Source organism: Rattus norvegicus, chromosome 7 (assembly GCF_021556685.1).
Source record: "Rattus norvegicus strain SHRSP/BbbUtx chromosome 7, alternate assembly SHRSP_T2T, whole genome shotgun sequence".
Taxonomy (NCBI): Eukaryota; Metazoa; Chordata; class Mammalia; order Rodentia; family Muridae; genus Rattus; species Rattus norvegicus.
In genome coordinates, this window is record NC_141540.1 from 61,834,155 (window position 1) to 61,978,333 (window position 144,179).

The 144,179-nt window shown below is 38.9% G+C and overlaps 2 protein-coding genes and 1 pseudogene across 52 annotated transcripts; 1 reads left to right on the forward strand and 2 right to left on the reverse strand.

Moving 5' to 3' along the window:
* Window positions 1–4,611: 4,611 nt before the first annotated feature.
* Window positions 4,612–96,126, reverse strand: Cnot2 (CCR4-NOT transcription complex, subunit 2). Of its 51 annotated transcripts, none has more exons than NM_001399555.1 (17): window positions 95,733–96,126; window positions 65,753–65,895; window positions 53,599–53,656; window positions 45,272–45,394; window positions 35,405–35,471; window positions 25,551–25,698; window positions 24,748–24,930; window positions 22,523–22,602; window positions 20,056–20,181; window positions 18,216–18,340; window positions 17,208–17,328; window positions 16,956–17,112; window positions 14,100–14,161; window positions 13,958–14,007; window positions 12,781–12,881; window positions 11,372–11,516; window positions 4,612–5,736 (listed from the first exon to the last, which is right to left on the reverse strand). In NM_001399555.1, the coding sequence occupies exons 3-17, from the start codon at window positions 53,617–53,619 to the stop codon at window positions 5,650–5,652; spliced, it is 1,596 nt and encodes a 531-aa protein (NP_001386484.1). In that variant the 5' UTR covers window positions 53,620–53,656; window positions 65,753–65,895; window positions 95,733–96,126; the 3' UTR covers window positions 4,612–5,649. The 51 variants fall into 51 exon arrangements, with proteins under 51 accessions (NP_001386484.1, XP_087412461.1, XP_087412465.1 ...); XM_087556335.1 differs by having other exon boundaries at window positions 65,753–65,825; window positions 95,733–95,780; XM_087556339.1 differs by having other exon boundaries at window positions 53,599–53,826; window positions 65,753–65,825; window positions 95,733–95,780.
* LOC148004686 (uncharacterized) lies at window positions 89,988–98,558 on the forward strand. The gene is made up of 2 exons (XM_087559355.1): window positions 89,988–89,994; window positions 95,313–98,558. The coding sequence occupies exons 1-2, from the start codon at window positions 89,988–89,990 to the stop codon at window positions 95,852–95,854; spliced, it is 549 nt and encodes a 182-aa protein (XP_087415481.1). The 3' UTR covers window positions 95,855–98,558.
* A 16,738-nt stretch (window positions 98,559–115,296) lies between these two features.
* Window positions 115,297–116,433, reverse strand: Pdia4-ps1 (protein disulfide isomerase family A, member 4, pseudogene 1; annotated as a pseudogene).
* Window positions 116,434–144,179: the final 27,746 nt, after the last annotated feature.

The following is a 144,179-nucleotide window of genomic DNA, read 5'->3' on the forward strand; positions in this document are numbered from 1 at the left end:
AATGCGAAATCGAGCTGTCAGCCAATGCTTGTGTACTATGTAAGCAAGAATTTGGAAGGGCAGCATAGTAAGTTATGTAAATTTTATAATTCCAATTTAAATGACTGGCAGAAAATTTTGATACATACATACACAGAAATTATTAGCAATTTTGTGGTCCACAAATACTGAATTCTTACAAGCTTGCAGCATTAAGAAAATGCCAAAGCTGAATTACTGAGTTTTCGACTTTCACTTAATGAATATATTGATAATTTATGCAATTACTTTTAGCAGTTTGTGTGCTTACAAACAAGTAAATCTGGCAAAACTATTCTTCAAACACAGTAGAAGTAAACATTTTGGATTTTATGCTTGGAAATGAGTTCACGTTCTTCCTGAGCCAATGATGACTAGTATTGTAAAGACCTGGTCTCTCAGTGAGGACCCTGGATATTACGGAAAATACAAGTGAACACCTCTGGCATATAACCTTACTCTAATGTTAACTTGATGGGAGTTCACCAGGACCTTAACGTAGTTAGTATTTATACCTTAAGCCAAGAATAGAGTGGACTGGTGGCAGTAATTTCGTATGTGATCTGAAGTAGCTTCCTGGCTTCTCCCATGGACAATTAAGTCCTTTGGTACATCACTTCAGAATTCCATTGTTTGTGGCAAATCCCTATAGTTCCCCTCAATTCAAACAGACACTTATAAATCAAACTGAATGACCAATCTTCTTTTTAAATAATATAATATTGTTCAATCTAATTCATGTGGTCGCTATTGTAGAAAATGGGAGTTTGAACATGTCATATATTACCAGTTTGAGTCTAAATATTTACTTCAAAACAGCATAAACTGGATCCCCCTTTCTTCAAATATGTAACTAAAAAAAAAAAAACCCACATAACCTAATGAATAGGTTTCAAATGTCTGCTCCTGTCAACTGAAGGTAGAAAAGGAAATAACATGTAATTAAATTTGTAATCTGACTTAACCTGAAATTGTTTAAGTAAAATATCCCCATTCAGAGAACAGCATTTTTCTTTTAAAGATGTACTGTTTTTCAATTAGGATCTGACTACAGTCCCCAACTTTTGATTAAGGTTCCTTACATCTCTAATTGCTGAAATGAGACCTTGATACTAAAACCATCCTTTTATTACAAAAATGTCAGTCCGGTCAATGTTGACTTTGATAATCATCCAGTTCCTATCTGACCACTTCCACCAGGGCAAAGCTTCACCAACCAGCCAGACCTGTGAGCCAGTGTACTGATACAAGATGACATCCTCTCTCACCCGCCTTCCACTTCTTGAGTAGACTTAGCCTTCTTTTGAAGTTCCTATATTTGAAGATAGCTCTGACAATTCCCCTCATTCTCTGGCTTGTATTAAGGTCCCATTTTTTTTTTTAAAGAAACACATATAATATGTATGAATAAGTACACTGTTGCTGTCTTCAAACACACCAGAAAAGGTCATTGAACTCCATTACAGATGGTTGTGAGCCACCGTGTTTGCTGAACTCAGGACCTCTGGAAGAAAAGCCAGTACTCTTAACCACTGAGCCATCTCTCCAGCCCCAAGGTCCCATGTTTCACCAACACATGCTTTGTGTTTGTAACTGTTTACAGATGCAATGCACTTTGTAATGGGCTGTTATGTCTGAGACTTTCTGATGTGACTTTAAGAGTTTCTGGCTGATGTGCAGAAATACACTAGCAATCCCAATTCCTTGTTACACTTTATCAGTTAGCCACAGGAAATTAACGCTCCCCCAGCCCCACACGCCCAGTCCAAGTGTCTTACCTTATGTGCACCTGTCCCTCTTCCACTGTGTTCTACAAAGTCAAAAGGAATGCCTTAAAAGGCAAGTAAACTGAGGCCCTGAATCACTGCTGGGGATGCGGATCACGGTATAGCTTGCTTGCTTATCTAATCTAACTTCAATTAGGCCCCACACTTGACCAACCACCACAAAACAAAATGCAGTTACCGTGGTTCCTCCTATCACACTGATAACCTTTTCTTATTGGTCCTCCTTAGCCCTTTTTGCCACACATGAACACTCACAGACTTGAAACTTGATACTTGAAGGGAAATACTGTTCCTAAAACCTTTTCTCTACAGTGTTACCTGTCCTTACTTCCTTTTGCAGTGAGGACATCTGAAGACTTCTATAAAACGTGAGACCCTAAAACGCACCCCACGATGCTCTTCTTTAGATACAAAACAATAACGTATGAAAAATTATATGTCACTTGGCAGCCAGAAGGCAGGAAGGAACATGTAGCAAACATCCAGAGCACTTAAACTGGGCACATTTCAGATCTGTAACATTCAAAGCAGTGATTCTTTTTTTTTTTTTTTAAGATTTATTTATCTTATGTATGTGAGATACACTATTGCTCTCTTCAGACACACCAGAAGAGGGCATCAGATCTCATTACAGATGGTTGTGAGCCAGCATGTGGTTGCTGGGATTTGAACTCAAGACCTCTGAAAGAGCAGCCAGTACTCTTAACCACTGAGCCATCTCTCCAGCCCCAAAGAAGTGATTCTTACCGTGCGTGTTCTGGGCATAACAAACTTTCTACTTTGGCAGTAGTAGAAGTAGGAGTCGTCATGGTTTAGACCTACGCCTAAACAACTCTTAAAACACTTTTCACCATCCAAGCTGAACACTAATGACCTTGAGATACTGAATCCTACTTGAATCAATCTGATACTTAAAACTACTGGGTTGTTTTTTCCTTTCAATAGATTTAATGTACTTCACTGCCCAAATCTGTTCACAGTATGATGCAAGTCACTGTTAAATGCCATTGGCAAGGGGAGCATGGTGACATGCCACTAGAATTTAAGTTCTTGAAAGTAAATGAATCACAGTATCTGTCTTATGTCAATATATTTATTCCTTAGTTTTAATTTTAGTGTGTGCAGCACTTGGGCTTTTAACTTATGCCTCACATAGAGCAGGGTCATATAGCCCCAGATCTAGTTAGTACATACTTCTAAGTCTTTATAAACTTCATAGACAAATCACAGTTGAAAACATTTATATTCCTGTTTCCACCTGCGCCCGTGTGCATGTATTTGCAGAAATTCTGTGCAGAAATTCTGCTATGAATGTGACTCTAAATATAGTGAGTTCTGCAGGGTCCTGCGCAGCTGCCTCGTGTTTATGGCTTTGAAGATAGTGTAAGACTTAAGTGAACTTTCAGTTCTTAAAAAAGGTTACCCTGAAGGAAAATTTCAGCAAAAAAAAAAAAATCTCCAAAGAACACTTTTATCATGTTCGTTCCTGTGAATAGTCAAGTTGATACACTCGAATCCTTGAGATACTGTAACCCCAAACAGATCTTCTGATATCTTATGGCTTGCCCATGAAGTTGCAGAGTTTCTACAAACACGCGTGTGTGCGCACACACACATCTTTGCATTCAAACAGGCTAAAGGATTGCTTTTTGCAGTGTATTATCAACAAAGCCAGTCGCAGTTCAGTGACAGTTGTGCCAGAGTGTACCCATTTGCTTTACTGGGGAAATGAACTACATAGCCACAAAAATGAACAGAAATAAATCTAAGGGGAAAATGTGGAATATATATATATATATAGTTTTGGCCAATTTCTTTGTATGTAGGATGGAACTTCAAATGTAAAAATGTTCAAATTTGTATTTGAAGTCTAGTTGACCTCTGACACTGGAGATCCCTTCCACTGTCTTCCCCCTGCCCAGCAACTGCTGATGGTTACAGAGGTAATGTCTTATTCTATAAAGTAACTTCACAGTAAGTGTCAGAAACCACAGCAGACATTGCGCTATTTAAGATATACCTCATCATTATTTGAAGGAAACTGGCGCCAACGATTTGGAAGAGGTATATCTTAAATAGTGCAGTATCTGCTGTGTTATCTTTACTACTGAGGTGGTACTCTAAATTCTGCAACATTTTTAACAGTCATGATATTTTTTAAAAACTTGTTTTGGCTATCTCTAAATACTCAGAGGTGAACTTAAGTTCCTGTACATTCCTGATACACAGGCACAGCACTTCATAAATGTTACTTTCCAAATGTTACTTAGGCAACATCAGTAAGCGTCCACTCAACTCGGAAACAGGTTAAGAATAAAAGCTGAAGATTCGGATCCCACATAGCCTAGCCCTAGTCTTCTTGGCGGCATTAGCCTCCAGACAGTTTTAGCTTAGTTATTTAGATGACAAAAGAATTCAGTCACCTGCAGACATGAACCATCCCGGTCAGCAAGCTGAAGATAAGTTTCATAAAGACTAAGTAAATCTCAAAGTTCTATCATGAAATTCTTCAGCAATTTCTTCCGGAACAAACTTTCTGGTTGGATCCCAGCTTGGTTGGGTGGTAACTTGCAATGTAGCTAGAGCCTCCCCAATGTTCCCCTAAGTTAATGCTGGGGCGCCTTCCTAAGTAAAGTGCCCAGCATGGTCCCATTAACAGACTTGCTGACAGCTGAAAAAGCAGAAAAGGACAACTGCAATTTAGCCACACCATTCATTCAGGGTATTTGTAAAGCTTGAGGTTCTCTGTGTTTTTTTCATGTGGAAGAAGAAATGTGACAATTTCAAATCAAAGTCAACACTGCAGTGAGGAGAGCTTTTCTACTTTATTACAAAGAGAAGAAGCCTTTATGTGGTCAGAAAATACAAGATTGATCTTTTTTCTCTTCCTATGAAACGCTGCTGTTCACACAGCCAGAGTGAATTGTCTCAGTTCACGTCTTGAAGCCCCATCACATTCACTTGGGTATGGATGTCCTTGGCTGCTGAAAATCTGGCCCTTTAGTGCACAGGGCGACAAAGTCCCCTGACCAGCAGTTCCAGAATGTCCCATTTTCATATATTGCATCCATGCACACCTCCTAAAAATGAGGTACAGCAGGGCAAACATTTTCCAAAATAGATGTCATATATATAATATATACACATTCGTACATACATACCTTTATTCATGTGATGTCCAAAATTTAAAAAAAATGTACACATTTATTACAAAATCGTAACAAAGACTGGACAGTGTTTTGCTCATTCTGGAAAGATGAAGCTCAGTAACAACACAGCCCTGGAGCCACCAGAGACTGTGGTAATCTCTCTACAGTCATATTCTTGCAGTAAGCCTGGAGAAACTGCCTTTCAGAAACACAAGGGGAAGTAAAAAGAAAGAAGCAGACCTTGCTCATCTTTCCAAATGAAATACGAGAAGGATCTCCACATCAAAACGCACAAACATCTGCTCTTTTATTACCAATAGTGCTACAATGAACAATGCAAATTTTGTGGTCTAATTTTGTTGAGTCTTTTGTGGGTTTTCTTTTTTTACATTTAAGAAACTAAATGGTAACTTCTGTCAGTGTACTTGCTTGTCTTTATAGACCCAAGTCTGTCTGCTGGCAAAAAGAAAATAAATGAGAAAATTCAGACCCTGCTCAAACTAGAGAAAACAAAGTACAAATTTAGTTGTTGGGCAGCACATAATTGGTAAGGCAGGACCTCAAATGGTGACCCTTTATGTAAGCCAATTGCCAGATCCTCAAGGAATTAAACCAGGGTGCCTGAGCCACATCAGTTCTGCAGTTATGTCGAGTATTGTGCTGAGACAGCCATACCCCAAGAAAAGGGAGTCTTTTCAGAAGGCTTGCTGAGCAGGGTTGTAGTTGAAGGTGGACGGCAGGTGAGGCCGCTCTTCTAACTTGTCATATTCCAGATGGAACTCCTACAAAAGAACAGCAGAACTGAGAATCCAAATTACCTCACAGTGAGCTTTTCAAAAACATTTACTGTGAGTGTGTATGTGTAGACAGACACAGGCAGGCGCGTGCGCACACACACACACACACACACACACACACACACACACACACACACAGTGCACGTGAGAGGGGTGGAGGACAACCTGTGAGGTATAGAACCTCTACCACATGTGTTCTGGAATCAAACATGGTGGAGAGGTCATTAGTCCCCTTGGCAACTGCCTTTACTGCTGAGGCATCTATCTCACTAGTCTCTTTTAATGCGGTTTTTCTTTTTGGTCAAAATATATCTTCTATATGAATAATTAAATCAAGTGCACCGAAGAGCAAACAGAGGCACACATACTAGGCGCGCTCTTCTCCCATCAGGTGAGGGCCCAGGCAACAGCAGCGCCCTCTGTCTACTGTCCGGCAGGTGCACAGCATAGGCTTTTGGAAGTAAAGTCAGGAACTCAGAAACTCATCACAGTTCTCATCACAGTTCTGTGTGCACTTTCCTTAGAAATCAAAGTGAAATAACTAGCTCTAATGCAGAAGACTGAAGGTTACAGGTGTTTAAATAAAGCGTTTCAATAAAGTACAAAAAAAGTAAAGACTCTTGACATGTTGTTCATGTTTAAAATGAGGCACTTCTCAATATCCCTTAGTGACATTTTTTTAAAAAAGCAAAGTAACATTTTAACTTCACTAAAATCTCAGGAAAACAAAGAATTGAAAGCACACACATCTCAAGAACTCCCATTTCTAAACAGCGTATGACTTAAGTCATTAAAAACTAGACAGTGGTTTTGGTGCATAATTATCTGAAAGCTAACTGGATTATTGATTTAAAATCAAATTGTTTTTACCTTGTTTTGTTTGTATTATAAATGCTTATTTGTGGGTGGGGCAAGCAGAGAGCACAGTACATACAGAAGCTGGTTTTCTACTTCCCCTGAGCTTGGCTCAGGGCCCCTGGCTTGTGGGGGCATTGTACCACAGAACCATCTTGCTGCCCCTCCCCACTCTTTGTAAGACAAGGTCTTGCTGGGTAGTTTAGCCTGGCTTTGGAACTTCCTATATAACCCAAACTGGCTCCAAACTCATAATTCTGCCCACCCCAGCTTCCTGAATACCTGGGTTACAGGTTAGTGCCAGCACCTGGCTTTAAGTTTTAAAATTTAAGAATACTAAGTTTTCACGATCAGCATTACAGATGCAAATATAACTGTATACTTAAAAACAAAAACAAGAGCTGTAAAGAAGGCTCAGTGGTCAAGAGCACTGACTGCTCTTCCAGAGGTCCTAAGTTCAAATCCCAGCAACCACATGGGGCTCACAACCACCTGTAATGAGATCTAATGCCCTCCTCTGGTGTGTCTGAAGACAGCAACAGTGTACTTAAAAAAAAAAAAAAAACAAAAAAACAAAGACAACCCCCCACCAAAAAAAAAAAAAACAAAAACAAAAACAAAACAAAAACAAACAGGACAAAAGCAAAGATCTCTGTAACCACAAAGAGGAGATGCTCTAAAATTACTCACCCTGTGACCCAAATCTAACAAGCATAAGCTATTCTGAAATCTCACTTAAGCTTTTAACCCTCAACATACATTACCTACTGAAGATTAACCAAGTAGCATTTATTTTACTGGGGTTGGTATCAACAAATGTTTCCACTATTAAATGAAATGAAATGTCCAATAGTTTAAAAGAAAGCTTAGGTCTTAGTGACCCAACTTCTGGACACCAAATCAAGTATTCACAATTAGAGACACCACAGTAACAATTAGACATATAGCTTCTCAGCCTAGTATGAAGAACAACTAAAGCCAAAGCTGTATTTTATCTAATCTTTTTGCGTATTCTTGGGAAGGAAGTAGGTATTTAAATTCCCATAAGACATACTGAAGACTTGGACATGTGATGGTTTTATGAGTTTTTATTTAATACTTTTAATACAAGACTCAAAACAAATTTACTTCATTATACCCTGCAAATTAACTTTGAAAGCTTTACATGCCTTCACAAACATTTATGAAGGTACTCTGTGGTGACATTACTCCTTAAAAAGATCCGTGTCGCATGACTATGACTGAGAGAGGCACAGGAGCTGCTTGCTTACCAGCAAGGAGGGGCGAACACAAGAGCTACCACCCTTGGCCTCCCATAAACAGCAGAGCAGTCCCTGCCCATGCCCCTCCCACTCATGGCTAAAGCTGGATCTCCACACTCACAATCAGCAAAGATCTTCCAGTTACACCATTCTTTTACATGAAAACGCATATTGGTTTCTATAATATACAAGCCATAAAAAGCTTACCTGCAATTTTAACAAATGATAAGCTGTAAGTCACATTTTATCCATACTTAAACTGATTAACCTCATCAATGTTAATGTTGTATTAAAAATAAGACTAGTTTAAATCTAGGGAGCATAAGTAGTTTAATAGTTAAAATATTCAAGAGATATTAAGAAATTATATAGGTCAAATCTTGTCTAATACAAACACAAAAGAAGTACTGGTAACTTTTTGGTCTTCTGTCTTCTCCATATTTTCACTCTTCTTAAAGTCTTTTATCATTGTTACCTCTTTGCTCCCTTTGATAGCATCTTTTATATGTTGATATGCATATACACACATACTGTTGATACATACATTCTTGGACAGAATGTAGACGGAAATTGCTCTGTCTATCACATCTGATGTTTAGAATAGTAAGTGGCCTTAGCAAAAGTATACTTAACAGTTTATAAATTAATGCAGGCAAAGCTTCTGTTGTGGCTTGAGTAAGATCGGCCTGGCTTGCACAGGCCCATTTATTTGAATGCTCAGTCAAGGGAGTGGAACTGTCTGATAGGATTAGAAGGATGAGGAGTGTGCCCTTACTGGCGGAAGTGTTGTCACTGGAGGTAGGCTCAGAGGTTTCAAAAACCCTTGCTAGGCCCAGTCCCTCCTTCCTGTTGTCTATGCATCAAATAAGGACTCAGTTCCTCTCCAGCACCTTATCTGCCTGCCTCCTGCCATGCTCTCTGTCATGATAATGGACTGATTCTGAACTGTAAGCCAGTCCATGATTACATGTTTTCTGTTATAAATAAGAGTTGCCATGATGATGGTGCCTCTTCATAGCAACTAAGATATTTTCTTTACAGACTTTAGAAACAGAACATTTAATTTCTCAAGGCATACTTTAACATTATGTATTGTTATAGGGTCTATGAAAATATTTGCTTTTAGTGGAAAATTTTGTTACAGGATGATTTTTAAAAGCTTAAAAACAATTCTAGATACATGGAAAGCAATGTTTTTTATTTTTTAAAGATTTATTTTATTTATAAGAGTACAATGTTGTTGTCTTCAGACAACACCAGAAGAGGGCATCAGATCCCATTACAGATCATTGTGAGCCATCAGCTGACTGTTGGGAATTGAACTCAGGACCTCTGGAAGAGCAGTCAATGATCTTAACCGTTGAGCCATCTCTCCAGTCCCGGAAAGCAACGTTTTCACGACTCAGTGTTCCTATTAAGAAAATTAGGCTCAGTGATTAAGAGCACTGGCTGCTTTCCAGAGGACTCAGGCTCAATTCCCAGCACCCACATGGTAGCTACCTCACACCTGCCAGTAACTCCTATTCCAGGGAATCCAACACCCTCAACACAGACATGCAAGCAGGTAAAACACCAATGCACATAAAGTAAACTAATTAATTAAAAAATACAGGGTATTTTTTTCTTTCTCACGAAGTTACTAGACCCACTGGACTCAAAACTTAGCATTTATAAAAGTAATGTTATCATTGTTCTAAGTTCAGAAAATATCAGCTTTCTCTTAACTACAATAAGTTCATACTTAAATTTTAGGAAGCCACAAAGTATGTTAAAGATAGTTACTAGAAATATGTAAAGAAATGCATATAAAGTTTATTAAGGTATGTATTGATATGTACCAGTAAAATTAATGAAAATAATCATCTATATCATACACAAAATATATTATGTACCAGAAATCCTGCAATATTTGTCAGTTTAAGTTAAGCCAAGAGAAGTCTACAATTTGAAATCTTTGAGAAAGCTACATCTAAAAATGAACAGGAAAAACTTTTACTTAGTAATTATATATGTAATCTATATTAGCAATATTACAGAGTAAACCATATCTTGCTAATTATTTGGGTTCACTTTAAAAGAAAGGATGAGCAGATAAAATGTCAAAATGTGACTTCTTCTTCTTCTTCTTCTTCTTCTTCTTCTTCTTATTATTATTATTATTATTATTATTATTATTATTATTACTATTACTATTTTTGTTGGGCTAGGGTCTTACTCTATGACCCAAGTGGCCTAGGACTCCCAGACCTGCCTGGCTCTCCACTGTCACAGTGTTAGTCATGCACCACTGCGCCCAGCCAGTTGCATTATTAACTAAAATCCTGAAAATAAGCAATACGCTACCCACAACTGTTAAGTAATTTCTCTCAGTGGCCTACTTCTCCAACAGCGTGGGGTGGCTGAGAGGGCACACTGAGAACCATGTCCACTTGTTCAGTGCCTCACAGACAGTGTCTCAACACTCCTGAGCGCACTCATTCGCACTGTGTCTCCATAAACATTCAATTAAAGCAAGTGAAGAACACGCTCTCGGAAACATTTCCAATAACTGTAACTGTTGAAATGACAAACACAGTAAAGACATTTACCACTGAGAAACCTACAAACACCTAAACCAAAAGCAAAACCAGTTTTTACCCTCTTCTGTATTTTCTACCAGACTCATCTTTTTCATTTCTTTAAGCTTTGTAAGAACTTCCAGAAGGCCATCAACCTTTCCCGTGGTTTGTATCTGGTATACTTCACACTGTCTTAAATTGTAAACATCCTTTCAATTTAGTACATTGAAAAGATAACCCAAGCAACAACTAACCCGCTACCCCAGTCTGGTTTTACATTTGTCAGAAATACGTCTCTTCTGTTGAATTTGTCAGAAATACGTCTCTTCTGTTGAAATTTACTTTAAAAACTGCCTCATGCTTCCGTAATACTAACAATCACTCAGAGAGAAACGGGCTTGGAACTCTCTGTAACTAAATGCAGGTCGCATTCGTCATCACACTCACAGAGAAAGAGTCAAATGTGAAGTATCTACCGACAAAGAGATCTACACAATTCAAAGGGGGGAATTTTCTTTGACAAGGTGATTTTGTAAAAAAGCAAAATTACAAACCGAAATGCAACTAAATAATTAACCTTCCTTTCAGCCCATTTCCTCTTCAGTGTTCACACATAGGGATAACCAACTCTCCTGCACTCAATGATCTTCAAATGAACCTTTCTGCTTGAAAAAAATTCACCCCATGTTAAAAAAAAAAAAAAATGAAAACATGTGACTGGGTGAGACTATAAGAGAGTAGCTTTGTTTAATAATTTGGCATTCATAAATTAATCTAAATATTAATAATTCCGACCCTAAGTCATAGAAATCTCTTTCCAAATTTAATGATTTTCCTATTAGTGAAGTGAAATCTGACGTGTTATGCACCACACACTGTTCCACTTAGGAAGCCAAGGACACTCTTTAAAGACAATATCCACACACTGCACACGGAGGACTCTACCTTAGCTACTTTCCTCCAGTTGAGACAGTCAAAGAAGTAGTAGGTTCCTCGCTCATATGTGTTGGTTTTCATCGTTGGCTCCATGCCTGGTGCCCTGGTAATCCATACCCGCTCCTCCTTGTGGTATCTCCAATCACGGTTAAAACTTCAATTTTTAAAAAAGAAACAATTAATTTCTCCTGTGACCCACACAAAACCAGAAAAATTATACATGTGTGTGTGTGTGTGTGTGTGTGTGTGTGTATGCATGCTTCTTTATCTGGCTCTGCTATTAAATATAACTTGTTTATATATAGTAAGATAATTTCTTTTGTTCCAAAAGCACATTCTTTAATACACATAATGTAGACATAATATTTTAAAAAGTATATGAGTATTTAAAAGATATAACAAACCTTGGGCAGACCAAAGAAAGATACAATATACTGAATAATAGAAATTGAAGTATATACTGAGAAACAATCCATTGATTTTTGTAAGGTAAGTTAAGTTATCAAGTAAAACACTGATTTAAATCCACACAACTTTATACCTATAATAGAATATCCATTTGGTAAAGTTTAAATTTTTAAATGTAAACAATAAATCGTCAGAATCTAAGAGATCACCAGAAGCCAGGCACATGATCTACAGCACTTATAGACTGGGATAGCACCATCCAAAGGGACAGATGTCCCACAGTGATGAACCACCATGTAAATACACGCTTTCCTGCAAACAGTTCGCTAGTTCACAGACAGGAATGACATTACAGACGGATGAGACAGTCACTAAGTTTACTTATTGTGACTAGATTAAAAGCAGTAGGTGTTAACCTCATTTCACATAAATGAGAGGGAAATGGGGAAAAAGTAAAGTAAATTTTCTCAACTGAGAAATTAAAAAACTGACAATTTAGTATTGGTTTAAAGGCACAGACATGCAGAATACTGTCTATATAGTAACCACTGATATGTATGAAATAATGAGATTCTGTGTCTATTCATCATAAACATCTGATTCTACAAGAACCACTATATGAGTCCTGCTTTATAACTCATAAAAACTCAATTCACCACGCATGTCACTTCAGATAGCTGACATCAAGTTTAAAATTCTTTTTATAGAACAATGATTATAAAGCTGTACTATGCTCTCAAAATAAACAAAATTCATTTTACTAAAAATGGAGATAATTCAAATTCTTTTCTTTATACTGTTTTGTTGTTGACCCAGGAATGAAGCAGAGGTCTGGAGCTGCTGTTTCAACCCCAACAACATCCCCACTAACAACTTACATTTCATGGAATGAAGAATTTTCAATTAAAAAAAAAAAAAAAACCCAACAAACCCATAACCATCATCATTTTAGAAGCCTTCAGACTATCTAGGATCTGCTGAGGAGAAAGTGCTATGAGACGTTAACATACAGCTCTACTGCAGCTAAGAGTTGTAATACGTCTCCTCCGTTCATGTAATAGAGATAGAAGAGGAGGTCTTCTCCATATCGGCCAAGTTTGATTGCAGCCAGCTACAAAAGACAAATTATGCTAAGTTGTAAAACAAATGTAAAAATTTCAAAAAACAACTGTTACCACTAAAATAAAAATCCAAAGGACAAACAGAAATCCTTTATTTAGCTTAGACAACTATCAGCGAGTCAGAGTTTAAGAGTTTCTCCATTTAAATAAACACGGCTATTTGTTGAACCCCAATCCTAAATTCAAAATTGAGTTGTATATCCCACGGAATTCCAGCTACACACAGGTTTGTAAGTGCTAGCTGACTCTACATGCAACAGTTCACAAATCATTTCTTCCTAGCACATCACACAGCAGAAGCATAAAAATTCGAGACAGTACTCATATTTTGTTTAATTGAATGCCTAAAAGGAAACTTTTTCACATTTCCTTCCACAAGGTAGAAAAAAGCCTACACAACTATAAACTCAGGGTACATGCAATCATCTTCAGCCTCTTGTTCACACAGAGCCTCTGAAGTATCCACCCACATACAGGGTCTACCTGACCCTCCCTACAGTCAGTGCCATGGCCTTTCTGCAGCACCCCAGTGAGTCAGTCTCCCCCCAGCATGTCCTCCTATTCTGGTGGCAGCTGTGAACGCACTGTACTCTCCAGTACTTTTTCACACTGGCCTAAGAAAGGCTATGGAACACTTAGGCAACTGTGACCTCACGTCTACAGCACTGGTACAGCACACAGTGAAAAAGATGTCAGGTAACTTCAAAAGGGTGTTTGTGGGTTGTCCTATTAAAAACATTTTATCTGGATAAAATCTCTTATGAATAAGGGCATAAAATAATCACTATATTTTCCAAGTTAGTTTATTTCCATTCACTATACTTAAGGTTATAATTATTAATTACAGGAACTATTTTATCATTCCTAACACTGTTTGGTTAAAAAAAAAATAAGACCTACAGCATTAATATTATTAATAAAAAGAAAATAGAATTGTTATACATATGTGAATGGCATTCAGAGGCATATCCCTAAGATTACTAGTAGATCAGCATACCGTCTGAACCTAAAGCCCTACCAAGACAGAAGATAAAATGAATGCCTGAGGACAGAAAGCTACACTCACCTTATCCCTAATGTGAATGTTTGTTAAATATTCTGACGGAACATGGAAGTCTGCATAAAAAAAAAAAACAAACAAAAGTGTTATTAACGGATTCTTAGAAAATATCTTTAAAACAATTCTGAATAGAAATAGATTCTCCTACCTATATCTTGAGGTCGACAAGGTGAAGAAGCCCAGGGTGATGCAAATTTGGGGTAGAGATTTCTGAACAAGAAAGAAAAAAAAAAAAAAAAAAAAAAGAAGCCACTTTAAAGAATGAAGTAGAAAACTATTACTAACTTAATTTCAGGAAAATGGAAAAAATAACTCAAATATAAAAGTAAGCATCCTTCCTGGTTTCCTTTATTAAATATACTGCAACTTTATAGCAGAAAAACAACACAGGAGTGCTCCCTCTACTATCTTAGAATAGAAAATAAAGCACATCACATTGAAATATACTTAGGCATAAACTTTAAATGGTCTACTCTAAATGTGCTATAATTAACAATGCTTTAAATTCATTTCTACACTACTCTCCAATTACATTACTTTCCATGCCCCTCACTCAAGCCTGCAATGAGGAGCAGCCAGATTCCCTAAATATGGATTTGAGTGCCTATTAGATGCCCCCAGAACTGTTCAAGGTGCTCTGAATAAGTCAAGGGATCAAAATGAAGGCTGCTGATATTGGAAAACTTACTTTCTGTTTAAGTGTATGGTGAACTGGACATTGGCAAGTAATTAGTATAACAGATAAATAATATTGTTTGTATAATTAAATAGGGTGGTCAGTTTAAGTTGGTTTTGACAAGCTTAGATTTAAACAAATATTCAAGGATATGAGGGAGATAATCACAGGTAATTAGTTAGTAGAACACTGTAGTAGTCAAGGCAAATATCAGAACAACTGAGGCAGGACGTGACATGAAAGGCAGTAGAAGGCAGCCAGGGACAAGAAAGACAGGATGATGTGAACAAACATGGCAGAGCTGCTGGTCAAGGAGGAGTTTTTAAATTAGAAAGAATGATCTTAAGTGCTACCTATAAAGCTATACAAAAAGCACGAAGAGAAGCAAGGATCCAGCCGAGTGACCCGCTGGCAGAATATTCAGGCAACAAACCAGGGTGGTAGCAATTTCATGAGAATAGGATTGGATTCTGTACCTATTTTAGAAGACTGCATCTGAGAGAAAAGGAAGAAGAGAATTAAGGATGGTGTCAAGTTTCTGAAAGTATTAATGGAGACCAAGAGAGCATAGACACAGTGTAGATTTAAACCAATCTTAAAAAGATATTTAGCTAGTAAAGGTATCTAAAATCTCAAATTCAAGAAAAAAGTCTTCAATGGGAATATGTGTTTGGAATTTTCAACCTATGTGGTCCTTAAAAGCACAAGTCTAGATAAGATCATCAAGAGGACAGAGAGGCCTAATCCAAAGGTCAAGGAGAGGTGGTGTGAAAGGGAGACTGAGGAATGAACCAATGCTATCAGGTAAGAATGACGTCTTCAAAATCAAGTGAGGAGTGAGCACCAAGAGAAAGTGAGCAGATCATGGTCCACAGAAGTTAGGGAGATCATTTGGTAATGCACAGTTTAGTGAAACCATGGGAACAGAATCTTAGCAAAACTGGGTTTAATAGAGTGAGAGAAGACAAATTAGAAAAATCAAGATGATTCATTTGAGATGGTTTGCTTCAAAATAGTGAATTAAAAATGTGATGATAGCTTAAAGGTGGTTGACTCAAGATCATGTATTTTGATACGATTGGAAAAATAAGTTATCTCTACTGACTGGAATTGACAAAACAGAGTAACCTGGAAGGAAATCATGGCATGTGTCTGTAATATCATCGCTCAGACAGAAGCAGAAATGCTTAGTTAAGGAGTCACACTGGACTACAGCAGCAAAACCATTTCCAAAGTCCTGGCGGGTGTGGGGGACATGGCTCAGAGGTAAAATGCCTGCTTACTGTGTACAACACTGGTTTGGATGCCAGCACCAGGGAAAGGAGAAAAAGTCAAGATGCACACTCACGAGTTTTTACAAAGTTTTAAGTAGGAAGCATGGACCAAATACTTTGGCAAGGGCATGTCAGATTTAGACTGGTGGCAGGACAAGGTTAATGCCCTCTTCTATTTGCTTACACCTGTCTTTGTAAAGTAGAAATAGAAGCAGGTTATTATTAGAGCTATGGACAGGAGGAAACACTATTAGTGGCTTGATGAAATGCAAAACAGTCACACAGGATAACAACAACCAGCCAACAACACAAACACACCCAAAAGCAATCAAAAGGTTCTGAAGGGGTCGTGCCATCAGGTAGGAGTGTGCCTGTAAAATTCTGGACTCAGTTTTAAGTTCCTGAGCATGAGTGTGCAGCAAGACCAGACAATAAAATTGTGCTTTTCTGTAGTCCAACCAGAAGGTGGTCAGGAATGAAACAAACAGGTTTAACGATGGATACAGACTCCAAGGTGCAAGTGTGGTAAGAAGTGAGAAGGGCAGTCATGCAAGTGAGCAATTATGACTGACCATAAAATTTAATGGTGAGAAGGAAGTGAGCTCATCAAAGACCCGAAGAGATAAGAACACCGAGGAAGGCAGAAGAGCTCTAAGTCCCAATAGGATCAAATGATACAGAAGTCGCAGCCACAAGAGAGACAGGGGAAATGGTGATAGTTAGAAATCAGGCAACAAGTTAAATTTCTGGTGAGCCCACAGTTCCAAATAATGACAAGAACTATGAGATGGATAAAGATGTGGCTCGGGAGAGACCCAAATGGCTTGTACATGAATCCTTGGTGTTTCTCAGTGACAGTGCTCTATGGACTAGCTAGAAGGAATGGCCCAGGAGTAAGCAGGCTGATGAGGAGATTAGTTACAAGTCTGAGGCTCTCTGGGGTAGCACAGGATACAGGATCATGCCTGCCTGGCATTTTTCAAAAGAAAAAGCTAACAGTATGAGAATCTATTATATGTTAGAAGATATGTACAAACATGGAAGAAAAACTTACTCGGGTGAGTTCAGATTGAGGCCTAATGTTGTTAAGTCACTTCCTAAAGCAAGATGTACCATTCCCGGGTCTGTCTCTGCTGCCCTGATAAATGTTAACAGGCCAATCATTCCAAATTGGTCCGTCACCATCCCTTGAGGAATGTTAGTAACTCGACCTGGTTAAGAAAAACACAGTTATTTTTACTTTATATTAAGAAAATTAGAGGAAAAAAAGTACTTTAAAATATCTGACATATTTATGGAGTCCCACCATCAGGTAACACCTGGATCCCCTTTTTCTGCTGATTATTGTTTTGTGTTGTTGAACTTTTATCTCCAGGAAATTTGGGCCCATCTGTACTTGAAGTCGTCTTCCCCGATGTACTCAAATTCTAGCATGAAAAAGGAAAATGTGACATTAGAGGTGTTAAATATCTAAGTTTAAATTCATCAACATCTTGCTAGTCGTCCACTATTGTATTTAAGTTAGTAGTAATTACCTGTTTTCTACTCGAAAATTGTATCCCCATAACTGCCTCATGGAAAACAAACAAATCCCGTGTCTACTGTCTACATCTGAGCATTTAAAGGGCAAGAAATCCCGAGAAAATTAGTATTTTTTTTTTTTTAAGATCTCAGTCATAGATCACAGGGAGTAAAACATGAAAAATATCTTTGTCTTTCTCAGGGTTTTATGCTTTGTGGATGCACACTTCTACATAACAGAGTAATTACATACTACAATACTAAAAATATTACAAAGCAACCTCAACGATAAACTAAGAATGTATCAAGTTTCAATATTCACACTTATTTCTGTCCTTACCCAACAATCTTCTTTAAGCCCATCATACATACAAAAAGAAAAAAGCTCTCTGCCATAAATGTTGAAATAAACACACTTGTTAAATCAGAAGCTGAGTTTGCTGAATCAACACAGGTATAAAAATGTGCATAAAGATTCTTCAAGGAGAAAACTTACTCAAGAAAAACACAGCTCCTTAGAAGTCTATATTATCAAACTTCATGGGATCCAGCTGACAGGGACTACAATAAAAGTCTAAATTAACTGACAAGTTCAACAGAAATTTGCAAACCTATATGAAATAGGAAAAAAATGGCTATCTTCTAATTTATAAAGCTTTCTACATTCTTCAGAAGTTAGATTATTACAGTGCTCAAATAGTTCTGTGGCAGCATCTAGTCAGTAGCTATTAGTGTAGGGCAAATCTAAAGGGAGAAAACTATATCCCTCACATCCATGTCCTCAGCTACTTACAGACTTGCTGTCGTCATTACTCGACGTTGGGTCTTTATAGCTGGAGCCAGGTAGTGCTGGGAAATCTTCGTTGTGTATTGAGAAGTCCTGGGATTGCTCATTTGCAGGTTTTGTTACCATTCCAACTACGCAATGAAAATAATCAAGAAAGCTGTAATTGAATCTGTGATACTGTCTTATAAACTATATAAGAAGCTAACTTTGCTTATCACAATATACCAAAAGTTCTTTTTAAAAGCACGTGAACTGATAACTCAAAAATTAATATTCAGGATAATGATAAAGAATGAAATTTTGATTTACTGCTAAAAAAATGCAACATATAAAGCATACAAGGAAAACAAGTGGTAATCCTGTAATTCTAATCTAATGTTATATAGGTGCTTAAAATAGTATTTGATATATTGGTAATAATATTTAAAATGCTGGCTTATAGGCTAGCTTTAAATATCTCACTACATGCCATAAACACCAGTTAGCTGTCAAATGAAAATGAATATAATAAAATTTAAAAGAACATGTCAGTATTCTACTTAAAATTGACTTACAGAGTGAGCAATTTGCAACCAATTATAAAACAATTCCACTTTATTTCTCATTTTCTTGGACTCCATGTTACAGATGTAAAACATGCAAGAACTGGGAAATACTCTTCCCACTATACTTGTCATTAGTCGGGCCCTTATTGGAGAACAAAATCCAGTTTGGGGCTCCACAATTCAAGAAGGAAATGGAGAAACTAGAGATGGTCCAAGGAGAGCAACGGGAATGTTTAAAGGGATGAAAGAAAGGACCTATGGGGAAAGGTTAACAACATTAGCGTCTCAACTGAGAAGCAAGCAGCTAGGCACGCAACTTCAGGGCACAGCACATTCTCTTATTTTGGGAAAACAGATTTGGAAGGTTTAAGATATACATGATCAATAAAGTTTTTCCTCCACACATTATTTCTATTCATATGCAGAAGTATGGAACTTGAAACCCTTATGGAGAAAATATTAGCTCCATTTTAAAATAACTGATGAAGAAATTCATCTAATCATTGCCTCGATCCCAGCCTCTATCAGATCTCATCCACGAGTAACAACAATCTAGCTATGCTGACATCACAAATGTTTCTGTCTCCGTTGTTATACTGTCACTGCAAATGCTTTTCTTAACATTGTTATTCAGGCTCTACTACCCGAATCTCTTAACTTATAGACTGTAAAAAAGAGTGACTGGGTTATTAATCATAGCCAAGAATCTACAGAAATACAGAATCATAAGCACTGGTTCTCACAGGCTTTTCAAGAGGGCATTTGCCAGTATGCAGAAACGTGTGCCACATGGATGGCAGGATAGCCAGTGCTGCACACAGCGGTCATTAGCGTTGATAAATGTCCTATCTGAATAAGTGCCCTCAGACTACCCTCCTCCTGACATGAGTCTTCCAGGCCCCAGTGTGACTCAGGAGACCTCTTCACTCAGAGAGAGATCTCAACGCAGTTATTATTAGTCACCAGGGATATATTCTCTTAAAGGGGAGGGGGAGGCAACTAACAAAAGCCAAGTCACAAAACCAATCACATATAATAAATTAAGGCACATAGAATAGAAGAAATAACTTTTGAATAGCAATGAAATCAAGTACTTAGATTTCTGTACTAAAGTTTACTACTCAATTTTGCTATTGTAGATATATGGAAAGAAAAACCAATTTTCAAATTAAGATTTCTGACAAAATAGAGCTAACCTGGTTTGAAACATAAATGCATACAAGCATGCACACATAAACACGCATGTGTGTAGTACACATGACTGTAACCTTTAGTTGGCCATCACTAAGAATATGAATTACCGTAAGGGGCTCTTCCAGCCAAGGGGTTTATTAATGGAGTTGGGTTGCCACTTCCTTCCCTTCTATTCCGGTCTGCTAATGCTGGGAAATCTGAAAGGTCCAATCCTGTCACATTTTCACTGCCATCTAAATGATAAGAGATAATACTTGTTACTGATTCCACAAACATCTACAATGACACACAAAAGCCAAACATCTCACTGGAAACAACAGTGTCGTCTTCTTTAATAGTGCAGTGTGGTGTTGTAGGCACATGACAGTGGACACACATACTGTGGATTCTGTGGACTGATTTTGTGTCATGGAATGAATTCCCTAATAACTGAGGAAAGCATTCTACAGCCAGCATCTTAAAACACCCAAGTCTGGAGATGTAGAAAAAGAGAGGAGTTGTACATTATTTCCCCCTGTTGGAAGAGGGCAATAAAACTTAGTGCTTCTTAGGGAACAAGAACTACACTGTTTAGCTGTAACTGCTCTTTTCATTCAAACTGGATGGAGCAAGATCTAGATGACTTGGGAGCTTCAACTCTAAGATACGATGACATTAGCTCTTGCAAAAGTCCAGAAAGATTTTGAGGCAAACAGAGGAAGCCCTGAGGACTTCTGTCATATATACTTTAGTTTGAAACAAAAATGTGTACACATGTATGTGTTTGTTAGCTCCATGCAAGGATGGACTCCTAAGTATCAGGAGTAGGTGGGGAATAAAGATCAAAACCCAGAACTTTATATTGCCTGTTACACAGTAGGCGCTCAATAAATATATGGAATAAAGATGTATGTATTTGTTTTATATTAAACTGCTACCATTAGACATAAACATTTAACCCAACTTCTCTACTTTGGCTATTTTAATTATTTTTCTCTCAGCCTTTCATGTTCTTAACCTGTATTCTAATTTTGAACCACTTAATTTTCTACCTACAATTTAACTGTATACAATCATTCTTCTTTATCTTGTGCCTTGTTTTATAAGCATGTATAGATTTAGGGCTGCTTTCCAATTAATTTTGATTTTTCTGAAAAATTTCACAATTAAAAGCATCATAACTACTATTCTATAAGTAAGTTCACTTATTAAACCAAGGAAGGTGATAATTTAAAATTACAACTATAAAGGTCAAGATAAGCCATTTCTCATAAATTATTTTTTTAATTTCCATTAAAAATACAATAAAGCAAAATAAATTAAAATTTTATTTACTGATTAATTTATAAGTTAGTATCTCTCATATTATGACTAATTATAAACTTCTTCAAGTAAAAATTAAATTTTAATACATAACATTAGATCTTTCCATGTCTAAATGTCAAGTATTATGTGAGAATATATTTTAACCAACAATTTATAATTTTTCAACTAGAAACTTAAGTCTTGAAAATAATTTTTCCAGTATAAAATCCAAGAATTTAAAATTTTGAGACTTTATAGTAGCATATAAAAACACTGAATTGCAATGTGAGAGGCAGCCAGACCTCACACACTGGGTATGAAAAGTGTGCTCTTTAAAGGTGATCAAGTATAGGACTTTGCTTAAGAATTAGAAGGTTGACGGATTTTAAAGTCACACCCAGAAAACTATAATTTTCAAATGCTTATAGACTTCCATTCTGTCAATGGTTTTAATCTTGGCTGGTCCGCTTCAGTTGTTCAACAAGCCACCAGAACATGCAGAAGCTAGAAGCCTACAGCTACCACAGGGCTTCCTTTAGGTCTTCTCCTGCGGCGTATGCATGCTACCTTACAACCTCTCCTCTTACTGCCACCTTCACGTACAGAGTGCCCAGGAACACTAACTCTGGTCCTATAACCATGGCAACACCACTATTTTCTCATCACCAAAGCACCTAGAGGCAAGGCAAGCCAGCAATACCTACCACTCACTCCCTGTTTATTTCCTGCTAAAGCAGTTGCTAAAAGAAACCAACAGACTTTAGTTTTTGCCAAAAATCAAGTTAGTTTCCAGGTAGCTCAATCTTATAGATAATACTGAATCAAAATTCTTAAGGATTAAATGTGAAAATTTTCATTAAAGCTATTTTTAAAAATGAAGTGCGTCCTACGATTGACAGATTCTCTTCAATCCATGTATCTAAAATCAAAATGTCCTACCATTCAACCTAGTCTACACTCTTGTTAACACTCAGTGATAGGGCAAAGGACAGGAAACATTTTGAAGAAAAAACCCAAGATTCTGAGGCACAAATATGGTCCAAATTAGTATTTACTCTCTTTAGATGTTACAAAATAACTGTGATAATAATTGTGCAAGGCCAAGTTGGGGAAAAAAACATTTACTTTCTGATGTTTTCTTAAATCCTATCCCTGACAGTTTTCCACTAAACTAAATTCTGTTTAAAACAGTAAAATCCTGCTGCTATTCAGAGACCAGTGCGCCGACTTGCTTGTATTTCAGAATTCTACTGTACTTTCATTAGGGTGCTAGCTCCAGAGTAAGCTTACCTGTTCCATTAAAAATGTTACTTGATAAGGAGTTATTCATTCCAAATGCCTGATTCCTGTTCATTCCAAATCCAGACATACTGGGTACATAGAAAATAATTTTAGATATACAGTAAGAACACTAAGTTTGAGATGAAGAAAAATAAAAGTATATGCTTTGGGTCTCCTCATATAAAACATCAATATGTTTCAAAACCAATGCTAATTTGAGAATAAAATCTTTATTTCAATTTTAAAAATTCTCTAAAATTCTTCAATGAACAAGAAAGAAACAATTTAAACAAATAAATTTTAAAAACCGAAAAAGAAACTTGGTTATTACTGTTGAAGAACAGAGATTAAGAATCCATTCAGAGCTGACAGTGAGCTACCTTGTTGGGGAAATGCACCAACCTCGACAGTATGCAGGTAGGGTTTAAGATTTCCCTCCCAAACCATTCATTCCTGACTTGTAAAGCTTGCTTTTCAGTGCAAGCCTTCTCTTTACAACCCGGTCTTTCCCAACTATTCTTTCCCCTGAGTCTATGTCCTATTCATTCTCTGCCCCCTGGTGTTAAAATTTCAAGGTATTCAATAAATGTTGAGTTGACCTGAATTAAACTGACTAGGTACTTAGAAAACTGAATTCAGTGTTCTAAAACTCATCACTCATATCTTAAATAGAGCTTAGTTTTCATCTACTTAACAGAAAGAAAAAAAAACCTCCCTATAGTACTTCCATTTTTGAATTAATGCGTAACTTGATTTCTGCAAATAATTATAAATAACTACTTTTTGTACAAACATAAGCAAAACAAAAAAAAAACTGTATTCAAAAGACCAGATAATCAAGGATGTCGATAAGAATTATTAACAAGATTCTACAAAGAAACTTTATCATTAAATGGTCTTCTCAGAGGTTAGTATCCCAGTGCAGAACAGGACTAAGCCTCTGAAGATGACAAGTGTAACTTTTCTGTCTAATGCAGTAGAACCAGCCACCTCTTGCTAAGCTATGCGGCTAATGGACCAATAGTCCACAGCAAAGATAGCGAGTCAACAAACATTTCTGCTGTTATACTAGAGCTGCTGGTTGTACAGGCACCTTCAAACACAGATCTAGTACTCAACTGAAGCTTTCTCATAGTGAAAACAATTTATAAGGCGTACACATAAGCAGAAATTCAAGTTTTATTACAGTGACATTTTTTGCAAAGTACTTTTTGAATAATTAAAATGTGAAATACAAGAAAGTAAAAATTTTAAAATATATTTAATGAACAGGAATGCAGAGTGGATAAAGCCTAAGCAACACAGCTGAGAAGCTATCAAAAGTTGTGATAACATGTTGCAAATAATTTCTTAAAAACTTAGATAAAAATGACAGAATACTGTAGAGCCTACATGAAACAACTGGAGCTTATGGGCTACAGGTTGAACAGGAAGTATGCCAAGCACCCACTGTAGTGCGGACTGACAAGAAGAAAGTGAGGTGGATGGGACAGCAACAACTACACAAGGGCCTTTCTGCCACAGTTTCCACGGAAACTAAGTATAAACACATATGTGACACGTGACTCAAACTCATGCTGCTTTGCAAGAAACCTTTAAATTTCAGATATAACTCTCCTGTTACCCCAACAGCTTCAACATACTAGCAAAATGAGTCACTGTTCTTATTCCTACAATACAAAATAAAAAAAAAAAATCACCAGCTAATTTTTTCTGTTTTCAATCTCTAGACATAAAATTTAAAAGAACCCTGTTCTGAAATAGTCTACATATACTTGTGAAGTTTCCTTAGTAAGTACCCAGAGTATTTTAGCTCAGCAGGCAGCTATACAATGCACAATGGAGGTATGGCAGTCACAATCCAGCATGTCTTCCTCCAGTCATATTCATGAACCCAGAACTCTTAGCACACAGTGGATAAACTTTACCTAATAGTAAAAGGATAAAACAATAAAAATGTGCCTGGTGACAACCCAAGAACATTCCTTTTCTAATTCCAATCAACAAAAGATTTTAACATCTTATGTAAAATAAAACCATCTTTCCAAGGGAATATGTTCTGAGTCTGTGGAGGGTTAAGAATTATGACAGGTAACTTTGTTCACAAATATACGATTAAAACACACCTATGAGACAGAAGCCACAACTCAAAAACAAAGTATTGCACATGGAAAGGCAAACCGGAGGATGGACACCCCAAAGACAAGGACATGCAGTATCAGTGAGCATCTTACCTGTTCACAGTAAAAGGCTGTCGAGAAGGCTGCTGCTTTGGCATACATATTATGCTTGGCGAGCTTCTGTTGGGGCTACCTAACCCTGAACTGCTCATGCTATTTGTCCTGCTAGGAATTCCAATGCCCTGACCAACCTGGGAGTGGTTCATCATATTCCTAGGATTCATAGGCAAAATACCCCTGAAAAAGAAGTCCATTATACTAAATAAGCTCTCTAGAATCACTCATTAAAGTCTCTACAATCAATCAATTGCTCTAACCCTACAATTGCAAATACACATTCCAGCCGCATCCCTAACTTTATAGTGGAACTAAAAAAGGTGCCATCAGAGAACTATTGAGACAACTATGATATAAATTATAAAAGTTTTCCATATATATATATTTAGAATAATTTCATTCAATTATTCTGCCCTCTTGATAATAATATACATAATCTATGTTATCTGTCTTCTTTTACTGTAAGTAAACGAAAGATGTGTGGTGAGGGAGCAAGAAGGAAGACAGTTATCTGGGAGTGACTAAGTCACACATCTTTAAGGAAGAGGTACACAGCTTTTTGTATAAGCTCCCCAAGAGGCAATTAAACCTTGATCTATTCAGATAACAACTAGCTTAGCTCCAAGATCAAAATGCTATCACTTTGCAATGAAATAAAATGAGTACATAGGTACTGTTTTCTGAGTGCAAGGCACTGAACCAGAAAATCAAGTAGTTAATGACCATAGTAAAAAATTAAAAGCTTGCTTACTCTATAAAATACATTCTGAAAATACTCTGGTCCGTTAATAAATAAATACCTGCTTGGAGATGGAGGCGTGTGAAGTGACATTGTTGGTACCCCTGTTGTTGGCGTGACGTGGCTCGGTAACTGAGTGCCTTGTGATAAGCTGCGATTTAACTGAGGGGTATTGTTGCTCATCCCCCTCATTGGAAGGCCTAGTGCACCTAATAAGAGAATTCAGAAGAAGGAAACTCATTGCCATCAGGAGTGAAATTGATGTCCATCTTCTGGAGTTGGCAATTTAAAACATGTTAAAATGACCTATCATTCAACTCACTGCAAAAGGACTCTAATTTTAACAAAAATTTTAGTCTGAAATTTAATATTTTGATTATGTTTTTATAGTTTTCGTATTTCTATTTTACAATAAATTATGTAAATAATTATAGCAAATAAAGTGTTACATAATACAAATGGATGTTGCTCTCAAATTCATTAAGGGCATATTTGTGAAACTAGCACATGCAAATATGCCATTAAGAAATTCTGCAATATTGTGTTTTAATTTACAATTAATGTACATAGAAAAGACAATCATTCCCACTTTGTCATGGTATCTTTAATATTATATTATCCTTTGTAAATTCATTTTAGAGAAATTTATTATTAATACATATAACATTACAATTTTTAAAAACCCAACATATAATATTTAGCAGCTATTAAAAAGAAAACCCTAATCTGATATAGGTATAATTTTAAAAACTGGTATGATTTAAAAGTATTTCAAAGTATAATGACACTATATTTTTCAAGCACATTTGGAGCCAGATACAGGGATAGACATGTTCTACAGGTATACTTTTTAAGACTACTGTGTTTTGCCATTCTGATATAAAGTTCAAAAGTATTAGTCAAATTGGACAAACGTCTTTGGAAGTGTTTGGCATGTTCACTGTTTCCGGCCGTGTGAACTGTTTTGCGATTCGGATGGAGAGTTGGTGTCCTACACTGCCCCCTTTTCCCTGTCCTCTCTCCAGGCACAGTGTCGTTCAGGTTACCGCCCTGTCTGTCCACGAATGCCTCGCTTCCTTCTCCATCTTTCTGAGCCACGTGTTTCAGTGCTTTGTTTGCAGCGTGCTAACTATTTGATACACTGGTCAATCAAACTTATATTAAACTAGAAGTTAAATAAAACACGACATAACTCATCAGAAAACAATGACTTTAGAGGTGGGGATTGAAGGTATTTTTCCTTATGGTTTCAGTTCTGGGTCTAAGCATTTCAAAGACCTGAAGAGTCTATGACTTCCACAGAAATAGAGCACTACGTACACTGACCTTTCTCTCTGTCTATGCATTCCACGTAAGTGAAGTACTATACATACTGTACTTTTGCCAAACATCTGCAGAATTTATCTTCTGGCATCACAGAGTGCTCAGAGACTGCACCGAGAGCCAGCTGAAAGCGGTCAACCTCACACTTCCAAGTATCTGGAAGGGACTGGCCTAGCATACGTGATCTTGTCACTATTTTATTTGTGTCTAGACACTCTACTGCTTGTGACTTTAGGAATGCTACTGCCTACTGTCATTTTCTCTAAACCTGGGACAAAAATAAGGAAGAACAGAGTTTAAAAGCCAGCCTATGCCCTCCCTCAATCATACAGTTTCCCTGGAGGTGCTGTGGATGTCTCCCACAATAAACCCATCGAAATGGCATTTTCCCTAAGACACATTTCCTAGGTGCCCAGTATGTGGCAAACATCATCTGAGCTGCTAGGGAAATAGCAGTAAAACAGAAAAGGCTCCTAACCTCAGGTGCTTAATTAATCTCTACTTCTACACAGTATCTTAAAGTCAGCTCTAGATGAAAACTTCCAACAGGTGTGCATTTGCCAGTTACTCATCGCCAAAGTTACACACTTCCAGATGTTACAGACCCCCTACTCTGTCTACATTTTACAGATAAGAAATCTGATCCCCAGATAAGTCAACTGACTTCTCCGAGGCGACACAAAGAACTAGGGCTAGAATTTGGATCTCTTAACTCCTCGTGTTCTTGAGGGCAGTACTACTAAGGCAGAACAACGGTGTTCACAGCGTGAGTGCCTAAGACCTTTTGTCTACTTTCCCTCCCTTTGGATGTGTCTGTGCTGTTGGCTGTCCCTCTCCTCTCCCACCATCCTCTCTGCTGCCTGTCCACTCTCTCTTCAGCTTAGCCCTCTCCTTCCTTTCTTCCTTCCTTCCTTCCTTCTTATTCTCCTTACTTTAATTACCCACTCTAAGTCATACCTTCAAATTTCACTGTTTTGCCCTTTTAAAGAAATTAGTAGACCCCACAAAAAGACTTTGTTTCTTGTCTATAGTGACTTTCCCTATGTGTATTTTTCTGTCTGTAAGAAGAAATAGTGTACATAATCTGAATACTGCAAACACTCTGGCCAAGAAAACAACAAGTAATGTGCTTTATTCAATTAAAGACTGGACAATGCTAATTAACTTATATTGATAAGTAGTGAAGGGGGTCAATAGGAAGTAAAGAGTGTGTTTGAATTTTAGCCTCCAAATTCAACCTTGGTTAAACAAAGAATAAATGTAACACATCTTTTTTATTTTGTTGAAATATTCATGAAAGATGAAAAGAAAATACATATTACAAACGGTATCACCAATTCTTAAATATTTAATAGGGTTAGCTGAAATTTGACTTAAAAATTGAAGATCCTTAAAACAGTAACCCTAAATGAAAGTACACAGAAATTTAATTTTAGAAGACAAAGTATATTGAAAGTTATTACACTTGAGCTACTTGAGTCAAACTATGACTAACTGGATAGGTTCGGGGGGGGAAGAAAATTTAATCTAGCAGAAAATCATCTCTATAAAATATCAGGACAAGAACAGAGCATACAAGCTACAGATAGAACCCTCATTGACTGTTGGTGGTGTAAGTGAAAGACAAAAGGTAAGGAGACAAGTCCGCGTACAGAAGTTTGTTTCTGTCTGGGAGGACACTGCCTGGTTAACCAAAACTATCTGTTTTAATTCCTAAACAATCTTTATAAGGAAGACATTCTTTTATCCCCATTTTTACACATAAGGAATGAAAAAACAAAAAAATGAATTTAAAAAGTTATAGCTTTGGATCAACTTCTTTCAGGAAGACTAATATATATATATATTCTAAATCAATTCCTACCTCTTATTTGATATGATGCTGATAATGAACTAAATTCTTCATGGATCCTTTTTTCAGAAATCCTAAAAAAATTGATTTAAGCATTCCAAGGGATTGGTGACAGGTCCAGTGGGTAACGCTGTCCTCAGGACTGACCCCCTGACCCAAATTCTATCCCTAGAATTCAAGTGGTACAAAGAAAGAACTGCCTCTCGAAGCTGTCTTCCAGTGTGCCCCGATTCAAAAATGCACACACACTAAGCTTTTGTAATTGATGAAAAATTTAAGTATATCATGATTTTTTTTTAAGAGAGCAGCCTCACACCAGTATCTTAAATACTTACAGCAAGTTGTGCTATCTAAAGAAGTCCTTGCTAAAGATAAACTGTATTAATAACCAAAGGGGAAAGTTCAGTTACAGCACCAAATGCCTGAATACCTGGCACCCATATCAGGCCTTTCTTTCCATTATACCAAGGATCAAGACTTCTATAGAAATTCACTGTTGTGCCCAAACTCACAAAAGACATACATAGTCTAAAGCGGGGCTTGATCTCCATGACTTTATCTACAACCTTTCCTGCATTAATTTTCTAGGTAAAATCATTTCATTATGGTATTTCTGTCACAAAATCCAAAGAATTTAGAACAAAATAAAAAAATTTCCACCAAGTTATAAACTAGGAACTAAAACAAGCCATTACCCCGTTTAACATCACAGCAGCGAACTAGAGAGACAGACACCTCAGGGCCATTAGTAATGCTCTCAGAGAGGACCTGAGTTTGGTCCTCAGCAGCCACAGTTAAAAGGTTACAGCCATCTGTAACTCCAACTCCAACAAATGTGACACCCTCTGGCTCTGCAGGCTGCATAGACGAGTGCACATAAACTTACACACACATAAACATATACATAAAAACTCAAGCCTTTTGAAAACCAGATCTCAAGCAATGAAGCAGGAAGCCATCAATACAGTTTCTGTTTCGACTTCAAAGTACTTTCACAATTAACATTACTTGCCAGTTTTTTAGAGCAAGCTGCTAACTTTTGCTTCTTCTTTACAGAATAACTCAACTTTCCTAGAGCTGCAACCCTCTAACACAGCTCTTCAAATTTCCATCATAAAATTATTTTTGTTTCTACTTCATAATCGTAATTTTGCTACTGTTTTGAATCATAATGTAAATACCTGATATGTAGGATATCTGATATGTGACCCCTGTGAAAGGGTCATTCAACTCATAAGGGGTCGTGACCCACAGGTTGAGAACTACTGCCCCTAAACCATCCAGGTGTTTTCAAAAGATACAGCAAGGGTCTCGGGTATTCTATGTTATTAAGTACACAACTTAAGTCTTTACAACTCTGTTAAGGACCCCACAGAAGAAAGTTCTTTTAACCTTAGTTAACATTTCATTGCTCAGACACTCTATGATTAATCATCCTCCTTCATTCCCCCCTCTTCTCCAATTTTTCCCTGTAACTTCACTATTTACATTCTCTGACTAAGATAAGAATGCCTTTCCTTCTCTGGTGCAACTAAAGTACATACATAAATCTAAGGGTTAAATAAGAGGGCATGCACAATACTTCATAGGCTTAGGACTAGAAACAGTCTCCTGGAGGCTGTATGAATGCAATAGTGACCATGATTTAAGTGGGGAGATAAATGGTGGTGGAAATGTTGCAAAATCAGGTGGCTAGAGATAGCCTGACAGTCAAGTCTGCATAGGCACATGACAAGGTACATGATGCCACCTACAGCCCCTGATGCTCAGGAGGCCTTGGAAACAAGGGGAAGAAAAATCAAAGAGGACCAATTACAGACCTGAAGGAGAACATGCCTTACCGAAACTAAGAATATCAGATGGGAAAAATGAATAAAGCAAACCGGTTTCAAAAATTCAAAACTACGAACAAGAAGCTGTCGTGAACCCGAGAATACCAGACAAAAGTAGCTTTGCAGGACCAATTCTCATGGCACAGCACTATACATTTCTGCAAGCAAACTTTGTTTATTTCCCCAACCTAAATGACATGTATAGATTATTAGCACCTGTCACAAAGTGATACAGGTCTCAAATCTTATAAATATGCTAATTTTCTGTTCAAACTGTATACAATAAGCTATATAAGCTATTTCCAAACTGTCCCAAATCTGACTAATTCTCAGTCAGTAGTGCAATTCCTATGTTCTCGTTGAAACTAAGTCTTGACTCTCATTCTTTCCCCATTGAGTCCTCTTTCCACAAAGCAAAGTGATGATTAAAAATGAGGTGGCATCATAAAACCTTTGCTATTCATACAGATTAGCAAATTAAATAGTAATTAGGAACTTAGTCAATTTACTGTTTTCTTTTACATTTCTTTATTTACTTTGTGTGTATGTAGGGGTCAAAGGACAACTTGTAAGACTGTTTCTTCCTTCTACCAAGGGAGTTCTAGGGGGAGCTTAGATCATCAGGCTGGCCCTAGTTGCCTTTACATGGAATCAGGACGTGGACTGGAATCTTCTTTTACTTTAATTTTTTTATGTGTACAGATGTTTTGCCTGTTCATGTCTGTTTACCATGTGTCCTTCTGGTTCCTGGAGGACAGAAAACAATATCAGATCCTCTGGAACCACAGTTACTGATGGTTGCAATTGCCACATGGATGCAAAGAACAGACCCTGGAGGGTCCTCTGAAAGAGAGCCAAGTGATCTTGACGACTGAGCCAGCTCTGCAGCCCAGTCTGAACTCTTCAGCAAATGTTTCCAAGGCTTCCTCCCTATGATCTGAGATACCCATGAGCTTGTTCACTCATATCCTCTCATTCATTACAGACTCGCTGACTGCTCCTCTGTCAGTAAGGGACTTACTACACCTTCCTAGCTTTCCTGTACTCAAAAAGCTCCTTCAAGACCGATCCAGGAACAACTGTCCTCATGTTTACGTTTCCATATTACATTTTCATTCCTGAGACAGGAGTGATTCATGTAGTACAGTGTGAACTCTTCACACATCTCGAGAGCCTGGGTGATAGTTTGTCCTACTCAGTACAAGAACTGCAGTATTTCCTCAGTGGTGTTTACTCTGCCAGTTACATGCAAGCACTGTGGAAAGCAGGAACTCTGTCACTTGTTACACTGTTGATTAGGTCTTGGAACAGAACCTTATTCATGCCACAGCTTCAGCAGGCAGTCGCTCAGTACCTTCTGGGCATCTGTGGATTCAGCACTATCACTGGGGTCATGACTTCAGCTCTTGAGTTTCAAAAATTGTGTTCTTAGTTCATAATCAGATCACTACTCTTACAAAGGACCTTAATCCTGGCTCCATCGCTTGCCACCTACAAGACCTTACAAGTTCCTTAACATCTCATGGAGCTGTGAAGATTAATACTCAGTAAATACTGGAATACCAGCTTTCCCCCTCGTTTTTAATATGTGCAGGACAGTTGAAGGACATGACAAATGATCTTGATGGCAAAGAAAAGTGAATCAGTTTAATTAACTGAGTTTCCACAGAAAAACAGATATGGGGGAAACTTCATGATACAATTTTGATCTCTAATCCACATGAAAGGAATGATTATACTTTATTATTAGCTGAAACCAATTGACAACCAGAAAGTTCCCTATTCCCTGAACTGTTTCATCATTAAAACTATCTAAAGGCCTATTCCAACAATATCTGTGAGAACCTTATCTTCCTCATTATGGAACAACAAGTATCTACTAAGTGCTTTTCATAAACATAGTCCTAATGACACAGAGACAATCGAGACACACAATAAAAACAGCAGTGTGCTTACTATACGGTAAGCTCACGGCATCAAGGAGAATGGTTCCATCCACATACATCTCTCTAGTGTCTAGGATGGTAGGACATGTACAGTAGGCACACAACAAGCACGTCAAACTCAATTCCTAAATCAACTGGAAGTGACTTTCCCTGAGCTTCACAATGTCAGGATCATCACTTTTAAACCATGTCGGTTATGCTCTCCTGCTCTACGGAGTAAATTGCAATCTCAGATGAGGATCAATTAGAACTAGGTACTATGCCACCACTCACAAGTCAGGACTCTAAATCCTAGGAAGACATGTCTTTTCTCAGCCTGGAACCTTTCAGAATCCAGACACAAATGTCTATGGTCCATCAGGAAAGCTAGTAAACTAACTGCCTACACATAAGATACACACTAGGAGACACTAGAGGAAGTTTTCCTTTTCCCACTTCCAAGATTGTAAATATTTAGCTGAGTAAGGAAAGATTGCTCCAACTCTACAACTTCATTTCAATGCAATGAAGATCTAGAAGAAACGGATTCCTGGTTCTTTGTCCATTTGTATCCAGTAATTTTAGTGCCCAGGAACATATAAGGCTGTAAGACTGACTCAAAACTTATTAACACACTTAGAAAACATCATTCAACTTAAATACAATAAATATGCCTCCTAGCTGTTATCAACTGCTGGCCACACAAACCCTTGGGTGAGGTCTTATGTTTACAATTGTGATTACCTAGGGCCTGAAATCGTACAATCCTCTAATCAAGTATTTTCTGGATACCTCATATGCTTACGTCATAATCACTTCTACCCCAATCTGGCAAAATATAGGTTCAAGCACTCTTGTATCAATTCCAAGATGACCCCTACCCAGTTGTTTAGTTTCACTAACTTTTAGTTCTAGGAAAGATAGCTTTCTTTCTTCACTTCCTCTATTTTTAACTTTTAAAAAATTAAGAAAAAGCAAAACTGGGAGTATAGAGTTAAGTGTTAAAAGTATCTGCCTAGCATATGCAAGGCCTGGGCTCAATATACAGCACCCAAAAATAAAAACAAGCCACACTAATCCTAGCAGGCTGAAGGCACAGGCAGGAAAATCTGAGTTCCTGACTAGAATAGAATGTCTAACAATAAGACTTTATTGCAAAAAGCAAAAAACAACCAAAAAAACCCCCAAAGACCCCCCCCCAAAAAACAACAACAAAAAACAATACCAACAACAAAAACCCAGATAGAGATTTGAATAGGGTAAATCACTAATGAATTTGTAAAATACAAATGGGAGTTAAAGATAGCACTCAGTAGATTGGAGGTGAAAAAAGTACTTTGAAGTTCTACTAGTCTCCTGTGTAATTACAATAAATTGGCATAAGAATAATATCGCCAATGCAATATTATTAATATTGTTAATTCTTCCTTTCTATCCTTCACTAGGGTTAGCTCCTCACATTTTAACATACAAGTGAAACGTGTGACCCCCCTCCAAGTCTCAGTAACAACAAAAAATGTTCCTTATACATACATGGCTTCTTTTAAAACTAGTTAGTTATCTCTAAAATATTTTTTCTAAGGAAAATAATTTTCTCACTCGTCAATCTTTATATGTCCTTCCCACAAAGTAAAATTAGTCAATGTCTGTCATGCCAAAGACATTACTGCCTTCCAAACCAAATCCACCCCCAAAGCAATATCCTATTTGCAATTTAAAAAACCTTATAGGACTAGACAGCCAGTTACAATCACCACCACAAACCCTCGCTTCTTCGAATATATGTTTTATCCATTTTATATCTTCATTCTACCATGATTAACAAGAGCTAATATAAAGCTATAATGCTGCCTGAAACAGGTAAGAAAAACATTTATAAAGAAGGAACTCCACTCTTTAATAAAAACCTTTAAAATGTTCTTGCTTAAATATGAAATCAATATTCTAATCCTATATTTAAAACTATCTCATAGCAAAGAGGAAAACCATGAAAGACAAGGAAAAAAAGATGAAAACAATGCTTTTTTTTTAATACAAAATAAGGATTCCCCACCCACTGCCCAAACCTTGAAATCAATGCACAGGGTGAAGTGATAGGACACGCTGTTCAGGCACTTAGCAAAAACCTGCTTCTCCTCACAAGGCAAGTTCCAAACTAAACTGATTTTTACTTGAAATGGATGAAGTGATTAGATACACTACCCTCTACTGTTTGATGGCAAATTAGAACACTTTATCCCAGCCTTCATTAACAACACTAATGAGAAATCAACAGATTGTTTTACACTAAAAAATAAAATAAAATAAAAATCTTATTAATATGTAACATTTTGGCAATTTAATTTGAAAAAAATAAAAAATTTTATAATTTAATTTTATATAATTCTAAGTGATGGTACATAGCTAACATTTATTGAGCACTTACTATGCGCCAGGCACTGTGCTAAGCGCATTAAAAGTATAATCTTTATAAAAACAAAATCTTACATAAAGAAAAAACTCAACTATGAATAAAAATTTAGGTTTTATAACCAGAAAAAAACATAGCAAAACAAATATAAATTAATAGTTTTCTACCACATGAAAGGTATTTCACAAACTGTTGCTAAATAACGGGCTGACAGCAATAAATAGTTGAAGATCTAAATAATACATTAAACCAACCAAAGGAAAACAATCTTTGACTTCCTTTTACTAAAAGCACAAGAATGAGTACTTTTAATTGTTTAGCAAATTTCTGAGAAACTGTAAAAGAATTTATAGATGTATAGATAATATCAAAATAAACTGCAACATATGCTACATGAAATAACGAATTGAGAATTAGTAAGTCTCAACATAATGCGGTTCACTACATAAGTAAAATATAATTTTGAAAATTAACTATCTTTTGTTAAGCATTTCTGTAAATCCACAAAGGTAGAATTGGTTCTTCTTTTTTTCTTAAACATAAAGTATCCCAGAATAAGTACAAAATTCTTACTTTGTTGCCCGTATAAACTTGCCCCAAATTGAGACAGCTGACCTGATGTAGATGGTGATGCCAGCATCTAGAAACAAATTAATGATATTAGAGCATAAAGAAAGACAGAATATTGTAGTTACATCTTACAAGTCTATGTTTCATACCATAAATGTAAGACCCAACCCAAGTCCTTGTTGGTCAAACAGAAGCAACTATGTAATATGTCCCACATTTCTTATAATGACTACCACAACCAGATAAAACGAAATTGTTCAAATAGAAATAATTAATACTATGAGGGTTTTTAAGTTACACTAAAGTATAACAACACTATTACTTAACGTCAAAAAAGAAAAATGTGGCTACTAAAAAAATACAAAGCTAACCTTTCAAAGTCAGCTTAATTTATGTGTGACACTGACTTTAGTCAGTGCATTTAAACACATTTTAAATTAGCCTGTTATCAAAATGAAAGTTTGTACTTTGTAAAAATATTTGTTGATTTTTATATCCATACACCTATGAAAGTGGAGAAAAACCATCAGCGGAGCAAAATAAACAAGTAAAAATTGAAATAAAACCCCAGACATGGCATCTGCTTTAGAGTTTCTTAGTCAGTGACACTGACTTCATGAAGCTTGCTGTACAGTGCCTTCAAATTTACAAAAACTTTCCTGGTAGACTATACATTCTTTAATGGTATGCTACATTCACAAAAAAGGCTGTTTCTTTTTGTATTTCTTTACAGACAGAGATGCAGGAGTGCCATTTATAAAACATATTTAAGCTGAATACATGAGGACATGTAAGCAATGTTTCATTATTTCATTTTATACAACCACTGAAACATTTTTATTCAGCAAAACATGGGCCATGACATCAAGAGGTTTATAAGCTAGTAGGGAAAGAGGAGATATTATGCAATGCATTGCAAGTGCTACCACAGAAGTGCAGCATGACTGGAAAAGAGCACTCTCCCAGAGATGAAGGATCAATTTCTGTAGGTGTTACACTTGGAGCTACAGAGAAGTATCTTGTAGGCCAACCATATACAGCTAACTGTTAACGTTAATGTCGTAATCAAAGCACATGGTAAGAAATGGTGGTGACCAGATAAGTGATTAGGAAAGAAGAGAAAGCTCAATTCTACTGAAGAATATAAAAATGGGAAATAAAAGAATGCTGGGGACAAGATTCCAAACGGTATTCTTTAATGTCAAAAATCCCTTCTTACATCCAGTGTGTATATTCAAGACTATTAATAAACTTAAACTACATGACCTTTAATCAAATAGGTCAAAACATGACCAATCAAATTCTTCAGCTTGGGCAATAGTCACTACTGTCACCATATTAACTATAAATATTTTATACACATATTAAAAGTTCATTTCCAAGCTGAGCAAAAACAATTAAATGAATGATGTGCAATTTTTAATAATCCTGTAGCTGGTGACAAAGGTCTATATACAACAGTTAGGAATTGTGAAGTTGTTACCATAACTAGCTATAAAACAAAGTGTGTCCAGATGTTTCACATGAGACACTGGCCAACATGAACACATAACTCATGATGAATAAAAATCTTCACATGGACATCTTAGAATGTATACTTACTGGATACTTAATGCCAAGAACAAACACTTTAGTGTACTTCCTCACAAAGGCTAGAAATACATAAATGGTGTGTGTGCTGAACCTGAGCCCTGGGGAAGTATGAGAAGAGCAACAGTATGAAGTAGAGGACGCTGGGACTGAACACTCACCACACTGCACGACAGTAAATACCTCCTTCTACACTGACACACGGAAGTCATTAAACAGTACATCTCACAGACATAACAGCTTAAGGAAAATCAGAAACGGATCCTGGCAAACGATCAACTATTAAAAGACCTCAAAAAAGTTATGTATTGAAATGGTAAACGTTAATCATAAAATCCAATGTCTTAGAAGAACATAAAATCTCAGATCAAGGCATCACAGTGGAGAATGCAATGTAGTAGACACCCCAGCTTTACCATCTCAAAAGGGCAAAAAGTGAAAAAAGATCAAGTGTTACATTACCTATAGAATAACTATCATGTCCCCAGTTTAAAATTAATACCACGCAATGGCAATGTTTACATCTCTCAAGGACTATATACTGTAGCCAAACAACACAACGAAAACTTAAAGGCAGCAGCTACAATACTGTGGGCCCGGTTATTTCTTTCCCTAAGTTGTTAAGGGGCCCCTTTCCCTTTCCCCAGCACATCAGACTATAGCTTTGGCTGTTGTTTAAGACAGAACACCACTGTGCAATGCGGGCTGGCCTCAAACTCACGGTCCTCCTTCATCCATCTCCCATGGTGCAGGCTTCAGAATTCTAGCTTCAAAGTACTTAACTTAAAAAACGCTGAACACAGTTTGGTGATGGAATTAAAATTAAAAAAAAAATTCTCTAACAAATATTAAAAAATTAAAAATTATCCTCTAAAGTCTGATCTAACTTATTAAAAGGGATGGTGACTTTTATACAAGCAGAAAAATCTGAAAAAAATTAAATGCAATGGTTTTAAAAAATGAAACCAAATAAATTAATAAACAGAAGCAAAAGAACAAGGAGGAGGTACTACACTAAAATAAATGAGAAGGAGGGAATGGGACAGAAGACACAAATAAAATAGTTAATAAGTTACAAAAGCTGACAATTTTGAATGCAATACAGTAGAGTGTTTACAGAAACAACAGTTTAAAAATGGTAAAATAATGAATTCCTCAATAACACACTACTAAGATTACAATGCTCTTACTAAAAAAAGAATGCTAGTGCAAGTTCCTATATATGATGCTGTCTGAGTTCCTTTCTGGTTAGTTCTAAAGTATGAATTTATAGAAAGACATAGACATACAATCAATTGATTGCAGCAATGATTAAATTCAAAACGTTCTTCATATGCATTCATATGGAGTCTGTAGCAAGGACACTTCTAGAGTCACTCAAATTGTCTCTCAAAACACTATTCTCCAACTTAAAACATACTTTAAAAACTACACACACACACACACACACACACACACACACACACACACACACACACACACCCCTTTGCCACTATCGATTTCAGTAATTCAAAACTCCAAATCCAAGTGCTTTCCCAAACAGAAACAACTCAAAATTGGAAAACCTGAAGAAAGTTTTATCAGAGTCACGGTGTGTTACAATGTAGAAGTGGGCCTTTGGGGGTTTAGTGCTTGTTCTGGGTTGAGAAACGCGCACTACTAACTGATGGCTAAACATCTGCTAACTGTCTGTCCACATGGTGAAGCTGGGTGCTTCATGGACCTATCATTTTTCTCCATCTTACATTTTCACTTTACAAATACTGTTTGAAGATGAGATTGCTAATAAATTCTAAAAAACGATTTGATCTTTAATTCCGTTATTCTTACATAGTGGTTCCCAAGGTAGCCTGGGGCGCAAAATGAACCTTCTCCTAAAACAAACTAACAAATCTGACATACACACCCAGACCATAGTTTATAAAGTGATTTCAAAGATCTTTAACATTCTAATCTACCAATAATTTTCAACAGTATCTATTCCCATTCTCTTCAATGAAAACAATGTATTATTTACTAATTACTATAGATTCTAAAAGCATGTGTCTAACTATATAGACAAAAATCCGTGCCCCTGATAAGCTTAAATTCTAGTGGATTAAATGATAACCAGGTACTTTCAGGCAGTGACAAATGCTATGCACTTATCTTTAATAAAGCTGTTTAAATTTCATCTTTATTATTTATTTTATGTGCATATGTGTATGTGTGTGGCTGTAATATATCCCACAGCTCCCAAATGGCGGTTTGGGGACAATTTGTGTGTGTGTGGGGGGGGGGGGGGTCAGTTCTCTCTGACTACTATGTGGGTTCAAACCCAGGTGATCAGGCCCACTGGCAGCAAACATGATCCAAGAACTATGGAATTTTGAAATCCAGAGAATTTAGAAGACACTGGGAAAAATGCTGATAGTTGAAATTAAAGTTATTATGAAGTAGTGATCAAAGGGAAGCCTTCTCAGGTAATATTATTTAGACAGAAAACATGAAAAGAGAGAAAACCACACAAAGTTCGTGGAGTGGGGGAAGGGGGTGCCAAATCCAGGGAGGAATGGAAGGAAGAGAAAGAAGAAATAATCAGATTCGAGCATTTTCTTATATGTAGTTAGTACTAATCAAGAGAGTAACAGTCACCAAAGATATCCTTACTTTATACTAGATTGCAACAGACTATTCTTACTGGCATGGAAGTCAGTATTAGTATCTGTAAAGGATGTAGGTATACTAATGAAGACTAGGTGTGAGCTCATTGATAGGTTAGGGTATTAGGCACACAGCAAACTCTTACTCATTTGGTATTATAACAGCAAATTCAGCATTCTATTGGAAATCACATATATCTTATAGGTCATGCTTAAAAATTAAAGGCCTGCAAAAAGGTCATTCGAAAGAACTGGTTAGTGACTTAACTAGCAAAGGGTTAAAGATACTTTTAAAGTTATACAGATGGGGAGATTATATTTGCTCTATGACTAGAATAAGCAGAATATTTTTCATTTAATTAATTAATTATTTGAGACAAGGTATAGTTTAGCTATCCTGCAACTCCCTTTGTAGACCAGGTTGGCCTCAAACTCGCAGAGATCCACCCATCTCTGCCTCCCAAGTGCTGGGATTAAAGGTGTGTGTCACCACAGCAAGCCAAAATTTGGATTTAAAAAAAAAAAAAAACAAAAAAAACTTTTAATCTTTTTTAAAGTGACAGTATAATAATAGTATTTAATATAACTTTAATTATTTCTGCAGACATCATAGAGGCTTAAGGAATTCTACTTAAAGAGCTAATTCGAAGTCGAATTATTTTCTCTCCAATCCCCTACTCCAAAAGTTTCATTATGACAGACTAAACTGACGTCAACATTCACTCAACCACTAGCCAAAAATGACTTGACCTTTAATTCTGTTATTCTTACATAGTGGTTCCCAAGGTAGCCTGGGGCGCACAATGACCTGTCTCCTAAAACAAATTATTAAAAATTATGTTATTTATTGTTATGTTCTCATTAAATTTTTATATCTGAAAACATTTCCAGAAATGACACAAAATAGCCATTATTTGCAAGGATATACATAATTACTTGAAAATCAGAGAATAAATGGACTAATACTAATAATCATATTAAAAGCACCTGAAGAACATTTGTTATTTTTCTTTAAGTTTTTAATTATTATTCATTCAATACTTACACTACCACAAGCTAGTTATATACTACTGTTCCTATGTTCCAGACAAGGTGCATACATTCAAACTGCTTACTTTGCCCTAGGACACAGGTCATAAATCATGTAGCTGAAATTTAAACTCACATTAAGGTTTCTACAGCCCACATTCAGTCACCAAAGCAATTAAAAACTTTGCAAAAAGCAAGTGACTACACGTAAATTCACAAACAGAAGAGCAATTCAACATGGCAGGAAAACATCAATGACAAAGCCTTCCTTGATGTCGGAGATAGTCAGTTGCTAAAGTACTTGCTGCACAAAGGTGCCAGCGAGCACATGTCAAGCAAGATATGGTGAGGCAGTATAATCCCAGTGTGTGGTGGGTAGTGGAACAGTGACTGCTGGTCAGTCAGCCTAGCCTGAACTGTATGCCCAGGTCTCAATAAGAGACACTCAAAAAACAAGGAGATGGCTCCTGAGGAATAACTGAGGTTGACTTCTGACCTCTGGCCTCCACAAGTAACCACACTGACTCAATCCCACGAGGAACACTCCCCTCATCTGCACACACAGGACCCTCCTTAAGATTGGAATAAAAAGCACAACAGACTGCTACTGAGCTACTCTACCAGTCAAAAATGATCCTTCTGAAAGGAAGTCAGTGTCGGTATTGAAATTAGCACTAATGTGCAGTAATGACACAAATTTTCATATAAAGGGATATAGGAGACCTTATGCAAGTCTTTAAAATGGTCTATAGAGCCAAAGCAATTCAAACTACTGTAGCCTAGATACAGACTCAGTATAATTTTAAAAACTTGCCCAAGAGCATCGGAAACTTTGATATACTAAAGGGAACCATTTCACTCAGCCATTTAGTAAATATTCTAAAATTCAAAGATAAGCAAATCACTCTCTATGGTCAAAATCTAGCACACTGCTTGCTTTGTAGGTTGCATGACTACGAGTTTTACACTGCAGTTATGTAGCATCCTTCACTCCACCTCCTAGCCTACAAGAGCCAAGTGACTACCTGGCTTTTACAGAAAAGAATTCTCTGGCCCACGGTCATTTATAAATGGTATAAAGACAATTGGATAACACCACAAAAGACAAGTATCTGCCACCTCACTGTTTACACCTTAAATCAGGATACATTTCTAATGGGCATAAGTTATAAATCAGGTTATGAAATAAAATAGGAAAATATAGTGAGAATTCTGAAATTTTGGCTTCTTTAAAAAAACACAGAAATATTCTAAGAATATGTTTTCATTTTAATGCCAGGTGTGAGATATATGGTGCTGCTTCAGATACTGTGCACAACAGGTAACTATGATTTGACTCGTGCTCTAACAGGGATGATAAGTTTCTGCAACTGTGTGACATTTGGAATCAGAGGGTATATAAATGCTAGGGCCATAAAAGGGGTGAGGGTTGTTGATTGGTTCTTGGTTGGTTGCTGCTGGTCACGGTTTAAGTAGTCATACTCAAAGAAACAACAAGAAATCAGCTATCCTGATAGCAAAGATCAAACATAGCACTAAGCAGCAGGAAGTGATTCTAAAGATGGCATCTGCTGCCCCTTTTGTCTCTTATCTAGTGTTAGGGGTTGAAAGGATGGAAAAAAGGGTGGAGACAAGTGGAAAAAGAACCCACAAACTAGCAAAAGACTGGCTACAGGAAAATCCCAGAATTATGTAAACCAGAAAACATTTTTTAAAACCCCTAGGGCTAGGGGTATGGCCCAGTGGTAGAGTACTTATCTAGTATGTGACAGGCCTCGTGTTCAATCCTCAGCACACAGGAAAACAAACAGAAAGCCACAAAATAACAAAAGCTGTTTGCAGAAACGATTTAGGCTGATTTAACCATTACAAAATGTAAGCATATTAAAACATCACATGGTGCTCCCTTAATATGTACAACTTTTAGGTTTTGTGCATCAACCATCAATGTTATTTTAAAGAGAAAATGTTGAAGGATCATTTTAATAAAACGATTAATATCTACGTAATATAAAAAGAATAAATTAAGGAGGAAATTTTGTGAAAATACTTGCAATAAAAGAAGAGGTCAAGACCATATCAAGAGAAATACAAGAAGTCACAAATTTGAGTGATACAAGAACTACATATGGTCATTAACCATTTGGGAAAGGCGTCACTCAGTGTATATTAAATCTGTACTTTACATTTAGAGAGTCTCTAATATATGTACATTGTTTTGATACATTGAATATAAATTGTCTGCCATGGGCTCATGTGTTTGAGCACTTGGTCTTCAACTGATGGCACTGTTTGGAAAGGTTGGGGAACCCTTAGAGAGCAGAGCCTTGCTAGAGAAGTAAATCACTGGGAAGAGGCCTTGAGGTTTTATAGCCAGGTACCACTTTCTGCTGCTCACACTCTGTGTCCTGACTGTGGCTCGCTGTGATTGGCTGCCAACCTCTTCCCTCACACCACTGGCTCCTGAGGCTATCTATACCTTCCCTGCCATGATAGTGTATCTCCTTCAGTTGTGGAGTCAGAGCAGATCCTTACGGTACTTCTCTTTGGTATTCTATAACGGCAATGAAAAAGGAAACTTTTACATCAAAACAATAAACTACTTTGGTCTATAAGTCAAGACTTATTACATGTCTTAAAGATATGGGGAATGCTGATGAGATGAAAAGTTATTACACACATTTTGATGCAAGATGGCACTATGTTCCAGGAATTTTCACTATAAGAATTCTGGTGAAAATATTTGAAGTATAAAATTACAATTCTAACAGTAAATTAGTCCTAACTAGATTTGAGGTTTCTGATCTATGTATCTATATTTTTAAAAGTTAAAGTCGGACTGTATTATTTGTAATAAGAAAAAGGTAACGGCAATAGCAACAATCCTCTATGCCAAGAAACAGGTTTTGAGATAGGTCCTTGCTTACAGACAACATCAGAACGCAAGCATATCTGTATTGCTTTTCAGTTTACTCTTCATCTGCCTATTATACTACTTAATTTAATAACAAAAATTTCCTGAAGGAAAATGTCCTGTCACTTCTGTGACAATCAACTATATTGGAATAGTATTAATATATGGCCTCTGGGTAAAGTAGATATACTGAGTCATAGTAGTCCTGGAAGGCAGACATTTCCTATTTTCTAAGTATTTGTTTTTATGAGTATAGGTGTTCTGCCTGCATGTGTGTCTGTGTACCACAGGCATACAGTGCCAAGGAGGTCAAAAGAGGGCATTGGATTTCCTGAAACAGGAGTTATGGGTTGTTGTAAGTTGCCTCGTGAGTGTTAGGAATAGAAGCCAGATCCTCTCAAGAGTAGCCAGTGATCTTCACTGCTGAGACATCTCTCTATCCCTGACAGACATTTCTTTGTTATTCATTGCCCATATAAGCTCAATTCTGAATTTCAATTTAAATCTCCACATATTAATTACACCCTTCCATTAGCATATCCATTATACTTTTCTAGCAAATGTTGCTTTTAATACATATCCACAGTAAAATGCACAAGTTTTATAGTTTCTGCAATGAAACTATCAAATATTACACCCAAACGTTTTTGTAATACTAGCAATTGAGCCAAAGGCTTTGCTAGGAACTTGCTCCACCACCAAACTACACTCCTTTTTAATCTTCAGCATCAACTCTTAAATCAGACACATGTAAATAAATATAATACACATCAAATAGCTTAACAGTCAAGGACCATTCTAAACTAGGTGACACGACTCCAAATAAATAAAGCCAATGTACACAAATTTCAAGGGAAAATAAGGTATTGATGATTTGTTTCTGAAACAACAAATTTTTCAAATAACAATAATGACAAAAGGCTGGGACCCAGGAAATGGAATAGGTTCCTAATGGTAACTTAGGTTGAGCCAATCTGTGACCTTCTAAGAATTGGTCAGTGACTTGGTAATAATTAGCTTTAATTAAAAAAGGACATTTGTTACATAACATATTTTAAACATTTAAAACAGCTGAGAACTGCTAAAGAAATTAGGAAATAGCAAATTTATAAAGTATTGAAAGGAAAAGAGCAGTCAAACAGATACAGAGCATCAGGATATAACTGGTTTGACTAAAAGATGTATAAACTAGATTAAAATGACTTGTTATTTAAACATATCTTACACATTTGACAACATTTTCATGTGGAAGGCATTGACCTACAGTCTCCCAGAGCGCACGTCTGTACTACACAATCTACACAGCACCACAGATTGTAGTCTCTGCTGTAGCTGTGGAGGACGACATTCCTAACTTGCAAGCTAGGATTGCAGCCAGGATGTGCACACAAGCTTGCTTAGCTTTGTAAGTACACTTGCTTTACTATAAAAATACTTCTCATGAACCAAAAAAACCCAGATTACCTCAAAGTGACAGTTTTTATAGTCCATGTCTTTGAGTACTTCCTATAACAATATTATTGCTATAAAATCCCAGGACAGTAACTAATACTTCCCATGACAAAGCAGGGGTTTATCTTTTTGTCCCCAGGACCTACACCTATGCTTAGCACAGACAATCCCCTGGAGTTCGCATGCTCCTCTTCAGGGAATTAGACACAGGCACCGCTGCTGAGGAAACCCAGCGTAACTTACATCTTTCTCTGACCGATGTGGGAACATAGAAGACTGGCTGTAGTACATGTTTTCATCATGGTAGTCGCTGTCCACCCCCTCTACAAACTTCTTTCTTGAAGCACCAAACATGCTGTTTGTCACCTAAACAAAAATATTACTTTTATCAAGAGTAGTATTTTGGAAAAGTCCGGCTTTACTTTACTCCTTATAGAAACAAAATGCATACTGCTGTGATCCTGAGACAGATTAACTAAGAGTGAAGTCTGACTATACGGTACAGTTTCACCACCCCACCCTTGCTCCTACAAGAAGATGCAAACAATTCTGCTAACTTTTATAGACTAAACCACAAATATAATTTTCCCGAATGCAGTTTTTTCTTCTTAAATGTCAGAGTACTCGCATACACTGCAAACACCGTGTAAGTACTGTATCTCCTGTGGAGCTGCTGAAGGGTAGTGAAGGCCTATGGTGGGAGAGCACTGTCTAATCACCATGCAAAGGCATTCCAGGATTTTATGTCACAACTATCTACACATACAATAAAATACACTTATCATGTCAGTACAAATTTATGATATTTTGTTTACTGCTTACTCTTTTGCTTCTAGAGTTTTTATAAAAACACTAACAATTATAAGCTCACACCAAAACCTATAAAATCTATGCCAATTTTTAAGTTTCCAAAACTATCAGCTGGCCAACATGAGCTTTCTGTTTCTGTATCTGCTCTCACTATACAGCCCAGACTGGCCTTCAATTCCCAATCGTCTTCGCCTCAGAACTCTGGGATTATAAGAAGGTGTCACTTAGTCTAGACATAGGAGGAAACTAAGGCCAATATGTCTTCTCACTCATGCCAATGTATTTAAGTTTAGAGACTTGAATAACATTATGTTTTCTAAGTATACTCAAATCAAATTTAGTGTCTTAGTCACTAACTCAAACAAGAGCTAAATATTTTCAGAGAAGCACCAGACATGCCTGTGATGGTTTCTGTATGCTTAGTCCAGGGAATGGCATCATTAGGTGTGGCCTTGTTGGAGTAGGTGTGTCACTGTGGGCATGAGCTTTAACACCCTTGTCCTAGTTGCCTGGGAGTATTGTGCTAGCAGCCTCCAGATAGAGATGAGGAACTCTGAGCTCCTCCTGTGCCAGGCCTGCCTGGATGCTGCCATGCTCCCACCTTGATGATAATGGGCTGAACCTCTGACCCTGTAAGCCAGCCCCAATGAAATGTTGTGCTTTATAAGACTTGCCTTGGTCATGGTGTCTGTTCACAGCAGTAAAACCCTAATTAAGACAATGCCTATCCATCAAGCTTCTAAGTGCCTTTTCTTACACAGAGGCAAAAAACATCCTTTCCTAGGTTTAATCTCAGAAAATGAACAGTCACAAAAAATTTAGATCCAGTACATTTGCTATTTTGTTTTGCAAACACTACAAATAAATATTTAAGTTTTTCTCTATAGGACCTTTGCTAATGAGCTCTACTTCTAAGACAGAATAAACACGGAGAAAAGCATGTAGCAGACATTGTTCAACATCCAGGCATCCTCCATTAAATTTACACACATGAATGAATTCAAAATAATACAAAGTAAACTTTTCTTTGAACATTTTTACATAATATCATTAAGGCCAGTTCTAGATTCCTAAAATTCCACAACTGAAATTAACTATATAGAATAAATCACCCTAATACCATGCAAATGTCTCCCATAAAACATAGAAAAGCATATCCCTACCAATGCTGCCTTTTCTCAACTGAGTACAGGAGTGGGATGTAAAGGGAGACAAGTGGGGCAAGAGGAAGAAGAGAAGGACATGACTTCAATAACAAAACTCGAATAGTCACTGTGCCCCAAAGGTGAACCCTGACAAGAGTTAAGTACAGGAATGACATACTTCTGATCCATGGCAAAATAGAAATGCGGGGGAGGGGGGTGTTCTTAAAGCCACATTAATTTTAAAGAGCAGGCCTTCATTCTACTCATGAGGGACCAGGATAGCAAGATGTTTTAGAATGAGTAAGCATAATAAAAATGGAAAGGAAAAAAAAAAAAGAGGGGGAATAAAAGCCACAGGGCAATGATTGTAGGGTGAGCTCTCAACACAGAGACAAATCCCTCTGTGGTATGACTGATGTATTTATTATAGGCTGCATTTCATACTGTGTGTGGGAATTTAAGTAATATAGTCCCAGGAAGGGCTACTTACTATTTATCAAATAGAACTTTGTAAGCCTGCAGGATTTACTGTATGTTTATAACTGATCCTGAGTTATGTGTGAAAACAGCCCGTGTAAGGAAGGAAGTTGGAAGACCGAGTTAGGAAAGTAGTGCTACAGGATGATGGCTAAGGCTACAAAGGAGGTAGATGTGGTGAGAGGTGATTGCATAAAAGATATACTCTGAAGAGGAGCAGCAGATAAGGATGAGTGGATATGCATTAAAAAGAAAAATATTTACATTTTGTTTCTGCAAAGAATAAAGGGCATTTAGAAACCACATTCTATCAATGAGAGAGTGTATGTTAATGTTATAATGAAACATCTTGATATATCATATAAAGGAAAGTCAATTTTGTAAATAATTAAAAAAATAGTTTAAGTAACACTTCCTCTTTATATCAGAAACAAGGATTGCTACATTCTTTGATCAGGGGCTTACACTGTAAACTGTCTGACTCTTCCTGATTCTCAGACCAGATTATAAGAAGCACAAACATTCCCAAGGAATGATGCTATATACCAAAATGTTAGGGAAACATTTAATTATAACATTTTCATCACTCCTTTGACTCAATAAGTTATATATTTTTAAAAGCACACTAAAATTACTAAATTTTCTCTACCAGTCTCATTCTTCAAAAAGAATTCTTTCATCTCAAAAAGTACAGAGAACGATGCTGGGACAGAACGGAGGCACTCGGCTGGCCTGACTGTCCACTGTACTATTTTATCACTTAGAAAGGCACAGTACCGATTCAAACTCCTGTGGTGTTCTTTATTGTTTTTAAGATTATTTTATATACAAGAGTACACTGTAGCTGTCTTCAGATACACCAGAAGAGGGCATCAGATCTCATTATAGATGGTTGTGGAACTCTGGGTCTTCTGAAACTTGGGACCTCTGGAAGAGCAGCCAGTGCTCTTAACCTCTGAGCCGTCTCTCCAGTCCCCACCTGTGGTATTCTTAGTATTTAAGTGCACCAATTCAAAGCCATCCTCAGTAAGTCTGAATAATTACAAAACAACTTTCAAAACTCTCACGTTTAGATAATCTAACCAACAATTTCAGAAAAGAATCTAAGGAAGACTGTGATGGAGAAAGGGGGTGACAGTAAGGCTGTAAGTTTTTTAAATGGTCAGGGAAGTAAAGCTAGAGAACTTTGTAAATTTAACTTGAAAATGCACTTGTGCCTTTATACAGCACAGTAAGCCAGAGCACAGAACTAGGAAATGCAGGACAGACTACCTATGTCTCTATCCAAAAGACAGCAATGCTTAACAAACAGCATGCCCGTCATGGAGATCTCCAGAGACCAATCTTCCCCGAATCCCAGAATGCTAGCAAAGGCTGGACTGGCACAGAAGTGATCCCTGAAATTCCTTTCCTGGTAACAAATACACAATGATTTCAAAACTTGGAAATACAAAGTCCTAACTGAAGGCTCTAAAGCACTGACAGTGCCACTCAGCATCTGTGTTCCCAAAGTGTAACTGCATCGTGGAGACGAACTTCAAACTGACTCAGCAGCTCATGATCTTCCGTTTCCCTACATACCCAGCAAGTGCTACTTTAGACTACTGTGTTTCCTTCTTACATGTATCTTGGTTTATGTTCAAGAAGGTTCACTACAGCATTCTGAAAAACCGACATACATTGGATAATGACAAAACTTGAATAAAAGCTGTAGTCTTGAACAAGCTGACAAGCTGGCTAGACAAATCTGTGAATGAACTTGGAAATACAAATACAAGGTCATGAGCCTGTCTAAGGAAAAGAGAGTGAGTGTGATGTCTGAACAAATCCTTAACCAATCAAACAAAGTAAAATGGGAGAAGAACAAGTCCAGAAAGACAAAACACTTAAGAAAGGGCTCAGCAGGGAGAGAAACCTGGGAAAATGGAACTTTCAATCCACCCAGGTGTTGCAGCAACTTGGGAGATAGAAGCAGGAAGTTCAACTAGGAATTCGACTAGGCCAGCTTTGGCTACATGAAGCCTGACTCAAAAACAACACCCTACCCCGCAACCTCACTCCAAAAAAACAAATTCCAAGCCAAACAAAACCCTTTCTATATGGCGAGCACAACAAGTCCTGGAGGAGAATGCTGGGTGAGAAAAGCAAGCCCTTCAGTGCTGGTCAACAGGGCAGAGTACAGGCAAAGAAACCACACAAACTTCTCCTGCCCACTTTACAGTTGCCTGTGTGATCTCAGCAACTGGTCCAAGCCACTCAAACTCCAAAATACTTACACCGCCAACAGCTTTCTTTCTCTGCTGTAGTTTACTGGCACAAGGCACACCAGTAACATCCAAACGGGTATTTTTCTATTTGTTCTTCATTTTCCTTAAATCTACTTTCCTCCATTCAAGCAATTTAAGTGAAAATTTATGTTCGTGGATCTGATCGAAATTCTTTTAACAAATAAGCATAAAAGCCCTCTGTAAGCAATGTCTCTGACCTCTCTTCAAAAAAGCCTTCCCTCCCACTATTAAACTATGGGCAAACCTTCAGTTGCTCAAATTCCTTTGTACCCCAGAGCCTTTGTACACGTGGCTATCACTAAAGTGTTCTTGCTCACAGTTCACTCTTCTGTGAAATTTTAATGCTAAATTAACAGGGTCTGCTCTTCTTAATCAGTGAAAAGAAAGCACTTTATCATAACCCTAATTGATAAAATGACTCTTTTATCAGTTCTGATTCAGGCAAAGTCAGGTGGGGCTCACATCAAACTCTAGTATTTTAGAGGCAGAGGCAGTTGGATCTCTAAATTTGAGCAGTCCAGTTTATATGGCAAGTTCCTGGACAGCTGGGCTACCCAGTGAAGACCTATCTCAATCCAGCAAAGCTCATTCGTACCATCATTACAATGGTGCAAATCTAGCAAACAATTAGTATTCCCTATTTTGTATCTAGAAAGACTCGGGACTGGAAGGTAAGTAGGTTGCTCCAGGCTATGCATTCGGTAAGCACACACACACAGGCTTTGATCCTAATCTATTAAGCATTTCTCCTTTAGGAACCATAGCAGACCCACAATCAAACATAAATACAACCTATCCTTTATAGACTGTTTCCTTCATAAAATATGAAGGGTGTTAAGGGTCAACATAATCATCAACAAAATGGAAGGCCCTTATTTTGTGATGAGCAACAAAGTAAGGTGGCTACAATCACAGATTTCTGCAGAAAGACTACTGTACAAAATGGGCTGTTACATACCACAGACAACAGTCTACACAACACCAATCGTATCCATTTTTTAAAAATTCACATTAGTTTTAGCATAAAAATAACTGAACAGAGAGTACTGCAGTAATTGAAAGTAACTGCACTGCACATAGACTTCGGGTGGCAGAGAAAAACAACCTGAATTTGACAAAAACAAACACAACAAAACAAAACAAACAACCAAACAAACCCTGGGCTGAGGCTGTCACTCAGTTGTAGGGTTGATATTTAGCAAGGCCCTGGGTCTGATTCTCAGCACTGTGGGACTGGAGGGGAGGATGGAGGTTGCGGATGGGAAGAGGGGATGGGGAGAGGATTTGAAGGAAAAAATTATCCAAGGAGAACTTCAAGTAGAAATGAATGCAAAAATTAACATATATCCATTTCCTACATTCATAAACTAACTTATTACTTTCTAGAGTGAACTGAATTTAATCCTTCAGGAAATTAAGATGACTGCACCCAAAACACTAAACTTCATTATGAAGTTAATCATCCAAACACTGATGATAAATGGGTAAGACACATCTAGAGTCAATCTACCACGGCTTCCTTTTCTTATCATAAAATCAGTTGTCCCATCACAGTAACCAGAGGCAGTAACTAGAGTTTGGTGTGTCGATGCTTCTGCAGCCCCACCCCTGGAGGTTTTGGCATGCCTAACTAACAAAGGCCTTGTCTCAAAAACAGACAAAAACCCAGAAAAGAACAAAAACTCTTAGAACAAAACAGCACGCCAGGCACCTGAGCCCAAATCTGCATGAGCATGCTTCCCGGTGTCCCTCCTACTATGGAATTTGCACTGGGAGTGCTCAGGGTGTGGAAAGAATGGCAAACCTGCCCCTTTCTTACTGTTTATGGGGTACGTTGGCAAGTTACTTTGACTGCTAATATAGAATTTAACCTCCGTTTGTCAGTTGAATACACTCCACAAACTCACAGGTTCTCCCCTATCTACTAAGTAGGGAAAAGGTATACAAACAACAAATTTATCCAACTTTACTAACAAGTAATAATTAGCATTGAAAACTATGATGAGGATCCTTGTCAGATTAAATTTTACTGCATGGGTGCCTAATTCCAGGTCATTAAAACTAAGCCAAATATTGTACTGTTGCAATATTGTAATCTAAGAGATTTTTGACTTAGCAACATACTGAGGTTTTCTATCAGCTATCTTGAGTCTCGATTATTACAAATAGTTCTATTATATCTGAGAAGCCCCACCCAAATTTCAACCAAAAATTAGTTCTAATTTGAGTCAAATTAATAGTCTAGAAATCAAAACAAATCAAAACTGCTTCAGTAACTGTTCTGTAAATGCAAACTGTCCGATAGATAAGTAACCATGGGGAAATAAACGCTGAAGGCGGCAAGGGAAGAACTGCAGGAGACTGACTGGAAAGGTGCTTGTCGGAAATCCAGGGCCTTGGCAAACACCGTGCTTTAAAATTTTGGAAAATGCAGGTCTTAATAGTCCTTTCTAAGGGTTTCAGAAATAGTCTCTAAGTTTTTGAATAAATTATACAGATGTAAGTTTGTTCAAGGTCTAAAAGCAAAGGTGAAAAGAGACAATCTTCTGAATCTAAAACTTGGCATCTGGTGCCTGGAGTGGTCTTTCTGGATGGCATTTCCAAACAGATACGCCATAGAAGCGCATGTGCTCCGGAGAGCATCCACCAAAACGCCTCCTCCTAAACTCTGCTCACGATTCAAACTGAATAAACTCATTGTGTGTGTGTGTGTGTGTGTGTGTGTGTGTGTGTTAACATTTTCTTAAATTTGTACTTATCAATAAGCCTTATACAAATCCAAATCCAAATCATTAAAACAGTTTAGAAAAAAATAATTATATAACCAAAGTTCTACATCACGTAATACTGTGAATCTATGGGAGAAAATGTGTGGTCCATCTATCTACCCACTTTAAAAAAAAAAAATCGACTCTAACTAGCACTGTAAAACGCTGATTTGAAATCTCCTAGGATAGCCCAAACTTACTCAGTATTTCTTCCTTAAATACAGAGTATAAAACTATAAAATACAAATGAAAAGACAAGTTAACAGCAGAAAAGCGTCTAAGTTTAGAATTAGAAAACAAATCATCTAAGCACCAAAAAGAAGCTGTTTCAAGTACTTAAAGACATGTCTCAAAAGGAATGGGAAACTAGTCTGATCCTTTGCTGAGGTGTTTCTACATGGCTCTCAGAAAAAGGAAAGCTTCAGAACGTAAAAGAGATAACCCACTGAAAATTTTGTCTTTTAAAGATCGTAACACCAAGAAAATACTTCAACTATCTATCCTAGGTCTTATGAAGAATTTGTTTTCCTGGTTTTAATTTCAAATGTCTTGTGTGCTCAAGGATCTGCACATCACAAGATATGAACTACAGGGAACAAATAGTCTTCAAAAGCACTTGCTGACTGTGTGTAGATACCGTGCCTTAACTGCATCCTACTTACTTTTGTTACCATTTCAAACCCAGAATGGCAGAATGGCTCAGGCTTCCTGTCACAATTGCAAAGGAAAGCATGTTTGAAATTTCTCTTGTGGGGAGTCAAACCACAGCTACCTGCTCAACACCCCGGGAAAGACAGCATACACTTAAAGGTGGGAGAAGCATTAAGAAACGTTAAAGAGACATGCCACCTCACCAGACTTGTAGGGCAAACTGGTGGTCTATGAATTTGTCTTTCCTGTTTACTTAGCTTCTTTTCTGAACACTAGAATTTTATCTAACCATTTACACAATAGCTTTACGAAGAACACACACACACAAAAATTCTAAACAAAATGACTCACTGGCAAGACGGCCCCACCCACCCTCAAAATACCAATGAATATAGCACTGTTAACCCCAGCTTTCCCCGCCATATACTTACCTGTGCAACTTCTTTCAACATTTGCTACTCTGGGGATGGGAAAGCTCAGAGCTGGAGGCTGAAGTGAAGAAGGAAAGGTTGGAGGGTGAGCCATGGCACCAGCCCCACACTAGGAGCTCCCCTGAGATATTACAGCAGGGTTGACACCATAGCTCTGAAGTTCAAACTCCAGCAAACGATAAGAAAGGAGTCCAACCAGAACATGATAAACGATGGGATTCTTCTGCTCTTTGAAAAATAAGGAAATCATGCTATAAAGATCTGAATGTCCAGTTTCAACATTATGACTCCCTGTTTATCTCTTCAATTACCCAACCCCAGAATCATCTTTCAGACTGCTTCAAAATACTAATTAAAACAACCAAAAAGGGCAAAGCTCTGAACACTTTCCCAAATATGCAAGGATAGGGCTTACCTGGCCTTCAGCAAATCATGCTAGTAAAGCATGTTCAAATATGCTACCTAGCCACTCCTGACATACTCTTGTTCTCTGAGTACAGTAACTCTATGCTCTGATCATGTTAACACCATCAGTCAACAGAATGAAAGTTGGATTACAGACAGAACCAGTAAAATCTTAAAAATGAGAGGCCTTTTGGTTTAATTATATTCCCTGAGAAGAAATTAATTTCTTAAGTGTTTCTACACGGATAAAAAACAAATAAGGACCTGTCCACCAGAGAGTCACTTTAATCAAAAAATAAAATGTTAAAGTACTTTAATGTGGGTGAGGTGGTGCACACTTATAGCGGGTGACATAGGAGGGTCACTGTAAATTTGATACCAGCATTTTAAAACACTCTGATAACAGAAGATGAGGTTTTTAAATAAAATATCATTTTCTCACTTTGGGTAAAGAATGCTAGAGACTGAGCCCAGGGCTGTGCACTGCCAGGCAGTGCTCTGTCACTCAGCTACACCGCCCAGTGAGAACTCACTGTCACTCACATGTATACATTTGTTTTATAGAAGCTAATGATTTAGAGATGAAGGCATTCTACTATACATGTGTTACTTCAAAATGATAATAATATGGCTATCACTGAAGAGCATGTTATTCTAAAATTTTATCTGCATGAGAATCCTGAATTGGGTGTAATGCAGTTAAAAACGCTGAGTATTCCTTCAATGAGGGAAGATAGTTCAAAATTCATCTAAATATTTGGTCACAGAAATGAATCTAATAAATGTTTATTCAGCGCCTGCTATGTCAAGTTCTAGACGATGCATACCACACTTCAGAACTTTCTCTACAGCGGAACACTGCAAATAAAAGGCAGTAGAGAATTTAAAGTGGCCACCTGCACCAGTCCTGGCTCCTTGCCTGCAGCCTACCCTTTTTACTGCAATTTCCTCTGCTACTACTCTCCCCTCTTTTCCCTGTGCTCCTGGCCCCCTCCTCTGGCTGTTCACATGGATGTCCCAGTGGAAAGACCTGGCACTTATTAGCTCCCCACAGACCCAGCTTCACCTATTTCCATTGCTCACTCACTAGCTTGTCTACTGACAGTGAGTTTTCTACTTGGTTTTGTTGCTGTTAATTTGGTTTTGTTTTAAATCGGAGACTTTACCTAGTCCTTATGTCTTTCCTAACACCAATGTCATGTCACATACACTGGAGAATGTCTCCTGATTTTGGCTTGAATGTTTTCTATAATCAAACTGAAATATGCATTTGAATGCTTTATCATCACAACAGTGTTGTGCCCTTCTTGTTTCCAATATGCTAATGCACATGATGCCAACACTTAATCCAGGTGGGGTGAGCCTGACCTTGATTAAGTTGGTCCATCAACCAGCTTTCTCACCTGTAAACTACTACTTCAGCATAAAAATAGTGTTTGCATACTAATGAACCAGGGAAATTATAATACTGGTAAGTAAGAGGTTTATTTGTATGTGATGCTGGTTTGTACTAAAAGCAAACAAACCTCGAGGTGTAATTAAAGAGTAAACTGTAATTTTATTTGAGACAAAAGGAAAAGAGGCACTTAATCTCACATAGGTTTTCAGCTTTTACCTTTAAATTAGAACTTCAAAACACTTAAGGCATACAGGATAACATCATCATGGTGACAACCAATGGTGTTTAGAGGACTTCCCACTAAGGATGGTGTCCACCCAGGCATGCTGCAGCCCTGCTGCTCACTACCCCTGCTACAGTTGTTAATGTAAGTGCTTTTGTAAAGTAAGCCAATTATCTTAGAAGATCTCACTCACAGATGACTACAATCAGCCCACAGGACAGCAGCAGAGATGGTAATAATGTCTCACTTCCTATTCTACCTATCACATTTTTAAAGCCTTGTCACAGTGCTGTCATCCTGACAGGAGTTAAAACTCCATATGCCAAATTCCAGACTTCAGCATTTCTTCTCTTCGAATGGCCTTTACATTTTTCCCTTGAACAAAAATCTAATTTTCATTAAAAATTTTAACTTCAGGAAGGAGAAAAAACTGGTCACAATGTAATATATACAAGAATAAATTAATTAAAAAAATTAAGAAACACTGTAACTTCATCCAGGAGAACAAATGACAACTGTTTGTGAGCCTATTACATACCAAGAACATGGAGTAGGATAACTCAAAGAAAACTGTCTGGTTTTTGGCTTTAGACTAAATAGACAGGACATGACAACTTGGATTTTATTTATCAATCTGTAGTATGTTTCTTTCCAAATGGTATTTTTTAAGTGCTCATATCTGGTGTGTCAATTTTGAATTGTATATCATACAGTGTCTTTTACACAGAAAGCATCTGAGTCAAAAGCATTAACACAAAGTCTTATTCTTACTATTCAGAATGATTCATCTAGCTTCTCAACTAATTTATCATGTCAAAGAATGAAATATTAAGAGTTCCAGTCCAACCAGGATGGACTAACAGGAACCTCTTCTACCAAACGGTTTAAAAATGGATAAAATACAGAGGCAAGAAGATTGTTAGGTCACAGCCTGATCCTCACTTAAAAAAAAATTAAGAGAAAATATACTATGTTTTCAGACAGGGGCAACAACTGACCTTCCTAACTAACTCAATGAGTTTTCAGGCTGTAATAAGAAGGAGGGAGCCAAATCAGAGAATTAGAGCTCTGTCATTAGTCCAAGGCATCTAAAGTAAGCAAGCTAAAAAGCTAGACAGGATGAGTTGCAGAGAAACAGCTCGGGAGAACTGGTGAAGGTTCCCAAAAGTCTTCTGTGCAGTAAAGATCAGCAAGCATGGAAAGAAGCCATAAACGCAGGAGAGAGAACCATCTGAAAGAAAAAGAAACCAACCCTAAAGGCTACCACTGGAACACACACCGCTTAGGTTGGTTCCCAGAAGCCAGAGCAGAGACACACTTATTCAAGGGACAGAAAAATACTGGCTTAATAATTGAAGAAAACTAGCCCCGACTTAAAATCTATTGTTTCTCTTTAATGATTTTTAAAAAGGGCAGAGGTAGAAACAGACACAAGAGACAAGAGAAGGGTCTCACAAGGATCAAATGTTCCTAAGTAATATAACTCTATCCTCCAGTTAACCTCAAGAATTCAACACAAATACTAAGAAATATATGACAACAGAACAAAACTATGGCGGGGGGGGGGGGGGCGCACGCTATGTGAAGGAGCAGTGAAGTCAGTCAGATGGAGAACATGTAGGAAAACTTCCAAAACTCAACAGAAATAGTCTATGATTTCCAATGACAAAGAATTAGTGGACAATGTCATAATCAAATGCCATGTGCAAAAGAAGGCAGAGCACCGGCATGCTACATCAGAGCAGGGAGACGCAGTGCTCAAAGTCCCACTGAAGGACACATGCAAGGGGAAGAGCAGTAAACAGGGAGTGGAGGGAGGTTTGCAGGGCGACTCTGCATGTGAGTAGAATGCCGTAGAACAAAGCATAAGAAACATTCCAGAGAGGACCAAAGTGAACAAACAAGCAGAACAAAACTCAAAGAAACAAACAAACGAGGAAAAAAAAAGATAAAAACGGCAAACACAAGAAATTCCAGGCACTGGAGTCATGAAAAAAATTATGTCAGAACCAAAACCATACATTAAAAATTTATCATAATAAAACAAGAAATGTTCTTAATCCTTAGTAGTATCCAAAGAGAAAAGATATACACCAACAACTTTTTTTCTCACTAGAAGTAAGTCAGGAGATAGTGGAGTGTCATTCTTAAATGCTGTTTGGGCAGCAGATGACGGGGTCTTACAGCACAGGTACACCTAACATTCTCCATCTGCCTAATTCAGTCCCAAGCACTGATTACCGGTCTGCGCCTGGCTGGTATCCTATTTTTAAGATGCTAAAAAGAAACTACCAATTTTCAATTTCTTACTGAGCAAAGATATTTTTTAAATGAGGGTAAAATTTTCACACACAGGATTAATCCTAACATAATTCATCACTACCAGAAATACATTTAAAAGAGAACTCTTTTTAGTAAGAAAAGGATACCCCAAACAAAACAGGAGATGGGTGAAGAGAAAGAAATGGGGGAGAAAAAAACAGGAAAGGAAAAAGAATAGACAGGAAAGGTAGAAAATGAAGGAAAATGAAAGAAGTCAAAGTATTAAATTATGGATATCGAAAAGCAGTAAACCAAAATTACTCCGCCTCAAGCAATAAATAATGAAAGTCTGTAACAAAGGTGTTTTAAGGTGTTTCCTTAAAAGCAAGCTTTTAGTCCAAGCCAGAAAACAGACGTGTGTGTGTGTGTGTGTGTGTGTGTGTGTGTGTGTGTGTGTGTGTGTCAGACACTGTACAGCAGACACTGAGTTCTAACAATACTCCAGGAAGTGACCTCTACCTGATCATACCCCACCTACTCAGTGTTTTAGCTCATATCCAGTAGCATTCTTAGATGGGAATACAGGAGCAGAACAGTAAAAATTAATAAGCATGAACATTTCCAGAATTAATGGACTGCTGAACATGGCAGGGAAACAGGAAAGAGAGAATCCCAACATTGCGAACACGTAGACAAATAACTGGCATCATACTATGTGTTCTAGCCACAAAGGGGTCACCGGAGCACTCAGGAGAGCAACAAGGAAAGCTTGGAGCATAGCTGGGCCAGCCGGGCCATACAGACAACCAAGACAACATGGTCAAGACCTTGTTCAGGTGGGTGGGAAGCAGGGGAAACCAATGGAAGAGCCTTGCAACAATTCTTTGCCACATCAATCTATGTCTATATAAGACACTACATCAACATCCTAAAAATGGTGACCACCTAAAGCTTTCCCTAAGGTAAGTAACAAACAAAAGATTACTTCTCAAAAACTTTTCATTGATTTATCAAAAGTACTAGTCAATTTAGAAATGCTAGTCACAAAATGAAATTATCATTTCCAAATGACTCTTATATGAAAACACAAAACTACTGATGAATTTTAGGAATAAAAGTTTTGCAACAATGGATATAAAACCCAATTTAAAAAATTAGCTATTTTGATTTACAGTAGCATCTATACAATATACTCTTTTGATGTACCATTTACAACCACAAATCAAAGTATTTAATTGTAAATATGAGTGAATTTAAAGGTATGTGTAAAAAGTAAGAATTTGAGAAAAATATAGAATTTCCAGATAGGAAGAAACTGTAAAAGGATCACCCTCTCCAACCCAGAGTCAGTATAATTCTACTCATAAACTTGGGGTTTTTTTAGTTGGAGGAGTCTTTAAAAATATTCAAAATGTGTCACAGAGTGAATTGTCAAAGTTAAAACTGAGGCCAAGGTTAATGGCATAAATACCAAACATAAATATGACAACATGAAAACAACATCATTTACAGGCATGCACAAGCTTAACAGAGTAGCCAAAAACAACATAACATACGATTCTGACAGACAGAAGGCGGGTAGTGGTTAGTTACAGGAGAACTGACTGAGTGAAGAAGATGCTGGAATCCTAACTCAGAAAGTCAATTTCAGACAAAGTTAAATATGAAAGGGAGAATGTAAAATCTTTAGAAAACTGTAAAAGTATGTTTATTCTCAATCTAGGGAAACATGTCTTCAATACTAGCTCAATAGATTGTGACATTCAATGTCCAACAAATACTAATCATGTGTATGAGCTCAAAACTGGTGGTACACTTTCAAACACATGCCTAACGGACCTCTTGGGAACTGACTATTCAAGAAATTTGCAGTACTGATTTTTCAGATAACTTCCCTAGCTTCCCTAGCTAGTCTCTCTTTTATTATTTTCATCCAATGTTGGAAAAATACACAGCTTGTCCTCTGGGCACTGCTGGCTCTATTCTTCCTCCCATTTTTGAGACCCTCTCTTCTCAACCTGTTGTCCATCTATTGCATTCTTATGATTCTAGTCTTTGAAGGTATGGAGCACTTAAAGTTTTCTCACATTGGGTAACAGAGCGAGGCTGCACCATTTACTTTAACCTTCCCTGGATCTCTTAGTTATGTAACAGATGGGGGGGGGGATCTATTCTGATGTCAAAGTATCTACTCACACTAACCAGTGGCCATCCGCTAAACACTCTGTGTGCCTCTGATCTATGACCAATCAACACTGAGCTACTTCTATGTCAACATTTAACTACCAAAAAAAAAAAATACATGGGGAATTTTGTTTGTTTTCATCTAATTTCATCTGGGGCTTCCAAAGATGCCATCTCACCAATTTTATTAGAAACACTTAAATGGGATTTGGTGTGGCTATTTAGCAAAGCCTAGGGTCTAAATTCCCAAAAGGAAGTCACAGTCACAAAATGAATACAAAGTTTGCCACCTGATACTTTTAATCTTTGGAAACAAAATAGTATCTGATAGCATTTACACTATCACAGTAAGACATTAGACTTAACAGACATACCTAACAGAATATTTTGGTCCTGGGGAACTATTAAACACACATATATATACACACACATACCAAGATACTAAGGGTGGGCAACAACCATGAGTTTTATTACAAGTAAACAAGTTTTCTAGAAAACAAATGTCGTGGGCAGTTGAGATGGCTCAATGGGTAAAACACCTGCCACAGAGCCTGGTTATGTTCAATAACCAGGAGCATGTTAAAATGAAACAATCATCTCTGGCATGCTGTCCCGACCGCCACCACACAGGCACTATGTTATGTGTGTGCACGCATGCAGGATTAAACAAATGTAATAACAATAACCTTGATGTCATTTTATGATTTCAGAAGGAAAAATGTTTGCAGGGACCACAAAGGAAGGCTAGCATATTGTAGCAGTAAGTCAACCCTGAGGAACTTGGGAATTCATTTAACCTGATGTTGTTAGTTAGTCAGGAAAACATGGGAAAGGGGGACAGGTGGCCAAAAACATACCAAGGTTTACTTTCCAATCTCGGTTATAAATTCCAAGTGACATCTGACACTGAGCAGTGACTGCAGCAGGAACCGCCAACAGCCTCACGCCGCCATCAGTATTACTATTACTCTGCACCACCCCATTAGCAGCTCCACAGATGCAAAGGAACCAACCAGGAAACGTCTTCGTTTTGAGTTTATTCCACTCCACTGTTTTGTATCTCTGACCGGGACAATGCTTAGGGCCTACTGTCAACAAGGTTTTCGAGAGCCAAGAGGAGAATACTGAGGTAGTTGACTACTTCAGCCTTGTGTGTGTGACTCACTTTTTCACCTGCTTACTCTTACTCTTACTTACCTTCATCCTATGCAAACAGCAACAAGGACTAAAGCCTACCTCTGTACTACTCTAGGCATCAGACCTACTGTTAAGTACTCATTAAAAAAGAATCCCTACAGATTTTTATACTAAGTGGTCTCTGATAGTCACTGTTTTATCAATACCTTACATATTCAAAGATGCACAAATGTTTGTGTTTCTAAACACATTAGAAGTACCCAAAGGAAGTCCCAAGCTGCCTAGTACAACTAAAACTCTGAGACACCAACTAACCAAAGATGCATGTGGCCTGCAGACAGACTTTTCACACTGACTTAGAAAAATGAAACAGGGTGCTTCCATGGTTTATACTTACATTTCACTGCAGTATAAAATGTTAGTCTGTATATAGTAATGCTTAAAACTTACCAAGTACAAACACTTCTTCCTAACCACTTATGTGTTTATTAATTAGATTAATTTGTACTTTATAGTACACTGTCAAGTGTGAAGTGTTTACCTTGGGAAAGTGTCTGAAGGTTAAGTCAGTTAAAAGCTCATTTTTTTCCTACTCGAAACAGTGGAATATAAGGGATAACTTGTCAAAATACTGCCACAAAGAAGCACGTGCCTGTAAATATCAAAACCTACATACATAGTAAAAAATATATATATAAAAAGGAGTGAAATGCCAAACTCAAATTAATAACCACTTCTGAAAAATAAAACAAGAAATGAGATATGGCAATATCTCCATAAAAATAACAAGCGAAGATACGTATTTGTTAAGAAAAAATAAAAACAGAACAAAAAACAGCAAACCCATTTGCACTTGTACTCATCAGGAAAGACTACAAAGTAAAGCACTAAGAAAAAAGTTAGAACGGTGAATATTCATATTGGACTTAGTGCTTTTCTTCAACATTTTATGAGGAAAAAATTAATTTTTATTGCTAAAAGATAAATGTAAGGAAGGTTGCATTCAGTGTAAAAAATCTTGGAAATGCACTAGTAGATAGCTAGCACATTGCCCTGTTTCTTCCTCTCACTTTTTCAGTAATTTTATTTTATTGTTTTGTTTTTGTAATTGTTTTTGTAATTTGTTTTATTTATTGTATTGTTTATTGTAATTGTTTTATTCAAACAATATTCACTGAACATTTACCTGTATAGCAGGTAGCACGTTAAGGACTGGTGGTGCCAAAATAAACAGTTGCAGCTGTAGTTTTCAACAAGCTGATTAAATGCACACAGACGTGCTCTCTTGCAGTTCTATAATGATGGAGGCAGTCTAATGTGCACTGATCAGTACAGTAGCCACCAGCAGAAGTATACACTAAGCATTTAAAATGTGCCTTGCATGGTTGGCAAACTAAAAATGTAATATTATTTAACTTAAATGAGTTTAAGCAGCCATCTGTAGTTCCTGTCTATGGAACGAACAGTCTAAGTGTACAGGAAATTGAGAGAAAATAGATGGTTGTTCAGAACTAAGGCCAACACCAATCTACGAGTATATAGGACTTGAGAGCAATTGGAACAAAAGCCCTGAGTCCATTACAGGGAAGCTTCTGGAAAAATGGAAATCAAATTATTATCGAGTCATGAAGAAAGGATACTATTCCTTCAGAGATCCAAACTGTTAAAAGCTTGGGGTAAAGGCACACAGAGCCTTCAGTCGGCTTTAAATTACTAATAGTCAAGCCCAGCAGAGGCAGTTAGAGAAGAGCTATTGAGGGCATAGGTGCACATAAAATCATTTGGAGGAACACATCCAAGCAAAGTCAAGTAGGTGCCATGTTTAGGGCTTGAGAATCAGAGAAAGCCATTAAAGAATCAAAGTGGTAATTAAGATGATTGAAATTTCTGAACGTTCATAGCTATGGCAAAATTAGTATAAATTATAGGAAGAATAAACAGAAAAAAATTAAAACTGACAATGCCCACTTTCTTATAAAAAGCTTGATGACCCTTTCAAAAAGGACTGCTTTTCTAAACTAAGTTATTTATGCAAACAAACTTCATCTACTATATTCAAATGCCTAACTGGGCTTATTGACAAACAAAACATACAAGTTAATACAACTACAAAAACCAGTAGTTCAACTCCTGTGTAACTGAGTCTATAAGGTCTGTATGGAAATGAGAATTGGAGAAATATTTTTTGTTACTCTCAAGTATTAGGCAATTATCAGGATGCTTAAAGAAACAAACAGGGCTGGAGAGATGGCTCAGTGGTTAAGAGCACCCGACTGCTCTTCCAGAGGTCCTGAGTTCAATTCCCAGCAACCACATGGTGGCTCACAACCATCTGTAAAGAGATCCGATGCCCTCTTCTGGTGTATCTGAAGACAGCTACAGTGTACTTATATATAATAAATGAATAAATCTTTAAAAAAAAAAAAGAAACAAATTCCAAAACCAAAAAGCTCTCAAATAAATGAAGTTATATAGACACAAAGAAAGTCTACTTTAATAATGAAAAGAAGGAAATGCTTATAAAGTGAAAATTTTTAAACTCCAAATTAGTTTCACCTTAGAATATATATGCTCCTAAGAGTTACCAAAACATACAATTTTACTTTGGTGATTCAACATTGTGACTTCTCCATATACTCTCAATAAATTAATCTTAATGCTAGATATAAAACCAGTCTTCTATGCACATATTCTTTTCAGAGGAGGCTTAAAAACAAAATAATTTTACAATCCAGACCTGTTTTCAAAGACTTTTCAATATACATTGGACACCACTATGTAACAGTAAAAGGCAAATAGTAAAAAAATATATTCAGTCAGCAGGTCTAATCAAGAATGCATCTTCATGCAAGCTCAAAAACTTGTATTATTTGCATACTAAAACTAGAATTTAGCACTTTTACAGTAGTATAAACTGAAGTAAGTCAATCTTTATTGGCAAAATATAACTGCTTTACTCCTTTCATAAGTATAAATTCTAGAAGTGTACATATTGTTCCATGACACAATTAGCTATGCTACAATGTATAAATCAAAGGAAGGTCTATGCTCACCCTGCGGATGGATGTTTGTGAACACTGAAATGCCACACAGCCCATCACAGTACTCTTGTAGTGATTTAGCAAAACCTAACAAAGATGCAAAGGTCCAAAAAGTGTAACCAATCAAACCTAACAAGTACAAGCTGCTGGAAGTGGTTCTCAGGTAGGAAGAACTACAGAGCAAGCACAAATAATAATCAGCAGAGGCTAGTCCAGTTTATGAGGACAAATCAGAGAGGAGTTACAGGGAGAATTGATTCAGCATAATCCCAGCTTACTCTGGCTAATCAAAATAATAAAAGCTGGCCAGAAACTTCATACATCAAGTTGGGTAAAAGCTCTAGGAAGGTTAGATACAGAAGCATCTTCTATTGGGGATGGTGCTCCAAGACAGAATCCAAGTCTTATAACCAAAGACTCTTTGCTGACACACAGCATAAAACTCACTTTCAGTTCTCTCCACTATTCATGCCTCCATGTGTGGGAAGAAAGGATTAATTGCACTCCACCAAATGCTGAGTGTGTGAGTAGCTGTCCAAAGCTTGTGTGTCACATTAGCTGTCCTAGTCTCAAAGGACAAACTCCTGAGGTGAAAAGGAGCAACAGGCTGGAACCATGTCTGCACAGGAAGCCTAACATCTCACTCCTATATGAACTTATTTGGAATTTAATATTACTTCACAATTTCATACTTGATTCACTATTGAATGAAATGAAGTAAGTTTTCATTTAAAACTTAACTTCATACACTAACTATTCATTCTTTCTTTAAAAATCACTTCAATAGGGGTTGGGGATTTAGCTCAGTGGTAGAGCGCTTGCCTAGGAAGCGCAAGGCCCTGGGTTCGGTCCCCAGCTCCGAAAAAAAAGAAAAAGAAAAAAAAAATCACTTCAATAACACTACCTTTTAAAGTTCACCTTCTTTTGAAAGCTCAGGAAGAACTGTTACGCTTCCAGTATCTTTTGAGCATCCCTACATAATTATATTAAGAATGGATAGTGTTAAGTAAGAAACAAAACGAAACAATCTGATGTTGTAAGGACAGCATATTAGTGACAAATGAAACAGGTCTGAGTCATCATAGATTTCTAGATTTCACTTATAATTTCTACTATAGCCTATCCAATGCTATACATTTCTCTAACACTCTATTATACAAAATATAACCCCAAACTTACACTCCATTCTTTCAGGAATATGCATAAAATACTTTATGAACTACTGCCTTTGAATCCAGCCAAAAATCATGTATCTCAGATAATTGTAAATTTTGGCATATATGTCAGAAAATTGTTCTGCTACTAAAAATATACCAATATATTTTTAGTATTTTGTAAAACATTCACAATTATTCAAGCTGTTGATTCCATTATGTAATATTTAAATTTATACCACAAATTTTCAGGAGATTGTATTCATTGTAATCTGTTAGTTCCAACTCTATGTTAAAACAGTTCAATGTACTATGACACATGGAAAAAAGGGAAGGAAAAACATCTTACCTGGTAGTTTCTTTTCTCAGATAATGTATGTCCATCAGTCCTCACCATAGAGTCGTGTCCTTTCCTCACAGTACTGGAGGCAATCAAATAGAACTGTCACTCAAGGGTCGTGTCACAGGAAGGACCGCCCACCAGTTCTCCCTCTAGAGTGGAATTATCCAAAAGCCATCAAAATTACTAACATGTAAATATACATAACAGTAACAAAAATATTCAACTTAGCACACAAAATACATAGAGAACAAACCCAAAATGCACTGTCTTAGACTTTGTCCCATCCTCCCTCCAGGTATTGTAGCAGGCAACTAGCACTAGGCTTTGAGGTAGAGATTATCTGATATGAAACAGTCAGTCCGTTCACAGCTGCTTCCACTGCCGTCACAATACCAGACATTACACAACAAGAAGAAACGCAGAAAAACAAAGGTAAAAAGGAAAACAACAACAAAAACCCCACCTTATCCCAAACTTTTTTGTGTCTCTTAAATATTCTCTGGTTATTCTCCAAATAACCAATTAATTCAGACTCAGTCATTTAACCCTTTGTCCCCACCCACTGCCTATCCTGGATGGTAAGAATGCATCGTGTGTTCATGTATCATTCCTGTCGGTCAGGAAGCTCATCTCCATGCGGTAAGATGGAAGGAAGTGCATGGCATTTTAAACAATTATTAGATTAAAACCCGATTCAGGGCTCCATTAGCATAACTGCAACAGAGAACAAGCACCCGCTTTTCACACCCCAATTTCATACACATTACAATAGGATTCACTTTTTGGCATGGGGGGGGATTAATGATGCTCATTTCTTAACCTGGGTAAATATGCACAAAATAAATATACACTGTACATGTCAGGTTAAAAAAAAACAAAACTGAGAGAAAAATTATGCTGTTTCAAAACTATAAAGTAAAATTCAAGAAGTTCAAAGATTTCAAGGTAGTTCTATAAGAATGTATGAGATACATTTCAGTACGAATAGCCATAACAGTATAAAACATTTACTCTTACAAAGCTACTAAATAATGTTGTTATCCATTATAATTTTGCATTCAAATTTTTTTAAAAATAAAATGTATATTAGGAAGAGACACTAAAAGCATCAAATTTCTAATCCATGGGTTAGATAAGGACTGTAGAGATGGCTCAGTAGGTAAGGAGCCTGCCTCCAAAGCTCAGGACTCGTTTCCATCCCTAGAATCCATGTAGGAGCCTTAGGGGGAAGAGGAGTGGACAAGCAGATCCTTGAAGCTCACTGACCTGCCAACCAGCACAGCTCAGTCAATGACCTTCAGGTTCAGTGACAGCAACTCTAGTTGAGGAAACCTCATGTGGCTCCTAGAGACACCGTCTATACCCACACACTAACACCACACACATACATTAACCACATACACAAACTCCTCAAATTTTTATGTATTTAAATTATATATAAGCATGTATGTATGTGAATAGGTATGTGATCATGGGAACAGGATATCAGGTCCTCTAGGGCTGAAGTTATGGGTGATAAGAGCCATGTGATGGGGTTTAGGAACCAAAACCCAAGTCCTCTGCAAAAGCAGTTAAGTACTGGTAACCAATAAGGCCTGCAATTTAAAAACAATAAAAATCTCAAGCCAGTGTTACTGAAGAGGACAATACAAAGGTTTACAAATATATATACATTGACACAATCCACTAAAAGAATAAATTTTAAATGAAAAACTAACATGTAGAGAGCTTTTGGGGGCCAGTTGGCAGGAATCTGACATTGGGCCAGGACAGGGAAGTTAGCTCAGGCAGGAATCTGATTTTAGACTAGAACAAAGAAGTAGGCTTCAAGCAGATTGGGAAAAAATAAACCCACCTCAGCCTCAGAACTGGCTGGGGTCATACTACAGTGTTGTTTAACTGTCTCTTTTCTTTTTAATCCTTGCTTCTGCCCTGGAGAACCTGTTGACTGACTAAGCAGGCTTAGTCAATAACATCATTGACAAAGTTTTACAAGGAATCCATATAATAAAATTACCAAGTTGTGAAAGGATGATTTTACTCAGTTTGACCATCATGGTACATGTTGAGCTGAAATACTTCAAGATGCCTGACTCTAGAGCAAAACTGTAACTGCACATTAAAAAAAAATTATGTGCATTTGGAATAAAGTTTGTTTCTCAAAAATAAGGATTTACTGAACCACTAGTATATTTAGTACTATAAATGTAGTCATCATTTAAACTGCTTTGCGTTCATTATTTAATTTATGCTATGCTTCACAGTGAACAGAGCCTTGCAAACGTTGGGCAACCACTCCACCATAGATCTATATTTTTGAATCAGGAATTAGGGTATTTTAAAAACAAAATTATGACGTGAACTGGTTTTTCCATAACAATAGTGTAACACATATTTGGCTTGGCTGTAAAAATTTTTTTTCATTATATAGCTCCTAACCAATAATCTCGTTTGTAGTGTTAGTGCTTAATAGTATCAAAAAAGTTTTAAGATAGGATCTACATTACTTTAATACTAACTGAATTCAGTGAACAATAATCTAAAAGTTGAGTTACTAGTTATAGAATAAGAATGCTTTTCTCCTTAAAAATATTTTGTTTGAGTAAAATCCCATATAGTAATACACTTTTTTTTTTTTGGTTCTTTTTTTCAGAGCTGGGGACCGAACCCAGGGCCTTGCGCTTCCTAGGTAAGCGCTCTACCACTGAGCTAAATCCCCAGCCCCAGTAATACACTTTCATATTATGCAAATTTTATCAAAAGATACATTTAAAATCTTAAATTAAGCAAGGTAACTTAATACTTGTGTTACACAACTTTAACAGCATCTTAATTATACAAAAAAGGACAGTTAGGAATAAAGATGTATGTGCTAAGTACTACTTTAATAATACTCTTAGCAAGTATGAAAAAGGACCATTTGTCAGCACTAACTTCGCCCTATGCTGTACTGAATAATGCACTGTGGTGATGACTGACATCCAGGGAGTGAAATGATCTGCCATACACATTACACATATGTACCTAAGACAGTCTGTGAAAAGTGACAACCAGGAGCAAGAATGTCATTGCTCCTAAAGCAGGTGTATACTGTTTTCCCACAAAGTCCTACAAATAGTCCAAAGTCATAAAAGTATGTGTTTGTCAAATTACAGGGAAATTTTTCTAATAAGCAGAGTTACCTTCAATGAAAGAAAACAAAACAAAAAGACTAGCTTTATTCATCTACATTAAACCAGACAAACTATATGAGACAGCCATTTTGACATGTAATCATTTCAGGATATAAAGAGAGCAGAACCAATGAAGTGAGTTCTATCAGTGCTCCCAGGTCACAGTAGGAAGGGCAGAGTGGAAGCCAATCAATCAGAGTTCAGGGTTCCAAGTTAGACAGAGGAAACAGGCAACTAGAATCTGCAAGGTAAATAAAGATCAAGGCTTCAGCAATAAAGAACCCAAGGACCTGAACAGAGAATGCCTTTAATAGAAATTTAATGGATTTTAAGCAGGGTGATGACTTGTATCTACATATGAAAAAGCCTCAGTCTAGAGAAGAAAACATTAACAGGAGAAACAATCTCAAAGTTCATAAGGTTTCCTGTTCAGAACTTAATGAAAGTTTCAACTATTAGATCAGGTAAGCTTTAGAAAAACACTGTGGAGGGACCTAACTCAAAAGAGATATTAGCCTGATTGTAAGTAACATACTTGCAATTCTCAAGCAGTTCAACAGTACATGAAGGAACCCAACAGACTAGCATAAAAGAACCCAACAGCAAATATATAGTATAACTCGTAATAAGTTGAAATATAACAAGTGAAAATAAATATAGCAATTAGACAAACGGTGGAATTGCTAGGCAAGGATGTGAAAGCAGGTATCACTAAATATATTCTAGATTTTCAAATGAGCATGTCAATGCAAGGTCTGTCTGGTACAATGACAAATACTGACAGCAGAAAGAAACGTCACTGGCTCCAAGGCTTCAGTGCACGGGTGAGGACAGAGTAAGACAGACAGACAACTGGAAGACTGGCCCCCACTGACAGCATTTTAAGAACAGAAAGAAAAGAATCACCATCAAAGAGCTCTAAAATTCAACTAAGACCTTTTAAAAACTAAAGTAGCTATTTCAGAAGAGAGTTTTAGCAACAAAAAAAAACCCTAAACATTGGCTTGCTATATAACTACATAATTCTATCTCCTAGTTATTTATCAGATTGAAATTTATGTCCGCATCAAAACCAGTACACAAATGCTCATATTAATAAGGGTATCATTCTTAGTAAATGAGTAACATGATTATTTCAATGATAAAATGTTATTCAACAATAAAACAAAACTAACGTAGGCAACATGGACAAATCTTTAATGCATCACTCTATGGGAATGAATTCAGACTGAAGCGCCTGAGAACCCACAGGTCACCCTGAACCAGGGAGACAGGCAGACTCCTCCAGTCTCATCCTTAGCTCTACAGAAAACACCTCCACACCTTCCTGCTAGAGTCCTAGATCCCAGCAATCCCATCTCCAGTGGATCACACGGATCTCCTCCAACTCCCTACTCATGTTTAACCCAGCCCCAAACTCCAAAAGGCAGTTAGTTCCTGGGAGCCGGAGGCTCTAAGCAGTCAGTGAACTGCAAATCTTCCTCTCTATTCTCCATATCCAAACTCCATCCCCAGTCCAGCTCTGTAGCAGACCTTCTGTTGAGGCCTCTCCTCATTCTCTGCCCTCATTCCCAAGGGACTAAGGAGATCGTGATGGAACACCTGCTTTCCTCCCTCCTGTGACCCCTTCAACCTTCCTCTTCACCTCTAAGTTGATTCCCATCCCTAAGTGTCAGCTCCCAACATGTAGAAACACATTTTACCTGGAACCCCAAAAATATCTGAAGATAATCTACACACCCTTCTAAGAACTTGGGGGGGGGGGGTGTCACACCAAAGAACAAAGCACCCAACTAAAAAAGTCCAGATATTAGCACCTATTATTCTACCCTCCCAAACCCAGATGCCAGGATAAAAGCGCAACTGATAACAGCCAGGACAGCAGGCTCCCACTACAGCCCGGCCCACAACTGTACCGCAGCGGGCCCTGAGTATTCCAACTTAGCCCTCAGCACAAGACCTTAAAACTGCCTTCATGACTATAACAGAAGCCCTGACAGAGGAAAAGAATAAATCCCTTAAGAAAAATCTGTGAAAGCACAAACAGTGGAAGGAAATGACTAAAACAGTTTTTAAGAACTGAAAAAAAAAAAAAAAAGAATAGAAAGCCAGGCACAAAATATATGGGATCCCACAAAAAAAAAACCAAATCAAAAAACTGCAGGAATATAGAAAGAAGAAACCATATCAAAAGCAGAGAAAATATTTTCAGAAAAATCATAGAAGAAAACCCTCCCTAACCCAAAGGAGCTACATATCAAAGTATAAAAAGCATATGGAACACAAAATAGACGGGACCAGAAAGAAATTCCTAAAATTAAAAAAAAAAAAACTAAACTAAGAAAGAATAGTAAAAACTGCAAGAAAAAAGACCAAGTAAAATATAAAAAGGCAGACCTAATAGAATTAACTAACACCTGACATCTCAATGGGAGACTCTAAAACCCAGAAGGGCCTGGACAGATGTGCTACAGACTCTAAAAGACCACACGTGCCAGCCCAGAATACTGTACCCAGCAAAACTTGCAATTAAAGTAGACGAAGAAAATAAGACATTCAGGGCTGGGAGTCGAGATAGGGTGGGTGGTTGGGTGGGGGAACACCCTCATAGAAGAAGGGGAGGGAGATGGGATGGGGGGGGGTTATGGACAGGAAACCAGAAAAGGGAACATTGCAAATGTAAATAAATATCCAATTTAAAAAAGAAAAGAAGACATTCCATGATAAAACCAAATTTAAGGAATTATCTACATATCTGGCCTTACAAAAGGTGGGAGAAGGAAATTTACAACTGAAAGACCTCAACCACACCCAAGAAAAAATAACCTCAGACAAAAAAGAGGGGAAACTCACACTTCATGATACAACATCACCACCAAATCACTGCTCACTGATAGCTCTCAGAATTGATGCTCTTAATTCTCCAGTAAAACACAGACAAACCAAACGGATATAAACATGCCTCATCTCTCTGCTGCATTCAAGAAACACACCTTAACATCAAAAAATAGACATCACCTTGTTGCTGTGTTAAGAACCTGACAAAAAGCAACTTAAAGGAGAAAGGGTCATTTGGCTCACAATCCTAGGTTTATAGTTCATCTTTGCAGGGAAGTCACCATGGCTGAGGCTTGAGAGAGCTGGTCACATTACATCCACAATCAACAGCAGATATTTCTGCCCAGGAGAAGGTGCCACCTGTGTGTGGGTTCACCTCAATTAACATAATTAAAACTTGATGTGCCTCAGAGGAAGCTAGAGAGGAAGCCCGGTGGTCAAGAGCTTTGGCTGCTCTCTCAAGAGGACTCCAGTTTGATTCCCACCACTCACATGGTGCTTCACAAATGAGCTCAGAAGCCCATCTCCCAGGTGATGCTACATTTTGTCAAGTTGACAGTTGAAACTAACCATATACAGTTAACATGAGGTATTTATCAAGAACTCTTTCTCAAAAAGTCAAGTTCTCTTGTTGTCACAACTAATTTATAGTTTGATTACACAGATAAATATTTTCAAAATCCGAGTTGATGACTAAGTAGTACATAAAAACAGACAAAGAGAAGCTGGACTTTAGTTGCAGCATAGCAAGTCTAGTAAAACTGCCACATAGAAGATATTTTATCTTAATAATTTCAGATTTCAAAGGCCAATTATTAATATGTAAAATGAAAGGTTGCTTTTACTGACAAAGAAAAGCAAAAGTTAACCAACAATATAGTCCCTTTAAAGCAAATCTGTCTGGTTATCATAATTTAGTATTTCTTAACTTTGTTTGCATCTCTGAGGTGGTAGTTTTAATAGCCTTCTTTTAATCTGACTACATAGTTCTATCACAAATAATTTTAAGAAATTTTGGTCAACTAACATTCAGATTTATGTATTTAACAGGCTCAGCATTTCAAGATACTCAAATTTTGACTCAAATAAAATGAAACACAAGGATGTCCTACTGAACTTAAATGACAAAAAGCCAACATTTTCTGAACCTTGTGCTTACAAATGAATGCACTGGACCCTAAGGCTAGGGAGAAGCCCTCTGTAGCCTCCCTAGTACTTAAAGCCGCTTTGAGTTTAAACAACCTGCACAACCTGGGTGTGGCCCGTTTCCTCTGTTATACAGGACAAAAGCTCTGGCTTCGGGCAACACTAAATAAAGACAATTGTATAGGTATTCTTAAAATTGGGGTAACCAGTTCAAAGAAAAAGCAACTGTTTTAAAAGTTCTTCATTAAAAATAAGTAACAAAACTATTAATCTATGTATTTAACTACCAGAAGTCATCTGATGGTCAGGTCATAGCAACACTTTTGGTTGGACAATAGAGCTAAAACAGCACTACACAGTTTCACAAGGGAGTAGGAACAGAGTAACTAGAGATAAAAACAGAAATATTTTACAGAGAGTCATACAAGGAGCAAAAGAAATAAATGGTTGAAAGGATAGCTAAAGTGAAGTTTGTAAGACACAAAAAGTTTGATATAGTAGATGTGGGACTTTGATTGGGTGTTCCCCATAGGCTTATAAATCTGATCCATTGGTTCCCAGTTAGTGGCATAGTTTGTGGAAATATCAAAAGTGTGGCCTTGTCGGAGGAAGCATGTCCCTGCAGCCAGGCTGAGAGTTTAGTCCCTTGTCATTCCCAGGTCACTCTGCTCTGTGTGAGCTCTGAGCATCATGCTCTAGCCCCATGTGCCCCATGTCCACTGCTTTTTGCCATGCCTCCTTGCCACAGCGGAGGGACTCTTATCCCTTGGCCACGGTGTTTTATCACAGTAACAGTAAAATAACCATGGAGGGGGGAGATGGTAGGATAGAATCCAGATGTTTTTTTTTGGAAATGTGGGTGGGGTGTTTAAGAGACTAGACTTAGACACAGAGTATACTGCTACAAGAAAGTTAAGCAGGAGTAAATTTAAGTAAGTAGACATTATTGGAAGTATACTGATCTCTGGTTACTCGGTTTTCTACTAAAATACAAAACAAAGCCATCAGCTCAAAACACAGCTATGAAAGGAGATGTCAGAGGTTTAAGGCAGGAGAAGAGATGTAAACTGTTTTTGAGAGTGAAGAGAGAGGAAGCAATAAATGAGCAAAAATGTCAGGCAGTGGTAAGGAAGCACTTGAGGCTGGGATCCCTCCCACTCTGGCAGCTCAGGAGTGAAAGAACAGTGTAAAGAGAGGTCTACTAAACCAAAGTGTAGTGTAGTAACGCCCGAGAGGAAAGAAGCCGGAGAGTGTAGATAGAGATTATGATATTGTGGAAGAAGAGAAGTGAAGAAGGAAGAAGGGGAAGAGGAGGAGGAGGAAGAGGAGCAGGGTCAGTCCACCTCCAAGGCAGGTTTTAACTCAAGGTCTCTGGAGTCTGTTTTCCAAAGATCTCAGCTCAGTTTTTCAATGCCAAGGACCTTCATAACACTGCCATTTCTCCTTAACTGTCTGTCTTCACAAAGGCCTTCACAGACCATCCAATGTCTGGGTTTTGTCCTGTTGTTTTGTCTGCACGATCCTTCGTATCTAAGTCCCTTTCAGAGGCTCTGTCTATTGCGCTTACCGTTCTTATCGAAAGTGCCTAAAGCATCCCACATTACATACATAGTCTACGAAATTAATGAACCACAAATTACACTGACTGCTTTACTGACTTCAACTGCAAACACTATTTTCCTTTAAAGGAATGCAACATTAACATTTTGTCTGGCAAAAATAAGAACAGCAATCAGAAGGTTAATTTTAAAAGCTAGTTACTGAAAATCATGTTTTAAAAAATTCTGTCTTTTTTTTTTACTGCCCTTGATAGTATGATGTAGAAACTGGTCTTCTTATTCCCGCTTGATATTCTGACGTAGGATCAGGCTTTCTGTGATGATCAGATTTTCTACTAATCACATCTTTTAAGTTTTCCAATTTTAATTCACTTAAAGATAAATACCTTAAAGGTTTAAACACCAGGCTCCACCTTTTTTCCTCCATATTTTAATAGTTGCTTGGCACCATAACAGATTTCCTGCTGACTCTCCCCAATTTCTTCTACCTTGTGAATGCTATAGTTGTTCCTTCTACTTTTCCCATATCATTTAAGAATAAATAACCAATATAATCCAAGAGTAATCCCATCTTCCCCAGTAACCGACTTATTAAAGAAGGGACAAAGGAGAAATTACACCTTTACTTTCCTAACACACTAACTGAAATGTGGTATTTACTTAATTGAAACATAGGTAAGGATCTTACAATCCTAACAGCTGTCTTCATCTGTCTTTTTTTTTTTCTTTTTCTTTTTCTTTTTTTTTCGGAGCTGGGGACCGAACCCAGGGCCTTGCGTTTGCTAGGCAAGCGTTCTACCACTGAGCTAAATCCCCAACCCCTGTCTTTTTTTTTTTTTTTTAACCACCTAAACTCAAGATATTTCCAACCAGTTCAGTTGCTTCAAATCTCAAACTATCACTTACACCAGTATTAGTGCAAACATTACAATGTTTCATTAGACTTTGTGGTAATAAGCACACCATTGACTATACAATCACTATTTTTAAACCAATATTCTAATTTAATAAACTTTCAGAAGCATATTTATCTTGCATATATTAAAAGAGTCTGCATGTTTTACTCAAGACCCATTCGAGAAACAAAACGGTTTAAAAATCTTTACAATAAGACAACTCGGGGATAATTCTCAGAACACAATTAGTTTAAACATCTTGTTTTAAAGAATAATATATAATTAATTAGTGGCAGCCAGATAAAATAGAATCAGAGATTTCTGGCTCAAAATCCAGACTATATCATCTTTGATGTAACCTGGCTATAAGAAAGTCAGAAAGAGAATACTTTCCTGTTGAGGAGGAACAAGGTCTCTAACTAGACTAAAACTCAAGAGGCAGGCTAGGCTGGCTGGCCAACTAGCAGCCCCAGAAATGCACTGAGATTACAAACCTGCATCACTACACCTGCCTTTAAAAAAAAAAAACAAAACAACACACTGTGGGGTTTAGGGACCAAATTCAGGTCAAGACATACGGTCTTCTATGTAACTAACGAGAGAGCTTCAAGCTAACTAAAATAGTAACCCTGAAAGTAAACTAAGACATATAACTTTTCAATTGATTTTTCAATACTCTTCTCAGTTACAACAGGCTACATAAACAGAAATCAGAAATAGGAGAGAAAAGTCATACACAACGATGCACAAGAAAAACATTTAAAGAACACTGTAAATTACCAAAAAGGAAGAAAAAAAAAGTGTGTGTTTGCATGCGTACTTGCTGAGGATTTTATCAAAGATGGTGGACATAGCAAGTGTTCTACCATTCAACTAAACTAACAGCCCAGGTCAGGTCAGGTCAGGTCAGGTCGGGGGGCTAGTTAGACACTGGCAAGTGTGGAGGCTACTGGGAATAGACCACCGCATAAGCATCAGCTGGTAAAACCAAGGACTGAACTGCTGACTCAGTACTGCAAAGAGTGAAATCTGAGTCATACCTCTGACCCAGGAGAAGTGACATTCTGAACTGCCCTTAAGGTCACTAGATATCTATCAAAACCTTAAGATTACTTGTAGCCGGTGGCCTTCCGATAACGAGCAAATCCAAGTAAGACTGTCAACCACGTGGACTGAACAAAGCTCCTGGGGAAAGCTGTTTGCTTGCACTGGAGAAAATGTATGTGTGCGGGCTAACAGTGCTGCCAGGGGTCGGCATCCCCGATCATCCTGTTAAGCGCATGTCCCCATTGGTCAAGGCATCTATGTGTCATCTGCAATTCTTTCCACAATGATCAAAATGACTAGGAATCTGGGGGTGGTATGGTGTGGCAGAAATTCTGATCACACTAATACATATTTTTTTAATGATACATTTTAAAGAACTGAATTTGTACAAAGGATGTCTTCTGATGAATGTGCGGCTATAGTAAACTAACTTCCAAAAGCAAAGTAATTCCTAGAGCAATCTCTAAAAGACCAAAGAAATATACCTAGGGACATAGAGGATAAACAGATCAATGATTAAAAACACAAAAAAAATGTGAAATACAGGTAAACTGTACTTTGCAGAAACGTATAATTTTAAGTGCTTATATTTAAAAGACCAAGTCAACCATCAAAGATTACACTTCCTGAAACTACTAAGACTGCAAAATGCATCCAAAGCAAGTAAAGAGGAAATGAAAAAGATTGGGGGAAGACACTAAACTGAAAGAACTTAAACTATGAAGAAAATAGCATCTAGACCTTAGCTTTAAATAGACAAAAACAAATGCACCTTAGGCAGACTAACAATCAGAATTATCAATATCAGGAATACAGAAAATGCATGACTCCTGAGCCCCCAGGCACCAAAAGGATAAGAAATACAAGAACAACTCTTAAAATAGACAATTTAAATGAAATATCTTTGCCCTTTAAATTCACTGGTAAGATCTGAACAGCCTTGCATCTATTAGAATTATTTAACTGACTAAAAAAACCAATCACTACCATCCTAGGCTCAAGTAATTTCGCTAGTGTTTAATATATTTAAAGATACAATGTACTCCAGAAAACAAATCAGGAGGTAATACCTCATTTTTAATCACTCTTACACCAAACATTAAATGATGATAAAAATTCAAATACGAGTATGTCTATGGAGCATATAGTAAAAATAAAAAAAAAATCAACAAATGATGCATATAAAGTTAAAATGCCTAGGAGGTCTTCAGAGAAAATAGGCTCATTTAATTTTTAAATTTCAATTAATGAAAAAAGTCATTATTCAAAAATTTTTCAAAAAAAAAAAAGAAAGAGTTCTCTCAGGATCATTCTAATGAATATAACAAAAGAAACTAGCCCACAATCACTGCAGATCATCTACTAAATCTCTCTTAATATGGTAAGAATCTTAGTTTGGACCAACCCCCTCCCTCTGTAGAAGACCAAGATCTACTCTGGGTAGAAAAAGATAAGGTTCATTCCCGTCTATAAAGTGCTTCCCTATAGGAGGCTGGTCTGGTGCTGCTATGTATTCAAATGCTAAATCTGTACCTCAAGATCTGGGTGCTGCAAGACAAGCTTTTGTTGGGCAAACACAAGTTTTTGTTGTGCAAACCTTGCTCCCAAATTTAAAACTATTGGTTAAATAAAAGGGTTACAGCCAATTACTGGGGAGAATAGAGGTGGGCGGGTTTTCAGTTTCTTGGCTGGGAGTCGAGGGTAGGGACCACAGGTGAGAGGGGAAAAGGTGAGGGCAAGAGAAGGAGCACAGATGAGGCCAACAATCTTGACTGGCCAACACCACATGCCAGAATGAAGTGCTCCACCCCACCCCCAACCCCAGGACACCGGACTGCTGGAGCAGAAATAACCTAGGAAGATTCAAGCATCGAGTACTTGGGGTGCACAGTTGGGGAGGTAGCCAGACTACTATTAGAGAATTAGATTAGGGGTAATCCCCCAGTAATTGCGCAGAGCCAAATAAGCAAACCATAGTTTGAGTCTCATTCATTTGAAGCTAGACAGGGATAAGCATAATTCTTCTATTTTATACTTCCCCCCAGGAGAGGTGGGCAGAATTTCTTATGCATGCCTCTCCACCGTCTTTCAGTGGCCTTGACATATATGAAGAGATTTGTCTTCACACACACACACACACACACACACACACACACACACACACCATCTGCCTTCAACCCACTCACACCATAGAGGTTTCACATCTATAAGCCAGATAGACAGAAGCTTGTATAGTGGTTCAGATTCTAGAAAAGCAGAGAGCAGTGAAACTCTCTTCAAAGGAATTAAACTCACCTGGAAAGAAGTGTGGGGGAAGTTCAAGCCTACAGTACACTCAAAAACATAGAGCATTGCAATAACTAAAAGGACTAGAATTCAAGATCAATTGGGTTACTATAAAGAAAATTGGGGGAAAGAGCTAGTAAGGGCCTTCTTGGGTAACACCAAAGACTGGACAAGGGTTTTGTTTTTAAAAAAAAAAAAAAAAAAAAAAAAAGCCCATCCTAGGTCAAACTTCAATCAGACAGACAATATATACCTCCTGAGAACCATAAAAAACCAACAGCATAATTAGCACAACGGTGAAGATGGATACCTGGGTGTGATACCAAGAGATTTAAGAGACCTACAAGTGAAAGATACACAGACTACACTGTCTTAGGATAACCACGCCAGTCAGTATCTCCAAGACTTCATCCTCCAGAGTTATGACATCAAATTCTTCCCACTGCAAAGTATATAAACTTTCATTGAAATAGCACAGCAAAGCCATTATAAACCAGCAAGAAGCCCAGGAAGGAGGAGCAGTGTGTGCAAAATTACTGCCATATACTAAATACCTGGCCCTCCACAGGCTACAAAGCATAGAGAACAATCCACAAGCTAAGCAGCAGCCCAGTGTCAGACTTAGCAGGGACTTCCAAGTAACCATCATAAATATGGTCAGGAATTCAGGGGACCCATTAAAGACTTAGGACTACATCCCATCAAATAATTATCTTTCAAAAAGATCTTAAGCCAGGCCTAGTGGTTGACTTCTAATCCCAGTTTTGCTTTGCTTTCGTTTGCTTTCTTGAAGAAGGCGGCTCCTTATTTTTCAAATGTTGTTAAACTGTAATTTTAAATTACAAACACACTCCCCTTCCCTTTCATCCCTCCAACAATCCTACATACTCCCTACTTGCTCTTTCAAATTCATGGCCACTTCTTTCATTAATTGCTACTCTGTGCATACACGTGTATGCACATATACACACATACATATCCCTAAATACAACCTGCTCAGTCAATGTAACACCGTTCACATGTATGTTTTCACAGCTGGCCATCTGGTTTTGGGATCCAATTAGTGTGCTTTCCTGGAGAAGACTTTCTCTCAGCATTCCTTGGTCACCTGTAGTTCTCTGGCTGGATGAGGCTTCCTGGACCTTTCTGCCATGCACTTTGCATGTTGCTGCCCTTGCTCAGCTCATGTGTAGGCAGACATGTTGGTGAGTGAAGCATGTAGCTTCAACATTACTGGGAGACACAAGGCCACTGTAAGAAAGCTCTTACAGTCTTGCTTGTCCCCTCTTCTACAATGTCCCCTGAGCCTTAGGTAAGTAAGTGGTTTAGGTGTGTCCATTGGGACTGGACTCTGCAGCTTTGTATACAAGCTGACTGGCTGTGTCTTTCTGCAGTGGTCTCTGTCTATTACAAAGAGATGCTTCCCTTGAGGGTGACTCTGGCTCCAGTCCTGATGAGGCCCAGACATAAGAATCTGATTAAAAACTTTTCTAGACTAGGCAGTGAGTTGATGGTCACTCTGAGCAACTGAATAAAACCTTGCTTCAATAAAAAAGTAAAAGAAGGCTGAAGATCTAGCTTCATAATGGAGTGTTTGCCCAGCATGTGTGAAGACCAAGATTCAATCCCCATGTTCAAATCCCCAGTACTACCAAATAAGCAAACACCGAATTCAATACTTGATTAAAACACAAGCACGCATGCACGCATACATGCATGCACACACGCACGCGTATAGAACTGACAAGTAAACTCAGTGAAATGAAAACTGCACAAAAGGCACAATAGTACACTTGAACTGGGCAAACAGGAACTGAATAAACATCAACTAATGACAATGCCTAGAAAAAGAGAATTTAACAGCTATAAGACTAAATATTGTGTTGCCCCAAGAAAGAATTAAGAACTATAGGAACCTCAGGAATATATGACATGTTAAGAGAACCCACATATGTGAAGAGCAAAAGAACAAAAAAAAAAAAAAAAAAAAAAAAAACCCTTGAGGAAAAGGCTAAAAACTTCAAATTTAATGAAAAACATTAATCTGAAGTCCAAGAAGCACAGTTAACTACAAGTAGGATAAACAACTGGAGCAATGTCCAGAAGCAACAATCAAGACATATTTACGGCAACAACAAACAAATTCTTTAAGCTAGAAAAAGAAAAGTGGTATGCAGTGGTACAGGAAGCTATGGAGGACATATATAGAATACATAGCTGCCCATCAGTATGACAAGGTAGCTATGGAGCAAAAAATTGAGTTTTCTTAGAGTAAATTTTTCTTATTGGATAAGAATCAAGTTGGTAAAAATCTAGGCAACACAAAAGAAAAAGTAATGAGGAATACTGTGCAATTTACTAAAGGAATTAAGCTGGTGTCCTATAAAAGAAATGCTGGTATACACTTCTGTAATCCTAGCACCTGGGGGGCTGAGGCAGAATTTAGGAGGTTGAAGCCAGCCAGATAACACACCACATAACAAGACCCTAGCCCATTCCATCCCAGAGGAGGAGAAAAGTGCAAGGATAATAGCAGCCATGATAAAGCTGATGGGACTACTACTACCAGACAAGCACAATTTTAACACACACACACACACACACACACACACACGGAGTATGTATACTATGTACACAGAGTATGTATAGCTATGTGTTTGTGTGTGTGTGTGTGTGTGTGTGTGCGTGTGATAAAAAGATTGGACTTTCAGAAATCTATAATTGCAGTATCTACGTGTGTATGTGAATAAAATAAGCAAACCTAAGATGAAATACCCCAGAATAAATGAAGTAAAACAAGACTGAAGAAGAGTGAGAAATAGCCAACAGTAGTCGGACAATCTTAATAACCCATTTCAAATAATGAATGTAGTAACTTAAGACGACTGTGTTACCTCATCAACAAGAGGCTAACAATGATATGAAACATCCAGAGCTGACAAGTCAACCTCTATAAAACAGCCAATAAACAGCAAAATATGCATTCTTCAGGATAATTGCAGACAAGACATTACATAAGTTTTAAACCAAAAAAGAAGGCTATACAAGTACAGTAAAATATAAATAAAATAACAAAAGGAAAAATCCCCAAAATTGGCAAAAATCCCAAGTTTCTACAAGTTAAAATACCACCATTCTAAATACTAACCATTAAAGGATGAGGACATAAAACAAAATTGAAAATATTTTTGAAGAAATTAAAAAAAAAACCCAAGATACCAAAATTTGCATTATATAAATGAAGTGGTGCTTGTACAAAATTTTTTGGTTGTAAATGTCTAAGGTTTTAAAAAAGATATCCAAAAACTGAGACTACATGTAGTTCAGTAGATCAGTAGCAGGAGCATGGGGAGGGAGGAAAGGGTAAGAGACAAAGATAGGAAGGAAAGAGTAGAAGAAGTAAAGTAGAAAAGTAGTAGAAAGTAGTAGAAGGTGGAGAGAAAGGGGGAGTGCATTGACCTCCAATCAATTATTAAATTTCTACCTCAAGCAACTAGGGAAAAGAGAGCAAACCATACAAACCAAACACAGAGAAAAATAAAGATAATAGCAGAAATAAGAAACAAACAAAAAAAAAAACCAACTAGTAATTTTTAAAGTTGGTTATTAGGGGGAAATCAAAATTAACAAACTTGGAGCTAAACTAGCCAAGAAAACTAAACAAAGAACTAACAAAGCAATAAGACTCAGTATCAGCATAATTACACTAAGAGAAGGGTAAAGAAGGAGGATCACGCTAGCAAACTATGAAAGCCAAGGAAATGGACAAATTCCTAAAATATCAGGCTATCAAAATTGACAGAAGAAATGAGACATTCAAAGCTAGACCTATCACAAGTAAAGAGACTACATTAATAACAGAAAGCTTTTAACAGGGAAGGCACACGCCCAGAAGACTTGAATGATAGAACAGAATAAAAAAAATTAGTATTACTTCAAAACAAACGACCACCCAAAGACTTCTCACTAGCGTTACTAGCCACAAGGAAGGGAACTACAACTATGACTCAATATAAGCAATAAACTAGATGGGGTTGTCCCACAAACGAGACTTGCCCAACATATAAATATTAAGCAATTTAATGTACATTTTTTAAAAAAGGACAGAACTCATACAATCATCAAAGGATATAGAACTTTAATCCTACCACTTGCGAAGCAAAGGCAGTAGGAGAGCCAGGTAAAAGGACATCCTGGGTGTATACAGCAAGATACAAGATCTAAAACCAAGCCAACAACAAAATATTCCCATCCAAAAGGAACATCCTGGAATCAGTAAACTGTATTTATGAAAGAAAGACAAAGAGATAGGTCAGGGGGAAGGAAGTGCTTACCACTAAAGCCGGAGGAACCAAGTCTTTTTAGGATCCCTAAGGCAGGAGAATGGATTCCTTCAAAGTTGTCTTCTAACCTGCACATGAGCCTGAGGGCATAGAAGGGCCCACCCAACAAGCAAGCAAATGTAATGGGCCTCTTTAGAGTTATGGTTTAAAGAAAGCATAGTCAGGCACATAATGAATGGTGAAATACTGAATGTTTTCCTCCTAAAAATGGGACTGAAAGAAATAAAGCTGCCCACTCTTGCCACTTGTATCGACACAGTATTGAAGATCCTAGACAGAATCATTAGGCAACAAAATGAAATATCAAGTGCTTAGGTCTGGAGAGGAGGTGATAGCCTCTAGCTGCAGATGGCATTGGATCTACAGAAGATGCTAAGGCGCTCACTAGTATAATGACTCTTATAGCAGTTTCATAGCAGTGTGGATTTTCATAATCTTTTACTTATCAAATGGTTTAAATGAGGAAGTTCAATGGGTACAAGGCATATATACCAATATATAAAAATCGCATTTTCATGCAAAAACACTGAACCCAAAAAGAAATTAAGAAAGCAATTCCATTTCCTAATCATCAGAAATTAAAATACTTAAACTTAATGCACAAAAATTATACTCTAAAAGCTGCAAAAGATAGAAAGAAATTGAAAAACTCTATCAACAGAAAATCGCCCAAATGTGAAGATGAGAAGAGAAGTAGCAATACACCCCAATGACCTACAAATTACACAGCATCATTCCAGCTGGCTTCTCAGCAAAAGTGGACAAGCTAATCCTCAGAGTCAAAAGAAAACTCAAAGGACTGACCAAAGCAATCTTGAAAAAGAGCAAAGTTGGAGAATTTTCAGTTTCAGTTTTCAAACTTGTAGCATGTAATCAAAACATATTAGCATAAGATTATGATAGAATTGATGGTTAATATAAACCTTCAACTTTATATTCAATTCATTTTAGAAAATGATGCCAAAATAATAAAGTGGGAAGAAAAATTATTTTTGGGTGAATAGAACTATGCTATAAACCTTGTACACTTTAACTTAACGGCTCCCCTTCTCATAACTGACACATAACTGTTAAGTGTAGTAACACAAAGCCTAGATATTTTAACATTGACTTTTTTTTTAAAGTAGCTCAGCCATGAAAAAGGGAGCTTATTTACTGTTCCAAACAGAAACTCATTTGAAAAGCATTTCAGGGACCAGTCAAAACAGTACTAACAAAATGCAACCCAACACTGAGTAAGTAAAAGCATGGAGTAACATTAATTTTAAAAAAGGTTCGTTAAGCAAAAAGTCAGACAAGAAAGAATCTATCAGCTACAACTTCATCTATATGAAGCCTCTTTAAAAAAAAAAAAAAACTAATTCCCACCAACAGGAAGCAAATTAGTGATTCCCTAGGTTATAAATGAATACTGACTAGAATTACTCAAGATGTGACAGAAATGTTCAGTATTTGAGCCCCAGTGATATTTACACAGGCATATAAATGTGTATGATCATTTAAATAGTGTTTGATGTAATATGTAAACTCTCTTAAGAAATTTAACATAAAACTAAAAACATCAGTCCCTAAGGATTATGAGTTAGAAGCATTGAGTTTTGAACAGAGAAAAAAACTTGTATAAAAACATCTTACTAAAATCCTTATATAACATAAACTTCCTTTTTAAAAAGTTTTAGAATGAAGTCTTAGAAATCAGCACTAAATTGCTTTGTCTTAATTACTTGGTACTCTTAGTTTAAATTTTAATCACCTAGTTTCTTTACTAACCTGTAATTTCTCAGTATGGAATTTAAGTCAGGTACAGACTCTGAAATGTTACATGCTACACTGTCACCCTATTCAGACAACACCAGAAGAGGGCATCAGATCCCACTACAGATGGTTGTGAGCCACCATGTGGTTGCTGGGAATTGAACTCAGGCTCTCTGGAAGAGCAGTGTAGCATTTATGGTTGTCAGAAAAGCAAAAATGCTTGTATATTCACTACATTTTTTTTAATGTCTTGACACTTTAACATAGAGATTTGTCCTCATTAATTAAACCTCATTAATATACTGTGGATCTTAAACTATCCACATAATTAATTCCTAGTTAACATCCATGAATTAAGAAGTCTTTTAAGAGCAGTCAGTGCTCTTAACCACTGAGCCATCTCTACAGCCCTAAATGCTATTTTTAAAATTGTATCTTTTCTGATCATTGTTTTAGGTGAGTCAGGAAAAGAATAAATTTCCTCATTTTAAGCTTTCAAGTTGACAGTTTGAAGTGTTCTTACATATATCCTCTTGGAGGATGCTGATTTGGAGTTGTGTGGTTTACTTTTAAAGAGAAGTTTATGGTTTATCTGTCTCATAAATTTAGAAGTTTTTTTTGTTTTTTGTTTTTTTTTTGGTGTGGGCACAGGTGTATTGTTGCTTCATTGTGAATTTAATTATTATGCATTCATTTTTAAAATTTTCCACTCTGTAAGTAGACTGAGGTCAGTGCTGAAGGCAGAGAGTAAAAATTAATAATGGCAGTGTTTCTCATAGAGAAGGTTAGAAGGTAAGGATTAGGAAAAGAGGGAAAGTAAGATCATTCCCAAGGGTCAGCTTAGATATCTTTTTAGTGGGCGAAGCATTGCCTGTTACCAGCAAGTGTGCACGGGTACTATAGTCTTATTTTTCCTGCCTGATCAAGTAATACGGGGTAATGTAGACACAACTATCAAAATTATAAAAAGGTACATCTTGACCAGAATCTACAAGTAAAATTATACTTTCTAAGTTTTATAAATACAAAACTTATGTGTTCTTTTCTATTTTAGTTTCTGAAGGTTCAGGATTTCTTAGAACACTGTAAGATGAGACAATCAGAAATCCTAACGAGCATGTAAAACCAGCTTCTCACCTCGAGGAGAGAGAGCAGTGACTTCCTCCCAACTCTCAGGATTCAGTCTCCTACTTTGCTACCACAGCTATTTGGTACCATTCTGTTTTCCTTATATGGTATTTATTTGTAATACTCCAAAACTTTCAGCACCCAAAAGAAGCCTTCAAGATTTAAAAATAAAAGTCAGTATAAATTATTCATATATATTACATATACACACAAGGAATGTACACAATAGTTTCAAACCACTGCACGGAGAGGCTTAATACTCTATTTGTAAAAGATGGCTTTTGTAGGGTGAGGTAAGAAAAAAAAAAAAAAACAAGCACAAAAAAAAAGTGCCCAACAATAAGGTACACAAATACAGTTACAAAAAAAGTGAGAATAACCCAAAGAATAGTCCGGATATGTATTCCTCAAGAAAGAAGGCTTATGTCAAGTAACATTCAAATACAAAGTACCAGCACTTTAACATGCAAAGTCACACAAACACTGTCAAGTGGCTTACTTAGATGAATATTTCCAAATAGCTTTGCCTCTCCAATAATCTCTGAATTTCCCTCTCCCAAAGTCCATCAGCCAGATATTCAATAAACAAAACTCTTGAATGGTAAAACTAAATGAATACAACAGCCACACTGAGTAGCACGTGTGATAACACGGTCACTCACATAGGAAAGCTAGTCTTGGTACAACTCACTCAGGAATCATCAGCACAGTATATTTCAACATGCTTTATGTTAACCAAATTCCCTTCCTTTCTTAGTAGCCATCAGCAATCCCCTCCCACTGTGGCTCCTCAAATACTAATGGATGTGCTCCAATCCATAGCTAATGAAACTTAGCCAAGGCTAGAACCCACCTTCTAAATGTGGAATAGTTCCAAATAGTATTCCTTCGTTTCAAATAGATATATACTATTTCCTGACACACAAGATATAATCAAGTCAACAACAATTAGAAACTTCTTCACGACTTTTATATGCCCTGAATTGTGCAAAGTGCTTCAGAAAGAGCAATGCTAAAATTAAAGTGTATTTCCTCAAACACACATCTAACTTCATCTAGTGTCATCTAAACAAAATTCCTAGCAGGAAAAAAGTTATGTCTAGAGCATAAAAGTAAGACTGTATTCTTATTACTGAGGACTCAATAGTTTAGTTACAATCTGAGGGAATTGTATATAGTTCTCATCGGTTTAGGAAGATCTTCAATGTAACAAATACTTCAAAGCAAAACAAGGGGTTGGGGATTTGGCTCAGTGTTAGAGCGCAAGCCCCTGGGTTCCATCCCCAGCTCTGGAAAAAAAAAAAAAAAAGCAAAGCAAAACAAAACAAACCCAAACAAACAGCACAGGAACTCTCAGTCCTTTCTTCAACTCTCAGGTAGCTAACTACTGCTGTTTACCTTCATTTGAAAAATTAGAAAACTGAGATTTGGAGAGGATCAGTCACATAACCCAAGTCAGAATAGTGACTAGTTCTAGAGATTTTTGAAAACCCACTCAAAGTGTTATGTCAAATAACATTGAAATTTTGTGCCCCAAACTTAACTGTTCTTTCCATCTATATAAAAAGTTTGAATTGTGTCTTTACTTTGTATGTATCACAGTAAGTTCTCCAAAAGATAATAACTACAAATTTAAAACTCCTTAACAAAACCTTTGCTAACATCAGCACAAAATATTTGTCCAATAGAAATAATATAATCCTTCAAGACTGACAAATAAACTATGGATTTTGTAATTTTAATTGTCAGATGAAGAATCTAAAATTGCTTGAAACAGATTTAATCACTCCCACTGTTTAAGCGGGGAGGAGTGGGGACCATTTAAAAAATGGTTTGTAAGTCCAAAGCTCTAAGGTTGAAGATTTTAAAAAAGAAAAAGCCTCTTACATGATGACTACATCATACCTTACCTTCAGCTAACCTGTATGTGATCCCAAAATTCCTTAAAGAACTACAGAGGATTACACTATCATTCTCCCCATTTTATGAAAGACAATTCACCCTTCAGAGCCTACCAAGCATTATGGCCCTGAAACCAATGTAACAAGCAAGGTAGTTCTCTCCATTCTACAGTGTTTCTAAAGCATGTAACAGAAAACCTGCAAATGCTGAGAGATTATTCAGTGCAAACATAATAGTGCAAGGTAGGGCACAGTAACAGTTGCTGAACTACTACCCAAGGGGTCTCATTAAACATGAAAACACCACTAAGTTTTAAGGAACACCAGTGACCTAACAATAACCACAAAATTAAAACCCTGTATATAATAATAAATATTTTCATCTCTCTTAGAAGATGCAAATCAGGTCATTTTACATTTGTCCTCCAATATAATTTTCTCTAATATAGACTGATGCCAATTCTGTCAAACCTAGACATTATTTTCAAGGATTCTTCATGAAAAACACTACCCACTCCTCACACATCCCGCTAAAACTTATTTAAGCTTACAGGATCTACTCTTACATCTCTTAGACAAGATCATGTCTTGGTCACTCTTTTTTCTGGTGAGAATTCACCTCATTTATGCAAAAAGCATTATTGTTCATGAAATTTATTGTTCTCTTCAAAGCATGAACAACTTGATCCCACTTAAAGGCATTCTACTCCGTCTTCCTTGAGCATCCTTCACCTGTGTCTTAGATCATCTCCTCCTTATCATACTTCTGTTCAAGGGATCCCACACAAAGCAGGCCAGATCCTCTCCACACTGCTTAGTCCCATTTCACCAACAGCTGCCAGCATTGTTCCCTAGCCTCCTTTATTTTCAAAAGTTCTAACATTCTAAAGTACTTGTTTTATTTTTTTCTTCCAATGCTAATCAGAACATTAGCTTAAAGGTAGATACTTATATAGATCCTTAACATATACCCAGAATTAATGTCTAACATGGAGCAAACAATCAAATCTCTCTCTCTCTCTCTCTCTCTCTCTCTCTCTCTCTCTCTCTCGCACGCGCACACACACACACACACACACACACACACACACACACACACACGAGAACACATACAAAATGTCTGCTGAATTTGAAGACTTTGGAAGCTGTTAACTCAGATGCACAGTTAACTGGCTTTGCTGTAGACCTTAGTTTTTGTCTGGCATACCTAAGAATAAGCCTCAAACTTCTAAGACAATACAGCTTAAATGGTTATAACTTATTTAGTTTCTCAACATACATGCTTACTCATACAAAAATCATAAAAACTACACCCTCAAAGCACTACTTTGTGAATACAAAATTAGGGCCAAGCTCAAGGCCTACCTATCTCCCTACCAGCATATCATCTCTCAGAACTGCACACTAGGGAAATGTGTAAAATGTGTCATCAAAGACTGATTACTGCCTAGTCTCATTTTAATATTACTACTTATAAGTCTTCAGTGCTTCTCAATGCATGTTTATAATTTTTTAAATATGAGCAGCTTCGGAATATTATCAGAGCATCCAACTTGAAACAGAAATTTGCTGCCACTATCAAACTTCTTACCCTAAATATACAAGATGATCACATAAAAACTAAACTTTCCACTTATACGGACATAACTTGATAGACCACACTTTTCTTAAAGTAATACTAAAATAAATGGGAAAAAAATGAGATTTTTGAGTCCAGACCGAAAAGACTTTTGTAGTTCCTTATTTCTAATACTAAATAGCCTAACTGTTCTTTCTCTAAAACGCCAATGTTAAATTTAAACTCCTTTTAACTTTAACACCAAGGTGATGACCATACAGAACTAAAATACTGTAAAAGTGCTCTGCAAACTGTTATTTTTAAAATATGAAGTAGTGAAGCCAAACAAATTAGATCTTTTCCAATGACATGGTAAGCCTGATACTGTCTTACTGAGCCATAAAATGTAAATTAACCCCACCAAAACCAACTAAAATCTGTGTTCAGGAGAATCAACATTTATAATGTAAAAAGACATAAAAGCTCTTTCCTGGCAGACATGACACAAAACCAAATGTTCCTCTCCCAAGCACACTATTACATAATCAGTCATTACATTTTGTCCAGATGCTTATACACAATGGAGCTATATTTCTAAAAGGTTTGTCAGGATGTTTGGTGAGGAAAAGGCAAGTCTATTCAATGCTACCCAAACTGCCTAAATATACAAAAAAGCTTGCTTATCATTCATTCCTTGGCACAGTGAAAGATTTATTGAGTAGAAACTTACTTTTTCTTTTCCCTTTAAGACATGGTCTCAATGCTGGCTGGTCTGGAATTTGCTGGGTAGACTAGACTGTCCTCAAATTTACAGAGATCTGCTTGCCTCAAAGGTGTTATCACCACACCCAGCTAAGTGGAGCCCTATTCTTCTCACATTAAAATTCTTCAATCTAGCAAAAACAGAACGAGCATCCTGCATACTAGATCAAATTCATATATATATATGTCTTTAGTAACTCAAGTCTCTGGAAGACACTAAGCAAGACAAGGATTTCTATAAATTATTTCCTCTAAATGCAAGAATAAGTCTGGAACTTCTAAACAATATAGGTCAGAATGGCTATAGCTTATTTAATTTCTCACCAGACATGCATACTCATACAAAAATCATTTTAAAAAACTACATCCTCAAAGCACTACTTTGAGAATATGAAATTACAGCCAAGCTCAGAGCCTATCTACCTACCATAGGATCTCTCAGAGCTGCCCTGGAAATCATTTATGCTGTTTTTGTTTTCTGTATCTCTAAAATGGACCCAGAAAAAGCTGGCACACAAATTTAAGGGTCTCTTACTCAGACCCAGAAAGGCTAAATTAGTTCTCAAAATTTTAGCCCCTCAATAGGACATGATGGCACATGCCTGTAATCCAAAGCAAGTTACAGGACAACCAGGGTTACATAGTGAGATCTTGTATCAAAAGTACAAAACAAATATATCATATGCTAACTTTTCTTACATCCAAGTATAACAAAATTCCAGTGAGATGTTTGGTCAAGAGAACAATTATGGCTGAAATGTGCCAGATATACTTTAAAAACCAGATTTAAAGATGTATTAAAGGATCTTACCTAACTTCCTAAGAACTATGAGATTCAAGATAGATGATTATATGATCAATGTAGCTCAGAAACAGAACACTTACCCAGTACCTGCCAAAATCCTGGGTTTGATTCTCAGCATATCAAAAATAAAACAAAGACTAGAGAATTCCACCTCTGTAGGTAGAAGAAAAATAAACAAAAAGAATCTAATATCAAATAGTGTAACTCTAGTAGGTTGTTGCTGAGTTTTGTAAATACAATTACCTTCTAAGTACTGCAAGTTGCCTTCTACTAATGCCTGTGGCTGTGCAAAGTACAGCTAGAAATACAGCAAAAGAATATTAACACTGTATTACTAATATTCTTCCCCAAGGCTTCACACAGACTCTACAAGACAGTTCTCAAAAAGCTAGTTACCTATTTTCCAAAAGGGTAAAGCAGTAAATTAAGAAAAAAGTAAAACTCTAAAAAGAGATTCAAGAAACAGCTAAGCCAGCAACTGTTTTGCTTGAAGTGTATTCTTGAGAATCTAACTACTATATATTACACAAAGCATGGAAAATAACCAAGACAGGAGTCCTGTCTGGCTCATGCTCAGCCCTGTAGAGGTCATGGTGGAAGAGAAACGAAATGTGAGTTAAGATCCATGGTGACATACTCAGTAATAATCAGGCAGAGGACTGGGGAAGTCAGGAAAAGATTTCAGGAAGAAAATGATGAGAGTCCAGTTCTGAATAAGTTTACGGAGTAACAGAGAGAGGGCCACGTTACCCTCTCAATACCCAGAGCTACACATGCAAACACTGGCTTATGAATGAAAAGACAAAAACATTTAGAGTTAAGGAGCAAATGAGTTCAAAACAGTTAACTCAATCTAAATGCCTAAGTTTGATCTTATAAAAATGTGTCTAGCAAAGGGAAACTTTGAAATTTTTCTACACAGTTCAGTTTTTTCATTTGCATGTTGTATGAGCCATGCACTCATCCCAAAGGTTAGACAATGTGGACCATTTTATCACCTCATAATGCAGCATTCCTCCCTGAAGTTATATAACCAAGTGTCTGCAGCTTTATTTCAGAGAAAAAAAACTGTCAGAAAACATAGTAAAAATTCTATTTCTAGAACATCCTTGATGATACTGATGAATAATCCATGATTATTATATTATATTTTATATATTATATAATAATCCATGATTATAGCATGATCCATCCTAAGTTAAAAGTTTTTAAGTAGAAATCGAAGGACTATAGATTCAAGAAAAAAAATAGTAATACTACTTAGAGTTCAATAAACTGATACAAGGCAAAGGTTTTAAAATAATTTTTAGAACCTTAAACCCAAATTTTCCTTTTAATTCCTTAAGTGTAAATTTCTACAATAGATACCAACTTGAGCACAGCTTTTTCCCAGATTGAAAATGTTACAATGAAATTCAATTCCTTCTAATATCAAAGGTAGAAATCATTCTTGGTCAGGAAGAACAGTCACCTGAACTAACAAGAACTACTATCTTAGAACTAGATCTTTTGATCCATCACTCTTGGCAAATCCACTCAAATTACAGTACAACTCTGATGAATTCTGCCTCTAAAACTGCCCAACCTCTAGTACCTTGACTCTGTGTATTGTGTTACAAAATCCACTAGAGGGGCTGGAGAGATGGCACTTGCTGCTCTTTCAGGGGACCTGAGTTCAGCTCCTAGCCTCTACTAGCCTCCAGGTTAGGAGGCTCATAAGTGTTCATAAGTGTAACTCCAGCTTTGGAGACTCTGAACCCTCAGTAGACACTTTCACTCATATACACATTATCCACACGTGAGCACACACCTACACATAACTTACACATAATTCTTAAAAATGCCACTAAAGTCCAGGTAAGAAAGTCATACTTACTTTTACTATCACCCTTTCCTTTCCTCCAATGTATGCTCAAATAAACATACACGATCTACAGCCTGCTTTTAAATGTGTGATGCCAAAATGAACTCTAGTACATTTTTAAATTTTTTTATTATATGTGGCTATTTATTTGTGTGGATACCAAGAGAAAACAATTTAGGGGAGTTGATTCTCTTGTTCCATCATGTGGGTCTCTCAGACCAAACTTTGTAATCAAGCTTACTGACAACTGCCTTTATCCAGTCAGCTATGACATTTGACAGTTAAAATTTTAATCAAAAGATACTACTAGTTAATATCACTTCAAAAGACTACAAAATTATACTGTTATTTTTACTAGTGTATTACTATCTACTCAAACTCTATTTACACACAAAAATCAAACATTCTTACCAAGCAAATTTGTCCATTAAAAAAAACTTATACTATCCCACAGAGTGTAAAAAAATTCTATAATGATTCATTAAAGTTTAAGTTTTGCTAATATTAGCACCTACTTCAGAAATGAGCAAGGGTTGGGGATTAAGCTCAATGGTAGAGAGCTTGCCTAGCAAGCGCAAGGCCCTGGGTTCAGTCCCCAGCTCCGGGGGGAAAAAAAAAAAAAAAGAAAAGAAATGAGCAGAGAAGGATTACTGGTATTTCTAATTTACCAGCAGTATAAAATATTTATTTTTGAAGTTTTAATAAATCTAAGGCATCTCTGAAAAACCAAAAAGCACCCACCTTTATATAGGGAAAATAAAGGTGATTATTATTTTAGGGAGCATATCATTTGGAGCTTGATTTCATTTTCAAATCAAAGAGTTCTCAGATGGCTGGGATAAAAACCACTCACAGACATCAATCTGCTTCATTTTCCACCAAACAAATTTATTTTAAAGCACTTTAGAAACAGAATTTTCCAAAGGCTGCATTTACTGATGTGCAGATGACTCTCAGCCTCTAGCATCTGGTAGGGTTACAGATATCTCTAGACTGTATCTTAGAACCCAAGTGCTCTGTCAACACATGCACTACCTTAACTTCTGTATATTAGTAAAGCATTAACAGGAATGCAAAGAAAAAAAAGCTAAATACAGTTTTTATTTCTGGTCTAGAGTTATAAAATACTTAGAAAAAAGTCACTTTTTAAAAAATGAAAAGGTTCCATTTTAAAAATAAGGATCCTGCAAAGTCAGTAAAAGTGAAAAGTAAAAGAAATTGTGCATTTTGAACTTTTCCTTTAGCTTTAAGATAACAACAGACTAGATAGGAGAGCATAAGGATCCTTGTTAATGATCTTGGATCATTAAGAAAACATATCAAAGACACAAAACCTCAACACAGACAATATGTGAATGTAGACAGTCATTTCAGTGTACTGGATTTTTAAACAACACTTCCAACTTGGAATAAAATACCTTATAAAACTACAAAGGTGACTTTTGAGAAGGAACTGTGTTGAATATGCCAAGCATTTCCAAACATAAACTGTTGTGAAAGTTTAAATTTCTATCCCACTCGCTCCATATAAATTACCCTCACTTATTTGTTTGGAAAGGGAAATCTATAAGAACACAATTCCATCTCCTTAAAATTTCTCACTATGGAGAATAATAGAAAAATGTGTTTTTGAACATCAAATGTCTCCCTTGTGAACAGATTTGGTTAACTCAGTATCATACTTTCTACCATTCGCCAAGAATCTAAGGATCATATTGCTATATTTTATTAGGAACTGTCCAGATGATTAAAGAGAAATTCTTGGCTAAGAATTTAATGAAAATGAAGCAAAACACTCTTAACACTTGTTTTTCCAGATGCTGAAAAGTGGAGATGTCCCCTAGGATTTCCAAGAAAGTGTGTAAGATATTTTTGGAAGTAATAACATACTAATGGGGTCTAAAGTAAATGCAAAAAACAAAACCTTAGAAATAATTTTACGAAAAGAAAAGTACAATTAGATTCCCCTAAGGGCCTACAGATAACAAGGATTCTAAGCTTTCTCCTAAGCAAACAGTACCTCAATTAAGAACTATCGGGTTTCTTTTAACCCAACTTATTTCTTCTATGAAACTTTGAAGTGAAGACCTAAAACAGCAAAAGGTAGAGAGGGCCCGGCGGAAGTAGAAACCAGGGCTTGCAACTTCAGAGTGTCTCCGGTTCCTCCTCCGCTGCCCCAGGACCATCCGAACTCAAGTCTACACCACAAGAGAAGCTTCCCTCTCCGGGTACGGTGGCAGAAGCAGCATCTTAAGTTGCTCTCCTCCCTCTACCTTGCAAGGCCCTTCGGTATCTCAGGGCCTGGAGGCTCCTGAGGCCCGTTAGCCAGTGCGATGTCCCCATCTTACACAAACAAAAACACACAAGTGGCGGAGGATGCGCGTGTATTGCCAGAATGGGAAGATTCAAGGACCAGCAGCTGCTGGGAACGTGGCAGAGCCGTCTAAAGCGGCCGGGGCTCCTCGGATGCTGCCGCTGCCGCTGCCGCCTTCTCTCCTACCCCAGGAAGCAGCACGGCGGCAGTGGCTGCTCCGCGCCGGCGGGAGCCGGGGAAGCGGAGTACCGGGAAAGCCCCGTCGCGGGCAGCCAGGACCGGGCCTAGGCTCCGGAGCTGCAGCGGCTGCGGCGGCGGCGGCGGCGGCGGCGGCGGCCCGAGCACGGCGACGCTTTACGTCTTGTCCACCCCGCCACACACCCCCTCCCTCCTCCAGCGCCGCCACCCCCCTCCCCGCCCGCTCCGCTCTCCCTCTCTCGATTGGAGCCGAGACAAAAGCAACGGGAAGCGGCGGGCCGGGACGCTACCCGCGGACCCCGGGCGCGACCGGACCAGCCCCGAGGCATTCCCCCGCCTTGAGGGGGCCCTCAATCCGCCTCCCCCGCCGCGCGCCCCGCTGCCAGACTTCCGAAAATTTGCCAAAAACTCACCGCATGAATTTTCTTGTCCCGCGGATCCAAGATGGCGACGTATCCACCGCGGAGGCTGCTGGGAGCAAGACCTTTACCCTCTGACCCCCGCCGTGACCCCCGTCGCTCCGACTTCGCTCTAAGGCGGCGGCAGAAGGTGGCGAGCGATGCTCGCCTCAAGGACAGAGTGTTTCCCGAACGCCGGTCGACGGTGAGAAGCACGGCGCTCCTCAGGAGCCTTCCCGGGCTTCCGCCAGGCGTCCCGCCACCTCCCGCGGAGGTGCGGCGCTGCCTTGTGGCGATTACGGAAAGTGGGGCCTCCGAGGCCTCGCCGGGCTTCCCAAGCCAGACCGCCACACCAGGAGCTGCGGCCTGGGGTCCGAGAGCGGCCTCGGGGGCGGGGGCGGGGAAATGCTGAGGCAGCGTGGGTCCGCCCACCTGGGGACGCACAGCGTGTTTGTGTTTGTGTTTTCGTCGGACACCCCGCCCCCGAGCACCTCCTGCAGTCTGTCCCCGGGCTAGTGCTACTACTACCTGCCGGCGCAGTGGCAGCGGTACTCAGGTCCAATCGTCGTTCCGCAGCCTGCGCTTCCCGGGTGCGCACCCCCAAACACCCGCCGCACGCCGCCGGCACCCCCCTGAGCAGTGAGTTCCCCTCCGCTGGAACCTGGGCGTCTGATCGCCGCCCCCCCTCTTCCTTTTCATATGTTTTTTCGGTTCAAACCTGGTGAGAGGAAGTAAGGGGAACGTGTTTTTAAAGCACCACGGGGAGGGCTTAATCTAACCGTCCGATGTTTATGGCATTTTACTTAGTTCCCGCCCGGCGCGCCCTTTGTAAACCTTAGTGATCAGCTGGCTCATCCACTAAACCTTTTGAAAATACGGTGGCTGTGGTGGGAACTTCCAGGGTTTTGTTCTCCAAAACAGTGCAATCCCTGAAAGTAAAATTCGTTTTCATTGCTGTAATACTCTTACTTTACTCCTTTGAACATCCATAAACTTCGTGTTTTATGGTTACTAAACTTGCGAAAAAAGCCTCTGTGTGTTTTGAAGTTACTAGTTTCATAACGCATTGCTATTCCTGTTTGAGTGGTAGAACTTATTAATGTGGATTACTACTAATTTGAAGTAAATAAAATTTCTGCTGTTTTATTTTTTTAAAATTACCTTCTTCCAGCCCCATCCCCCACCCCAATCAACCAATATATATCACTTCGGTTTATCATAGTTGAAGGCCAGAAAAAGGAAGATAAAACCCAAGATGAAATTAAAAGTACTTTTGTCAAGGTTTTGAAGGTATTTTGGTTTATCAGCAAATATGCATAACAGTAGATATGTAAATTTGTTTAAATATCAACAGGAACTGGTATAGCCAAATAGAAAAGGTTTATTTTGCTGGGTTTTTCATTAAATACTCCATTTTACCCTTTTGTGTTTTGTTTTGGTTTTACTTCAGGGAAATTCAAGAAGGAACTACACAGTCCTATATGGCCCCTCCCCCAAGAGTGCTTTCCTATCTCTTCTGCTTTCTCTTCCTCTCAAGTTAACATCTACTGCTGTAAGGTAGTGTGTTCAAAGACTGAGTATACCTCTAGGCACGTACAGTTCTTGTGTATGAATGCATGTAATACAGAGCACCTTAATCTGGCTACTAATTATTTGGAGCCCTTTATGTGTATATAGTAGCATTATCACATTAAATAACATTAAATATTTGAATTCATTACTCTTCTTACCTATATTAACTTAACACATTTTTGTCCAAGTTTTAAAAATTGCTTTCAGTGGAGAAGGTCTGAGTTTTACTATGATTGGGTTTTACTAGGTGAGATAACATTTTCTTAATTAATGTGTGGAGCAAATTAATATGTGGAACTGGAATGCTAGGAAAGCATTCAATGAATGACCTAACATTTGCTAAGAACTTGTATTAATGGCTCAACATGATGTATGCACTCATAAAAATCTTAAATTGGGGTTGGGGATTTAGCTCAGTGGTAGAGCGCCTGCCTAGCAAGCGCAAGGCCCTGGGTTCGGTCCTTAGCTCCGGAAAGAAAAAAGAAAAAAGAAAAATCTTAAATTGTCCTGTTGCATCAAAAACTTCTTTTCAGGGCATAATTTCACAGGTCTTTATATCTAGCACATGGGAGGCAGAAACAGGCAGATCTCTAAGTTCTAGGTCAGGGGTTGGGGATTTGGCTCAGTGGTAGAGCGCTTGCCTAGGAAGCGCAAGGCCCTGGGTTCGGTCCCCAGCTCCGGAAAAAAAAAAAAAAAAGAAATTAAGTTCTAGGTCAGCCTGGTCTGCATAGCTAGTCACAGGTGAGGCAGGGCTATATATATAGTGAGACCTTGTCAAAACAAAACGACTTCATCTTCAAAGCCAGGTGTGGTGACATTTGTTGTAATCCTACTACTGTGGAGAGTGAGGCCTGAGAGTCAACCACAGTTTGAGGCTAGCCTGGGCAACATATTCATAAGATCTGTCTCCAATGAAGCAGCTTCATAACAATTGTTGATAATGATCATACTTAACCAATATGCTTTTTTAATATTTTTGGTATTGAACAGGTTTAATAATTTTGTTACTTTTGCTTGAAAAATAGTTCCTACTGATAAGTATATTTATGTGATTTTTGAAATACGTTAAATTTTTTTGTGCACCTCACAGAAAATTTTCTTAATTGGATTGAGGGGAAATGCTTTATTAAGGAAAAGAAAATGAGTTTGTATATATTTGCAGAAGGGAAGGCCTCCCTTAAAAAAAACAAACCAAAAAAATGTGGATATAATACTAGCTAGCATGTTTGCTATGACAAGGAATAAAAAGGAGAAGCATCTCAAATTTAACTGCCTGAGAAAGAATGGTTCACTTCTCCCTCACCCCCTGAGTTCCATTAATACCTGTTTGCCAACTTAGGCATAGAGTTAGAAAGTCTCTGTAACTTCTCTCTCTGCATCCATCTTACCAGCGTGTACCAGGAACCCTCTACAAATGTTCTCAGCAGCCCGCTCCCAGCCCCCTCTCTGAGCTACCACCTTCCCTCTCTAGAATGTAGTAATATCTACACTGTAGGTTCCCCAAACTCCTGTCAACTGTTCCTGTGTACCAGCCGGAAGCATCATTTGAATGTTTTTATTCAATTATGTTCCTTGGTGTTTTAAAACCCTCCTCGAGCTTCCATATGTATATATGCAATAAACCCAGGTGGCCGGCTAGACTAACAGTCCAGCTCTTCCTGTACTGCTTTCATCCTTCTTGCTTCCTTTCTGTCATGTTCCACATGACAGTCTTTACAGTCTGTAGCACAGATCATTAGTTGCCCCCAAAATTCCTGTCTTTCGGAGTAGTAAATGTGGGCACATGGCTACCTGGAGTAAAGACTTTTTCTAGCCTACTTCATTAGCCACGTGATAGCCCTGATCGACCAGATGATTACAATCTCTCCCTCTGTCTCTAATCCTGATCATGTGATATTCTTCCAGAACAACCCTTAGAATAAAAACAAGTGCCTTTCATCCCTTCGCTCCTTTCTGTGTTGTGCTCTGCCTGCCAGTTTAACATATACATAGAGGAATTGGGACTTTGTGGGGCCAAACATGGTATCTGCACTACATTCCTTTCAAGTTTTGCTCTAAGGAAAAAATTGGTTTTTTTTTTTAATTATCAAATCCACTATTTAGAATTAGACACTGAGCCACATGCCTCTAATCCCAACACTTGGGAACCTGAATCAAAGGGATTACTATGTGTTTGAGGGTAACCTAGACTGTGGAAGAAAAGGTCATCCTGGGTTATATTGTCTCTGGCAGGCCTTTCTTGGCCACCCTCCCTCAGGTAGGTCCCTTCTTGTTTATTCTCTAATGTTATCTTCTATAGGAGTAATTGCAAAATGTGTAAAATCCAAGCTAGGAAAAAGTAGTGTAAGCTGATGAGATATCTGGACTTTTCAGACCTTGGTAATGAAGACAGATTCCCCTATGCCCAGGAAACCTGTAAGCTTACTGCAGAAAGGAAAGGGAGCAAGATAAATGACACTGCATACTATAGCAGGTCAAATCCCAACACTGGTGTGCTTAGGGCAGAAATTGTCACTGAAGCTGGTTGATTTTAGAAATTACTGAACTTCAGTTGTTGAGCTCAAAGTGTCCCATACAAAAGGTTAACAGTAAGCCCAACTCAGTCTTAGTCTTTAGATGTTAACACATTACAGTAGTGCTGAAGACAGTTCAGAGAACAGGGCTTCTGACTCTGCTGAGAGTATAAACTAGAAGCATGTTTCTAGAGTAGCCTATTAAAGCCTTGAGCCCTTGCTCAGTCCCTCTTCCAGAAGTGCCTTATAAGGGAATAAGAATGTGTCTAACAGAACGATTGCTTGAGGATGTATTCCATTGTTGACTACACTAGGCAACATCCATGTAATGAACGAACTCAGCCATTAAAAATGATGTTGACCTCTCCTCTTGACTTATAGTTGTTTGTTTCAGGTGTCTACACATGTTTCTCCCTCTGCTTAACTCGACTAACGCTTACAAAGACATCAGGTGCTTGGGATTCACCCATGTGACCTCATTTGACCTTAATTACATCTTTACAGACTGATTTTCAATACACTTTCTGAAGAAATGAAAGTTAGAATGTTCAGCGGTGGCAAGGTTTGGTCCATAATACACAGGAGAACAGGAAAGATGGTGAGCCAGTGACCAGAATTAGAGGAACTAGTGAAAGTTTGGAGTGCTGCAAATGCCAGGCAAGAGCTGATACAAATGTTTAAATTAGTCACTGCTCTCCCTTGGCTCAGTTAGCAACAAAAGGGTGGAAAGGACAGTGCAGTTTGATGAACCCTGATTCAGTTTTGGCATTACGTACCTGGAGATAGCATCACATCCCGTGGGTCAGGACTGTTCCACAGACTGCTGCTCCTCACTTCAGATGCCAGTTGCCAGTCAGCAGTTGTTACCGCCCTTCCTGACTGATATCTATAAATCAAGAGTCCAGGCTCCTCCCTCAGGTTCAATTAATTTACTCTAATTGATCGCAGAACTCAAGGAAACACTTATATTCATTGATTTATTATAAAAAAAATGCTAAATGGATGTTGATGAATAGCCAGATGGAGGCAATACATAGGGAGAGCTGCAAGGAGAGACCTGTCGAGTCCATGCCCCTTCAGGTGTGCTACCTCCAGGAGCTTGCAGTCCTACAGGGTTTTGTGGAAGCTTCAGAACATGAACGCCATACCATCATTGTTGACTAATCAATGCAACTGTTAGCCTGTCTTCTCCCCAGAGGCAGCAGCACCCATTCAGAAGCTACTGGGAAAGCCACCAAGAGTAACCTCCTTAGAACAAAACATTGCGCTGTCTTCCGGGAATTTGTAAGGGATTTAGGAGCTTTGTGTCATGGACCAGAAACCCAGAGCAAACTGTGAGTGTGAGTGAGTGTGTGTGTGTGTGTGTGTGTGTACAGTACATATATGTGTAATTAAATCTGCTACATAGAAATGTATCAATGGCAATGGGTGATTTATAACATATATAGATACAAATGGGGTTTTCTCAGATTCTGCTAGTAATTACCACCACTGATACCAAAAAATACACATTGGAGAAAAGATAGCTTCTTCAGCGAATGGTACAGAAGACTGGATGTTCAAGTGCTATAGAAGAAAACTAGGTTCCTATTTGTGGTGGTTTGAATAGGTTTGGCCCATAGACTGAATGCTTGACCCATAGGGAGTGGCACTATTATGTGTGGCCTTGTTGGGGAAGTGTGTCACTGTGGAGGTGGGCTTTGAGGCTCCTATGCTCAAGCTACTCAGTGAAACCAATCTAGTCTCCTGGCTGCCTTTGGTTCAAGGTGTAGAACTATAGTTTCCTCCAGCACCATGTCTGCACGATGCCATGGTTCCAGCCATAATGATGATGATCTGTATGTATGACAGTCCCAATTAAATGTTTGCCTTGGTCACACACAGTGTCTCTCCACACCCATAAAACCCTAACGAACACTGTTCTCACAAAATGGGTCAAAGACCTTAACTCCTAGAGGGAACACTTGAAAGTACAGGCCAGGGCTTTCTGAAAACAACTGCAGTAGAACAGAAAAACAGTAAGAGTCAGAAATTGAATTGTGAGAAATTAAGAGCTGCACAGCAGAGAAAACACTGGAGAGGCAGAAAATCCCGTGATGAGGTCATTCCCGTATATCTAGTTAAGGCAGAATTGGGCAAAGTTGAAGTGAAGGTGCTTTAAGTTCATAGTGATTCCTATGATTTTTGTAAACCCAAATCTTTAGAAATTCAGATAGCAGCTGTGTGTGGTGGCATACAGGTTTAATCCCAACATGCAGATGGCAGAGGCAGGTGGGTCCCTGAGTCCCAGGACAATCTGGTGTCTCTAATGATTTCCAGGACAGTCAGAGTTGTGTAGGGATACCCTGTCTTAAAAAAAGGGGGTGGGGGGATGGGTGTCAGGAACTAAGTCTGAAGTTTACTTGAATCTGGAATATCTGTAGTGCTGATTGCTCAATTTTCCCACCAGTTTTATTATTTTTAAGACTTTGATCCAGACACAAGCAATGGCAATACTGCCAACAACCCATTCAACATAAGTTTCATTGTATAGCTTTCTCCAACTCTAATGAAACAGAACCATGAGTATTCAAATCAAGAGAAATGATTCGCTTACATAGTTGTCTTCCTTGTGGTCCATAATCTTTTAATAATTTTTTTATTAAAGTTGTTTTAAAAATTAGCTATTAAAGAATATCTTAGCATATCAGCAGAGATGTGGAAAGCAAAGATTAAAACCTTTAAGTTGAAACATGGTGGATGATCACACACACACACACACACACACACACGGGGGTGGGGGGTGCCTAGCCTCCAAAGCTATGTGAAAATTCGACATAAAAACAGTACTATGATTTTGAGTTGTAAAAATGTTGCATGGCATCTATTGATTGGGAAGCAAAGTAAATCTTCAACAGCAAATGGTTAAAATAGCAATATTTTATATAAAAGACCACACATAGTCTTAACTAAATAAAGGAATAGCAGTAACTAGTGAGACATCAGAAAAGGTAAGTGCAATGAATTAATACCCTAAACATAGTCACTGAAGAAACAGCAGATGTAAATTCCTACATTCTGTTTTCTGTTGGTACATAAAAATCATCTAGAAAATGAAGTGTATCTATTCTTGATGATTGGCTCTTACTGTGTCAGCTAGTGATCATGTAATTTTGCTACTGTAATACCTTAATATATGTGTTAAGCCAGCTTTTCAGATTATGAGATGGTATCTCATCTGCAATTACTAACAGGGTTTTAAAAGACCTAGCACTGTGGGAGGAAGGTGCACTTGTGTGGCAAATGGTGTTTGTCCACCATCTGTGGGCTTATGTGCCTGTGTGGATGTGGTAAGGCCAGAGAAGGCCGTCTGATGTCCTACTCTGCCACCCTCTGCCTTATTCTCTTGAGCAAGGGTTTCTCATTGAACCTGGGGCTCATATCTTTGAACTAGTTGGTCGGCAAACCCCGGACATCCATTTCTCTGCCCACCCCAGCCCCAGCATTTGGATTACAGGCATTCATGTGTACTCACATCTGGCTTTTTATGTACCTAGACAAGGAATCGGAATTCTCTTCCTCAGGCAAGCACTCTTACTGAACCAATACACCACACACACACACACACACACACACACACACACACACACATGCACGCACACATCACTTAGACAATACAACTTCATGTCATATGAAGTAAACCTATAGCCTCCATTAAAATGTTTTAAAAGCACTGCCTACAAAACAATTAGCTACTACTCTTGCAAAGAGTAGAATTAAACCACACACACACAAAAAAAATAGAATTTTACAAACACTGTATTGGTAAAAGATTAGTTTCTATTAACTCTGTGTACAAATTTTGCTGAACCTGCCACACACTTGACAGGCATCCCCAAACCTTTCCTTTTAAATGAAATGGCCTACAACCGGGAAATGGGTCTCTGTAAGCATCCGTGTGCTGGCCTCTTTTCTATTGCTATGAGAAAAAGTCCCTGAGACTGGATAATATGCAAGAAATGAAGTTTATTCAGCCACAGTTCTGAATGTTCATGAACATTATATGAGCCTTGGCCTGGCTCTAGGGTGGGCTTTACAACAGATAGCATCATGATTGTATAGATATAGCAATATAGAAGCCAGCATTCCCATGACCTTACAGCCCCTCAGGATGCTCCACTTCCTAAAGGTTCTGCTGCCCACCGACATCACCGTAAGGAGAGTGACTCTTCCAGCACATGAACTCTTGAGGGGGACACTCAAACCATATCCAAACAAAACCCCAGAGAAGTGGTAATCAGGCACAAACCTGGCATCTGCTCCTGGTATATATAAGAAATCATAAAACAAGGCAGGCTGGCGAGATGGCTCAGTGGTTAAGAGCACTGACTGCTCTTCCAGAGGTCCTAATTCCCAGCAACCACATGGTGGCTCACAACCACCTGTAATGAGATCTGACGCCCTCTTCTGGTGTGTCTGAAGACAGCGACAATGTACGCATATATAATAAATACATCTTTAAACAAAACAAAATAAATCATAAAATGGAACTATGAAATGTGAGGACCTGCTCCATGGTGTAACCTGCTTTCTGCTAAAAGGAGAAACTCAGCGAAAGTGCATTCTTAGCTCTAGTGCAGTATAGCGGAAGAGGTTGGTTCTGTTTTACAATGAACAAATAGCATACAAATCACTGTCTAACTTCAAAAACTTGTGACTCTGTGGTTCCTTGTAGAAACAGAAAGGTAACAATAGAGAATAGAAAGAAAGGACTTGAACTTCATCCCTCAGACCCTCAGGACATTGGTTCATAAGATACTGGATAAGTCTCATTACAAGAACTTTAATATATTTAATGTGTTATTTACTATGCTAATTTTTTATAGAAAATTTGGTTAATCATAAAGCCATAAGCTATCTTTATTTGCTGAAGATACTATATTTGAAAGGTTTAATTCTGGGTTCCTGTATATCAAGATTGAGAATTTTCTACCATTAATTTTAGTATGAGGTGTGAATCATTACAGAAGACACTTTGAACAGGATTAGATGAGGTATTTCTCTAATCCTTGTGGGAGTAAGTTTTTCTAATACCTCCAAAAAGATAGTATGGCAGCATTATCACTATAGTATAGTTATAGCCCAATCTTTTTCTGCATAAATTGATACTGTAATGCTGGCTAGAGTTGTGCTGGTACCCTTGCTCTGAGTATAAACTACATCAAACACGTTACATCCTAAATTAAACAACTTGGAAGTCAAGCAGTGCTAGCACCAGCTCAGCTTCTACTCACTTTTAGTCAAATATGCCAGGCCCAAGAGAGAAACAAGCAGCAATGCTGCGTGGTAGCCAGAGACTCCCCAGTATCCAGTTGAGGTGTGTGGGAGGGGGATGAATAGACTTGTAAAGATCGGGACGCCTTAATGACGGTAAGACAAGGATGCATTTCTCTGTTGATACTTGCTTGGCACAGCTTGAACTGGAGCTAAGTAGGAAAAAATTGACTTCAAAAAGGCCAGGACAATAAGAACATGGCCCATACATCTATCAGTTAATATGACAACGATGGGAGATTACCATGGCGTGGCAACTCCAGGCGAGGTGTGTAAACTAAACTGTGTAGTTAGCATGAAGGCTGGCTGCAGCAAGAAGAACAAGAGGTGAACAATCCAGAGGCCCACCATTAGGAAGGTAGCTGTCCTACTTAACTTTGGCCACTTGACATCACCTAGTGTCATTTAGAGGAAAGAAAACCTTGACTGAGACATTGCCCAACTGGCCTCTAGGCATATCTGTAGAGGATTATTTTAATTTTCCAGGAGGGTACAGCCCACTGTGGGCAGCACCATCCCTATGCAGGTGGTCCTAGGCTGCATAAGAACACTAAACATGAGCCAGCAAGCAGCAACTGTCATAGCTTTTGCTTCAACTTCCTGCCCTGACTTCTTTCAATGGAGGACAGAGAGCTCTGGAAGTGTAAGCCTAATAAGACCTTCCTCCCCAAGTTCCTTTTGGGCAGAGTGTGTTATCACAGCCTTAGGATGAGGCTACTTCATCATAGCCATGCTGCCTCCATCATGAAACATCCTCAGAAACACTCAGAAAAATCAATGCATACAGTTGGTAAATACGGCATCCTCATCAGATGTTTGCCCGGTTTTCTGTTCCTTATACCACAAACAAGAGATTGGCATCTGAAAGCCAGATTTCTCCCACACAGTTTCCAAATGACTGGAGTGCCCCTTGCACTCAGTAGGTGAAAGGAAAAGATCCCAAGAGCTTCCAGTTGAGCTGCAGAATGAAGCTTTAAAGACTGGTTCTCTATTGTGTCTATTCTAAGAACTTGATTTGCTGAAAATCTTAGAATCTATATAAAATATCAGTAAAAGAGCCATCATTGAAAAAAGTGAATATTCAATTTGATATTTGGTACAATAATACCCTAGAATTGGGGAAAGTGAAAGGAAACTTTTCTTATTTAAATTCTCAATAAGTCAAAACATTTTTAGCAAAATAGGCAAGTACTTAAATACATGTATGCTGGAGTTATATATTTCATTTGGAATGTGCTTTCAAAACTCAGGTTTTTACTTCACCTGCAGAAAGTTCTGAAATTTGAAAGTATTTTCTACTATCTTTGTAGTTTTAGCATTGGCTAAAGAATTTAACAGAAGTTACATCCGTTTAAACTGGTTAAATAAAATTAATACATTTTCACCCAGAAGAGATGGGTGATATGAGTTTTGTGTTTCATCCCATTGTTCATGAAGTGTGTGTGGAGGGGTGTGTTCCATTCAATGTGAACAGGAATGGGCTTTCTCTCATCATGTGGGTCATGGAGATCGAACTCAAGTCATCGGCCTTGGCAGTGGCAGCAAGTGCCCTTACTAGCCGAGCTATCTGGTCTGAACTGTGTGTGGTGGAGTACATCGTAAGGACTAGTGAGGTGGCTCAGCTGATAAAGGTCTTGTCAGCATGACCCACTGCACCCATGTGCGGGGCAGAGAGGGCCGACGCCTGTAAGCCCTCCTCTGACATGCAGGTGCTGACACAATACATACGATGCAAAACTTAAGATTAATCTTTTAAGTTCTATGAATTTGATTTGATACAATAATACCTAACATATGAAGGCAAACCAACCTTATATTACCATGAAAAGAAGCATGAAAAACTGTTTTGTCTGTTTTACTGGTGAAAGAATAAAGCAGGTGATTGCTTCCCAACTTCAGATCTGGACATAGACAATTGGACTATTCTTTTTTATGATGGACAACATGAATGCATACAAAGTCCCAGGGCATCCATGCTGACAAATTTGTACCATGTGCCCAGCATTTATACAAGCACAGGAAAGTAGGAGGCAGATAGGAGCCCTGTTTTGTGCAGAATGTAAACAGTAAACAAATATTTAATATTCAGCAAAAGAAACGAGCTGGAGAGTGTCAAGGAGGAAAGTTGCTTTTGTAGATTTTACAGTGCTTAGTGACAGCCCTGAGGAGGTGACATTTGAACTAAAGATCTGCAAGAATCAAGAGCATGCTGATGTATATGAAGCTTAGGTGTCAGGTGACTGATTCGATGCCCCTTACAGAATTAACACGGTTAGTTTTGGCTTTACAAAAAATAATAGCATACTGTATATTTATATCCCTATACAAGTTGGTTGGCTGTTTTTAGTATTATTCATTCAATCATTCATTCATTCATTCAACAGATCCTGTATTACAGGCTCCACTCTTGGCTGTTGCCATATAACACTGATTGAAATATACAAATTCTTGCCTATGACATGATTACACAGGTAAATAGAGTTGATAAAACATACAGTGTTATGCTATGATTTGTTTTATAGGGGCAAAGGTAGACAATCAGACTGTCCTGGTTGGATTTCTATTGCTGTGGTAAATACCGTAACCAAAAGCTACTTGGGGAGGAAGGGTTTGTTTCAGCTTACAGTTGTAGTCCATCATAAAGGGAAGTCAGAGAGGCAGGAACTGAGAGAAAGACACAAAATGCTTTTGACTGGCCTGTTTCTCATAGCATACTTAACCTGCTTTCTTATATGATCCAGGACCACCTGCCCCGCAGTGGCATTATTCCCCCCCACATCAATCATCAATCAAAATTATGCCCTACAGACTTGCCTACAGTCCAGTGTGATGTAGCTATTTTCTCTATTGAGGTATCCTCTTTTAGCTTCTATCAAGTTGACATAAAAACTAGTCAGCACACAGACATAAAAGATGATAACCACTGAGAGCCTATATCTGAACAAGTATACTGGGACTTGGACAAGTGCTTTCTATAATGAAACAGGATTCATGGATATATGGTTGCAGGGTGTGTTTTTTTAAATGTCAGGTGTGTGTGTGTGTGTGTGTGTGTGTGTGTGTGTGTGTGCGCGCGCGCGCGCGTGCGGGTGTGTATGTGTACACAATGTGTAGACAGAAGCCCAAAATATGGCCAAAATGAGTGTGTGTAGATAGATAGATAGATAGATAGATAGATAGATAGATAGATAGATAAAAGTGATTTTAATTTTTTTTTATCGTGAGACTATTAGGAACTGCACCTTGAAAGGCACTGGAAATAGCATTGTTAGCAATGTTCAGCATACTTGAATACAGCAAATACACTACACTCTTATTAAAGATAAAGAACTGGGAGTTGGAAAGATACCTCAGTGGTTCAGTGAGCTTACCACTTTTGTAGAGGACCTGGGTTCTGTTCCTGGCATCCAGATGGCAGCTCAAAAGTGTCGTATGACACCAGTTTCAAGGGATCTAGTGCCCTCCTTTTGGCCTCTCCAGGTTCCTACATGCAGGTGGTAAGCTTAAGCTCAGGTGCACACATACACATATACATAAATATAAGCTTTTAAAGGGGTTGACATTGTCGTCATTATTGTTGCTTGAGACTAGATCTGGACTCACACAAGCTGCCTCGGGACTCAGTCCCTGACTGGCCTCAAATAACAGTCTTCTGCCTCAGCTTCCTAAGAGTTTGGTTATAGTCACAAGACACAATGGCAGGCAGTAATGCTATTCCTCAACTTATGTTAAATTCTAAATTAAGATGGGTTGGGGGAAAACAGTGTATAAAGGAATTTTAATTCCTCTGCTCTGGGAAGAGATCACATCTAAAGTCCTAGGGCTGTGTGATCTGTCTGAAGTGCACAGACACTTTAATCTCTCTTGCTGGAATATAGACACGCCCTTAGTACACATATACTTAAGGTAAAATTAGTTTGTAGAAAGAAGCAGCCATGTTTAAAAGTAATGTCTAACTGAGAGGCAGACAAAGTGATGAATCAGAGAAAGATTTGTCAGAATGAGTCAGATGGGATCCGCCCAGGTCCTTGAGAAGCACTTAGTTGAAAGTATTTAAGAGCAGTCAAGAGAGAGTCACTGAGTTGGGCGTCAGTGCAGTGAGTGAAGTGCAGTGGACAGTGTGTTCATCCTGTTTCTCCTGGTGGGAACATAACCAAACCATGAGCTCTGGGCAGAACTAAAGCTTCATATGAACTTTAGTTTGAAACTGTAGATGTGGAAGATGGAGCCGTTCATACTAATTTCCAGCTTCCCTACATAGTCTGCTGCCAGATCGTTTCTCATTCCTTACACATACTCTTCAGGAAAATGCACTGGTTCTGTACATAACCTTCTTTTTTTTTTTTTTTTTTGGTTCTTTTTTTCGGAGCTGGGGACCGAACCCAGGGCCTTGTGCTTCCTAGGTAAGCGCTCTACCACTGAGCTAAATCCCCAGCCCCAGTGTACATGACCTTCTTAAAGTCAAGTCATCAGTGTTTTAAAAACTCATCAAACTGATCTGATTCTGTGGTTGACGGAAGCACAGGGGCCTCCCTACTAAACAGTGTGTGCATTCATGGAAGGAAACATGGCTAAGGACAGTAAGGTTATAGTCCCAGAGGTTTGTCACCTCAACATCCAGAGCTTCTCATTTGTCTCTTACAAGAGCTCAACAGTACTTACTGGCATTATAATGTCTACAATTATAAAATTATTAGCATGCCTTCTTAAAATTAAAATTGTAGTGCTGTGTTAAAAATTCAGAGGTCACCGTCTGTTACATCCTAATAAACAACAAACACAAACTCAGAGTTCCTAAGGAGAAAGTCATTTCCATTCTGTTTAAGGACTGCAGGTCTAAAGGCTTCTTTTCTGTAGGTCCAGCATTATCATGGCTTTGTCATGGTTTCCATAGAACATTCTTTTGGCCTCATTAGTAAAAAATTATATTTTAATGAAGGAACTCTAGTTCTATATCAAAGAATTACTTTATTACCCTTGTCAATAATCATTAGGTAACTAAAACAATTTATGTTTGTCATACACGCTGATGACTTTAGAACTGATAAGGTCAGCAGTTTAATTGCAATGTGCTTAACCAAGCTGGTACAGTTTACATTTTCATAATTTGGAAAGTGGGATTTAACCAGAAACCTTTCAATCAAATCTATTATAGCAGATTAATAGCTCTTCCCTCTTAAAAAAAAAAAAGAAAAAAAGTATAATGTTTAAGAACACCAAACTCAGTTATTAGATCAGCAAACACTCTCTTAAGGCACAGGAGAAGCAGCAGGTGCTGAACCTAGAGAAACATTTCTCATAGTGGATCCTGAGTAGTCGGCATTAGGGTTTACATTTTGAAATACAGATAAACTGTTCAAACTTGGGGTTGGAGGGATGCCGAATTAGCTTAGCTTTTAGACGGCTTCTGGTTTAAAACTTTAGTCTACTCTCTAATGGTAGCATGAATAAATAAGTGTTGCAGATATCTACATACTGTAAATATAGAGCTGTGTGTGTGTGCGTGTGTGTGTGTGTCTGTGTGTCTATGTGATTTGAATAGAAATGGCCCCTGGTGACTCATATACCTGGATGCTTAGTAATCCGGGAACAGAGCTGTTTGGAAGGATTACAAGTATTAGGATTACAAGTGGCCTTGGTGAAGGAAGTGTGTCACAGGGTGGGCTCTGAGGTTTTCAAAAGCCCATGCCAGGCTGGCCCTCTACCTGCTTCTCTCCCTTCCCCTCCCATGTAGAAAGATGTAACTGCTCCAGCAACATGCATGCTGCCATGCTCCTCTCCATGACGATAATGGACTGAGCCTCTGAAATAGTGAGCCAGCCCCAATTAAACGCTTCCTTTTATAAGAATGGCCTTGGTCATGGTATCTATACCCAGCAATGGAACAGTGACTAAGTCAGTTTTCAACACACCTAAATTACTCTCGTGTATTTTACTACTTACTGTTGACCTTGAGAAACTGGATCACTGAATGAAATTTCATATGATCCTCATTCTAGTAATATACTGTGAAAACTGAAGAGCTCTCTCAGCAAAGACCTTGCCTTGTGGACTTAAACTCTGGAGACACTAAGGCAGGCAACAGAAAAGGAAAAAAAAATGCAAGTAGACTTCTGGAACATTAGATGTGCTAATCACCAGCAAAATGACAAGGCAGAGGATGGAGATCAGAGTGTGGCATGTTTAATACTAAAGACAGTGAAAGGAGTCTTCTGTGATGTGATGATTAACTAGAAACCCAAAGGAGAAAAGAATGCGAGTCACTGAGCATCTATATCTTAATAGAACTCCAGGAAGCAAGAATAGCCCCATGTGCTTGGCCCTTAGCACAAGGGCATTATTTGAGTTCTGAATTTGACCTGGAGAGAAGAAACTAGAAGCTAGAACCATCATGTAGTCTAGCATCTAGAGTTGCTTTTCATCAGTAACTTTTCTTTTTTCAGTGCTGGGGATAAACTCACGGCCTTGTGTGTGCTCTGTAAGTATTCTGTCACTGAGCTACAGCCAAAGCCCCTTAGCACTAGTATAAAAAGAGACGCTCCTCATCCGGTGCAGAGTGGTTGATTTTAAAAGATACCCAGACTATTTGGACATAGAACATCTATAAATCCATGTTGAAGACAAAGTAAACATAGATTTCAGAATCCGCTTTCCATTTTTAATAGACTTAATTACTAAAGGAGCAGATAACCAGTAGCAAGACCATGCTACTGTAATGTTGTGCCTCTTTGGCCATGGGCTGCTGGGACTGAGTTTGCACATCCATCTGTTTATCAGGCATTTTGCCCATTGTTTGGATCCATTCCAATTCCAAAAGGTCATATTCAAATCAAAATGGGTAATATATTCTTTAAGTATAAACAATATTTATTATAACTTCTTGGAATTATGCTTGTAGAAAGACCTTTCTCAACTCAGAATAACTTCTGTTGAGTGTGTGTAGAAAGCAAAGTGTGATTTTTTTTTAAATGTTTTTTTTAAGATTTTGTTTATTTCATGTATATGAATACACTGTAGCTGTCTTCAGACACACCAGAAGAGGGCATCGGATCCCTGTTACAGATGGTTGTGAGCCACCATGTGGTTGCTGGGATTTGAACTCAGGACCTCTGGAAGAGCAGTCAGTGCTCTTAACCACTGAGCCATCTCTCCAGCCCGTGATTTTTTTTTTAAAGATTTATTTATTTATTTTATATAAGTATACTGTAGCTGTCTTCAGACACACCAGAAGAGGGCATCGAATCTCTTTACAGATGGTTGTGAGCCACCATGTGGTTGCTGGGAATTGAACTCAGGACCTCTGGAAGAGCAGTCGGGTTTCTTAACCTCTGAGCCATCTCTCCAGCCCGCAAAATGTGATTTTAAGAGCCTATATTATACCTGGATTAGTTGGTTGATAGTATAACTTTAAATGTTAAAATGTGTTTTGCTTGCCTGCTGTAGCTGTTTGGGAAGGCTTAGGAGGTGTGGCCATGCTAGAGGAAGTATATCACTGGGGATGAGCTCTGAGCTCGCCACTTCCAGTTTGTTCTCTGCTTTGTATTTGTGTTTCAAGACGTGAGCTCTTACTGGGTATGGCAGTGTGAGCCTTTAATCCCAGCACTCAGGAGGCAGACAGGTGAATCTTTGTCAGTTCCAGGCCGTCTAGAACTATACAGTAAGACTAGCTCAAAACACACACACACACACACACACACACACACACACACACACACACACACCACACACACGCATGAAAAAGCTATGCGCTCTCAGCATCCCATTCCAGGTAACATGCCTGCCTGATGCCTTCATCCTACTACCAAGATCTCTGACCTCCAGAACTGTCAGCCCAAATAAACTGTCTTCGGTCATGATGTCTTATCAAAGAAACAGGGAAGTGGTTGTAAAAGTCACAATATTTCCTCTTTCTCCAAGCCCTTTGTAAAAACTTATATGCCATAAACATTAATATTTCCTCTTACCAAATATAGTTTAAAGAACCTGACCTAGTGTCAAACCCTATATTTAAGTTCAGACAATCTAAATTCAAGAACCTATACTTTTTTTCTCATCTTAAGACATTTTCACTCTGAAGCTCAAGCTAGCTTCCAAATCATGATCCTCCTGCCTCAGCCTCCCCGGGCCTGGAATTACAGGTGTGAGTCACCATTCCCCATAGTGAGCATATACTTTCAAGCACCAGGTTATGAACAATAAGGGTTCATTCTGCCCACAAACTTCCAATGTGATTCCTTAGTGATAGCCCACCAATGCCAGCCCTATCTGTAAAATGCAGCTCTTCCCTTTGTCCCTATGTGTCCTCTCCTCACAGCCATAGTAGCATTGGTAATGGTAATGGCTGCTGAACGTAGCAAGCACTACCTGTGCCAACTCCCTCAGTGTAGGCAACAGCCCCACTGGAGCAGGTTTGAGTGCCAGTATATAGTAATACTAAAAAGTGGTTATCATGGTTTGAATATGCTATGTCTAGGGAGTGGCACTATTTGAAAGTGTGGCCCTGTTGGAGTAGGTGTATCATTGTGGGCATGGGCTTAGGCTCTCACCCTAGCTGCCTGGAAGTCAGTATTCTGCTAGCAGCCTTCAGATGAAGATGTAGAACTCAGCTCCTCCTGCACCAGGCCTGCCTGGATGCTGCCATGCTCCTGCCTTGATGATAATGGACTGAACAGCTAACCCTATAAGCTAGCCCCAATTAAATATTGTCCTTTATAAGAATTGCCTTGCTTACGGTGTCTGTTCACAGCAGTAAACCCTAAGTAAGATAGTGATGGACCCTGAGTTAATCAGATATGTGTGGCTTGAAAATTTTCTGAGTCTGGCTGATTTTACCTAACATAATGAATGGCCTTTATCTATGTACCTGCAAAGGTCATGATTTTATTTTCCTTTACATCTGGAAAAAATTTGATTTTTTTCTTTACTCATTTATTGATGAACATCTGAATAGATAATAAATTCATTGTGTTTAATATGTTGGTTAGGGTTATTCCTGAGTATTTTTAATAAATATTTTGAGGATTATGAGTGGAACCTTTTTCCTCTTTTGCTCTCAGCAAGTTCATTATTAGAATATATAGAGTCCTTTAGGTACTATGATGACTATTCTGGTGGTCAACCTGACTACATCTGAAGTGAATTAAAACACAAACAACTGGGCAACTATGAAGGACTTTTTTCTTAATGAAGTCATTTGAGGTGAGAAGAGCCAGTTCTAATCTGGTCCTTTGAAGTGGGAAGATCCTCCTGTAATTAGGACCACACCTTTTGCTGGCAGCTTATATAAAGGACACGGAAGAAAGAAGCTTGTTCTGCCTGCTTGCTCTGGCTAGCAAGTCCATTCCTTCACTGATATTACAGCCTAATTCTTCTGGAGTCCAGTGGATACTGAAGACCAGCTGAGACATGCAGCCTTGTAGACTGAACAACTACAGATTCCTGGATCTTCTGTTGGTGGGCAGCCGTTGTTGGGCCAGCCAGACCACAGCCTATATGCCAGGCTAATAAATCCAACAGATAGATATAGATTATAGATATATAGATGCATGAGCTCTAGACATAACTAATCCATTGAGTTTAGCAGCTTCACTTATTTTCGAAGGGAAAATAAATTTTGTTAAATGTGATTTTTCCCTTTTCACTCTGCTGGCAAAATTTATGGCATTTTCTTAAGTATGTCATTAATACTTTATTCTTACCCATGCCCCTCTACTTCCCTCCCTTTCTGCCCCTCCCCCCCCCCTTTTTTTAATTCTTTCAGTGACTTTACTTTTCACCTGGTCCTGTGGTAGATGCACACTTCGCCATCCTGTCCCACACTTCCTGTCCTAGCCCATGCTTCCCGGGGAAGCTCCACCTCTCATACAGCACTTTCCTGCTTAACAACACTAGAAGAGAAATTCATTCGTTATGTTCAAGTATTAAAAAGAACAGTGGGTTGGGGATTTAGCTCAGTGGTAGAGCGCTTGCCTAGCAAGCGCAAGGCCCTGGGTTCGGTCCCCAGCTCCAAAAAAAAAAAAAAAAAAAAGAAGGAAAAAAACAAAAAACAAAAAACCAAGAACAGTCAATTCTAGTGGATACTTTGCATCTGCTAATTGTCTCAGTAAAAACACATTTATATGAAATCTTTTCAGCCTTTCAGTAGTTCAACAAGAACACGATTCTTGAACCTGACTTCCGTTGCAAGTCCACACGTTAGCCGCTGTAATGCTAAGTCCGCAGACGAAGGACTAAGACCCCTCTTGTTCGGGTTCAGTTCCGTCTCTACTCTGCGTGTTCCTGCTCTTGTCCTGGAATCAGCCACCGGATACTCTCAGTGCCGATGGTAGCATACATAATGAAACTAATTAAAAAGAACAAGGAAAACACAAGCAGCCAATCCACAGTCTTTATCAACATGCTGGGGAGAGGGCCCATTTGGTCAGCCTGCATTACCACCACATTTTTCTTGGCTTCTATACCTGTCTGATTGAAAATGAAGATTTTCAGTGTTTTCAAGGTTCGATCTGTATGGTTAAACCTCGCCATTGGTTTGGCTCCTTGAAATAACAAAATGTTAGGGACAGCTACAGTGCCAAATCTGGTAGAAAGGCTGCTGTGCTGAGATGCATCCAGGGCCAAAAAGCCGAGTGTTGGAAAGGTGCAAGGCAGGGAGTTAAAATGAGGAGCCAGGCTGGCAGAGAATCGGCACCATGGGGTATAGAAGAGGGCCAGCGTACAGTCACTACCATTTGGGTTTAGGAAATCCATGAGGTTCTGGGACATATTTAAAATCTTCAGAGTTAAGTTTTCTAGCCCGGTCACATTCCTCTCCTCACAGTTCACCTTGGGGGACTTGAGGCTGTTGGTGCTGTTGGCATCCTCAGTGGCTACAGGCTTGGCTTCTGCCACTCCAGGCTCAGCATAGTACTCCTCTTCCCGATCCTGGAGCTGCCTGCACCCTGAAGGCCGAAGAGGTTCTCTCGGCCGCCGCAGCGCGGGTCTTCATCTCCTAGCGCACTGCAGGTGCCATCGTGGGCCTCCGTGCTCCGTTGGTCCTCAGCTGCCCCGGGAAGTCCTCAGCTGCCCCGGGAATCACCGACAGCACCACCATGGGATCTCCGCGGGGACCCAGAGAGGCCTCAGAGGGCTCCGCCACTCTTGCCTGGCCCCGATGGCCCTGTGCAGCCTCCTCTTCATTCAGGTACACAGATCCAACCTGGAGAGCTGGGACCGGCCGCTCCTCCTGCCACGAGTGACCACTGTCCTGTGCAACCTCCAGGCCGCGGCCGGAAGGCCCAGCACCCACAGCAGTATTTGCCACCAGCATAGGAGTTACAGGGAGCCGCGGCGACAGCCATCACGGTGGAAGACAACCGGCGCACCTCTGCCCCCCCTTTTAAAAACAGCATAGATTCATACTATAAATTCTGTCCTTTAGAGAACCTTGACTAATATATAGTAAGTAGTTTGTATACTAGTCGCTACTTCCGGTATTCAAAAAACCTTCATATGTCAATGTGGATATCCATAGCAGCTCCATTAATTTCTCTCTCACCAGCAGTGTGTAAGAGATTCTCCTTCCCCACATTCATTTGCCCTCCTTTTTTTAAAGATGGTGTCTCACTGTGTAGCCCTGGCCTGGTACTTACTATGAGGACCAGACTGGTCTTGAACTCCCAAAGATCCTCTTGCCACTCTGCATTGAGATGAATACTCTTGAGATTAGTTTTAATTTGCATTTCATAGTGGCTAAGGATGTTTAACACTTTTTCAAATATTGGTCACTTGCGTCACTTTTGAGAAATGTAACTGCAAGATTTGTTTCTGTGTGCATCTCTATATTCTAATGTTAACCTCCCAATGTATTTTTTTAAAAAAGACATTTTTACATTCTGCAGGATGACTCTTCGCTCTGGTGATAGTTTCCTCGTGAGCCTTTACTGTCATGTAATCCCATGTATCCAAGAAGTGTTAGTTCCTGTAAGGTCAAAGTTCTTTGAATGTAGTCCTTCTGTATGTCTATATCATGAAGTGAACTGCTTTTACCCATATTTCCTTTACCAGTTTCAAAGTTTCAGGTCATACATTAGAGTATTTGATCCATTTTAATTGACTGATTGATTGTGTGTGTGTGTGTCTGTGTGTGTGTGTGTCTGTGTCTGTGTCTGTGTCTGTGTGTCTGTGTGTGTCTGTGTGTATCGAGGTGAATCCATTTTCATTCTTCTATTTCTACATGTGAACACCCAGTTTCTTTCATATCATTTATTGAAATGCCTTTGTCCTATGATTCTTTTAAGTACCTTCCTCAAAAATTATGTAACTGTGGCAGTGTGTATTTATTGGGGGGGGGGGTCTTTCTACTCCATTGTACTCCATGTCTCGTTCTGGGCCAGTGCCATGAGATCTTTACCACTGTGGCTCTCAGGTGGCTAGAAGTCAGGCATAATGGTGCCTATAGCATTGATCTTCCTGCTTAGAAATACTTTGTTTAGTTGGGGTCCTTCTGCTCTAACTAGGATCGTGTTTTTCTAATTCTGTAAATAATGTCATTGGGATTTTGATGAGAGGTTACATTGAATCTGTAGATCAAAAATGACTGTTTGCCTTTTAAAGTATTTTTCTTGGCTATGACTTGTTTTGGGGGGATTCACATGCCACTGTGCATATGTAGAGGTCAGATGAGAACTCCGTGGAGTCATTTTTCTCTATTTCTTCCTTGAGTTATTGATCTACAAACTATCCATTTCTTCTAGATCCAATCCTTTTCAGTATGAAAATTCAAATATTTGCGAGTGATATTTTACGTTTTTTTGGAATCCAATGGGACAACCCACACCCACCCAAGGGAGGAATGGGGGTTTGAGACAGGGTTTCTTTGTGTAGCTCTGGCTGTCCTGGAATTTCCTCTGTAGTTCAGGCTAGTCTTGAACTCAGAGATCTGCCTGCCTCTCTATCCATCCCCTCACACCCACCCCCATGCTGGGATTAAAGGGAGTGTCACCATGCTTGGCTAATCATCTCCCTTTTCATCTGCAATTTTATTAATTTGGGCCAGGTCAAGGTATACCCCTCCACCACCCCCCATTGCCTGCCATCAATGACATACTCCTAATTAGCTATATTCCCCTTCCTATACTACGTTTTGGTAATGCCATTGTACCATACATCATGAAGGGATTAATCCATTCCTAATGTCAGAGACACAAACAAGATCTAGTTGTTTCTGAAGACACCATCACAGACATATCCAGGGATGTGCTTTTCTAATCTCAGTTGTTGCTAAATCCAACTGAAGTGTCAGAACTCTCCTGTGTTAATCCCAATCATTCATAAGGGCAGATCCCTCAGGACTTAATCATCTCTGTAATTCTCCTCCATCAAAGCTGTGGCACTGGGAATTGAGTTTCATCATGAATTTTGCAGTAAACAAAACATTCAAACCAAAACAGTAATTATGTGCTGTAAATATTGCCTATACTGCAATTAAGATACAACAGAGTAAATCTGAAGCTTGGCGAGTTTAGGTGGTCAGCATGACGGAGGACGATGAGCACTGAGGTCGACTGTCTCAAAGATCTGCTGGCCAGTGAGCGAGACACATAAACCACCTAAGCTTTCTGAGACAGTGTGTATAGACACGAAAATGTCTGACATGGTTACTATCAAGATGGGATATGAAATAAGGCTATGTGTAAGTTACAAAGGAGGCTAGAATAAGGTTTTGGGTACCCTGTAACTAGAGTTACAGATGGTCGTGAACTGCCATGTAGATGCTGGGAAATGAAACCTGGGTCTTCTAGAAGAAGAGCAAGCACTCTAAAGCACGGAACCATGTCTAGCTAACCAAGACCCCGGGGAAGGGGATTGAAGGTGGGTACTCATAATATGTTCAACTTAACTTTGGAGTGCCACCTACTGGTAAATTAAGTCAAATATTTGACAAACGAAATAAAAATTGTTGCTAGATTAGAATATTTAAATTGTTGGAGACTGACATCAGCAAGTTGGTGCAATAAGAGTTTACAGCTCATCTCCTCAGAGAAACGTCAGTCCAAATGACTATCCCCACTCCAAACTGCTTTCCCAAGGTCAAAACAAACCTGGGTGAGAGGTCATGAATGCAGCATGGAAGTAAGGAGTGGCGCATCGGAGGGACGAGGAGGACAGTTTGTGTCACTCGTGGACCATGACTTAAATGTGTCCACACAAAGTTTCAGTGTTGAATTTGGCTAATGTAAAGGTATTAAGATGAAGAGTTGGAAATACGGAGATAACTTAGTTGGTAGAGTACTTTTCTCTCTTACAAGCACATGGACCCAAACTTGAGCCCCAGAACTCACACGAAACCCAAGTGTGGCAGTGTGCACGTGTAATCCCAGCACTGGAGAGGCAGCACAGGTAGATGCCTAGGGGTCACTACTCCGCCATCCTAAGAAGCCGAGTGAGTTCCAAGCCAGTGAGACTCTCAAACAAAAGGTAGATGGTATTTGAAAAGGTAACTTTGATGTTTTTAAAAACCTATTTTTAATGATGGTTCTTAAACACTTTAACCTCCCATTTAGCCCACCACCCACCACAGGAGAAAGAAAGGATACGGGGGGGGGGGGAAGTGGACCTGTTTAGAAAGGCTCTTTGAAGCACCTCCTCTCTGTGTTGCCTGGAAATCGGCAGTTCGGTTCACAGGTCAGCAGGCAGCGGCAGCTCCATTCATTCGCAAAGACTTCATGGATGCACCAGCAGCCCAGTTCGGTAGAGTCAGGATAGCAAACGAGAACCAGCAGCAGTGGCACTTCCTAGCAGAGACAGCCAGGCCTCAGCCTCAGCAAGAGTCAGCAGGAGGGACCAGGAGAAGTTCTCAGCTGTGCCTCTCAGGGAAGCGAAGATCAGTGAAGATGAGAGACCCACAAGCCTTGCACAGCCAGCCCGATAAGGAAGCCAAGCTCAAGCCCATGGAGTCCTTTTTACACTCTCTCCAAGCATCACCTGGCCTCCACAGGTCTTTTCTCAGCACACGAATCTGTCTCAGCTGACATCACTCAGCCAATCAGCCTGAGTCTGCTGAAGCATCGAGAAACTGCAGCACACCACCAGAAGATTGTTGGTGCACTTCTCTCTATGGAGTCCTGACAAATGGAGCACAGCTATTCAATGTAAGGTGGACCAATACATGGGCGTTGTTAGCAAAGAATCCTTCATCATGTGCATCATGAAAGAAGTCCTTTCATGTGCTTGCTTTAGCAGAACATCTTCTCTCCTGTGTCTTTCCTCAGCAAAACATTCCTTCACAGCAAAACACTACCCAACCAACTTTCCAAAGAGCCCTTAAGTTTCCACTTCAGAGACATGGCACTTAAGGTTGTCCTCTAGCTTTCACATGCGTGCGTACACATATGCCTGTGCACCTACACGCGTGTGCATACAAACCCAAGGAGGCATTTAGGAAGTGGGTATGTCCCAAGAGCTCTCTATGCAATAGATAGCAAGATGCCTAGAGGTCTTGACCAGTGCTCATCTTGCTTGCCCTTCTGCCGCCTTCCTTCCATGTGATAAATACCTCTCCCTGTTTCCAGAAAGTACAATCATAACGTGCTACCTCGGAGGCAAAAGGCAGCACTAAACATTGCCAGACTACTGGTACTACACTTATCTTGGACTTATCAACCACTAGAAATGTAAGAAAATAAATATTTGTTCTTTATAAAATACTCAATCCAGGACATTTTATTGTCCTTTCCAAGTGTCAAGCCTGCCCTAATGCAAACTGGAGCCTGCAACCTAGACCCCAGGCCAGCCCCAGTAGACCTAGTATTGAGCCACTTTACACACTTCCAGACTCCATATCCCCAAGACTGAAGACCTTCCTCTGATGACTCAGACAGCCCTGTTCCCATGGAATTGGGGCCAATCCTATTCCGTGAACTTAAATGTGCTGACTAGTTTTATGTCACCTTGACAAAAGCTAGAGTCATCAAAGAGGAGGGAGCCTCAATTGAGAAATTTCCTTCCTAAGACCAAGCCGTATATGAGCCTGTAGGGAATGATTAATTTGGGAGGGCCTAGCTCATTATAGGGGGGGCCAAATCTGGGCTGCTGCTGCTGGATTCTATAAGGAAACAAGCTGAGCAGGCCGTGGGAAGCAAGCCAGTAAGCAGCACCCTCGCTGGCTTCTGCACTAGCTCCTGCCTCCGAGTTCCTGCCTTCCCAGTTTGATGATGAATCTGTCACATGGAACTGTGAGTGGAATAAACCCTCAAGTTGCTTTTGGTTGTGGTGTTCATCCCAGCAAGAGTGACCCTAACTAAAACTCTAAACGACAGCCCTTTCTGGACTTGTCTAGACAGGCTTCATGCTGCTCCCTTTGGGTGTAAGTCCTAGGCATCCCTACAAAGTTTCAATCACTTGGGCCATCTCAGTGGACTTCTGGACCAGGCTGTCCCCATGGTGTCATGTCAGATCCATCCAAGCAGACCTTGTCACTTGGGCCAGTCCTCCTGAGGACTCTAAAACTGTAATTGCCAGTATTTTTTTCTGGACAATCTTAGAATTTCTGGGCAGTCTAACAGGCAGGAGATTTGTCCTCCCAAAGTCACTCTGTTAATACCGTGAGGGTAGTTACTAACACAAGGTCGCAAGGACCATGAATACTCCATCAAAAGAATTATGTGACAAATTATGAAAAAATGGACACCAATAAACTTGCTGATAAAAGAAATTTGAACCAGCCATCTTTGAGATCAATGAGGTTCAAGAGAAAACAAAACTAAAAAGTATCAGAACAGCAGTACATGAACAAAAAGAAATCAATACGATAGAAACCATGTAATTGTTTTCTGTAGCTGAATAACACATGCAAAAAAATCCATACATAGCTTCAATAGCACACTCGATCAAGCAACACAAAGGATCATTGAGGTTGAAGGCCAGTTGTGTGAAATTACTCAGAGTGAAGAAAGCCAATGAAAAATGACAAAAAGTTTCCCAACTCTGCAGAAGAAAACAAATGCCCAGATCCATAAAGCTCAGAGGACCCTGAGTCAAATGCAGAAACATCCTCAACACAATGTCTTATAATCAAACTCTCAGAAGCAAAGAGACAATCTTTAAAGCAACTAAAAAGGCTTATTATATACAGTGGGATCCACAGGGATGACCAATGGATAACTCAACAGAGATGTAGGCTGTGCACAGCGAATGATGTATTCAGAGTACTGAGACAGACAGACAGACAGACAGACAGACAGACAGACAGACAGACAGACAGCTAGTTAGAAAAGGAAAAGAAAAGATGGTAGGTGGATGGACAGACGGACAGACAGACAGATGATAGAGACAGCTGCCCAACAAGAGTGCAGTGCCGGACAAAGCTGTCTTTCAGAAGTAAAGAAGAGGTAAAGGCTCTCCTAGGAAACCAAGAGCTGTGGAAATTTTACATCTGCTGTATATGAACCACTCAAGAAAGTTCTTCCAGTTGAAACAAAATGTCAGAAATAGCATGGAAAGTATAAAATGTATTATAAAACAAGAACACACTCAGTGCAGATGTTGGAGACAATTAAGCAGTAGATTGCTTGCCTACCATGCATAAGGAACCAGTTTTGATCCCCATCTCTAAAATAACAAAAATAAGATTCATGACACCAAGGCTTCTGTCTTAGTCAGGGTTCTCTAGAGTAGTCTCTATATCATAAGGGAATTGTTGATGACTTGCAGTCTGTAGTCCAACTCCCCAACAACGGTCAGCAGCGGCTGTGAATGAAGTCCAAGGATCTAGCAGTTGCTCAGTCCCACAAGGCAGGCAGGGGAGTAAGAGGGAGCATCTTCCTTCTTCCAATGTCCTTATGTAGGTCTCCAGCAGAAGGTGTGGCCCAGAATAAAGGTGTGTACCACCAGGCCTAGGTCTTGGACTTGCTTTGTCCCAGATGACCTTGAACTCAGAGATCTCCTTGCCTTAGACTCCTGGGATTCATAGCCACTATGCCTCAAGATCTCCATGCCAAGATCCAGGTCAGAAACTTGTATCTCCCAGCCTCAAGATCAGGATCACAGGGGAGCCCTCCAATTCTGGATTGTAGATCATTCCAGATATAGTCAAGTTGACAACCAGGAAAAGCCACTACAGCTTCTTATTATGGCAATAGCCATTTTTAACTCTAGTATAAAACTTAAAAAGTAGTATTTGTTCATGACTGTAGTCCCAGCTACTCAGAAGGCTGAGGCAAGGGGATCATTTGGGCTGAGAAGTTCAAGACCATCCTGGATAGCATAGTGAAGCTTTATCTCAAAAAGAATCAAAAATTAAAAATGTAAGAATAAAATTTTAAAGTAAAATATATGTATAGGACATATCTGATGATGCATGTCTATTACCATTTTAAAGCTTGAGAGGCTGAAGGAGAAGGGTCATAAATGCAAGGTTACCCTGGACTACATGGTGAGTTCTTACCTCAAAAGGAAACAAGAAATAAACAAACCAAAACTGTAGCTATAACAATTCATTGATGGATACAAAATATGCAAAAGATATAAATTATGATATAAATACTGCAAAGGGATCAGGAAATGATATTGGTTTGTTTGGCTTCTTTATCTGCTCTGTGACAGGGTGGACCTAGGGCTTGCACCTGCTATGCTGCTACTCGACACACTCAAGTTAACCTGAAATTCACTGTATAGACCAGACAGGCCTTTAATTCTCTAGCCTCAACCCAAGAGCTGGGATTACAGACCTGAGACCCCAGGCCCAGCTGTATTCTGTCCAGAAAATGATCTGTAGTAGTTGTACTTTGGATCCAAATAAGTGCGTTTTTTAAGCATATGGCAAACAAAGGTAAAATTAAAAAATAGGAAGTAGCAGAAAACTAACATTATCTTATGCACTTATAACATCAGAAATGACTGGAGAAGCCCTAGTAAGCCAGACAGTTGGAATTCCTGACTGACAGTCCAGGGCAGAACAGAGCATCTCCCCTGGGGTGGGGGTGGGGCTCAAGGGCACAAACAAATGGCAAGTGCAGATAGAAAACCATCAAAAGAGGCTTTTACAACATCCAGCAGAAACAACTGGGCTTCCCAGCTAAAAACAGTCCAGCTGGACCTTCTAGTTGGGCGCTCCAAACAGAGAGCTTTCTCTCCACAGAGGAGCTTCTGGCCTCCCGTTCCCACCACAGGTGTCTATGTGGTGGGATAAACAATAATGACTTCTGTTGGAAATGGTTTACAGTCTAGATATTCTCAAGGGCACAGTGTCTTAAATACATCAGCTGTTTGTTGTTCTCCTTCCTCCCTGCGGCAGGGAGAGTCTTGGAAGACACTCACATGCTGGACTCAGACAAGGGGCCCTTGCTTACTCTCAAAGTCGGTTCTCAATAAGTGCAAACAGCACGTGACAATTTAACCATACAAATTCTCTGACATCTGCCAACAGACTTTGATTGTGTTCTTTGAGTGCATTTGTGTGAGTGTGTGTGTGTGTGTGAGTGTGTGTGTGTGTGTGTGTGTGTGTGTGTGCGTCTGCCCTGGAACTAGCTATGCAGACCAGGTTGGCCTTGAACTCACAGAGGCTGGCTCCACTTGACTGGAATTAAAATCATGTTTCACCACACCACAGTTTTGTTTTTTATAGTTTTAATTATGCATATATGTGTGTATCTATGTATATATGTGCTATATGTAATATGTGCGTATGAGTACAAGTAACCGTGGAGTTCAGAAGAATGTGACAGATACCAAGGAGCTAGAGTTGTAGACAGTTGTGAACCACCGGCTGTGGGTGCAGGGACCTGAACTCAGGCGCTCTATAAAAGCAATCTGTACTTTAGTCACTAAGCCATTTCTCCAGCACGAAAATGAAGTTTTAATACATGGTCACGTTAAGTATTATAGTTTCAAAGTAGAATATAAAGACTGGAAAGTGCTTATGTAAGCCTCACAGCAGCTCCAAAGGAAAGGGGACCTTTGTTGTGGACAACAGGCATACAGTAAAGGAAGCAGAGAACAGCACTGAAAAATCACCAAAATGAAAGGGAAGTTAATGTCTGGAGTAAAGGAAATATAAAACAGAATATAGCAAATGAAATGAAATGTAAATCCTTCCTAACAATGATTGCTTTAAATATAAACACACATACATAGGAGCTGAACAGAATTTGTTAGAGAAATAACCAAAATTCTATTACATGCTGCCTATGTGAGACTGCAGCATTGGGGGGACCCATGGGCTGATATGAAGGGAAGTGAAAAGGTATTTCTATGTGAATAGTAACCAGGAGCACAGGAGGAGCTGCACTTATGTCCAGCAAAATACGTTTAAGTCAAAAAACTCTCACAGGAAACAAAGGTCATCATATCAATATTATAATAAAAGGGTCATCAGAAGGGTTCAATAATTATAACCAGATAGGCAATCAACAATGAAATAACAAAATCAATATAGCAAACAATAATGGCACTCAAGAGACAAATAGAATAATACTAAGAGATCTCAGCACCTCACATTAAAAACTGATAGGTCACAGAAACAAAGTTTACAAGAAAACCTTGAACTTAAAATATATAAGTCAAATGGAACTAGCATATATAAATGAACTTTTCATTCAGTGGTTACAAGAGTACATGTTCTCTTCAAGGGCACACAGACATTCTCCAGAATGGATCAGACATGTGGACTTAAAACGACTGAAACTATATTGAGTACCTTCCAGCCATAATCCTCTGAGTTGTTATACTTCTGTGTTGTGAAAGGTTATACGGTTAGTACTAGAGAGATTGGACAGTTCATAAATGTGTGAGAATTAACAAAAATCATTAGACAAATGGAAATGAAAATACACTGTACCCCCAAACCATCAGACCCATGGAAATGAAGATCCAATAACATATCAGATACAGCAACAACAGTTCTAAGGTGGAAGGCTGAAGAAGTGAATGGCTGCACTAGGGGGAAGTCTCAAAGAAGCATAACCTCCACACGTCAAGGAACCAGAGACAGGCTGATGAACTAAGCCCAACATTGGCAGAAAGAGGGAAATGAGACCCATCCCAGGACCCAAGCACCAGTCCCTGACACTATCAACGATACTCCAGTATGCTTGCAGACAGGAGTCTAGCATGGCTGTCCTCTGAGAGGCTCCACCCAGCCGCTGACTCAGACAGATGCAGCCACACAGTGAATGGACAACTAATAAGGGGATAGGAACGCCACAGGAAGACCAACAGAATCAACTAGCCTGGGCCCTTGGAGCTCTCAGAGACTGAACCACCAACCAAAGAATATACATGGGCTGGACCTAGGCCTCTCCTCGCATGTAACAGATGTGCAGCTCAGTCTTCATGCGGGTCCCGAACAACTGGAATGGGGCCTATCCCAAAAGCTGTTGCCTGTACATGGGATATGTTCTTCTAGCGGGGCTGACTGCCTTGTTTGGCCTCAGTAGGAGAAGATGTGCTTAGCCTCAGAGAGACTTGAAGTGCAAGAGTGGGTGAATACCCAAGGGGGTCCCACACCTGCTCAGAGGAGAAGGGGAGAATGGGATGGGGGAAGGACTGTGGGAGGGATTGAAAGGGAGGGGGGCAGAGAGCAGGATGTAAATTAAATAAGTAAAAAAATAAAATTAAAAAAAGATGGAACTTAATATTTTTAAATATTTGGGACATTAACAATTTCCATTTTTAAGATAAAATAACTTGTATCAGATGAAGTGTTTGTTTGGATAAGAATGTTTTTAATTACAGGAAAATTAAAGTTAATACATGTTTGCTGTGTGACATAGGTAGAACATGTGACCATGAAGTCAGAAAGCCCTGAATTCTTTTTTAAGATTTTTATTTATTTTATGTATGTGAATACACTGTAGCTGTCTTCACACATACCAGAAGAGGACATCAGATCACATTACAGATGGTTGTGAGCCATCATGTGGTTGCTGGGAATTGAACTCACGACCTCTGGAAGAGCAGCCAGTGCTCTTAACCACTGAGCCATTGAAAGGAAAATTATACAGATTTAAGGTTTAAAAATATGAAGTTAAAAGAATAAGTTTCAAAATTCACAGACTCAGGGCTAAACACTGTGAAAAGCAAGTCCAGGCAGCCCCGCCCTGCCGCTAGGACTAACAGACCATAAAGATAAAGAAAAGGAATGCAGGAACCAGCCCAAGTTATTGGGATTGATTTGTAAACCATCTGGCAGAAGGACACCTCCCCCAGCTTACTCAGAGTCACACCTTAACCAGATGTCCTTCAAACCCTGATAAGCCCCTAGCTCCTAAAATCCTGAACGCCCCAGTCAGCACGTACTCTTCTGCTGTGCTGTAATCTCACTGCTATGTTTGAATGAGCCAATCACTTATAGCCATGCCGACTCTCCCCAACCCCCTGTTCCTCACCCTATAAAAGCCCCTTGCTTCTAAAAGTCTGGTCGACACCTCTGTCTCCTGAGGGGGATACGTGTCGGCCCGGAGATCCCCGTAATAGATCTCCGTAATAAACCTCGCCTTTGCTTATTACATCCAAAATGGTCTCTCTGTGTCTGGGGTCCGCAATTTCCCAAGACTTGAGTAAGGGTCTCTCTTCGGGGATCTTTCATTTGGGGGCTCGTCCGGGATCGGTGTTTCCTGGGGCGCGCCATCCTGAGACTCGAGCTAGGTTCTTTCACCATCTCTCCAGCCCAGCCCTGAATTCTTACTCAATTCTCCAGCTACTGAATATTGACTTCACTGCACCTGTTTCCTGCTGTAAAATATGAGAAACAATATTATTTTGTGCAATCAGACATATGTCTGTGTGTGAAATAAATTTATAAGCTTGCTTAGAATATAGTAAATTCTCAATAAGCATTATTATTATTTTATTTTTATTATTATTGCAAAAAGAGCATAGTAAAATCAAATATGATTTTAGTGCCTGGAGTAATACTTAGAAAATTTTATCTTGACTATATGTAAAAGATAATTTCAAATCTCAGTGTTAGACAAGTTTCTTAACTAGGGCTAAGAAACAATACCTTCTTGTGCCCATATTTGGGTTTTTTTTTATTGTGACTCTATAGTTCATCTTATTGGAAAAGTAAGTTGTACATTATCTTAATTTAAATAAATTGTGAAAAAAATCTAAGCCATAAAAAATGTATTTTTTTAAAAAAAGAGGGAAATGATAAAAATCTGACTGAGCTGAAAAAGAAAAAAAGCTATGGAAATGAGTAAAGGATATAAAAATTGGTTTCTCAAAAATATTAACAAAATAAACAGACTTAGTTAAAGTAAAACAATTACAACTCAAAAAGAAGACATTGTAACTGATACCACAGATGTGAGAAGAGGAGGAGGAGGAGGAAAAGGGGGAAGAAGACTATGGTTAGTTCTTTGCTAAAAGTTGTAAAATCTAGAAGAAATAAATTCCAAGAAATATGCAATTTACCAAGACTAAATTATGATTACATACAAATAAAACAAAAAGTCTTGATAATGGCCTTGCCCATTCCACCCCACCAAAAGAGAGAAATAAAAGATCTGATGGTTTCACAGGAGAGTTTTACCTAATATTTAATGAAGAATCCATGCTAATTTTTTTTAACTATTCCAAAAATTAGGCTACTTAAAAAGTTAATCTTATGAAGTCATTAGTACCCAATATCTAAAAATAGACTATTGAGTAGGAAGATATTTATGATGAACATTTTTTATGTTTAATAATGTTAATAGATCTAATTCAAGTGTTCATTAAAATGACCAAATACCATGATCCGGTAGGATTTGTCTGTGGGATACAACGCCATATATATATATATTGTAGTGTCTGGTCATACAGTCAAGTATTTAATTCCTTTGACTTGATGTTTTATGCAGTGTGATTCAAGGGGCCATTTTCATTCTTTTGCATAGGGATGTAAACTATACAAATCAATAAATGTGGTACACTGTATGTCCGTCTCAACAGATGCAGAACAGACACTTGATAAACTCCATCATTCTTTTTGATAAGAACTCATGACATAACTAGGTATAAGGCTACACCTTCGCAGAACCTGGACCATAAAACCCATTTGGTTGTAGATGATATGGCCTTATCTATATGAAAACCTGAAGATTCTTGCATTAGATAATTTTCTTTCTTTTCTTTTCTTTTTTTTTTTTTTAGATAATTTTCAAATCACTGTAACAAAATGCATGAAGAACAAGGTAAGAGAAGAAAGATTTACTTTGGCTTACAGTTTCTAGGCTCTCATTCTGACCAAGCCAGCTCAGTCAGTCAACTGGGTCTCAAGGGAGGGAGCAAGACTGGAACAAAGATAATTAGACAACATTATAACATGGCTCCAGCCAGTGCTGAGGCTGAAGCAGGTTTTTTTTTTCTCCAGCCTGCTTTTATACCATTCTAAGTACATGTGAAGAACAAGGTCAGTTCTAGGTCAAGGAACAAGCAAGGCAATAAACAAAGTCCCATGATCACTGTTTCTGGGAGCTTATCAGGATGTCCAAGATAAAAGGAATGCCACACATTCCTCTGCTGAGTTTACCTTGAGCTTTGTATTAACCCAAATGTAAATATTCTTATCTGAGTCTACTTCCTTGTCCTGGCCTAATGTCACATTCTTGCCATGTTTCTAGAAGGGTCCCCAAAGCGCTCCACTTCAGTCCATCATGGCAGGGAAAACATGGCCACAGGAGCAGCTTAGTCTCTCGTAGGCAGGAGTTTGTGGTACTGAGTGCTCACAGTACGGACAAGAAGTAGCTAAATTGGAGCAGGTCTGGGCTGTAAATTCAAAGGTGAAACCCACAGTCATCCTCCTGAATAAAGCCATCAGCTGGCCAAAAAAGCTCACAAAACAGGGACCTATGAGACACATTCCTGACTCAAGCCATAACAACTCTCAAACAAAACTGCCAGAACCAATAAACCCAATAAAGTTGCATGATACATAAGAGGGTTGTGTTTCTGTATAGTATCAATGAATTACTACTAAAGGAATTTAAGGAAACAATCTTATTTATAACAGCCAAAATAAATGGCATCAAAACAAATCTAACCAGAAGACAGATATGTGCACTAAAAACACCAATGGAAGGATTTGAAAAAGACACACAAAAAGATATTCCAAGTTCAATGACTGGAAGAATGAATAATATTAAATTGCCCTTATTATTTTTTTTCTTTTCTTTTTTTTTTTTTTTTTTTTTTTGGAGCTGGGGACCGAACCCAGGGCCTTGCACTTGCTAGGCAAGTGCTCTACCTCTACCACTGAGCTAAATCCCCAACCCCCTCAGGAACAATCTGAAGTTGTCCTCTGGCCTCCAATCCACATGCCTGTGTACAATCATACATCACACACACACACACACACACACACACACACACACATATAGACTCACACATACACAGACACACCATACATCACACACACAGACTCACAGACAGACACAACCATACTACACACAGACACACACATACCCCCATACATTACACACAGACACATACCTCATACAGACACACAGACTCACACACAGATACACAGACACACCCAAACATACACACACACTCACACAAATACACAGACATCCATACATTACACACACACACACACACACTCACACAGATACAGACTCACACACAGACACACTCATACATTACATACACACACATACACAGATACAGACTCACACACAGACACACTCATACATTACACACACACACAGACTCACACACAGACACACTCATACATTACATACACAAACATACACAGATACAGACTCACACACAGACACACTCATACATTACATACACACACATACACAGATACAGACTCACACACAGACACACTCATACATTACACACACACACAGACTCACACACAGACACACTCATAACATTACACACACACACAGACTCACAGACACACTCATACATGACATACACACAGACAGACACAGACACAGACTCACACACAGACACACATACATTACACACACAAAGACACACATACATACACATACCAGTCATTTCTCAGGAGAAGATTATGTGAAAAAATGCTCACCACCACTAATCGTTAGGGAACTGGTAATTTAAGCTAACTCTTCACACGTCAAAATGATTTTTTTTTCCCAACAAAACGAAAGATAACTGTTGTCCAGGAGATGAGAGAAGTACAAATCTTGGTACATTGCTAATGAGGATTTAGACTGGGTGGCCATTATGGAAAACATCATAGAGGTTCTCCCAGGAAACTGAAAGTAAAATTACCACTCTGCTGGATGGTCTTCTGTCAACTTGACATAAGCTAGAGTCCTCTGAGAGGAAGGAGCCTCAATTGAGAAGGTAACTCCATAAGACCCAGCAGTAAGTCATTTTCTTAATGATTGATGGGGTGGGGCCTAGCCCATTCTGTGGGTGGGGCCATCTCTGGGCTGGTGCTCCTGGATTCTATAAGAAAGCAGGCTGAACAAGCCATGTGGAGCAAGCCAGTAAGCAGCACCCCTCCATGGCCTCTGCATCAGCTGCTGCCTCCAGGTTCCTGCCCTGCTTGAGTTTCTGTCCTGACTTCCTTCAGTGATGATCAGTGCTATAAATGTGTAAGCCTTTCCTTCTCCACCTTCTTTTCATCATGGTGTTTTGGTGCAGCAACAGAAACCCTAACCAAGATGCATACAATTTCTCGGTTTGATTTCTGCATCTGTGTGCTGGTTAGTTGTTGGGGTTTTTGTTTGTTTGTCCATTTGTCAACCTGATACAAGCTAGGATCATCTGGGAAGAATGAATCTCAACTGAGAAAGTGTCTCATTACACTGGATGTTTTCTTGATTAATGATTGATGCAGAAGGGCCCTGTAGGTAGTGTCACATCTGGACGGGTGGTCCTGAGTGGCATAAAAAAGCAGGCTGAGCAAGCCATGGGGAGAGCCAGTGAGCAGCACCCTCCCCTGTTCTGCTCGGCTCCTGCCTTCAGGTTCCTCTCCTTCTTTCTTGGCTTCCCTCAACGATGGACTGTGATCAAGACATGTGAGCCAATTCAAGTTCTCCTCCCCAACTCGGTTTGCCTATGGTCTTTATCCTAGCAGTAGAAAAAGCAAACCAGGACAGAGATTGATACCAGAGACTGAGCTATTGCCCTGACAGACCTGGCCATGTTTTGGGGGAAAGACTGTGCAATGTTTGGAGCTGTGAGCTGGAAAAGCCATCAGTGATCAAAGCTTAGTAGATCACTTTTGGAAGATCTTGGAAAATAAGAATGCTTGGAGCAATGGAGACAATGGATGCCTATCTCACAGTCTCAGAGTGAAGTTGAGAGCCCCTCAAAGACTACTAGGGCTGTTTTTGTGATATCTCATATGCAAGATTCTGTGGTTTCTGGTCAGTTGGGGTTGAAGAATCAGCTGCAATAAAAAAGACCAGCACCACTGCAGTGAAACTTTGGCTTTCCTGAGACAACCAGTGCTGGTTAGTTAGGGCTGAGAAATCAACCATGACCAAGGAGAGATCTGCAGCATTGAGGTTAAATCTTCAGGGAAGCATTTCTTCAGGGTCAGGATACAGAAGGCCAGAGGAGCCCAAAGATACATCTTCAGCCGGCAGCCAAACTTGTGTGTTAGAGTCTCCCACATGCTACTGGTTTGGGTTTTGGTGGAGAGTGGAAGGATTGAAGGACTCGTTGAAGAGCAGCTGAAGATTGGCCCTCTTAAGAGGCCAGGAGAAGCCACTAGCAAAGGTGCAGCCTCGGTGACAGTGGAGACCCCAGGACTGTGTGTTAGCCACCAAGGACAACACCAGTTGTGGAGTAGAGTTACCCTAAACCTGAAATACAAGCTACCCATGCCGTTGTGGACAGCAGAGCCAGAGAACTAGAGCTGCCCACGGCTTTTGGAGCCCGAAAGACTATGAGTTGTAGACTTAGGACACTGAGGCATTTGCACTGTTGGCTTTTGTTTCTGTTTGATCTAATTGTGTGCCCTGGGTCTCCCCTCTTGTATTAGAAAGCATGTGACTTATTTTTATATTACAGGAGTCCACAGTTGAGACACGACATATTGTCAAGAGACCAAGCTTTCAAAGTATTTGAATTTTTAAGTCTATGGGTCTTTAGTTGTTGGAGACATGGAACAGTTTAAGAGCACTGTCTGTTCCTCCAGAGGACTCAGGTTCAATTCCCAGCACCCACATGGCTGCTCACAACTGTCCATAACTCCAGTTCCAAGGGGTCCAGCACCTTCACACCACATACATGCAGTCAAAACACCTATGCACATAAAAAACAAAACAAAACAAACCATCTTTAATAAAAGACTACAGGACTTTTATTTATTCTATGTTTTATATCATGACACTGACATGACCTTTCAGACAAACAGAAAGGGAAAGTCTATAGTTTAATAGTGATGTATTTGTGTTCCAGTTTGATAAAGGGCCAATGATATTGGTTAGGTTTTTTGACAACCTGATACAAGATAGGTCATCTGGGAAGAATGAGCCCCAATTGAGAAAGTGTCTCCATTACATTTGCCTGTAGATAAGGCTGTGGGACATTTTGACTAATGATTGATAAAGAAAGGCCCAGCCCAATGTGGGTGGTGTGATACCTGAGCAAGTCCTGAGTTATAAAAGTAATCTAAGAACACTATGGGGAGCAGGTCAGCAAGCAGCACTTCTCCGTGCCTTCTGCTTCAATTCCTGCCTCCAGGCTTTCCCTGCTCGAGTTCCTTCCTTGGCATCCTTCAATGGTGAACTGGGATAGAGTTGTATAGGCCAAATTAAACCCTTTCCCCCACAAGTTGCTTTTGGTCATGTTCTTTATCACACCAGTAGAAAGCAAACCAGGATGTGTGTGTGTGTGTGTGTGTGTGTGTGTGTGTGTGTGTATAATTTAATGAAGTTATATAATTATATTATATATTTGTAAAAATTAAATATATTTGAAAATATATTGTATAATTATACAATTATCCCTATAATTATATAATTAATAATATTTTTAATGAATGAGGGTAATAATTCTCCCTGCAAGAGCCACCATAGTCTATCTAACAAAACCCGTGGCATCAGGGATGAGACATGTCCTTTCAAGACATTGATCAGGGAAATTAAAGAGACCCCAAAACAAGATATATTGTTGCTCTTGCTTGTCTCCTAGAATTTGGAGATAAGTCCTTTTCCCCAGGGCTACAGCACACCTCATATACAGGACTTGGAGTAAATGGCCTGGAAGCTTCACCCCTGAGGACTAGCTCTCACAATACTGGGAGCTGATGGAAAAGCTGTCTCTCCATGGAGAAAATCACCAATAATCTTATGCAGCTATGATGGGCATGAAACACACAATGACAGGCAGGTCAAAATATCTGCAGATGTGCCATAGTAGCACTTATATCTTGAGAGAAACCAACAGCTGTCTACTGAGATTAAAGGCTCACTCGCTCCTGGTACTTAGCTAATAGCCCATGCCTGATGAGCCTGGAGAACCCACCACCATAACTTTTCCAACAGTATCGTTTCTAACTGCATTCCAAATGCTCATCCTTACGTCCCCTGCTACTATCCTGGAGCTCCCAGCTCTCCATCAAAGACATGTCTTTTTGCATTTAGTCCAAATGCAGAGGACAGCTGACTGTGCCGTGCCCAGCTCCAAATAGTACACCTACACCATAATCCCTACACCTAAGGCTCTGGGAACCCCACAGTAGAGGGGGCAGGAAGATTGTAAGAGCCTGAGTATAAGGGGACCTACTGAGAGACTGTTATTATGTTGACGAGATGAACATTTGAGGTGTTGGCTCAGAGACCCATCTATGCTGCAACACCCAGAGCCAGATAGTCAGCTAAGACTTCTTCTGCGCCCCTGGGGACACACTTGCTGTCCTAGTAGCCCAGAACCATCATGATTCAATTTGCCTCATCCTTTTGTAATTCTGGGGTTGTTTTTCCTTTTGTAAGTAATGACATAATGAAGTTTAGCAACTATGTTAGAAATCGCACCTTCCTGGATAACATTGGCCCCCATCTGTTCAAGTGGATAGAGTAATTGAGATGCCCCTGCAGCAGACATTTCAATTTCATAGTTGCCCACTAGGAATTCCGAGTCATTTAAATTGAAGGCTGTTTAATACGGAAAGACCCAAAGGCTCAGGCCCTAACTAGATCAAAGGTAGGTTGTGTTTATTATGTGCTTGGCAAAGTACAGCAGAACATGCAGCGTATGCTACGCGAAAGGAAACCCAAGTGGTAGGAGGAAAAAGCAGCTCAGGGTGGCCTTTCTCAAACATCCTCCTTACCAGTTTTCAGGGATGCTCTGCCAGGCCACGGAGCAGTGTTTGCCAGCCACATTCCTGAAAGCTTAGGAGCAGCAACGTTAGTTGTTATCCCAGGAGAGTTGTTTGGGATGACCTGGATACAGACTTTTTTTTTCTTCTTCCTCCCTTCTAACTGTTTAAAAATCAAATGGCACGGCCATCTGGACCCCTCTGCACTACTCCCTCCGGCACATATGCTGCCTGTGACCGTTTTAGTCGAGCAGCAGGCTGTTGTGACAGAGGGCGCCATGTCAGCATTAATTTACTTCACTCTGTCCTTTTATGAACCAAACCAGGGACATCTTTAACCACATCTTCTTCCCTCTACCCACTGAATTCTATGTATCTGAAAGATTTAACTTAAAAGGAAACTCAATGAAATACTAGGCTGTTGAGATTTATGGAATAAGATCACATGTAGTGTCAGGGTGCCAGGGTCTGTGGTAGCACACTGTGATCACAAAGGATTCACTGAGTGCAGATACACAGCCGTCATAGCCGGGGTGGGCTTTGTATTGAAAGACCTTCATAGCAGTGGTTATGGTTGACAGAAACCTGTTTCTGATTCAATCAGCATTTTGGGGGCTTACTTATTGTAGTGGTTGGAATATGTTTGGCCCAGGGAGTGGCACTATTTGGAGATGTAGGCTTGGGGTAGGTGTGGCACCATAAGCGTGAGCTTCAAGACCCTCTTCCTAGCTGCCTGGAAGCCAGTCTTTTCCTGTTTGCCTTTGAATGGAGATGTAGAATTCTCAGCTCCTGCTGCACCATGCCTGCCATGCTCCTACCTTAATGATACTAAACTGAACCTCAGAACCTGTAAGCCAGCCCCAATTAAATGTTAATCTTGTAAGAGTTGCCAGGGTCATGATGTCTGTTCACAGCAGTAAAACCCTATCTAAGACAAAAGTTGGTATCAGGGACTGGGATATTGCTGTGATAGGCCTGACTTTGCTTTTGTTTGGAAGAATGTAGATTTGGGGACTTTGGATTTGGAAAGCAGTGGAATGCTTTAAATGGGTCTTAATGAGCCATCCTAGTAGGAATATGGAAGACTGTTGCAGTGAGTGATTTGAGCTGTGTGGAGATCTGGTCCAAGAGGTTTCAGTGGAGAATTTCAGTATGTGGCCTAGAGACTGTTTTTGTTGTATTTTGGTGAAGAACATGGCTGCCTTTTGGGCTTGTCTGAAGAGTCTGCCTGAAGCTATTGTGAAGAGATTAAATGCATTGACAAAGTAAGTCTCAGAAATGCCCATCATAGACTTTGTTCTCTGGTTAAGTCTCATGAAGAGTATTTTGAATAAGCACAACAAGTTTAGAAAGGAAAATTTTAAAATATATGGTTTGAGTATTAAAGGGAGTAAAATGGAGCTGAGTCCTGTGTTCAAGGATATTAAATTGAATTAAGGGAGTGGTGACCTTGGGGCAAGATCCAACACAGTTAAATTTAAGTTCAGACATGGCAGTACATGCCTTTAATCCCAGGAGACAGAGCCACGAAGATCTCTGAGTTCAAGATCAACCTACAAAGCAAGTTCCAGGGCACCCAAGCTTAGGCAGTAAGGGAATTGGGAAACAGAAAGCTGGTCATAGAATAAGGGGGACCATGTTCCAGCCCCAGCAAGCAGCAGAACTCACCTTTGGCCATGTGGCTCTGGCTTTAGAGTCAAGAACAGAAGGGACTTCTGGAATAATTGATGCTGGTTAGAGCTGGAGCTAAGAGATTAGCAATGATCAAGAAGAAACCAGCATCACTGATGTGAAACCTTCTGGGAAGTGTTTCCTGAGAGCACAAAGAACCTGCATTCCAGAGAGAGCCAAGGTTGTATCTGTGCTGCAGCTGGACTTGGTAATGTTTGAGAGTCACCCAGGTGGTAGTGCTTCTGAAGACATACATGAAGGAGTCATGAAGAACAGCTGAGGCTTGGCACTATGGGAGGCCACGGAAGGCCACTGGTGCAGGTACAGCCTCAATTTCAGCTGACGGCCCAGGAGTAAAGGGGTCATGTAAAGAAGTTAAGGCTTGGCACCATGAAGAGAGCCTATGAGAGGCTATTGGTGAAGCCTAGTTGCAGCAGAAAACTCCAGCATGTTGGAGATGCCAGTACCATGGGCTGACCACCAAGAACAGCAGCAGCAGTGGAGTAGAGTCAACCAGAGCCTAGAGTGTTACAGACTATAGAACTAGAGATGTGACCCAAGCCCTTTGGAGGAGCCCAGAAGATCATGTGTGAATCCCAGACATTGGAACAAAAGGCTGTAAAGTTGAAGTTGACTTGGATTCCCAAAGACGTTAAAGATACCAGAGCTGTGGGATACTTGCTGAGGAAAGCTGCTAACAGGGAGTAGAACCAGCCCAGGAGAAAGAAGTTTGTTGCAGTCAACAAAGATGAAAAGGAGATGGAGATCTGAAGACAGCTTTGACATCAGACATGGAGATGCAGAGTTTGGAGTTTGCCCAGCTGGTTTCCTGACCTGCTTTGGGGATTACAGTTAAGTGATTAGATGACTCTCAGAAGAGACTTTGAACGTTGGACTTTGAACTTTGTTGGGACACAGACTGAGACCACAAGAATACCAGCAACATGGTTACTCAGAAAATGACTTCAACCGTGACTTTGTTTTTTGAAAGGCATTAATGATATTTAGCTCGCTTAAATGTCTATAGTTTGATCTATATTAAGTTCACATCCCTTCCTTATGATTTATGCTGGCCAGTATGAGAAGTTGAATAAGCTCTGCTCCTGCTGCATGTGGATTAGTGGGGCTCTGTGGTTTTTAGCCTTGGAGTCTTGTAGTTATTTTTAAAAATAAATCCAGCAGCAAATAAGTATTTGAAATAAGGCTGATTTATTTGAGCCCATATTGTTATAGACTACTGGCCACGACTCCAGAATTCCTGTATCTGAAGCACTCGAGGGAGCAAACTCCCTTTGAGAGAAGATGCTGAAGCAAGGTTCACACAGGAAATAATGGAAAACTAAGATTCCACATTTCTTTGGGGGATTGTGAAGGTTGATTAAACTTACGCATGGATGGAGAGAAAATACCCATGAATCCTTTATTTGTCCCCATACCTACCTTTTTATATAATCATTTCCAGTAGCTATTAACATTACCCTTGAAGTCGCCAACAGTGTGTCACGATGAAATTCACTTCCTATAACAACATTATGTTCTGAGAAGCAAACTTGAGAAAGTACCGAACAAATTTCTGGGTAATCTTCATCCTCATCCTTCATTGTGCTTCTTAGCTGATATTGTTAATGACATTGCCTATTAGCATTCAATTATCCTGCATATTAGGTTGCTTTTTTGTTTTTGTTTTGTTTTGTTTTTTAGCAACAATGTTTAAAATACATTCACTGATGGAGCCAGCAAGATGGTTCAGTGGGAAAATGCACTCTCTAAGTGTGACCTAAATAATAGGAGACAGATGAGTTTAGGAAATTATTCTCTGATACACACACATAAATGCACACGTATATGCACACATGTGTGCATGTACATGCACACTATACACACTAAATAAATAAATAAACAAATAAAACAAAATGCAACCATCTATGGCCAAACATGGCTTTACCTCTGTATCTACTACGATTGTGATTGTTCAGTGTGCTGGGGAGCAGGCTCCATTGATAAAGTAAGTGTGCAAGCATAAAGACCTGGCAAGCCTCAGATCCCTGGTGTTAGTGTAAAAAGCCATGCATGACAGTATGTGCTGGTGATAATCCCAGCCCTGGCCAGCAGAGACAGGAGGATCCCTGAAGCTTGCTTCTACTCTGCTAGCTGAACTGGTGAGTTCCAGGTCTAAAGAGAGACCCTGTGTCAAAAAGTAAGGTTGAAAGCAATCAAGAAAGATTAAATGTCCACCTCTGGCCTCTATATGAATGCATGTGCACGCACACACACACACACACACACACACACACACACACACACACACACAGAGGTGGGTACATCCACATGATTTCTTAGTGTTTACTATAATGTAAAAAGTGTTGACACAGTATTGTACCACATACACTAAAATATAACCATGCAATTCCTTTGTAGAAGCAGAATATAAATAAAAACTAGCAAATAAGGACATGTAGCAATATATCTAGTTTGAATAATAAACAATGTGTCCAATTCCCCAGTATAAGCAACATCTAAGGTATCTATGTTATAAATTCCAAGAAAGGTCCAGAAGTGTGATGGAATTCAGGGAAAAGAAACCCCTTTCCCCCGCCCCTTACGTCTGCCCAATGTGCTACAGATTTATCCATTAATAATTTAAGGGATTATATTTCATTTATTTCGAGAGTGAAAGCAGCTTCTTTGGGCACTGAGTTTTATTCCCAGAAGTAACTGTAGGTATAAAAAATACAGCTTGTAAGGAAGCTGCTGCAATTTGGCAAAGCAGAGGTGATATATCTGGTCCACACGCCCACTCTAAATGTCTCTGCAGAAACACGGCAATGGCTGTTAAGATGAAGCCTAATGAAATCAAACTGGTCTCAGTACTTTGTTTTCCTGATCACTTGTGGTCGTCTGGGATGATCAATGCATCGCCTGCATCTTTAGCACAGAGCTAATGTTAGATGAAGACTGTAAAATAATTACTAAGATTGGCTTCTTTCAAAGAATGTCAAAGTTGGGGCGGGGGACACTTCAAATCGATAGAGTCTTGATCAATTTAGAGCAGAAATAGTCAATTGCATCTCAAATGATCTCAAAGCTTCTGGTTTTAAAAGTATCGTTACAAGGGTCAATGAGACGGTCCAGCAGGCAAAGGTTTGCTTGCACAGCCTGACAGCCTGTCTTAGTTAGGGTTTTACAGACACCGTGACCAAGGATCTCTTACAAGGACAACATTTAATTGGGGCTGGCTTACAGGGTCAGAGGTTAAGTCCATTATCATCAAGGCAGGAGCATGGCAGCATCCAGGCAGGTCTGGTGCAGGAGGAGCTGAGAGTTCATCATCTTCATCTGAAGGCCTCCAGGAGCTGACTGGGCTCCCATGTGGTCAGGAGGAGAGTCTCATTGCCCTCCCCCAGTGACACACTTCCTCTAACAAGGCCACACCTCCTAATAGAGCCACTCCCTAGGCCAAGCATATTCAAAGCACAGCACAGTCTGATTTCGAACCCGGAACCTGAGTAAAGGTTGAAGGAAAAAACCAACTCCATAAACTGATAAAGCCCTTCCTGGGTGTGTCAGTGAGAGATGTTCACTGAATGTGGGCAGCTCCACTCAATATGCTGGGTGGGAGACCAGGCGCAGTGAGAATGTGGAAGAGGGAGGTTCATCGACAAGGATGCTCAGCTCTTTTTGAGTAAGTTTTTGCTTTGTCAGTCACCTGGTGACCCGGGCTCCAGATAGCTCAGCTTTTTTTTTTTTTTTTTTTTTTAAAGATTTATGTATCTATTATAAGTACATTGTAGCTGTCCTCAGACACACCAGAAGAGGGCATCAGATCTCATCACAGATGGTTGTGAGCCACCATGTGGTTGCTGGGGATTGAACTCAGAACCTCTGGAAGAGCAGTCAGCGCTCTCAACCGCTGAGCCATCTCTCCAGCCCCGATAGCTCAGCTTTTTAATGTTCACCAGTTCACTGTTCACTAAAACAAGCCATTCTCCAAAGGGCTCTAGGACTACATCATTGCCTCTGCTCGGTCTGGGGATTCTGGCTTCAGGGACTGAGCAGCCACTCATCTCCCTGGACTTCCAGCTACGCAGATGACCATCGTGGGTGGAGTCAGCCTCTGATGATGCAGGCCAGCCTAGTATATTCGCTCTCATAGATGCGTATTCATTTTATTCTCTGTTTCTTCCTGAGAACACTGACTAATATACGGCATATTTAAATTTGGAAAACAAATCTTCGGATAGTATCTTCATTATTTCTGGACAGTTGGCATAAGAGTACCATTTTCTAAGGTGAACATTCAACACCCAGGGTGTATGATGCTCTAACTCTGTTTCCCCATCTGCTCCACAGTCCAGTTTTCACACATTGTAACGTGCATCATATAAAAATACACCGTGTGTATACATTGACATTGGTTCTTTGCCCTTGTTTTTTAACTATTGCAATATCAGGTCAAAGACATTAGGAAATCTGAAGTGTGAAAGTTAGAATACTTGATTGGTTGTCTTATAGCCATAGATTTAACTTTTGCCTGAAACAGTGTTGTATGTGAATATGCTGGCTTGAGAAGTACACAGTGTTCATTTTTGTCCTATTAAAAATATTCTCCATTGTATGATACTGGGTAAATTTATACTTTAGGAGTCCCGAAGGCAACAGATTACTTCTTTTTTTTTTTATTTTTATTTTAGATGTAAGAATAGACATTTATTAATCAAACAAATTTACAATAAATTATTAGATGAAATGTGAGTATAACAAAAGTTTTAGAAATTTAAAAACCATTGTGGGATCTACTCTCTCAGTAAACTGTTTGGGTTTTTCTTTCTTTCTTTTTTTTTTAATAATATCTGAAACGTATGTGTCTACAAATGAAATAATCAGGGTTTATTAGACATAAATGGAGGAAGTGTATTCATGAGTAAATTGAATTAAATAAGCTCTTGGTCTATAATTAAGTGGCCTTATAATTTATCACAAAGTATTTTTACCCTGACTTCCATTGTTTAAGCACATCTCTATATCAACAGAGATTAATAATGTCCTGTTGTGGTGAAATAACAGATTACTTCTTATTCATATTTACAGCTTGTTTATTTTAATGTTGCTGAGCGGGAAAGAGTTGAACAAGGTAAGCATATAATGGATGTCTTCCCCAAATTTCATGTGTTAAGAGCTAATCCACAAAGTTATAAGTAATGGTGTTTGAGAACCAAGAAATTTGAAAGGAAAAGCCCTCACTACTACTTTCTCTACCCATGGGCTAACAGAAAGAATGGTCTCTCCAGATGGGACGCTCAGCTTTTTGACTTTCCAGCCTTTGTAAAAGACAGCTCCTTCCCTCCATCTGTCCCTCCTTCCCTCTCTCCCTCCCTCCCTTCCTCCCTCTCTCTCTTCTTCCCTCTCTTCTTCCTTCCCTCCTTTATCCCCTTCTTTCCTTCCTCCCTAAAATGATGAAAAGGAGGCTGCCCCTGTGCAGATTGTGAATGTGTATATTGTGGGGAAATCCAATATTTGAATTGATATTTTGTTCCCTTTATCAATTCTTTTCAGCTTTGGTGTGGCTGAGTAGTGTTTATTGCAAAAAACTCTCATATAATAAATAACAACTATAGACTTCTGATAAAACATAAAAGTCAATCCTTTGAAAGAACCGTTCAATTATCTATAGCAGAAGATATAGAGGATTATGGGGTGAATGCAAGAAACAGCATTGGTGAATTTTCCATCATTCTAGTGTGGAGACAGAGAGCAGTTGCCATGCTGCACAAGATAGAAAGACAGAAAAAACAATATAAAGCCTGCAGTTTGGCTGGCTGAAAAGTCTGAGGACAGAGTTTAGGGCAAACACATCCACTAGAAACTGAGGGAGAAACTAGAAAGGAGACCAGGGATTGAGAGGGAAGCTAACAACCCACACTTGTAAGTCCAGTACCCAAGAGGCTGAGATAGGATCACAAATACAGAGCTACCCTTGGCTACATACTGGTAAGGAGTAGGAGATGGAGGGAGGGATAGTGAAACAGAAAGAACAAAATGCTCCAGACATATTTTTACTGAAACTTCCAGCCAGCCCTGTGGGGGAGCCAACACCAACAAGTCAATTAAAATTGAAATCACAATATTTAGAGGAAGGTTGTTTTCTCTCAATGGGGAGAATGTTTATAGTTTGAGTCAAGCCCAACTCTAAACCAATCAGTGTTTTTGAGAATTATAAATGAATCTAAAATAACTCTACTACAGTATGTCATAGTTCAGTGGGTGGTAACTGGATGAAGAAATTGGACTCAGAGAAAGGACAATTAATAGACCACAACCTCCGAGAAGATCCAGATTTGGGGACTAGAAGACAATGATCTTCAAACAGATTTTAAAAGATGCATTCGAAGATGTAATGAAAAAATATGTTCATGATGAGTGAAAAGATAGGAAATCGCAGCTGAGAAATAGTATAAAGTTTGTAGAATTAAAAATATAACAGTGGGGGTTGGGGATTTAGCTCAGTGGTAGAGCGCTTGCCTAGCAAGCGCAAGGCCCTGGGTTCGGTCCCCAGCTCCGGAAAAAAAAGAAAGAAAGAAAAAAACATATAACAGTGGAAATAAAATATTCATCAAATATGATTGGTACAGAATATACATAACAGCATAGGAACATATTTCAAAGATAGAGACATAGAAATTATCTAAGCTGAAGTAGAAATCCTGAATACACCTTCAAGGGTCTGAAGCATAATATCAGAAGCCTATTGACTAATATAACTTCTAAAAAGGGAAAATTATTTTTAAGGAAAGGACCAAAACAAGTATTTAAAGAAATAATGGCTGAACTTTTCCTCAGTTTGATGGAAGAAAGAAACGTATATCATCACAGATTTCTGAAAGCCCTGATTAGGGTAGGCAAAGAAACAACAAAACTAGTCACAGTGACTTCTCCACCAGACACCTAGAAAGTCTTGAAAGAAACCTGAAGACAATGGCATTGTATACAAGGCAACAAAACAAGTGACTCTTGTCTCCTCAGTAACAGTGACATTAAAACACACACACACACACACACACCACCACCACCACCACCACCATCACCACCACCACCACCACCACTACCACCACCATCACCACCACCACCATCACCACCACCACCACCACCATCACCATCAACAACAACAAACCACAA

Excerpts from the sequence above, each read along its gene's own strand:
- Cnot2 (NM_001399553.1), bottom strand. Across the intron at positions 17,329-18,215 it reads GTAATGACGACAGCAAGTCT|AATTTGAGTACATCGGGGAA; the intron begins GTAAGTAGCTGA and ends TTTTCATGCTAG. Across the intron at positions 17,113-17,207 it reads GATCCAGGTGTTACCTGATG|GTCGAGTTACTAACATTCCT; the intron begins GTGGGACTCCAT and ends TTTCTTAACCAG.